General features: G+C 50.6%; 2 protein-coding genes across 2 annotated transcripts; both read left to right on the forward strand.

Annotated features, from left to right (window-relative positions):
* The first annotated feature begins 58000 nt into the window (after positions 1–58000).
* Positions 58001–94647, forward strand: SLC25A33 (solute carrier family 25 member 33). Its single transcript, XM_066374981.1, has 7 exons — positions 58001–58282; positions 74257–74436; positions 83263–83340; positions 86536–86636; positions 88236–88302; positions 91499–91779; positions 92950–94647. Exons 1-7 carry the CDS (start codon positions 58227–58229, stop codon positions 93150–93152), a joined length of 966 nt encoding a protein of 321 aa, XP_066231078.1. The 5' UTR covers positions 58001–58226; the 3' UTR covers positions 93153–94647.
* Positions 94648–96727: 2080 nt separating this feature from the next.
* On the forward strand, positions 96728–121173 carry TMEM201 (transmembrane protein 201). Its single transcript, XM_066374982.1, has 11 exons — positions 96728–96979; positions 103370–103490; positions 104118–104321; positions 105500–105676; positions 106801–107150; positions 107797–108000; positions 113123–113358; positions 115999–116070; positions 116649–116945; positions 118279–118416; positions 119386–121173. Exons 1-11 carry the CDS (start codon positions 96867–96869, stop codon positions 119481–119483), a joined length of 2010 nt encoding a protein of 669 aa, XP_066231079.1. The 5' UTR covers positions 96728–96866; the 3' UTR covers positions 119484–121173.
* Positions 121174–131569: the final 10396 nt, after the last annotated feature.

A 131569-nucleotide genomic window follows, 5' to 3' on the forward strand; every position in this document is an offset into this window, starting at 1 on the left:
TTAATGTGAACTGTTTAGTGGTTTCTGGAATATTCACAAGGTTATATGGCCGAGAGTACTCTCAAATTCCAGAACATTTTCATCACTCCCAAAAAGAAAGCCTGTATATACCCATCAGCAGTAACTCCCCACTTCTCCTTCCCCCGGTCCCTGGCAACCGCTAATCTACTTTCTGTCTCTGTGAATTTGCCTACTCTGGACATTTTATATCAATGGAATCATACAACCCAAGACCTTTTGTGTCTGGTTTCTTTCATGGAGCATAATGTCTTCAAGGTTCACCCAGGCTATAGCAGACATCTTGAAAGTATTGTGTCTACAACGCCCAAATAAACGGATGAACATACAATACAGGCCTGAGACACTGCAGAATTGCTTTTTAGAATTAAGCCCCTGAGGCCCTGGCCGGTTGGCTCAGTGGTAGAGCGTCGGCCTGGAGTGCAGGAGTCCTGGGTTCAATTCCCAGCCAGGGCACACAGGAGAAGCACCCATCTGCTTCTCCACTCCCCCCCTCCTTCCTCTCTGTCTCTCTCTTCCCCTCCCGCAGCCGAGGCTCCATTGGAGCAAAGTTGGCCCAGGCGCTGAGGATGGCTCCATGGCCTCTGCCTCAGGCGCTGGAATGGCTCTGGTTGCAACAGAGCAACGCCCCAGATGGGCAGAGCATCGCCCCCTGGTGGGCATGCCGGGTGGATCACGGTCAGCGCATGCGGGAGTCTGACTGCCTCCCCATTTCCAACTTCAGAAAAATACAAAAAATAAAAATAAATAAAATAAAGAAGTAAGCCCCTGAAATCAGCTTTTGAAGCATTTTTTTTTCCTTACTCTTCCTCAAAGTAAAACATGTGATCAATTTCCAGATAGCCAAGGGGATGGCTGGCTGGAGTGTATAAATTCACTGAAGTTCAGAATTGACGGGATACTTAGAAATCATGTAGTCAAGAGGTTGCAAATCAGTCACCCAGCAGCCAACTTGGCAGTTGGATGTGTTTGTGTGGTCTATACAGGATGTCCTTAACGTGGGAGCCAACATTTCAGAATTTGGGAGTTTTCACAAACATTTCTTTTAAAAAATCAGATGTCTGGCAGGCTGGGGGCTCACAGCCCTCCTGGCTGGTGGGGGTGGGTTGCCTGAGGAAGGAGCCGCGTGTGAAGGCCTCCCGGACCTACCACCCCCAGCCCACCTGCACCTCCGCACCTGCCCTGTCTCAGTCAGGCTACCTGCCCGGCCGGTAGGAGGATGAGTCTGCATCTCTCCCCAACAGTCCGATCTATTCCTTTTATAGGTAAGTCCAGGGAGGCACCCCAAATTTCCTGGGGGCAAGCAGTAAGTTAGGGGCAAGTTGCCCACACTGACACTGAATGAGGTACTTTTTCCTCCTCTGTGGACATCCCCTCCCCACTAGGGTGACCAACTCATTCTGGTTGGCTTAGGATTTCTCCAATTTTAGAATGCCAAGTCCTGTGACCCGGGAACCCTCTTGGTCCCCAGCAAAGAGGACAGTGATTGGTCATTCTAACTCTTGCTTTCTACCCCTTCTTCCCCACCATTAAATTAATTAATTAAGTTAAATTTTTAAAAACTATTTTTTTATTAATTTATTTTTTTGTGACACAGAGAGAGAGACAGATAGAGGGACAGATAGGGACAGACAGATAGAAAGGGAGAGAGATGAGAAGCATCAATTCTTTGTTGTGGCACCTTAGTTGTTCATCGATTGCTTTCTCATATGTGCTTTGACCCGGGGGTGGGGTGCAACAACAAACTGAGCGACCCCTTGCTCAAGCCAGCGACCTTGGGCTCAAGCTGGTGAGCCCGTGCTCAAATCAGATGAGCCTGTGCTCAAGCTGGTGACCTCGGGGTTTCGAACCTGGGTCCTCTGCGTCCCAGTCCAACGCTCTATCCACTGTGCCACCGCCTGGTCAGGCTAAAAAAATATTTTCTAAGCTGGGTTTTTCTAAGCTGACCTAAGATTCCATCTTTTCTCCAGCCTGCTTGCTGGGTCAGACATTGTAGTTGTCACCACCACTGTCCCTAGTCTCTTCCTCCAAGAGGTTCGCAGTGCCATCCTTAGGGTGGTGACAGGATGGGACTCACTGGCCCGGGTTTCCTGGCACCCAGAGCCCCAGCGGGCCTGGCGACACTTGGCACGCGAAGGGGCCGCAGCCCCAGCTGCCAGCGCGTGCTGCCGCCTGGCTGCCAGACGCGGACTCCCCCTCTGTTTGTGATTAGGTGGCTGACTGCACTCGGAACCCCCCGAGCCAATGATGAAAGCTGCGAAAAGAACATTGTTATACGACTTTTCATAGTTTCCCAAGTAAATATTACACTCGCTGCTGCTTGAATTACTAATGCCTTGGAAGTGGAGGCCGAAATTTGTTCCCAAACAGACTCCTCTTTTTTTTTTTTTTTTCTCTGTCACCTAGGCGCTGAGCATTGTTGTTGGATTGTTTTCCCCGGGGCTCACCCGGACTCACAGCTCAGGACGGAGTGATCTTGGCACAGCCCGGCCTGGTTCGCGCCGCCGCCTCATTCCAGCTCCTCGGCGCTAGCTCCTTATCCGGCAGGCAGGTGACCCCAAACTCTGTGATGTAACCGCAGAAGAGGGAGCTGTGGAAATGCAGCTGTGGCCCTACGGAGTCTCTCCAAGGAGACTCCGCCATGAACAGGCAGCTTCAGCCACCAAAGGACCCTGCAGGACACTTGCCTCCAGGGACCCTTAACTTCTCCCCCGGGCTTCCTGGAGTTGCCAGGGGAGGTGCCTGCACCCAGAGGGCTCTGGGTCCTCACTGTCTTTACTACAGCTTATAAAGCTGGTAAACAGATGGTTTGATTTAGAGAAAATATGCAGCCAGGCTTATTAAAAATACAAAAAAGAAAAGAAAGAACGCAGAAGAATGAGGAGAGGAAAGGGAAAAGCAAGAAGGCTTGTCCACAGCGGGAACGGTGACAGCTCGTAAATCCCCGCGCCGCCAGTTCCACCAGCTCCGCGTGTGTCTCCAATTGGAGTCATGCCCTCTCACCAAGCCTGTTTGTCCCCAAAGAAACCCAAACAAAACCAGCCTCCTGTAGAAAACGCACTCCTCACTCCCTCCTCACCAGCTTCCTTCCACCCCTACCCATGACATTCTGATCAGATGAGTCTGGTGGCACTGGGGACAGAGGAGGGTGTCTCTGTCCTTTGGGGAGGCAGGTCACACAGTAGCTGGCCACAGAGGAGCTGACCTGGCTGTAACGGGGAGGGAGGACAAGCAATCTCAGAGACACCCCCCCCCCCCCAGAGTAAGAGGCGCGGAGACCATGGACTTCCTGCGGGATAGGGAGGGCGTTGAACGAGGCCTTGGTTATGTACCTGGTGGTGACCTAAGCCAGAATCAAGCTGCTGCCCACATGATCCTGAGACCTTCCTATGACTGAGAGGAAATGGCCCAGATGTGTGATCTCGGGATTGAACCACAGGACGAAGACTCAAGCAAAGAGGGTGCAAAGCTGCCTTCCACACACACTCTGGAAACCCTCTTCCCACACATATCCCCTTAAGGGTGACACCAGGGTGCCAGGACTCGGTGGGGACAAAGGGAGAGAAGACCATAGGGGTGTGGCACTGTCTTCTTGTCAGCAGTATAATATTCCAACCCAACTCCAGAGGGAACTTGTCCCACAGCTCAGAGAGAAAAGCCACGTGAGGACAAAAGAAATGAAATGTAACTTCGGAAGCTATAAGGAACCGGAAAGAGCCAGACTTATGAGCTTGTGATCTTGTATAAGGGTCCCAAAGTGGACGGGCAGAGGCTGCTGTCTCTCAGACGTTAGCTAACGCAACATCTGTGGAAATAATAAGAAGAAAAGACAGGCAAGGAGTTGGGAAGGGGCCACAGGCAGGTGTCAACTGCAGAAACTAAGGTCAGTCCAGGGCGGGGCTGAGGGTGGCCTATGGTCCTGCTGCTGCAAGGGTGCCCACAGACCTGTGCTTGGTCGGCTTGTCGTGACTCCAACAAAATAAGTACAGAAATCAAGAGTAATAAGCACTGAGAAACTTCCATATGCCTTTTTCCTCGTTAGGTTTGTCTCATTATAGCTTATGAAATGCTACTTTGTGACCTCTGAACCTAATAAGAAATGCAGGTTTATATGGTTGGCCCTCCCTCCATATCCCCAGGTTCTAGATCAAAATTTCTCAGAAAAAAAACCAGTTGCGTGGTTGCTGACGCACACTATGGACTCAGGCCTACAGTGGTGTGTCTGTACTGAACATATACAGACTTTTTTTTTTCTTGTCATTATTCCCTAAACAATACAGTAGAGCAACTGTTTACACAGCATGTACATTGTACTAGGTTTTATGAGGAGTCTAGAGGTGATTTAAAGCATACAGGAAGATGTGCATAGGTCGTATGAAAACACTGTGTCATTTTATGTACAGGGCTGAGCATCCTCGGATTTGAGTATCAGGAACCAATCTCCCACAGATACAGAGGAACAACTGTATTCTGTAATGCTTTTGTTTCTTCTATTTCATCTTCCCAGGTATGTCATGATTATTGTGTTTCACAAAGGCCGCCATCAGCGATGGACCAGTGGTAAGAGCTGGTCCCTCTCTGCAGGTAGTTTGAAACTCACTAGCCAAGGGGGTATAAAGTGCCAAGAATGGCTCCCCTTCCCCAATCCGGGGACAGAGTGTGTGAAACCCCACCAGGACGGCGGCAGCAGGGTCCCAGGCCTGCCGCACCACAGTGAAGCTGTGGATCCCTGCCCGCACAGAGCACAGCGCAGGTGGCGCAGGAGTAAACACGGGGAATGGGAGCCGGCCCTGCGGTGGAGAGGCTCCCTGGCCAGCAAAGAGGACGTGGGGAGCCCCCCCTCCTGCTGGGAGAAGCAAGGGCTTCTGGAGACCTCCCCAGTTGGCCTTGTGATGACCCTTCTCCTTCCTTGCAGCAGGTGAGGCAAGCCGGGGAAGTCCACGTTATGCCACACAAGGAGAAAGGATGCTGTACCTTTTGTAAAAATGAAGATCAGCCTCCATGCTTTGTATGCTCCCGATCCCTGTCTTGACAGCCACCTGGCCTACAGCACAGGGAAGGTGAGTTCCAGTCTGCTCTGCTCTCCTCCCTGGAGCCGGCGGTGAGAAGGGCCACTCAGGTCTCTCGGAACCTCAAAGTGCTGTTGGCTTCAACCCAAGAGAGAACATGGTGTATGATTTGTTTACATGAAGTACAGAAACAGGCCAAACTCAGCTAGGCTATGAGCAGCTGGGATAATGGTTACCCTGGGGCTATGGCCACAAGGGGGGGACAGGGGGCCCCTGGGGCTTCTCCTGTGCTGCTTAGGGATTTGGGGGCTGGGGAAAGGGTGAGTTCAGTTAGTGGGGGGAAAAATTGTACATTGATGGCTTGCCCACATTCTTCATGTATTAAGCTGCAATAAAAAGTTTGAAAAACCTACTGGCTCCAACCAGAATGGTAAAAACAAAATAAAACATTGGGACAGAGGTCTTGCTTGACTGCTCTGCTTGTGTGAAAAGCGCTGAGTCGTAGGAGCTCAAAAAAGAACAATTACCCCGTAAGAGCGGCCGTGATCTATTTTTTGGGTCACTGTTTTCCCAGGTGGTTGGGGGGTGGGGGACGATTGACTCATTTTTCTCGTTCCCTCTCCTGCCCTCAGCCCCGTCGTGTGGGGCTGGATGGGGGCCAAGAGCTGGGAGATTTGGGCTGTTGCCTTGGTAATGCTTAAATATTGGCTCAAAGTCATGATGGTAAAATAAATAAGCAGGAGCCTTGAGGAGCTCAAAGTGGCCTGGCCCATTGTTCCAGGTCCCAGGCGAAGCCCGTGCACTGAGTTTGCTCCCGAGCAGTAGACTGGGTAGCGCTCTGTGAGGAGATGCAGGACAGGTCAGGGGCTGCATGGACTCTGGACGCTCAGGGACCTATCCTTCATGCTCCATGCATCTGTCTCAACGAATTCTCCTAAAATTCTTGCTCACGGTGGTCTGGCAATATAATGGCCAAGAACCCAAATCCAGAGCCTGAGGAAAATTTTCTCCACCTCGGAGGGCAGGGTGGACATGGAGGGGCTCAGAGCTCCCTGGGGACGGGAGCCACACCCACTTCCAGAAGGTGAGGGCAAAGGCAATGGAGTTGTTTTTAGAGGCCAGGAGCCACAATGCCCGATGGACGTGGGGGCACATCCATAAACCGGGAGCAGGGGAGTGGAGCGTCCCTGAAGCCAAAAGAGGGCACTGGTCCAGGGGGCAGAACAGATCTTTGTCCAAGATAAACCCTCAATTCCTGTCCTGGCTTTGTCACCAGAAGGCTCTCTGACTTTTATAGCAAGTTCTTATCTCCTCTGGGCCTCGGTTTCCCCATCTGTAAGCCATTATTTTTTATAGAGTCCAGCCCTGGGAACAAATCCCCTGGAAGCTTATCCAGCAGGCTGTCCCCATGCAGCTGTGGCAATGCACAGAGTGGAGTCCAGGGTTCACGGTTCAACTGCCCTCGGGGAAGTGGAAACTGTTCGCCTCGCCCATTCCAAAAGCATCCAAATAATAAGGCTCTATGAAATTCTTGGCTTAGAAGGTCTGCTTATCCTGCTGTGTGTGCAGGGGAGGGGAGCACAGACACACTTGGGCAGGGGTAGGGTGGGGACAGCTCCCTCTGGGCAACGTTGAAGCATTGGGCGGTGCTGGGAGGGACCCTGAGTATGTGACAACCAGCATTAGGTCATCACCGCTGTGCTCCCCCTGGGGTGTAATGTGTCAGCAGTCAGCCATTGGTGATTCATGGCGGTGAGCAGTCCTCCTGCAGACCTCAGCCTGCAGCCTCCCTTCCCAGATGACTTCTTGTTCTCGCTCCCTCCAGGCTGTCCTCCAGGGCTCCGGCCTCAGGAAGCCAGGCTGGTAGGGTGAGACAGTGTACCAGCAGGGGTGGGGTGCTCCCTGGGGACCCTGGGGGTGCTCCTCCTGCCACCTCGGCCTCCCCAGGGCCACAGGCAACGCAGGGATAACAGTGGATGACACAGAGCACCTGCTGCGAGCTGTGTCTCAAGTGCTTTAGGTGATAACTGTCCTCGGAGGGGTGTTTCCGTTTCCTGTGGCTGCCCACAGCAAATCACTGCAAACTGGGTGGCTGGAAACAACAGAACTCAATTCTGTCACAGTTCAAGAGGCCAGAAGTGGGACATGAAAGTGTGGGCAGGTCCACACTCCCTCCGAAGGCTCCAGGGCAGAGTCCTTCCCAGCGTCTCCAGCACACGGTGTCCCTTGGCTTGTGGCCACATCATGCCCCTCTCTGCCTCCTTCCTCACGTGGCCTTTTTCACTCTGTGTATGTCTCTGTGGATCCTTTTCTTGTAAGGACACTCATTGGATTTAGGGTCAACCTGAAATCCAGGGTGATCTCAACTGAAGGCCTTGAATTGAATACACCTGCAAAGACCCTATTTCAAAATAAGGCCACATTTTGAGGTTCTGGATGAGCATGAATTTGGGGTGCCCCCCTTTTACAGATGAGGACACTGATGACCAATGAAGTGAGCTGATAAGGTGTGGAATCAGGGTTCAAACCCAGGCCACATGGCCCTAGGACCCAGCACACTGTCTCTACCAGAACCCACATCACAAGAATGGTTGCTCTGCCCGTCCAGACAAGAAGGGGAAGCCGCGGCACTCAGGAGCAAAACATCTCCTCATAACCCAGATGTTCTCTAACTTCAGTTGTGCTCCAACCCCAGGAAGGAGCTTGTAAAACCACTCCCAGAGGTTCTGACCCAGGTGGTTTATGGGGGAAGAGAGAACCAGGATCTGCGTTGTAAACAGGCCCTGAACCTCACTGGCCGTGCAGGCGGGTCCAAGACCGGGTCTTGAGAACCCTGGAAGCATCCACTGAGACCAGATGCCGGGCTGGCGATCAGCCTGCCCCCCAGCTCAAGGTAGGAGCAGTGAGCACAGCTGAGCCAGAGGGACTGGTCCTGTGTCCGCGCCAGACAAGCCCAGTGCCAGGCCTGCAGGGACCAGAAGTCCTCATTCCACCATAGCCAGCTAGTGCCAAGCAACCCAAGGAGGGGGGTTTGGACTCAACCTCCGTTCCTGAAGGAGCCAACACAGGCTCACTCTGGGAGAGCCCCCAGGAAGCTTGGGCTCTACCCAAACCCCATCATGGAGGGTTTTGGAAGGATCAGACAGTGAGTCAAAACTCTCTTTCTCCTTCCCAGTTCCGGTGCGAATAGCTCTCTCCCAAGCCCCGCCTTTCCCACGATGGCATCAAATGCGCATCCTCGGTGCCCAGCAATGAAAACCCGGCCCTCCCTCGGAGTCCTCCAGGATCCTCCAAGCTGCAGCCGGCACTTCCAGCAGCGCCCTCCACCGCCCGAAGCCAGGAGGAAAACAGGTACTTATGGCTGGCAAACAGGGCAAACAGGATGCACTTGGCATCTCCTTGGAGCTCCCTCGTCCAGGTCTTGTCAAAATACATGAGCTCAGCTTGGGGACCAGCCATCCACGTTTCCAGCCCCTGCAGTGGGGAGTGGCCCTGCCAAGGACCACGCCCGGAATTACCTCTGCTTTACTATCCACTGCAGGTCCCAAACCCTCTGAGGCTGAAGAAGGGAGAAAGCAGGAGGAGGGGCGGGAAGGAAGGAGTGGCAGCGTCCAGCAGGCCCCGGGGAGCGAGGGAGCATCCCAGGATGCCTGGCAGTGGACAGGTGCTATGCTTTCATTTTTATCGAGGTGAGATTCACAGAACATAAAATGAACCATTGTAAAGCGGACAGTTCAGTGGCGTTGCATACATTCGCAGTGTCGTGCATCCGGAGCGGCTATTTAGTTCCAAAATATTTTCATCAACCCCCAGAAGGAAACTTCATAACCAGTTTTCCTCCCTCCCAGCCCCTGGCCACCACCAATGTGCTTGCCCGCCCTTTGGCTTTTCCCGTCCAGGACATTTCATGTAAATGGGGTCTTACAAGACAGGGCTGGGCAAAAGTATGTTTACAGTGGTAACACCAAGAAACCATACAATAATCAATAATAATAATATGGGAATCAGCTCTGTTGCGTAGTCACAACTGTACCGCCTACTTTTGCCCACGGCTGTATGAGACTGGAGGTCTGTTGATTTTCCCTGCTCCACACTGCGTTTCCCCCTCTCCTGACCGCAGTACCTGCTTCTTAGGGTGAAGAAGTCCATCCCAAACCCCCTTCCTCAATCCATGTGATTGCACCACCTCCTGCTTGCAGTGCCCACACATGACCCAAGTCTTGCAAATCAGTCACTGTGATTGGTGCAGGGATGGGCTTGTGACTCAATCCCAGCCAATGAGAGCAGCCGCAGGACTTTTGCTAGAGCAGGGCGGGACTGTGTGGCTGGCTGCTAACCCTGCAGAAAAGGAGACTGGAGTTGCTGGCACCAGGCAAGGAGTGCCCACCTGAGAATAAAACCCACATGGAAGAAATCAGAGACAACCCATTCTTGTCAACACTGTCTGAGCACCTGGATCCCAGCTCTGCCTGAAGGTGAAGCTATCCATCCTCAGGCATTTCACTTTTGAAAGCTGGTTAACCTTTTGTGCTCAAATTAGTTGGAGCTGGATGTCTGTGATACATAACTAACAGGAACACAAACAATACACGTGGCAAAGGTGACTCCACTTCACTCTTCTGGTTTCGCGGCTCCCTGATGGAATGAAAAACAGCTCCTTAGCAAGGAACACGGGCCTTCCAGGTCTGGCCCCTGCCTCTCTCCCCCTTCACCCTTTGTACCCTCTGCCTCTCATTTACTACACCAGCCAAACAATTCACACACACACACACACACACACGATGCTTTTTCCTGCCTTTGAGTCTCTGCTCTTGCATCACCTCTGTCCTGAATGCTCTCATCACCCCACCTGGACCACCCAAACCCTCATCCTTGATCACTCAATTCAGGCATTACCTCCTCCGAAAAGCCTTCCCTGACTCAGTGCCCCACCTCTCCTCCCGCAGGAAGCCTGTCCCCAGCTCCACACATCCCTCCCTGTGTGTGGTTCAGTTACAGCTCTTGTCTACACATTGTTTCTAATTATCTGCCCGCATCTCCTCTCTGCCCCCCACACCCAAAACGGGATCCTTCAGGGCCAAGTCTGCGCCTGGCTCACTGTTGACCGGCAGAATGCTTAGGTCATAGGAAGACCTTAGTACATATCTGTTTAATGAATGAATGAATGAAATGCCTTGGAACACTGTTTTAAAAGAGAGCTTATTCCCCAAAGATACAAAGTTTAAATTTATACCAGCAGCTTTTGTCCAGGCAGTGTCTTGTATTTAAGGATGCAATTTCTATTGTTTCAGTGATTGGCCTTTGTTTTGGCTGAGATTGGACTCTGAGGCCCTTCGCTCCCTGGAGTCCCCCCACCCTTGCCTGTGTAGGGGATAGGGAGAGATGGGGCTCGACTGTAGCATCAGCTCACGGGGATGCCTCCGACACCCACCGTTGATGGCGGGGAGTATGAGGGTCTCTGTCCCAGCCCAGAATGAGCCTGATCAGGCCTTCGGACGCCACCCAAAGCCTGTCTAATGCTTCTGGTAGCAGTCACACTCGTGTTTTTATATATGACAGCCTGGAAGCAGTCAGAGGGGTCACCCATCGTCCCTCCCTTCCTCCCTGGGTGACTCTGATTTGTGGACCAGCCAGGGCAGTGATGTCAGGCCCCTCCGTGCCTCCTGCCAGCTGGCTCCACGCCCTTTAATTCAGTGTCTGGACCTCCATGAGCAGAGACGAGCTCGCAAGGCGACATTGGCAGGGGCGGGGGGAAAGAGCCCCCCATACATAGTCTTCTTTGTTCCTGGGGCTCCTGGGAGGGACCACCTTTCTGGATGCCAGTTGGGGTCTGGGTAGATGGAGTGGGACTGAGCTGAGTGACCTAGGAGTGCTTGGAAACTGGCGACCCAGAGAGTACCTGAACCAGAAGATGAAGCCTCCAATTATAGCTGAGGTGAGTGACAGTTCCCGGGGCGACCTCCACCCCCCGGCCTGTCCCTCCGTGTATTTGTCAGGGAACGGCAATTGTCTCTCTGGACACTTCATGCCTCCTGGATCTGCTGGGAACTTCCCTGGGTTGACTGCCCACCCAGCCCCTAAAATTCGAATAACCTGGTCCACCCTCAGACTTCATGAAGAAGAATGCGCCCCCTATTTCAGACTCTTATTGGAGGAGGCCAATGTTGGCCAAGTGACAACCAGTCCTGGTTTCTCTCCTGGGGTCCACAAGGCAGGCCTGGCTGGCAAGAAGCCTTACCCTTTAGGGCGGTTGCACACCCTCCACCCATGCTCCCCATCCTGACACCTGCTCCCACGGGGTCATCTCACAGCACCAAGGGTTCCCAACCAGACTCAGCCTCCCTGGGCATGGGCACTGGCCCCAGCAGCTTTAAAAATCGTCTGGGACTTACTTGCAAGGGTTGCTTTCCAGGGGTTTATTTGTCCAGGATCAGTCTATTAATTTGGGGAGAGGGAGGTGTTTCTTTCACTTATCAAACATTCATCCCCAGCCCACAACGAGCCAGGCCCTGTACGAGGTACTGTGTGAGGCACCAGGCAGTGCCCACCCTGGACCCAACAGTAACAGTGCATATGCAAAGCAGCTAAGTGCTTTGACAATACATTGATAAAGTGAGGACGAGAGAGCCGGGGTCCCTCTGAGAACCATCCTCCTTTGTTTTGTTTTTGTGACAAGGAACTTTCTGTGCCAGGCATTGTTCTAAGAAAAAATGTTAAGCCATTTAATTATCATAACAGCTTGATGAGATAGGGACTATAACTACCACATTCTATAGAAGCTGGGGACAGGGGCACAGAGAGGTTGAGTAAGTTGCCCAAGGTCAGACAGCCACTAAGCGGCAGAGCAGGGCTTACACCCCAGCAGTCTGGCTCAAGTCCCTGCCCTTAGCCACTGTCAAGGACGTCTCTGTTGATAGCAGGTCTGTCTGGTCAAGCTCACACTAGCTACCCAGCCCCTCGGGAAGCAAAGGCCCTTTCTGCTCAGGTGGACAGACACAGGCCTGTCTTCATGTCTAAGGACATGCTGAGGGACGCTGGCCCACACTGCTCATCCAGCCAACTCTGAAGTCAGAGGTCAGCCCAGCCAGGGGGCGGGGAGTCAGGGCAGGGGCTCTGAGGAGACCTGTGGTATTCCCAGGCTGGACAGCTCCATTGTGAGCCTTTAGGGTGAACCCGGGGAGCCACCTGCTTTCCCACAGTGGAGCAACAAGAGGTGGCCTCCCCACTCCAGAGAACGAGGTTTTACACCTGCCTGGAATGAACAGCTTGTTCCTGAAGGGAAGAACAAAACAATGAAACCTGATTTTAGCTGAGGGACCTCCCTTTCAACCGGGGAGAGGGCACAGGCTGGGGGAAGGGCACTCCCCTCCAGGGATAGGCCTGGAGCACTGACGGTGCTACATGGCCCAAATCACCTCTCCCAGAGGGTTTGTGAGGGAGCCTCCCAGGGCAAGGCCTGGCCTCGGAGGTCACAGGCTTCCTTGTGACAGCCGACTCTGCCTCTGGGAAAAGGAACAGGTGAAATTCTAAAAGCAGAAATGGATGGTGTACTGAATGATCTCTGTCCTCAGAAAGAGGCACGTTGAGGAGCAAGGGCCCTGATTCCCACCTCATCCTCTGCTGTGTCTAAGACGCTGTGTCACAGCCCCGGCATTTTTCGGTAAAGGACCAGGTGGCAAGCAGTCTGAGTTGGCAGGCCACATGGCCTCAGTCAGGACAATACCACTCTGCCACGGTCTTAGCCAATCATAAGGAAGGGGCGTGGCTGTGTCCCAATGAAACTTTATTCACAGACACTGACATCTGAATTTCATACCATGTTCAGATGTCATGCAATGTTATTCTTCTTTTGATTTTTCCCCCAACCATTTAAAAAAGTAAAAATCATCTTTAGCTTTCAAGTTGTTCAAAAACTGGCCATTCAATAAATTCAATAATAACCAGAAAAAGCCCTGGCCAGGTACCTCAGTTGGTTAGAGCATTGTCCCTATACACTAAGGTTGCGGGTTCAAGCCTCAGTCAGGGCACCTAGCAAAGAGTCAACCAAAGAATTCATGAGTAAGTAGAACAACAATAGGAGTGTCCCTGTCTCTCTCTCTCTCTCTCTTTTCCTCTCTCTCTAAAATCAACAAATACATTTTTTTGATGTTTTAACAACAATATCAGAAAAGTAAAGCAGGTCACGGGTAGGGTGTGGCCTGTGGGCTGTGACTGGTCAAAAACTCCGATATAGTGGCCCCAGGCCCCAGGATGAAACCCAAGCACGGTGGGTTTCATCATGAGGTCTCATCATGAGGCTCCTCACACTCACCAGTCAGGGACCTCTGACGCCCATATGGACCCCATCTGACGTCTGCAGTGCTCAGTTCGTGCCTCTCATGTGGGTTCTTCTGGAACATTCTTCCTCTCTTTCTAACACTTGATCGTTTTTTTAAGACTCAGTTCAGAGGCCTCTTCTGGGAGCCTCTCTCGATGCCAGGCATGCTCCTCTCTCTGCTGCTCGATCCCCGGAACCTCGCTGCACTTGGTGCCAAGTAGGACGGCCTCACTTTGCTCTTTGGTCTCTGTCACCATCCTGGAACCTCCCTGAGCACCCGGCCTGGACCTTTCATCCCCCAAACCCAGCACCCCCCTGGTGCTCACAGGTCACCTGTTTTAGAGAATTGCCCTGCCCGTGTATAAGAGAACGCCCCTACCCATAGCAACCAGGGGGCACTCTGTGGGGTTGTAAATGGGAGATTTTATGAGCAGAAGGCAGGTGGGACTGAGAAGTTAAGAGGGGATTATTTTAGGCAAGGACACCTGTCCTTAGGGGAAGGCAGGGGATTGTATCAGGCAGATGACAAAATTCTAGATGGATCAGTTTACAATTGGGAAAGGCAGAAACTCCTGGGCGAGTCAGAAACTGCAATTAGGTTAGGCATTAAGTTTGTGTTGGTGACATGGCTGAGCCTGTTGTTTCTTTTTTTTAAGAGAAGGGAGGGAGGGAGAGAGGGAAAAAGAAAGGAAAAAAAAGAAAGAGAGAGAGAAGGAAAGAAGGAAAGAAAGAAAGAGAATAAAAGAAAAGGAAAGGAGAGAGAGAGAGAGAGAGAGAGAGAGAGAGAGAGAGAGAGAGAAAGAAAGAAAGAAAGAAAGAAAGAAAGAAAGAAAGAAAGACGCCCGACCAGGCAGTGGTGCAGTGGATAGAGTGTTGGACTGGGATGCGGAGGACCCAAGTTCGAGACCCCAAGGTCACCAGCTTGAGTGTGGGCTCATCTGGTTTGAGCAAAACTCACCAGCTTGTACCCAAGGTCACTGGCTCGAGCAAAGGGGTCACTCAGTCTGCTGTAACCCCCTGGTCAAGGCACATATGAGAAGGCAATCAATGAACAACTAAGGTGTCGCAATGAAAAACTGATAATTGATGCTTCTCATCTCTCTCCGTTCCTGTCTGTCTGTCCCTATCTATCTCTGACTCTCTGACTCTCGCTGACTCTCGCTGTATCTGTGAAAAGAAAGAAAGAAAGAAAGAAAGAAAGAAAGAAAGAAAGAAAGAAAGAAAGAAAGAAAGAAAGAAAGAAAGAAAGAAAGAAAAGTATAAATCTGACTGTCAGTAGCAGTGGTCCCCTCCTCCCAGCTGCACATGAGCATCCCCTGGAAACTTCTGAAAACAAGGGGCTCGGCCCCTCTCCACACCAATTGGAGCGGAATTTCTAGGGAGTGAAGCCTGAGCATCTGGGTTCTAAAAGCCAGCCCTCACCACACACGCGCACATGCGCGCATACACGGGTAATTCCACTGCACAGAAAGGGCCCAGATCACTGGCTGAAGACCACACATTCTCAGGCCCCCAATCCAGAGATGGAAGGTGTCTCCTCCATCTTCACCCTCCAGTCTCACAGGTGCCTGGCAGTGCATTGGGCAGATAAAATATATTATACTCACTTTGTTAAAGATGGCGCTGCCCACGTGGAAGCCTGTCGCCCAGGTGATAATATTAGTTGTCCTTCTTGCTTGGGATGGGCATGATTATATTAATGTGTGTTGGGGGAGGGCTTTCGCGCCAAAAGGTTTTAAAAGGAGAGATCACATTGTTCCGGGGGAAGAGTGATTACATTCGAGGAGAGCAGAGAAAGGCCACGTGGAGGAGAGGAGAAGCAGCCAAGATGGTAGAGTGCTGAAGGAGAAGCCAGTTTGTGCAGAGTTTGTGCAGAGAGAAGGAGATGGGGAACAGAGGTGAATAAGGCTGGTGAGCTAGAAACCTTTGATTCTAGGAAACTTGGATGAGTTAGTGGCTTTGGGAGCCCTGAATGCAAAGGGAAGTGTTTTCCCACTGTGTGTATGTCTTGCCCACCGGGTGCAAGCTAGGATTAAAGGTAATGGCCCACCAGTTCTTGGCTCCATTGTTTCATTACCATCTGTCCAAATCAAACCTGAACCTGCATTGGCCAGGCGGCTGTGATGGTGGCCCTGGCTACTGGCCTTACAGAGTGCCAGGTAGCAACCGTGGAAGGGGGCCTGTGGCAGAGGGAGCATTGGGGTGATTTGGCCTTGAAAGTGCCATCAGTTCTGTTTTCTCAGGAGTGGAAAGAACAGAGCCCTCTCCCATGTTACTGACAATGTGGGACCTGGACCAGCAGCGCAGACAGCACCTAGAAGCCTATTGGAAACCTGACATCTCAGGCTCTGCTTCGTTAAAGTCTGCGTGGTTCCTGGCACGTTCGAGCGCCCAAGGTGCTGCCCTGGCAGGTGTCGTCAGCGTGGAATCTTTGCACTGTGGTCCCAGCATTCCACCTGAGCGGTCTGGGTGTGCTGGGTGCCTTTGATGAAGTCACTTACCATTTAGGGAGACTCGGTTTCCTTGTCAGCAAATAAGAGGACCAGAAAAGATGATCTACATGTTTCTGCTCACTCTTAAGCTCAGCTTCAACTAAAAATAACAAGTATATAAGGAAGGCGAGGGGCATAAAATTGCCTTTTCAGCCAGAAACGTTCAGGCATCATGACCCAGTGGGCAGAGGAACCACAGACACCAAAGGAACTGGCCCAGAAGGAACCAACAGATGTTTGCCCAACTCGGACTAGAGGCTGGAGCCCATGGATTATTCAGGGAGCATCCCCTTTCCTCTGGCCTCTGGTCCAGCCCCGGCTCCCTGGGGCATACAGATGCTCTCTGCTTGCCACATCCATCTGCTCCCCTTTGTGGATGGGCCAGAACCTGGCCACTGCCCCGCTGACCTGGGCTGCAAACCCACAACAGCATTTCCAAGCACGCTTGTGAAAGAGGCTAGGGGCCTGGAGACAGAACCGTCTGGGTCGGGGAGGGAGTGGCCGCTCCAAACAGAACAGTTCCTAAGCCTTTGATCTTGTGCAACGTTAATTGCATCAAGCCAAGGAGCACGTCCACAGCCCTTGGGACACTATTATTCTCCTACCCAGGCTTTTTGCCCAGAAATCGTCTTGATCCTCGGCCTATCACTTCCTGTTCGTAATGTCACATCATTACTCCTCCTTATGTCCTCCCAAACTCTCCCAACTCCTTCCATCTGGGACCCTGGACAGCCGCCAGGTGGAGGCCTGGTCTCCCCTAAATCTGTGCGACGGCCAAGCTGCTGCTTCTTTCCCCTCAATAATCAGGCCTTCCAGCCTCTTCATCACTTTTATTGCCTTTTCTCCTCAAAATTCCCTCCAAAGTCATCAGCGAGCGCTCTTCACGAAGACCCAGAAGAGAATCCCCTGGCTAAGAACTGCTGTTTTCTTTCCAGGGATGCAGGTACTTCTCCTCGGCCTGACTGCAGACCCGATTTCAGCCACATGGGGCATCGGGGGGCCTCCTGGGTGTCGGCTCTGAGCCTGGGTCCCCTCCCCTCTCCTGCGGGCTCTCCCGCCCTCCTCTGAGGCCTCTTCACCCGGTGGTCAGAGGAAGCGGCTCTGTGTTAAGAGCTCTCTGTTTCTGCTCAAAGCACATCCAGCCCGAGCAAAGCTGAGGGGCCCAGCGGGTAACCCTGGAGCCCGGGGGCCTGTCCTGACCACTCCGCCAGTCACGCCAACCTTCCAGGGCCCCTGCAGTGCGCATGGAGCATCTCCCAAGTGCCGGGCACAGCCAGAGGACATCACCATGTTACCCATTTTGTCTGAAACTACCATCTCAGAAGGTTTTGTGTTTCCATTATAAAGATTGGACACCAGGTTTGGGCAGATTAAGTCACTGAAACAGTCATCGAGTCAGGAAGTAGCAGGACTGGGATGAACCTAAGGCTTTGCTCCCTGTGGAATCTGCAGAAGTTAAGTTAGAGCTTCCTGTTGGGCGTCCCCACTAGATGGAGAGGCAGTCGGATGTGGGAGGCTGGAGTCGGGGAACAGTTTAGGCTGGACTGACTGATGGCGAGGTGGCACCTGGAAGCGACCAGAAGGGAAGGGGTCCAAGAACCGAGCCCTAGGGCAGCTCGGCATTAATAACTGGGAGACCAGGATGCACCAGCAAGGGAGACCAAGAAAGAGCCAGCAGATAAGCAGGAGGAAGCTCAGGGGAGCACGAGGTCCCGGAATCCCAGGAAAGGACACATCGGAGAAGACAGGACACTCTCGGGAAGACAAGGACTGAGGCGGAGTCCTCAGTGACCTGGATGACGGTGACTTTAGTGGACTGGTGACTTTAGTTCTCACCACACACTCAACAAAGTGGAGTGGTGAGGGCAGACATGGCCCAGACAGAGAAGGGTTCAGACACTGCTGTTCCCCACAACTCTAGAATGTTCTGCCCACTTCCCTGACTGAAAGATGACCCCTTTCTAACCATTTTAACCATTCTAAAGTGTGCTGCTCACTGAGTTTTAGCATATTCACAACATTGGGCAACCATCACCAATATCTAACTCCAGAACATTGTCATCACCCCAGAAAGAAACCCTATACCCATGACGGTCACTCCCACTTCCCACTTCCCCTGCCCCCTGCTGAACACTCATCTGCTTTCTATCTCTGAGGATTTGCCTATTTAGGATTTTCATAGAAATGGAATTGTACAATAGGTGGTCTTTTGAGTTTGGCTTCTTTCACTTAACATTATATTTTCAAGGCTTGTTCGTGATCAGTGCTTTGTTCCTCTTTATGGCTGCACAGTATTCCATTCGAATGGACATGCCACCCTTGATTGGTCTGTTCCTTTGTTAATATGCACCTGGTTTGTTTCCACTTTGGGGCTATTATGAATAATGCTTCTATGAACAGTTGTGTACAAGTGTTCGTGCAGACATATGGTTTCAGTTCTCTTGAGTCTCTACCTAGGAGTGGAACTCCTGGCTCATAGGGTGAGTCTGTTTCACTTTCTGAGGAACTGCCAGACTGTTTCCCACAGTGGCTGCACCATGTAACCGTCCCCCTGACCGTGCATGGGGGTGGTCGGGGCCTTTGCGAATTATAACTGCCCATCACCCTGGTCTGAGTCCTTGTGTGTGCACACGTGTGTGAACTTGGCGGGAAGGGGGGTGAGGAGGGTGACCCCACTGCAGTGGACTCTTTAGACTCTAATCTGGAGAAGCCAGTCTCACCGAGCTGTCTTGAGATGACAGTGGCCATCTGTAACTTCCGTGTTCTGGAGCAAGCTTGCAGAGGGAAGGTGGCAGGAGGCCCCAGGCATCTCCCACGCAGCTCTCTTCCCCGGAGTGGGACAGAAAGAAGCCTGCCCACTCATCAGAACCCCAGGGGACTGTTCAGACTGGAGAAATCTAAAGGCAACACTTGTATTGGTGGTGTCTCAGGGCTGGGGTGGTGGATAGGAGGAGAGATGAGTGATCGTTAAAGGGTTCATGGTTTCCGTTTGAGGTGATAAAAAATGTCTGACAGTTACGGAGGTGACAGATTCACAAATCTGTGAATATACTGAAAACAATTGAATTGTGCACTTTAAATGGGAGAACTGTATGATATGTGAACTACATCCCCAAATACTGATTAAAAACAAAAACCAAGGGAGACTTGAGAAACTCTGGGACAGAGACCAAAGAAATCAAGATCTCTGAAGTGACACCAGGAGAAGGAAACAGTAGAAAAATCCAATTTTCATCAGCAAGTTTTCAGCGACATTCCTGCAATCTTGGCCCTCGGCTTGGCCTCCTGCACATCTCTCAGGTTTGTGCCCAGACTTTTCCCCACGGAGAAGTTTGAAATCTCTCAGCAGATCTCAGAGGGGGTTGAGAAAAGCAGGGAGGACCCGTAGAGCCCCAGCCCCTCCGCCCTGAGTCAGTTAATGTGGTCTCGGATGCCCCCTGGTGGACACTGGGGACTGAGCCTCGGAACCAGTGGAATAGCCTGGAAGCTCTCTCCCCTAAACAGCAGGGTTACCTCTTGGTGACTCAGTCTCTTTGCACCCAAAGACAGTCAGTCCTAACCCTAGTGTGACCCCCTTTTTGACTTTTAAAACCTTTTCTGGCCTGCCCTGGCCGGTTTGCTCAGTGGTAGAGCATCGGCCTGACATGCAGGAGTCCTGGGTTCGATTCCCGGCCAGGGCACACAGGAGAAGTGCCCATCTGCTTCTCCACCCCTCCCCCTCTCCTTCCTCTCTGTCTCTTTCTTCCCCTCCCACAGCCAAGGCTCCATTGGAGCAAAGATGGCCCGGGCGCTGGGGATGGCTCTATGGCCTCTGCATCAGGCGCTAGAATGGCTCCGACTGCAAAAGAGCAACGCCCCAGATGGGCAGAGCATCGCCCCCTGGTGCGCGTGCCGGTGGATCCCGGTCGGGCGCATGCGGGAGTCTGACTGCCTCCCAGTTTCCAACTTCAGAAACAAGACAAAACAAAACAAAACAAAAAACCTTTCTGGCCTAGATGGTTAGCTCAGTCTATCCTCTCGAAACACCAAGGTTGCTGGTATGTATGGGAAGCAACCAATGAATGAACAACTAAGTGGAGAACAAATGACTACTTCTTTCTCTCTCTCTCTTTCTCTCCCTTCCTCTCTTTGTCTCTTTAAAACCAATCAATAAAATAAAATAAACTTTTATTATGAGCATTTATTATGGAGAATTTAAACATAAAAAAATAGTTTGAATCAGGATCCATTGAGATTGGTTGATCTACCATCTAAGTTTCTTTTTACTTCTAAGTTCCCTGTTAATCTTGCAATTTATTTGTTGAAGAAACCTGCTTTTCTATTTTTTCCCTTCTTTATTGAGGTTTAACTGGAGAATGAAAATTGTATAGGTCTAAGGTATACAACGTGAAGTTTCGATAGAAGCATACATTCTGAAGTGATGCCCCACAGTCAAGCTCATTAATACACCATCCCTTCACCTAGTTGCCTTTGTCGAGTGCGTGGTGAGAACGCTTCTGATCTCTTCTCTTAGTGTTTCTCTATTTTAACACACAATTTAAATTTACAAGTGGTCTGGGATTACAGCCATGTTCATGAACAGAGGGCACCGAGCCACGGGCCGACCGCGTTGTGTGGTTGGAGATACAGAGGTTTTATTTGTTTTTCTGACCCAGTTTCCCCAGTTCTCTGTTGGTTCTGTTGTTTCTTTTATCATAGAAAAAAACACCTCTTTCAACAGAAATGCTCCTGAGACAAAATCAGAGAAAATAAAATGGAAAATGCTGAATAATTTACTTCTTTCAAATGACCAGAACCTAAAATTTGCCCAAGTCCTGAGATGTCTGAGCCTGTGAATGAAGAAAGATTCTGTCTGTGAAGAAGGAGATGTGAAGTCCAAGGAGCTATGAGACCCCGAGGGTCCGGGTGTGACAGGCGAGGCTCCCATGCGCTCCCGAGGTTGGCCGTGGTCGCCCCAGGAGCCTGTGACCCTGCTCCCTTCGCTGCTCAGGGAAGCCTGAGCCCAGAGGCCCTACGCTGCGGCTTCTGGGACAGTCGCCACATCAAAGCCTGGCTGACAGCACCTCCACTTCCAGTGATATAAATATTGCGACCGACTCGGATGTCACTGTGGGCCAACTTGGCCTTTTGAAATTTAGACAAACATGGCTCACATGCCCTGATTTCACAACACCTTCACGTCCAGACTGAAACCGCAAACACAGACATACCTTGTCCTTTACATCTCCGGTCACATCCCCAGGGTCCCCCCCCCCAACTTTGGGTCAGCACACCTCTGCCCTTCGCCCGTGCCCTCCAGAATCCGGTCACACTCAGCATGTCCCCAGATTAGCAAAGATCAGCATGGGTGAGCAAGGGCTCCTGGGCTCCCTCCGGGAGGGCTGGGGTGCGTATTTAGCCCATCTGGGGCTGGAGGCACTCTCACCTGAAAGATGTCATTGGCCATCCAAGGACAGCACCAAAAACTAACCCAGAAAGCTGTTATTGATCAATAGTTTCTCCTCGGCCCTGGCCGGTTGGCTCAGCGGTAGAGCGTCGGCCTGGTGTGCAGGAGTCCCGGGTTTGATTCCCGGCCAGGGCACACAGGAGAAGTGCCCATCTGCTTCTCCACCCCTACCCCTCTCCTTCCTCTCTGTCTCTCTCTTCCCCTCCCGCAGCCGAGGCTCCATTGGAGCAAAGATGGCCCGGGCGCTGGGGATGGCTCTGTGGCCTCTGCCTCAGGCGCTAGAATGGCTCTGGATGCAACAGAGCAACGCCCCAGAGGGGCAGAACATCGCCCCCTGGTGGGCATACCGGGTGGATCCCGGTCGGGCGCATGCGGGAGTCTGTCTGACTGCCTCCCCGTTTCCAGCTTCAGAAAAATGAAAAAAAATAAATAAATAAAAATAGTTTCTCCTCATAAATGGGTGATCTAATAGGGTTCTCTAAGTGGAATCTAAAATTTTCCCCTAGTGGCCAATCAATCATGTTACCAGCCAGTTCTCTCTTTCCCTTAATTTCTGCCTTCTGTGAGTTAGACGGTCATACCGTCCATCTGAGAACCTGAAACCCATACTTTGCCGATTTTTCCCATCCTTACTCGGGGTTGCTGGAAAGGAATAGGTTGGGTAAAGCCTGCTACTCGTTCCCCCTGGGCATCAGCTCTGTGAGTCTGGGCACTGAGTCTCCCTTAAAAAACCAGGTGGCAGACCCCTTCCTGGACTTCCGGTCCCTTGAGGGAGGGTCTCAGAGAGAACCTCTCTGTATAGCCCAGCCCTGGCAGCTGGGGTAGCCTGCCCTGCCTGCGTTGGTGTGGGGACTGGTATGGGCTTTTGGGGGGGCTCCCTCCACCGCTGGGGTGTGTCCTGGAAGAGCCCCAGGAGCAGAAGGGGGTGAGTGGAGACAGGGTACAATGGGGAGGGACCTCCATCCCTGGTAAGTTTGGTTGTGGATGGGTGAAGAGGTTTGGAGCTCCGTCTTGCATACGGACCCTGAAGTGTCCATCAATCCTGTCCTGAGGACCCTTGAAAGAGAAGACCGAGTGAAAATTCAGTATGGCCACCTCCACGGACTCTTGATTAGTAAATGGCAGTGTCCACCCCAGACAAAACGCCAGGGAGACAGCTGCAAGAAGTGCGGCCCAGCCCCAGCAGCCAGCCAGGGGAGCGGTAGCTCCCCCATGCGGCCACCAGGGGGCGCACCGGCGCGAGTCGGGAACCGCGTAACCACATCCCGCGGTCCACGCTGAGCCTTCCACCTGCGTCACCTCCGTCATCTTCACCGGCACCCGCGGTAGGTGTTACAGACCGGCACGGTCTTGGCCGAGTTTCCCAGCTGGAAAGTGGTGGAGCGGGTTGGGATCCCAGACGCAGTCTGCCCAGACGAGGGAGACCACCCAGCCCTGGCTTTTCAATCACGATGAAAAGCCCTATCATTGTCCCCTCCCCGGCTGATGAAGCCCGGTGTAACAAGGATGACCCTTCAGGCGAGCTGTGGGACAATTGCGGTCCTTTGGCTCTTTCTGCAGCCGCTCCGGGAGGTCCTTTTCCTGCCAGCCCCCCCTCCCCTTTCACGCCAGGCAGGGGGGCCCACTGCAGGGTTTTTCATGGGCTTTTTTTTTTTTTTTAGCGCAGTTTTAAGTTCACAGCAAAGTTGAGCAAAAGGTAGATATTCTCCATATATACCCTGCCCCCTCGCATGGACGGCCTCCCCCATGATTAACATCACCTGCCAGATTGATTCTGTTGATACGATCGATCGGTGACCCTACATTGGGGCAGGGTCATCACCTTATTGGAGTTCATTCTTGGTGTTGGCCATTCCGTTGGTTTGGACAGCTGTGTAGCAACATGTACCCACCACTGTAGTGTCCTTCAGTGCAGTTTCATTGCCCTAAAAATCCCCTACGCTCTACCTGTTTATCTAGCCCTTCCCTCCAACCACTGGGAATCATTCATTTTCTTACCGTCTCTATAGTTTTGCTTTCTCCAGTATGTCATATATATGTAGTTGGAATCACACAGCATGTAACCTTTTCCAGATTGGCTTTTTTCACTTAGTAATATGCCTTTAAGGTTTCTCCAAGCTTTGTCATGGCTTGATAGCTCATTTCTTTTTAGCGCTGAATAATAATAATAATAATAATAATATTCCATTGTCTGAATGTTCATTTATCCATTCACCTACTCACGGCCATCTTGATTGCTTCCCTGTTTGGACAATTATGAATAAAGCTGCTATACACACCCATGTGCAGGTTTTTGTGTGGACGTAAGTTTTCAACTCCCTTGGGTACGCACCGAGGAGTGTGATTTGCTGGATTGTATGGTAAGAGCATGTTTAGTTTTGTAAGAAACTGCCAATCTGCCTTTCAAAGTGGCTGCACCATGTTGCAGTCCCACCAGTGAGTGAGATTCCTGCCGCTCCACACCCTCACCAGCACTTGGGGTTGTCAGTGTTCCGGATTTTAGCTCTTCTGGTAGGTGTGCAGTGCTATCCCCTTGTTTTAATTTGCAATTTCCTGCTGAACATCTTTTCATTTGCTTATTTGCCATCTGTATATCTTCTTTGCTGAGATGTCTGTTTTCTGCTCATCTTTCAACTGGGTTGTTCATTTTCTTATTGTCGAGTTTTAAGAGGGTTTTTTTTTTTTGCATATTTTGAATAACAGTCCTTTATCAGATACTGTATGTATTTTGCAAAGATTTTCTCCCCATCTGTGAACTGCCATCTCATTATCTTGACATTGTCTTTCACAGCGCAGTTTTTTTTAAAAAACTTACCAATTCTTTCTTTCATGATCATGCCTTTGGTGTCGGATCTAAAAGTGTCATGTCTAAAAAGTTATCACCATGCCTAAGGTCATCTGGATTTTGTCCTGTTATCTTCTAAGAGGTGAGTAGTTTTGCATTTTATACTTAGGCGTAGGATCTATTTTGAGTTAATTTGGGTGAAAGGTGTCGGGTCTGTGTCTAGATTCATTTTCTGCATGTGGATGTCCCGTTGTTTAAGCACCATTTGTTGAAGAGACTGCCTTTCCTCCTTTGTTAAAGACCAGTTGATTATGTGGATCATTGATCTTTTGTCTGTTCTTGTGACAATACCACACTGTCTTGATTACTGTAGCTTTATAGTAAGTTTTTAAAATTTTTTATTTATTGATTTTTAAAGAGAGAGGAAAAGAGAGAAACATCGATTTATTGTCCCACTCATTCATGCATTCATTGGTTGAATCTTATATGTGTACTGACCGGTGATTGAACCCAGAACCTTGGTGTATTCGGACAACACTAACCAACTGAGTTACCCGGCCACACACTCTACTGTATTAAGTTTTGAAGTCAGATAGCACCAGTCCTCCCATTTTGTTCTTCTCTTTCAATACTGAGTTACCTGTTCTGGGTCTTTTGCCCCTTAGTGTAACTTTTTCTTTTTTTTTTTTTTTCTTTTCTTTTTTTTTAAGATTTTATTTATTCATTATAGAGAGGAGAGAGAGAAAGAGAGAGAGAGAGAAAGGGGGGGGAGGAGCAGGAAGCATCAACTCCCATATGTGCCTTGACCAGGTAAGCCCAGGGTTTTGAACCGGTGACCTCAGCGTTTCCAGGTTGACGCTTTATCCACTGCGCCACCACAGGTCAGGCAGTGTAACTTTTTGAATCAGTTTGTCAACATTCACAAAATCACTTGCTGGGATTTTGATGGGATTGCTTTGACTCTATAGATCAAGTTGGGAAGAAATGACATCTTGAAAATATTGAGTCTTTCTAATATTTATGAACATAGAAATATCCATTTATTTAGTTCTTTGATTCCTTCCATCAGAATGTCATGATTTCTTATATAAATCTGGGTTAATTTTTACCTAAGCATTTTGGGGGGGGAGGTGCTAATATAAATGATAATATGTTTTTTACTTCAAATTCCACTTGTTTGTTCATGGTATACAGGAAAACAATTGAGTTTTGTATATTAACCTTGTTTCCTGCAACCTTGATAAAATTACTTACTAGTTCCAAGAGTTTTTTAGTCAATTCTTTCAGATTTCCTACATGAACAATCATGTTATCTATGAATAAAGACAGTTTTCTTTCTTCCGAAGATGTATACCTTTTATTTCCCTTTCTTAATGCACTAGCTGAGACTTTTAGTATGATCTTGAAAAGCAGTGATAACATGGGATGTTCTTGCTCTGGCCAGTTATCTCAGTCAATTAGAGAGTCCTTCCAAAATGACAAAGTTGCAGGTTCAATCCTGGGTCAGGGCACACCCAGGAGGCAACCAATGAATGCACCCCCGAGTGGCACAACAAATGAATGCTTCCCTTCCCCTTCCCCTCTCTCTCCCTTCCTCTCTCTGTCTCTCTGAAAATGAATCAATACATAAAAAAGCCCTGGCCAGCCCTGGCCGGTTGGCTCAGTGGTAAAGTGTCGGCCTGGCGTGCAGAAGTCCCGGGTTCGATTCCCGGCCAGGGCACACAGGAGAAGTGCCCATCTGCTTCTCCACCCCTCCCACTCTCCTTCCTCTCTGTTTCTCTCTTCCCCTCCCGCAGCAAGGCTCCAGTGAGCAAAGATGGCCCGGGCGCTGGGGATGGCTCCTTGGCCTCTGCCCCAGGCGCTAGAGTGGCTCTGGTCGCAAAAGAGCAATGCCCCGGAGGGGCAGAGCATCGCCCCCTGGTGGGCAGAGTGTGGCCCCCTGGTGGGCGTGCCGGGTGGATCCCGGTCGGGCGCATGCAGGAGTCTGTCTGTCTCTCCCATTTCCAGCTTCAAAAAAATACAAAACAAACAAACAAACAAACAAAAAAAACAACAAAAAAAGCCCTGGCCAGATAGCTCAGTTGGTTGATGTGTCCTCCTGAGGTGCAGAAGTTGCTGGTTCGATCCTCAGTCAGGGCACACACAGGAACAGCTCGATGTTCCTGTCTCTCTCTCTCTTAAAAAAAAAAAAAAAAAAGTTGGGACATTCTTGTTTCTGATCTTAGTGGGAAAGCTTTGAGTTTCTTACCATTAAGTGTGATGTGAGCTGTAGGTTTCCTGTAGATGTTCTTCTTCAAGTTAAGGAAGATCCCCCTCTATTTCTAGTTTGCTGAGAGTTTGTTTTTGTTTTTTTAAATCATGGCTGGGTGTTAGATTTTATCAAATGCTTTTTCTGCCTCTACTGATATGATTGTGTGGTTTTTCTGCTTTAATCTATTGATGTGATAAGTTATATTAATTGATTTTTTTAAATATTGGACCAGCCTTGTAGAGGGTAAGTCCCACTTGGTCGTGGTGCCAAGGGAATGATTCAGTGTACCAGCCCTGTGATCATTTAGATCGGAAATCTACTGAAAGCAGGCGGTGGGGCTGGGGCATCGGGGAGGCCTGGGCAAGGCTGCCCTTCCTGATTGGGCACATCACACATTGAACGGAGCACCATTCACAGCACAGATATCCTGGAAATCACAGATTCGTACATTCATTGCACCAGTTTCCTGCAGTCAAGGGTCTGGAGAAAGAGACGCACTTTACTCATTCTCACAGGGCAATGGCCCTGGGGAGAGCGAGGCTGCAGGGCTCCGGCTGCCTCGTGTCCTGGAGAACACTGAGGACTCTGGGCCCAGGGAACAGAAGGCAGGGAACCGGCCGGTGGGGCCCAGCTCCTGGCCCGGCCTCAGCCCTGCGGTGCCGTCTGTACTGTACTTTCTGTTCCAGGTGGTACCCACTGGGCCAGGTGCAAGTGGCAACTGATTAACAAGGCCTCCGGGCGGCTGTGTGCAGCTTTTATAGTGAACTGTGGGCCTGTAAACGCTCCAAAGTCAAATGTGAGTGAGGAGGCATCCAGCAGCCAGGTTAAGAACAAGGCTGAGGGGCCACGAGCTGTGGGTCTGCCCCAGCTGTGTGTGACCTTGGACGAGATCTAATTTCTCAGTGTCCACATCTGTGGGTTGGGGGGTCGCAAGGCCCTTCCCCCCCATGAGCCTGTGGAGGAGAAATATGACTTTGTATGTAAATCGCTTTGTACAACCAACTGTTAAAGAATAAAACAGCAGGGGAGGGAGGCCCCAGGAGCACCGGGCGACTTCCTGATGCCTTTGGGAGCCCACAAAAATGTTTTAGTTACTTTATAAAATCAGAAGGAAAAAAAATACATATACTAGTAGTAAATATATAATAAGGAATCCAGCCTGAATCATGTTTGTATTTATAACACAGTTATAAAAACACAACTTTTAATATTTTTTATGGAGGAAGAGAACCATGAAAGCACAAGTGCCCGGGGCCATGGGGGTCAGAGCAGCCCGGAGCCCCGCAGCCCCGTTCCCCCACACCCCTCTGCCTCGCAGCCCTCCACCCCGCAGTCCCGAGCCCCGCAGCCCCGTTCCCCTACACCCCTCTGCCTCGCAGCCCTCCTCCCTGCAGTCTCGAGCCCCGCGGGCCCCGTTCCCCCACACCCCTCTGCCTCGCAGCCCTCCGCCCCGCAGTCCCGAGCCCCACAACCCTCTGACTCGCAGCCCTCCGCCCTGCAGTCCTGAGCCCCGCAGCCCTCTGCCTCACAGCCCTCAGCCCTCCCCCGCAGTCCCGAGCCCCGCAGCCCTCTGCCCCGCAGCCCTCCGCCCCGCAGTCCCGAGCACCCCAGCCCTCTGCCCCGCATGCTTCTGCCGCGCAACCCATTGTCCTGCAGCCCCACATCCTGCACCCTGTGCCCTGCAGCCCCATGTCCCCCTACCCAGAGTCCCCCTACCCCCACCTCCCACAGCCTTGCGCCCCGCAGCCTTGTGCCCCAAACCCCGCAGGCCCGCATCCCCACCCCCACCCCCCGCATCCCAGCGCCCCACACCCCGAGCCCCGCAGTGGATGCTCCCAGAGGCCTTCTCTCCAGGATCTTCTGTCTACTTTGTCACTAACCGTGAAGCTCTTTTGTGTCCCTCCCTGCGAAGGACACAATCAGGACAAGGAAGGATTCTAGGCAGATGCTCTTGGGAATCACACCCCCACACCCCCTTAGCCCCACCGTTTCCCACCCACCCACCATAAAGGGAAGGGAGGGGCATGGAAAACAAACCGGACAGTTGAACCCTCGAGGCCTTGACAGCGGGTGGGGAGCACGATCGATCCTGCGGTTTGATCCTGGGTTCACCTGGCTCTGTTCAAATTCACTCTCACTGGGAAGAGAAACAAGCTCCGCATAGGAGGCTCAGACAACCCAGTCTGACCCAGGAGCCCTGGCAGCAGCTGGGGGTTATAATAACCTCCCCGTGCGGGGCCTGCCTGGAGGAGCCAGGCTACACCGGTCCCCCAGGCCCGCGCTTCCCACCCGGGCTCCTGGAAGCTGTCATTCAGGGCAGGACAGGGGCAGAGGCTGACAGAGGCAGCTCCGGTGACCTTCCCAGTTCACTTGTTCCGGCCTGACAGAGGGACCAGCTCCCTGCAGGGAAAGGTCACAGGACTCAAGTCCCTTGCCTTGAGAGGTATCCCTTGGAGCCCTGCACCCCAGGATCCATGCTGTTTACTCATCATTAAATGTTTTGTGACAACTAATACTTCTTTCTTCTGGGGCACAAGAATGAGACATGAGGGGCGGCTGGGCGAGAAGAGCCATCCGTCCTTAGAAGCTATGGCCGTGTGCAGGGACAAGGCTCCCCACCGCCTGAGAGTCTCAGTGAGCCCAGTCGCCCTTGTACACCAGGGGTCCCCAAACTACGGCCCGCGGGCCACATGCGGCCCCCTGAGGTCATTTATCCGGCCCCCGCCACACTTCTGGAAGGGGCACCTCTTTCATTGGTGGTCAGCATCCATATCCTGTGCTCCTGGAGTACTGTATGTAGCAGCGTCGCTCACGTACAGTACTACTTCCGGTGACGCAAGATGCACGCGTCACGGCTCCGGAAGCGCGTCATATCACTTGTTCCGGCTAGCAGTGACAAATATGGAACCGGACATTGACCATCTCATTAGCCAAAAGCAGGCCCATAGTTTCCATTGAAATACTGGTCAGTTTGTTGATTTAAATTTACTTGTTCTTTATTTTAAATATTGTATTTGTCCCCGTTTTGTTTTTTTACTTTAAAATAAGATATATGCAGTGTGCATAGGGATTTGTTCATAGTTTTTTTTTTATAGTCTGGCCCTCCAACAGTCTTGAGGGACAGTGAACTGGCCCCCTATGTAAAAAGTTTGGGAACCCCTGTTGTACACTGTTCTTGATCACTGTGCCTTCTCACAGGACCCCGTCTGTGCCCCGCCGAGCCCTCACCATCTGGCCATCACTAATGCTTACGTGAAGCAGCAGGCAGCGTGTGTTTGGCCTGCACTGGGAGATGACCTCTGGGGCGGCTTCTAGCTCTCACCTCTCCTTCCCTGCCTGGCCGAGCATCCCTGTCCTGTCAAGGGGACTTGGGGCGGCAGGGGCAGGACGCTGCTGTAGGAGCGGGTCCTCCTGGGCAGGGCGATAGGAGACCTCCAGGACTGTTTAGAGGCCTGGCCACTTAAGGCTCGGGTTTAACCCTTGAATTGCCTCGATAGCTCCTAAGGTCCCAGCAGTCCTACCTGGTACACAGAATCAGAGCTCGAAGGGCAGAGCAGGCAGAGGCTGAGCATTTGATTTGGTGGTCAGAGTATTAGGCAGCAAAGGCCAAGAGCACTGGGGGAGCTTGTCACACAGCCGACCCTGACCCAGACAGGGCTGAGTCGCTCAACCCACTGCACTCCCTCCCACCTGGGCAAAATGAGAATGTAAATAGTGTCCTCCATGCAGGTTAGTCCAAGGATTCGATGGTGTAAATAGGTTAATGTTCAATAAACCTAGTCCCTGGCAGGCAGTACATGCTGCTTTGTTTTAAAATATCATACAGATTACTCAGAAGAACTGTAGTATTGAATAATTTCCTGGCTCTGTCGTAATAAATGGCCACCAACTGGCTGAAAACAACAGAAATGTTTGCTCATACAGTTCCAGAGGCCAGAAGTTCAAAATAAAGGTGACGGCAGGACATCCCTCCCTCCGGACGCTGTAAGAGAGGGTCCTTCCTCACTTCCTCCAGCTGCTGGTGGCTCTAGGTATCCCTTGGCTTGTGGCTGCATCACCCCAAACCCAGGTCTGTCCTGTGTGTGTTCCCTCCTCTTCTATCTCATATAAGGACACCAGTCATTAGATTTAGGGCCCCTCTCGAAGACCTGGGATGATCCCATGTCAAGACCCTGAAAGGTTCTAGGTCAACATATTTTGGGGGGAGCGGATTACCATTTAATTCAGCAGTGGGCCTCCGGCCCAGAGGAGTTGTTGGTGCCAATGGTGACAGGGAAATTAAAACCAGCTGCTTCAACGACTCCCTGATTGCAGAGAGGGAAAACCGGTTCACCACTAATGTGCAAAGGAGGCCCAGAGGTCTGCAGGGGCAGCTGGGATCTGAGCAAGAGCAAAGTTTCCATCATTGCTCAGAAAACACACCTGGCCTCCGTCTGTGTGTCTGTCCGTCCCCCGTCCCTCGTCTCCCCTCCCCATGATGGATCACCTTCAGTGGCACCGTGTGTGTGTGTGTGTGTGTGTGTGTGTGTGTGTGTGTGTGACACTTCCGCTCAGTTTAGCTTCTGGGATCAACTTCTTTGGCTGCTTTGCTGCTGTTTCCTAACTCTGCTGCTACAATCCTGTCTTTGTTTGCTCTGGCATCAGAAAGGGGCCTCTCTCCGAGGCGGGGCAACCGTCCTGCAGACATGACTAAAATGTCGTCACCTGCAAAACTGTCCCAAGTTCCAATGACCAAGTTTGCGTCTTCGAGTGCAGAGAGATGACATCTCTGGAAGCTGAAACAAGTGTGGCCCTTTTTGCTTTGTGCACGACCTGTTTCCTTTTTGTTCCAGCTCGATTTCCAAGACCCCCCTCCCAGCTTAGGACACCTCCCAGGTCCCTGCAGGTGCGGCTTTAGGCACCTCTGAATAAGCCGCCTGTGCTGCTGCTGCAAGTTGGGGTTGTAAAAGTAACTGTAACTCTGAATCAGCCTGAGAATTCACAGGGATGCTCCCTGCTCCCGATTGCGAGAATTACTAACTAACATAAGTAAATATTGCCTTAAAGCAGGGGTCAGGAGCCTATGGCTCGTGAGCCAGATGTGGCTCTTTTGATGGCTGCATCTGGCTCGCAGACAAATCTTTAATAAAAAAATAATAACGTTAAAAATAGAAAACATTCTCATGTATTACAATCCATTCATTTCCTACCGCTCATGTTCAACATTGCGGGTGGCTGGAGCCAATCACAGCTGTCCTCTGGGACAACACCAAATTTTTATTGGATAATGTGTAAGGCATAAGGGTCGTTGTATGGCTCTCACAGAATTACATTTTAAAATATGTGACCTTCATGGCTCTCTCAGCCAAAAAGTTTCCCGACCCCTGCCTTAAAGCAATCAGCAAGGGTCTGCTTTGTTTTGTTTCTTGGTGACAGCTTTGAGCTCAAATTCATGCGCCATACAATTCACCTACACTTTGCTTTTGGTCTGTTCACAGGTAGGTGTGAACATCATGGCAATCAATTATAGAATATTTTTACTACAAAAAGAAACCTCGTCCCCCTTAGCCATCACCTCCTAATTCTCACTCCCCACCCCCCAACCCCTAGCAACCAGAAATTTACTTACCATCTCTGTAGATTTGCCTGTTCTGGGTATTTCGTGTCAGTGGAGCCTATGACATTGTGGCCTTTAGTGTCTAGCTCCTTTCACGGAGTAGATTGTAGTTGTTTCCAGGGTCCATCCATGTTGTAGCATGTATCGGTGTTCCATTTCTTCTTATGCTGACGCACGTTCCATCACGTGGATCGACCACATTTTGTCTGTCAGTTAATGAACATTTGGGGTTTTATGCCGTGTGGCTATGATGAATGACGCTTTTGTGAATACCTGTGTAAACACGTTTTTAAATCATTGTTTTTCTTTCGGAATCACCAGGCAGAAAATGTACACAGGTCCTTAAGAGAACCGTATGAGCGCCTGTCCTGGAACGTTGAAACAGCTTGGGTTAGGAACCCCTGCAGGGGCCGGCCACAGAGGAGAGCCGAGTTTAAGGGTCAGCACCCCTTATGGGTGCTCTCATGGTCAAATGGTTTTGCAAAACTTGCAAAAGTGAGATATTGAACCTCAAGCAATCAAATATGGCTTCTTTCTGTTCCCACCTCCCCTCTATCTATTGTTGCCCAGGAGATATCACGGTAGCCGCAGGCCATGCTCTGGGACCCGGTTAACAGAAGGTGAGCTGGGTTTCACGGAGTAGATTTATGAAGTTCATCATCAAACGCAGGGATGTGAAGTTATTGTAGAAAAAGGCTGCCCTGGCCGGTTGGCTCAGCAGTAGAGCATCGGCCCGGCGTGTGGAAGTTCAATTCCTGGGTTCAATTCCCAGTCAGGGCACACAGGAGAGGTGCCCATCCACTTCTCCACCCTTCCCCCCTCTCCTTTCTCTCTCTCTCTTCCTCTCCCGCAGCCAAGGCTCCATGGGGGCAAAGTTGGCCCTGGCACTAAGGATGGCTCCCTTGTGGGCATGCTGGGTGGATCCTGGTAGGGCGCATGCAGGAGTCTATCTGACTGCCTCCCCACTTCTAACTTAGGAAAAACACACACACAAAAAAAAGCCTTCCTGAAACAATTCTATCACTCACTGCAGCTCCCCCAATGTGGTGACAGGGAGGGGCGGGCCAGAAAGCATGAGGCCACATGTACAAAAAAAAGAATGCTAGGACACAGCCTGGCCGCTAATTGATTTTTTAAAAATATTTTACCTCTGTATTTTTTTTTAATTAAAAAAAATTTTTTTTTAATATTCCTGACTTTGTGGTGACTTCAGTCCCGCGCTGGGCAGCAAGAGGCCAAGGTTGGTGTGACTCCCACTTCGTCGTAAGCGCCCGTGAGAATATCCTAGCAGGAGGTCCCCTGACAGTCAGGGCAGCTGACGTTCAAAACAAGTCTGGCCGGGAGGTGAGCACACAGGAGCCTCCAGGACACAGATGCCCATAAGTGCTGGAGAGGGAGTGAGTCACCAGGGAGGGGCAGGGCAGAGGGAGAAGGGTCCCCTGGGGTTCTGGCACGGGGAGGTGGTCACAAGGGAAGGAGGACCCCCTACGGTTAGCAACAGGGAAGCCATCGGTGACTTTGGCAGGGGCAGTGGCAGTGGCAAAGAGAAAAGTCAGGCGGAGGGCAAACACTGAGTTTGGCTCTGAAGGGGAAAGACAGGTGACACCGTAGTGGGAGGTACCCAAGTTGCTCTGAGAGCAGGGTTTTAAAAGATGCTAAATACTGGTAGGCAGGAGCCTGTGGAGAAAGTCAAGTATGGGTAAAATGCAGGAAAGGGAGGTTGAAAACAGACCAGTGGTTGCCAAGGGCTGGGAGGAGGGCTGAACAGGTGGAGTGACGCACAGGGTGCTGGGGGGGGGGGGGCGCGGTGAACCTGTTCTGTGTGACACTGTGGATGTGTGACCTTACATTGTCAGAGCCCCTGGAGCTCCTAGCAAGCACTGAGCAAGACTCAATGGATACACACCTTTTAAAAAATCAGTTGGGGGTTGGGGGAGCCCAGGATGGAATACAGACCATGACAAAGAATCTAACGGCATTACACGTGTGTGACAACCTCAATGAAGGAGGTAGGGGAGAAAAAACACTATCCGTTGCCTGAGCAGCTCTGGAAATGAGGGGAGGCATCAGCTTGACTCACGTTTAGCTTAATATTATAGAAATACAGGTGGATAACTACAGAAATTGTAGACAGGCATAGAGACACAGGCTGCTTGTATTTACACACACATTTCAAATGATGTCCCCTAAGAGGGCTGGAAGCAATGGCACCCAAGTAACAAGGAGCGCACACTGCACCCAGATCCGAGTTTCTAACCCCTCTGTCCTCAGTAATAGGACCCGAGACTCCTGGGAGACGTGGCTGATTCTAGGATGCAGGAAGGGATATATCAGAGGAGTCGGAGCCTCTTGGAAAGCCAGAAAGAGAGAAAGTGCTCAAAAACCAAAACTAAGGGACCATGTCAAAGGGACACAATCAGCTCCCAGGGGCTAATGGTGGAAACAATTTGAGCAACAAAGTAAATAGTGTCGTGTTGGATGACAACTCGAAGTACAAAATAAACACCCATGAGTCCATACCGATACAAAGAGGTGACTGGGTGGTTAGAAAGTGGGGGAGACAGATCTCGTGTACAGGAGAATTATAAATAATTGACGTAGATGCTGACCCTGCAGGGAAGTGACACGTAACTCCCCACCCACTATGAGGGCTGCACCTACCTGGTCTCCGTATGGAAGGAGGACAGAGAGGAACTTGACAGTGGAAACACTGGGCAAACACCACCTCAGCCAGGAGATCAAGGTCAACATCAACAGCGGTAAGTCACCCCTGATGTTACATGATGAGAATGGCCTGACTCCCCCTGTGGTCTCCCTTCCTTAGAACACATAAACCCAGTCTAACCACCAGAAAAACAGCAGGCAGGTCTCAACGGACACAGCAAAATACCTGATCACCACCCCTCAAAACTGTCAAGGTCCTTATAAACAGGAACAGTCTAAGAAACTGTCACAGTTGATTGGAGCCTGAGGAGAGACAGGACGAATAAGGGTCATGTGGTGGCTCCACATCGGGTGGGCTCTCGGAAAAAAGAAAAGGCCATTAGGTAAAAACTAAGGAAGTTTGAATAAAGTGCGGACTGTCGTTAATAATAATGTATTGGTTGTGGCAAAGGTACCACAATAATGTAGAACGTTATTGAAAGAAATGGCAGGGCAGGGGAGGGAGGGAATATAGGAACTTTCTGTGAGATCTTTGCGAGTTTTCTGTAAATATAACTAATTCTAAAGTTAAAAGATTTGTTTCAACAAGACCAAAATGTCGAGGAGGTGATTGAGGATGGGGCTGGGGGTGTGGGAAGGGCACTTGGCTTGCAGCCAGACCCCTTCACTGCAGGGATGGGGGGCGGGGGGGGGGGGGGAGGGGGAGGGTGTTCCATGGGTCCTGGCAGAAAGCCACAAGTTTAAGGCCAGCAGCCCCGATGGTCTGTTTTCTTCTGAGCCCAAGCTGGCATCATTTAGGGACACAGGAGGCTGGGGGGGGGGCAGTCTGAGCAGAGCAGAGGTTTGCAGAGGCCGTTGCTGGGTGGAGAGCTTGCGTGTGTCAGCGTCACCTAGTAAGCTATGGCATAACGAGGATTTTGTTTCCCTGCTCTAGGAGGGAAGAACGCGACTCCTGTTCACCCGCTCCTCTTCCCCACCTGAACACATACCGACTGGGCATTGAGGCTGGGCACTCAGGAATTCTGGGCTGTGGGACAAATTTGCAAATTTTTCTCATCACCAGAAAGAGTTGAATGGTCTGGGGCTGGGAGCTTGGGGAGAGGCAGTCACGGGGGACTCGGGGAACAGACTCAGACTCTGGGGCCAGTGGCGGTGGGGTTCCCAGCTTCATCGGGAAGAGGGCAGCTAGGACAGAAGGCAGATCAGCAGGGACCAGGGAAGCCAGTTCCCAGCGTCCTGTCCCAATGTCTGGGCATTGGCAGACCCTCAGGACCTCCGCAGGTGGGAAGGCAGGAGGCAGGAGCCGCAGGAAGGCCTGATAGCGAGCTTCCCTCCCGCAACCAAGGACAGGGCCCCAGTGCAGACGGTCTTTGATCGAAAGGAAATTATTTTGGGCTGAATGGTGTTCCTCCAAAGTTCACACGTTGAAGTCCTAACTCGTCAAACCCCAGAAGGTGACCACGTTTGGAGACGGAGCCTTGGAAGATGTGATTAAGGTTCAACGCGGTCAGACGGGCGGGCGCTAAACCAACAGGACACACAGGAAGGGAGAGGGACACCGGGCATGCGCACTCGGCGGGATGACCACGTGAGGCCTGGGGGAGAGCCTAACTGGCCAGCACCCTGATCCTGAACTGCCAGCCCCACCCCCGACTGTAAGAAAACAAACGTGTGTTGTTCAAGCCGTCCAGTGTGCAGCGCTCGGTTAGGGCAGCCCGAGCAGACTGAGACAGACATTAGGTAATCCGGCATTCCTGCCTCTGAGAAGAGGGAGTGGCACTGACGCCCGCCCGGGACAGGTGTGTTCCGAGCGGAGCTAGCTTAGCGGCTGACGGGACAGTTTCCTGAAGCCTGGAGACTCCTCACCTCGGCACAGCCCTCCCTGTCCATTAGGCTGCAGGGGCCGTGCCCGCGACATGCTCTTCCAGGCGCCCCTGCAGCCCTGATTGGGGACAGCAGCATTTCAACCTCTGTGTGTGACCAAGTGACCTGGGTTGTTCACTCCATTCAATCACTTATTCATTCGTTTGGTCGTTCACCAGATAGGTAGGCAATGCTGTGTTGCCAGGGGCCACAGATGAGCGACATCATTAATGGCCTCGTCACCAATATTCTAACCCAGGGCTCAACGAGCATTCTTTAGAACAGCAACGCCGTTCAGCTTCATGGCCGTCCAGTCCCTGTCCCTGCCACGCAGCTCGACCTCTGCAGAGAAAGACGCTCCAGACAATCTGTAAGTAAATAAAAGGGCCTGGCTCTGTCCAATAAAACTTTATCCGAAGACACAGAAATCTGAATTCCTGCACTTTTCACATGTCAATGAAATATTATAATCCTTGTGATTTTCCCCCAGTCATGGAAAAATGTAAAAAACACTCTTAGCTCCCAGGCCATACAAAAACAGGCCCACAAACTGTAGTTTTACAACCCTTACTCTAAAAAAAACAACACTGCCTGACCAGGTGGTGGTGCAATGGTTAGAGTATTAAACTGATGCTGAGGTCCCAGTTTCAAAACCCCAAGGTCGCCGGCTTGAGCACCGGGTTGCCGGCTTGAGTGTGGGATCATAGACATGATCCCATGGTCACTGGCTTGAGCAAGGGGGTCACTGGCTCAGCGGGAGTCCCCCAGTATGAGAAGCAAAAAATCCATCAAGCCTGATGAATCAGAAAATGACTCTGAGTCTAACTGATCATTTTTCCTTTGCTTCAATCTTTGTTGATGGGTATGATTCCTGGTATCAAATCTGAGCTTTAAAAAAAAAAGGTAAGAGAGGCTGTCTGCACGGTATAGGTACCCGCACCTCCACCCCCTCTCGGGGACTTGATCCTGGGATGACAACATCCACTCAAAGTCACTTTCCCAATTTCTGCCTCCTCAACACACATGACTTGTGACCAAATCTGCCATTCAGGAACAATATGCTTCTAAAGTTCCAGGTATGGAAACGTGACCCGTGACTGTCAAGGCTGCCTGTGAAGGCACCTGGGCGCCAAGTCCCTGTACCGTGTCCTTAACAACCGGGGTTGCAGAGCAGTTGAAAGACTGGCATGTCCCTGTGGTTGCCCAAGAAGTTCTGGCAGCCCCAGGCTTGTCCCAGAGCCTCAGCTGGGCTCCCTGTCCTCCTGCAGAAGAAAGCCCTCAGTACAGCAGGTTCCCAGGGGACTGCTGCCAGGCCAAGCCCGTCGCCTGGGTTGGGCAGTGCCAGCCACCCCTCACCCCCACTTCGCGTGCCCTGAACTGAGGGTGTGTTTAAAACTCCACTAACAAATGGGAGGTCAATCTCACCTTCATTTAAAAAACAAAACAAAACACCCACACATTAAAAGGAGACCTGGTCTGAACTTCATAAACTGTTTTAAAGAATTAAATGTTATAATGTTCAAAGCCACAAGGATATCAAAACTAAGTTGACCAACTCTTCCACAGCGAGGCTCTCCCTGGAAGAAGGGGCGAGAGGGCGATACATTGCATGACTCTGTTATCTGTTTGTGTCACATGGGTTTCCTGGGCTGGGCAGAGGTGGCAGCAGTCAAAACTAAGGCAGGAAAGACCCGTATAAACAAAAGCTTGTGCCGTGGGACATGCAGCTGCAGCACCCAAGGGTACAGAGGGAGGAGACTGGGTCAGCCAGGGTTTGGGAAGGGCCGCAGCCAGGGCTCTGCAGGGAGGTGATATTTGAGGTAAATCCACAGGGCACGGCATGTACAAAGGCCTGCAAGCATGAAGGAGTGTGCCGTGGCCGAAGACTCTGGAAATACAGCCAGGGGTAGACAGTGCTTTGAAATGGTGGGCCTGAACTCCCATTCTGCTAGGCACCTCACGATGAAACCCTGCGAGCCTGCTGTGGAGGGTGTGGGCTTTCCCCTAGACCCCACCCCCACCCCCGGAACCGGTACCAGGACTGTTTAATTTGATGGGGCAAACATTGCCAGGGACTCACCTCTCGGCCAGCCCTAAAAGACACGGGGGACACATCTCCGGCAGGCCCCTGTGTCTTTCTGCATCCTCCATGAGGGCATTCCTGGCTGTGCCGTAGATGGAGGCAGAGTTAGGCCCCTACCCCCAGGAGCAACCCTGAGCAGAGGATGACAGACACCCAGCCTTGTGCCCCTTGGGGGGCGTTCTGAGCTGCTCCCACAGTTTCCCTGGGGTCTCAGCAGGATCTGGCCCTCTGTCCCCACAGTACCAGCTCATATCACCTCCCCCTTTACACTTTTGTCCCTTCCCTCACCTCCTTGCTGCCTGGGACCACTTCCCAAACAAACTTCCCCGCACCCAGGCCTTGCCATGGGAGATGCTTGGGGGAGAAGGAAAGCCAGACATAACTTTCGGATTTGTTTCTTTCTGGGTCACCAAGGTGGTATCCATTCAAGCCCCAGACTCACGTGGGGCAAGCCTCACATGGTGGGCACAGATTTTCAAAGGACCTTTTTTCCCTTCCTCCTTGAGTCCAGATGGTCGGACAACTTTCCTCAATAATCTCTGCTGGCAAATGGGTGAATGTTCAGCCTTCACAGAGGCTGCGGCCCCTACTCCCTCAACCATCTCACTCCCAACATCTGGGTTACAGAGTTCAGCAAACAGCTGGAGGGCAGCCCTGACTCCCTCTCTATCGACCCCTGGAGATTTCTCGTGCTTTTATGGGAAACTGTATGGCAGCTCTTCAAAGAATCAAAAATAGAGTAAACATATGATCCAGCAATTTCTCTTCTGTGCACATACCCAAAGAAACAGGAAGCAGCATCTTGAACAGATTTTTGTTGTTGTGTTCATAACAATCTTATTCACAAGAGCCAAATGGTGGAAGCAACCCAAGTGACCATCAACAGAGGAATGGATAAGCAAAATATGACGTGCACGCACACACGCACACACGCGCGCGCACACACTGGAATATCATTTAGCCTTAAAGAGGAAGGAAACTCCAACACGTGCTATAACATGAATGAACCTTGAGGACATTATGCTGAGTGAAATAAGCCAGTCACAAAAAGACAGATACTGTATGACTCTACGTATAGGAGGTACTTGGAGGAGTCAAGGTCATAGAGACAGGAAGTAGAAGAGTAGTTACCAGAAACTTGAGGAAGGAGAATAGAGGGTTAGTGTTTAATGGGGTCCAGAGTTTTTGCTTGGGAGGATGAAAAAGTTCTGGAGATGAACAATGGTGATGGATGTAGGAAGGGAGAGAGATGAGAAGCATCAATTCTTTTTTAAAAAACATTTATTGATTGATTAGAGAGAGACAGAAACATCAATCTGTTCCTGTATCTGCCCTGACCAGAGATCGAACCAGCAACCTTTGAGTATCAGGATGATGTTCTGATCAACTGAGCTATCTGGCCAGAGGGAAGCATCAATTCTTTATTGCAACACCTTAGTTGTTCATTGATTGCTTTCTCATATGTGCCTTGACGGGGGGTGGGGGGGGAGCTACAGCAGAGCAAGTGACCCCTTGCTCAAGCCAGCAACCTTGGACTCAAGCCAGCCACCTTTGGGCTTCAAGCCAGCAACCCTGTGCTCAAGCCAGTGACCTCGGGGTTTCGAACCTGGGTCCTCCGCATCCCAGACCAACACTCTATCCACTGTGCCACCACCTGATAGTGTGTTCTTAAGGGTTAAACTAGCCTGACCAGGCGGTGGCGCAGTGGATAGAGTGTCGGACTGGGATGTGGAGGACCCAGGTTCAAGACCCCGAGGTCGCCAGCTTGAGCGCGGGCTCATCTGGTTTGAGTGAAAAAAGCTCACCAGCTTGGACCCAAGGTTGCTGGCTTGAGCAAGGGGTCACTTGCTCTGCTGTAGCCCTATGGTCAAGGCACATATGAGAAAGCAATCAATGAACAACTAAGGTGCCGCAATGAAAAACTAATGATTGATGCTTCTCATCTCTCTCAGTTCCTGTCTGTCCCTATCTGTCCCTCTCTCTGACTCTCTGTCTCTGTAAAAAAAAAAAAAAAAAAAAAAGAATCAGACCATTGCCTCTACTTTAAATAAACTTCTCTCCTACTTAAAAAAAAAGGAGGTGGGGGCCCTGGCCGGTTGGCTCAGCGGTAGAGCGTCGGCCTAGCGTGCGGAGGACCCGGGTTCGATTCCGGCCAGGGCACACAGGAGAAGCGCCCATTTGCTTCTCCACCCCTCCGCCGCGCCTTCCTCTCTGTCTCTCTCTTCCCCTCCCGCAGCCAAGGCTCCATTGGAGCAAAGATGGCCCGGGCGCTGGGGATGGCTCTGTGGCCTCTGCCTCAGGCGCTAGAGTGGCTCTGGTCGCAACATGGCGACGCCCAGGATGGGCAGAGCATCGCCCCCTGGTGGGCAGAGCGTCGCCCCTGGTGGGCATGCCGGGTGGATCCCGGTCGGGCGCATGCGGGAGTCTGTCTGACTGTCTCTCCCTGTTTCCAGCTTCAGAAAAATGAAAAAAAAAAAAAAAAAAAAAAAAAAAGGGGGGGTTAAACTAGGCCTGACCAATGGTAGCACAGTGGATAGAGAGTTGACCTGGAATGCTGAGGTCACCAGTTTGAAACCCCAGGCTTGCCTGGTCAAGGTACACATGAGAAACAACTACTACAAGTTGCTGCTTCCTGCTCTATCCCACCACACACACACACCTTCCTTTCTCTCAAAAATATCAATAAATAAAATCTTAAAAATAAAGTTTAAAAAATGGTTAGAATAGTAAATTTTATGTCTACATTATTACAATTAAAATAAATAAATGACAGAGAACAACTCAGTTTTGTGTTGAGAAAGTGGTTACATCTCATCTGGGATTTGTAGGAATTTCTTAGTAAGTGGGGTTATTTGGGATCTCAAATCAGCCATGTTTGGCAGTTGGTAGAGCATCAGCTCGATGTGTGGATGTCCCCGGAACCAGTCAGGGCACACAGAGGAGGTGCTCATTTGCTTCTCCACCTCTCCCTCTTTCACTTCTCTCTCTCTCTCTCTCCCTCTCTCTCTCTCTCTCTTTTTCTCTTCCCCTCCTGCCACCATGGCTTGATTGGAGCAAATTGGCCTGGGTGCTGAGGATGGCTCCATGGCCTCCGCCCCAGACGCTAGAATGGCTCCAGTTGCAAGGGAGCAACAGCCCAGATGGGCAGAGCATCGCCCCCTAGTGGGCTTGCCCCGTCGATCCCAGTCGGGTGCATGTGGGAGTCTGTCTCTGTCTCCCCACCTTTCACTAAATTAAAAAAAAATCAGCCGTGTTTCTGGAAGCAGGAGCTCTGGGGGCAAAGAGCCAAGGGCCTTGAGGTCCCTCAGCATCCTTGCCACCATCTCAGCGGCAATTTTCTCAGCACCGCCTGGCGCGGTGCCAGCCTGCTTCTCCTTTGGTATGTGATTCAGCTGCATCCGCAAGGCTACAAATTTGCGAGGCTTGAATTCGTGAAGTTTCAGCAGGTGAACCGGGATGTGTTCAGAACACAGGTGGCTGCAAGAGAATCCCCACCAGGGGTCTCCAAACTTTTTACACAGGGGGCCAGTTCACTGTCCCTCAGACCATTGGAGGGCTGCCAAATACAGTGGTCCTCTAACTGACCACCAATGAAAGAGGTGCCCCTTCCAGAAGTGCAGTGGGGGCTGGATAAATGGCCTCAGGGGGCCGCATTGCGGCCCGCAGGCCGTAGTTTGGGGACGCCTGCACTCAGACTAAGAGGTAAACCAACTCCCAAAGGTAGAAGTCACGTGGTTAAACCAAAACCTTCATGACTGAAGGTTTTTCTGAAAGAAAGGGTTTACTGCCTGACCAGGCGGTGGCACAGTGGATGGAGCATCAACCTGGGACACTGAGGACCCGGGTTTGAAATCCTGAGGTCACCGGCTTAAGCTTGAACTTATTCTGCTTGAGAGCAGGCGCACACACAGTTTGAGCACGAGATCGCTGGCTTGAGCATGGGATCATAGGCATGACCCCATGGTCGCTGGCTTGAGCCCAAAGGTCGCTGGCTTGAAGCCCAAGGTCGCTGACTTGAGCCCAAAGTTACTGGCTTGAGCAGGGGAGTCACTGGCTCAGCTGGAGCCCCCAGTCAAGGCACCATGTGAGAGAGCAGTCAGTGAACGGCTGGGGTGCTGCAACTATGGGTTGATACCTCTCATCTCTCTCCCTTCCTGTCTCTCTGTCTGTCTTTCTCGCTTTAGCAAGAGAAAAATAAGTAAATAAAAGAAGGGTTTACTAAGCCGTGTGCTAGCCAGAGAATGACCAGGTCCCAGGTCACACGGCCCAAACCACCAGCAGTGGGGCCAGGTGAAAACAGACGTGTCCGCCAACCTGGGACTGACCAGGCTCTTCTATACATGATGTTTAGGGGAAGAAAGAGGTAGATCTCTTTGACAGAATGTACAATGGTTGTTAGGTAAAGGGACGGAAGAAAGTGAAACAGAGCTAGTTCTGGGACAGGTGCGATGTCCGTAGGGAAGAAGTATTTGCTGTTTCTGAGTTGGTTTTGAGCAACTGTCTGGAAAGTTCCTGCAGAAGCAAGAAGCGGTGGTGCCTGGTGGCAGGTTGTTCTATCTGGACAGCAGGCTGGGAGTTGATCCAAGTCTTCCACATACATTCAGGCACGTGGGCAGTCTTTTGTTGGAGTCTATTAATGGGCTGAGCTTCCTTTCTTATTCTCCCACCTCTAGCTTGTTCTAATTTAACTTAGGACATTTCAGAATTCCTCCTTGACACACAGCCTTCCTGGCCTAGTGCCAACCTGCTTCTCCAGCCCCTGGTATCTTCCCTGCCCATGCTCACCAGGCCCTAGCCCCATTGGCCTCCTTCCAGTGTCTCATCTAATCCTACCTCAGGGCCTTTGAACATGCTGTACCCGCTGGTTGGGACACTCTCCCAGGGCCTTACTGGTCTAGCTCCTTAGCATCCTGCACATCTAGCCTACTGCTACTTTTGCATCTTCCCTGACCCCACTCTCCAAAGAGAATGTTGGATGCTTAAAGCAACCAGCCACCACACAGCAGCCCGCTTCTTTCCTTCATGGCATCGGACACGAGGTGATGATTCCATGTACACAAGTCTCTTTGTGTATTGATGGTCTCCCGTACCGAAACTTGAGCTCCGTGAGGGGTAGGGGCCACTTCTTGTCCTTCCCTGAGTCCCTAGTGCCCACACCAGGAGAGATTCAGATAGCAGTTGTGTGTAGAAAAATTTATCAGGCTTCTCATGATTCAAGGACACCATGAAGCCCTGAACTGATTCTAGGCCTAGAAATCAGGCTGTCAGTGGCAACGTCCTTTCATGGTCTCTATCCTGTGGGGAGGGCGAGGCAGGTTGGGGCACAACAGGTAAGGGGAGGGTGGGATGAGGAATCCATAGACGTGCTTTGTCAACATTAAATTCCACCTGCCCTTTCAATACCCCCTGGAAGTGCCAAATAGGAGGATGTTCCAGAACACGTCTCAGGGGAAGGGTAACGCTGCAGGCAGAGATTGGGGGGCGGGGCGTATGGAGGCCGTATAGATGGGCTTTAAAGGTTGGGACTAAAGGAGGTCCCTACAGAGAGAGAGAGAGGCCCCCAATCACAGTGTTGGTAAGCTTGGCAGTCTTTGAGCTGTAGGGACTACATTTGACACCACTTTGTCAACTACCCAGCTCATGTCTTTCCATGGTGGGCATCAGGATACCACAGAAAGAGCATGGCATCAAGGAGGATAAGACGCTGCCTGACCCTGACCAGGCGGTGGTGAAGGGGATAGAGCGTCATACTGGGACACAGAGGACCCAGGTTCAAAACCCTGAGGTCGCCAGCTTGAGCGCGAGCTCATCTGGCTTGAGCATGGGGTCGCTGGCTTGAGCATGGGATTATAGACATGACCCCGTGGTCACTGGCTTGAGCCCAAAGGTTGCTGGCTTGAGTGTGGGATCATAGACATGACCCCAGGGTCACTGACTTGAGCCCAAAGGTGGCTGGCTTGAAGCCCAAGGTCACTGGCTTGAGCAAGGGGTTACTCGCTCTGCTGTAGCCCCCCGGTCAAGGCACATATGAGAAAGCAATCAATGAACAACTAAGGAGCCGCAACAAAGAATTGATGTTTCTCATCTCTCCCCCTTCCTGCCTGTCTGTGCCTATCTGTTCCTCTCTCTGTCTCTCTCACTAAAAAAAAAAAGAAGAAATAAAAAAAGAAGGATAAAACTCAGGTGTCCTCTTATCTCTGTCCCTTATTAGCTGCATAGCTCAGCAAAATGCAACTTCTCAGAGTCTTAGTTTCCCCGTCTGTAAAGTTAACTTATTTATCAACAATTCATCTCCATTCCCCCGGTGCCCTCAAGTGCTGATGTTGGGAACAGATGTGCCTTTGTCCCGGGGAAGCCCACAGTGCAGTGGGAGAAGCCTGGAGGCCCAGTCCCGGGGAAGCCGCAGGAGCCACATCTAACTCTGAGAGAAGGTGTGTGCTGGAGAGATGCTGAATGACCTGGGGAAGTGAGCATGTTAAGCACCTTTTTCTAAAAGAGGCAAGTCAGGTTCAGGGGTGGCAGGTAACTCGCTCACAGTCACACAACCTGTAAGTGACAGAGCACACAGTGATGTCCCCAGCTTTGACGGTGAGGGACTTGGCCATGGCAGGCAAAGACCTTTGATACTGAGAACCCGGCCTGTCGTTCCTCCTTACCACTGCCTTCCTTCCCCCTCACCGGTAACAGATTTACAAATCAGCACAGAGGGGTGATCAGTAGGAAGATGGCTTTCAGGGAAGCTTAACTTGAAAGTCAGAGGGAGAAAGTCTGAGGACGCCTTCTGCTTAGAGCCTCTAATCCAATCCTGGGAGGGGCTGGAGCCAAACTACGCAGGCTCAAAGCCTCTGTGCCTCAGTCTCCTCGTCTGTAAAATGGGGACAATTGACATAGTCTCTACCTCTCAAGGTTGTTGGGACGGGTGCGTGAGTTAATACAAGCAGCATGGGCTCCGTGATCATTGGGACAGATTCTGGGTCTCTTCTGCCCACCTGCCTCCTCCCCTTGATCCAGGCCCGGAGTGGCAGCCCAGGCTCTGCCCTACTTAGACTGTGGTGATGTCAGGCCTGCAACCCGAGCCTGCTCCGCTGGGAGGGCGGTGAACCTGGGCTCATTTCCAGGAGCTAATGAATTCTTCACCAAGCCCTCTGAAGGGGGCCCTGATTCTGCCTCCCTGGGCAAGCAGGCCCAGAAAATCGCCCACTAAAAAGTGACCTGTTCCAGCCCGAAGCCGCTCGGTTTCATGAACAGCTCTGTTTGTCTACCAACCCCTGTGTTGTCTCACCGCAAGCCAGAGAGCTGTCACTTCTCAAAATCCCAACAAGGACAACTGGGGTGAAGCCGCCGGAGAAAATGAACTCTTCTCCATTCCGCCTGTCCAAAGTGACATCCTCGTGTACTTCATTCTCCTGAGCCTCCCCAGACAAGCCCAGGGGCCTCCACTGCACTGTGCTCCCCATCCTGGCTCCCTTCTCTTTTAGAGTTTGTTGAACTTTCTTCTACACACGACTGAAGCTCCAGGCATGCAGAACCCTATCAAGTCCACCAGCTCTGGATGCCTGTGCCATGCCCAGGTTTGCAACAGAGTAAGGGGCAAATCAGTATTGGCTGCATGAGTGAGTGAGTGAGTGAGTGAATGAATGAATGAATGGGTCAGCCCTGTTTCTCTCTCCTGCTCTGCTCCACCCCCTCAGCGTTTGGGAGCTGCTGTGTGTCCAGATACCACTGCCTCTCCCTTTAGGAGGAGCACATCCATGTTGATGCTCCTGACCCAGCATCCCTCAGTTTCAGAGTGTCAACCTTGGGTACCAAGCTGAGAAGAACAATGGGCATCACCCCAGTTCAGGGCCACACTCTGCGGGCAAGAACCCAGATCCCACTTCTCAAGGTCTCTTGCCCAATAGCCTTGCCAACTGCCAGCCACCTCCTACCGATCAATGTGGCTTAAGCCCCTACGGAGGGATGGGGAAGCCAAAAGCGTGACAATAAGGTTCATTATTTGCTGGCAGTTTCTCTGGTCAAGGCACAATTAGTTTATGTAATCATACCCTGGCCAGCTGGCTCCATTTGTTGGAGCATCGTCCCAAAGTGCAGAGGTTGCTGGTTCGATTCCCAGTCGGGGCACATACAGGAACAGATTGACGCTCCTGTCTCTCTCTCTCTCTCTCTCTCTCTCTCTCTCCCTTTCTCTCTCACTACAATTAAAAAAAAAATCTTCACCACAACCCTAGGAGGCAGCTACTATTATCCCATCTCCTTTTTATGGTTGGGAAAACAGAAGACGTTAAGTGAGTTGCCCAAAGTCCTGGAATTTGAACCCACATAGCCTGACTCTGGGGTGACTATGATTAACTCTGCTCAGCGTGGTGGTAAGCATGCTCATTCTGCAGGCAGGGGAAGCTTGCTTAGCCCCTCCTAAGCTTGGTTTGCTCATCTCTAAAATGGGAATAATAAGAGGCCAAGGCTTGTGGGGAAGACTACATGATATAGCCCTGGACCTGGGTATGATATCGGCTCTTCTCGTGCCAATCATGGCTCTGCAGCGACCTCAGGCAAAGTCCCCAGCCTGGCCACCTAGGCGAGAAAAGAGCCGCCTCTCAGCCATCCACAATTCTGAATTCAAAAAAGCCCTGAGAATTGGCAGGGAACCTGACTTGGCTGCGTCTCGTTGGGTGGCAAACCCTGACCTTGCCTGACCGTGAGGCTATTTACAGGGTGTTTTTAAATCCCACGCAGCGTGACTATTCAGAACTGTTCTGTCCCTCCTGACGGAGTGTGGAGTGCTGCCCTGGGCCAGGAGTGTCATCTAAAATGTCACAGTATCCACACCATCTGACGTCTCTGACACCATCAGAAGAGCTCTGACCTGTGAAACACACCCGGGGCTTTGGATACATGAGTCTGTTGATAGCATCTGCCGCACAAAACCGCATACAGCAGGTGCTTGATAAATGACAGTCACCCTTCTTTAAGGATTACATGTGTCCTTGTCCTTTTTCACCAGCCCACTCTGCTTTTCTATGTCTGAAACAGAAGTTCTTGTGCATTTCGATGGATTCAAAAAGATACTGTTGAGAATCCCGGTTAAAAAAAAAAAGAAGAAAGAAAGAAAAAAGACTGTGTTCAACACTGGACATGGGCAGGGCTCTAAGCTCCTTAAGTGTCCTACTTAGACTGTGCAGCTGGGTGGTGAAGCGCATGCCCTCTGCAGGGGCCGTCCCTCTGTTCAAATCCCAGCCCCGCCACCAGCCAGGCAGGCCAGCTGTTCCCCTCAGTAAATGGGGGACAATCACGGTTCCAACTCAAGAGTCCCAGAGGGACTTAGAACAGTGCCTGGCAGGTATTAAGTGTCAGCACTTGTTATTATCAATCCTCACTCTGAAGTATGTACCATTACCAGCCTGGTTATACAGGTGGGGAAACTGAGGCACAGGGAGATTAAGTAACTTGGCAGTTTGGCAACAGAACCCTGTGTTCTGCTGTCTCTCAGAAGTTGGGACAATAGGGAGAGTGGGAGGGAAGGAGGAGACAGGGAAGAGGGAGAGAGGGGAGAGAGAGAGAGGAAAAAGGGCCTCATCTACTTTTGCAGTGGTGCCCCGGGGGGAGGTGTCAGATAATCATAGTACAAGTGTCATCGGATAACACTGACCACTCCTCAACTTCCAAGCATTATTCAAAATATATTGGAAACACAAGTCTGGGCCTTTTAGAACTGAAGTTTTATGGAAGGCACTTTTCATTCTCAGAAATGGTCAGGGAAGGCTGGGTGCAGAGACAATGAGCTGACAAAGACTGGGAAAACAGGTTCCTGTCGTAAGACACAGAGAGAGAAGAGAGCCTGGCTGGCAGTTGGCTTACCCTCGCAGAGCCACTGCAAAGTCGCAGAGTCAGAGTGGGACCACACAGCCCTTCTTCGTTCAGGGGAGGGCTCAGCTTGAAGAGTCTTGTAACACTGGAGCTGGTCTTGCCAGTGTTTCAGCTGAAACAGCATCAAGTTTTCAAGAAACAAAGAGCCTCGGGGGGGGGGGGGGGACCAGCTTTCAAGATGTTGAAGGCGACAGGGGACACCAAGAGTCTCCTTCAAACGGGACCAATTCTACATTAAAAATAAAATTCCTGAAGAGTAACTACCAGGTCTACATGCCCCAGAGACCAGTAGGATGAGTTAGAAGTAGATAGCCAAGTACAAAGAAAGGGTAAACAAAATAGTTGCATTTCTTCATAAGAGGAGCTGAGAAATTATAGGTAATAGCTGTTCAAAAAGAAATTAGGAGCTCTGGCTGGATAGCTCCGTTGGTCAGAGCTATCTATATCAGTGGTCCCCAGCCTTTTTTGAGCCACGGACCAGTTTAATGTCAGAAAATATTTTCACAGACCGGCCTTTAGGGTGGGACGGATAAATGCACAAAATAAAATTATGCGACCGGTGTAAAAACTGTGGTATTTTTAAATATAATTGTCGAACTTATGAGACAAGCGTCAAGAGTGAGTCTTAGACGGATGTAACAGAGGGAATCTGGTCTTTTTTTTTTTTTTTTTTTTAACAGAGGCAGAGATAGACAGGGACAGACAGGAATGGAGAGAGATGAGAAGCATCAATCATCAGTTTCTCGTTGCGACTTCTTAGTTGTTCATTGATTGCTTTCTCACATGTGCCTTGACCGCAGGCCTTCAGCAGACCGAGTAACCCCCTGCTGGAGCCAGCGACCTTGGGTCCAAGCTGGTGAGCTCTTTGCTCAAGCCAGATGAGCCCGCGCTCAAGCTGGCGACCTCGGGGTCTCAAACCTGGGTCCTTCCGCATCCCAGTCCGACGCTTTATCCACTGCGCCACCACCTGGTCAGGCTGGTCATTTTTTTAAAAAATAAAACATTGTTCAGACTCAAATATAAATAAAACGGAAATAATATGAAGTTAGTTATTCTTTCTCTGAGGACCAGTACCAAATGGCCCACGGACCGGTACCGGTCCGTGGCCTGGGGATTGGGGGCCACTGATCTATATGCCAAGGTTTCAGATTCAATCCCTGGTGAAGATACTTGCAAGAATCAACCAATGAGTGCATAAATAAGTGTAACGACAAATCAATGTTCCTGTCTCTCCCTTCCTCTCTTTCTAAAACTCAATTGATAAAAAATTTTTAAAAAAGAAATTAGGAAGGCATTCAAAATACAGCATCTTGTTAGACAACAGCGTGCACGCAATTATAGAGACAGACAATAGGCAACGTCGCTTAAATAGCTGTTGACAGGTCTCGGAGAACTCAGGAAAATGATCAGTAGCAGACCCAAGAAACAAGTCTCCAGCTAGGGTCTAAGTATCCTTCCTAGAGGCTCCAGACAGCCAAGGAAATGTATTGCTGCAAAAAACATTAAAACTGCTCTGATTTTTTTCTGACAGAGACAGAGAGATAGATAGTCAGAGAGAGGGACAGATAGGGACAGACAGGAAGGGAGAGAGATGAGAAGCATCAAGCCTGTTGCAGCACCTTAGTTCATTGATTGCTTTCTCATATGTGCCTTGACGGGGGAGCTACAGCAGAGCAAGTGACCACTTGCTCAAGCCAGCGATATTAGGCTCAAGCCAGTAACTTTGGGCTTCAAACCAGCAACCATAGGGTCATGTCTATGATCCCACGCTCAAGCCAGCGACCCCTCAAGCCAGCAACCTTAGGGTTTACAAACCTGAGTCCTCAGTGTCCCAGTCTGATGCTCTGTTCACTACGCCACCACCTAGTCAGGCTGTTCTGATTTATAAAAACCCTAACTAATTTTTCTGCTTTTCCTGAGAGGAGCTGTTTAAGAAATTAGAAAGTAATTACAAACAACATTAGACCATTTTGGCTTGTCAGTTGTTGATCTCTATCAGTGGAATTCTTATGCTCTTTTCCCTGTGTACTTGGGGGTTCTATTTTTCTCCAATAAAAGGAAGGAAGGAAGGAAGGAAGGAAGGAAGGAAGGAAGGAAGGAAGGAAGGAAGGAAGGAAGGAAGGAAGGAAGGAAGGAAGGAACTGTAGAAAGACTGTAGCAGAAATGTGGCTCTGGTTGGATGTGTTAAGGAGAAAGCAAAGGAGAGAGAGTAGCTGGGCATTTGTCCTTTGCTTCCCAAACACACCACATGCCCTGAGGCCATCCAGCCTTTGAGCAGACGGAAAGACCTTGGTGTGCTTTCACTCAGCCTGGAGCCTCTCAGAAGAGAAACCCAACTGGCCCTGCTCCAGCCTGAGGCTCTCAGCAAGACCAAACTGCTCCTCACAATTTCCTGCAGAGATATGAAATTCCAGCCTAACCAGGTGGTGGCGCAGTGGATAGAGTGTCAGCCTGGGATGCTGAGGTCCCAGGTTCAAAACCCCATGGTCGCCCTGGCCGGTTGGCTCAGCGGTAGAGCGTCGGCCTAGCATGCGGAGGACCCGGGTTCGATTCCCGGCCAGGGCACACAGGAGAAGCGCCCATTTGCTTCTCCACCCCTCCGCCGCGCTTTCCTCTCTGTCTCTCTCTTCCCCTCCCACAGCCAAGGCTCCATTGGAGCAAGGATGGCCCGGGCGCTGGGGATGGCTCTGTGGCCTCTGCCTCAGGCGCTAGAGTGGCTCTGGTCGCAACATGGCGACGCTCAGGATGGGCAGAGCATCGCCCCCTGGTGGGCAGAGCGTCGCCCCTGGTGGGCGTGCCGGGTGGATCCCGGTCGGGCGCATGCGGGAGTCTGTCTGACTGTCTCTCCCTGTTTCCAGCTTCAGAAAAACGCAAAAAACAAACAAACAAACAAAAAAAACCCCATGGTCTCCTGACCTGTGGTGGCGCAGTGGATAAAGCGTCGACCCGGAAATGCTGAGGTCGCTGGTTTGAAACCCTGGGCTTGCCTGGTCAAGGCACATGTGGGAGTTGATGCTTCCAGCTCCTCCCCCCTGTCTCTCTCTCCTTTCTCTCTCTCTCTCCTCTCTAAAATGAATAAATTAAAAAAATTTGTTAAAAAAAAAACCAAAAAAAAAACCCCATGGTCACCAGCTTGAGCACAGGCTTGAGCGCAAGCTCACCAGCTTGAGCATGGGGTTGCCAGCTTGAGCATGGGGTTGCTGACTTGAGCATGGTATCGTAGACATGATCCCAAGGTTGCTGGCTTGAGGCCAAGGTTGCTGGCTTGAGCAAGGGGTCACTGGCTCAGCTGTAGGCCCCCGGACAAGGCACATATGAGAAAGCAATCAGTGAACAACTAAGGTGCCGCAGCTATGAGTTGATGCTTCTCATCTCTCTCCCTTCCTGTCTGTCTGTACCCTCCCCACTAAAAAAGAAAATCCCAGCCCCTGGAGATAATGCTTTTCCAAAAACCAGCAGCTTTTGCAGAAAAACAGTATTCAAGAAGTGATTAGAGGTTTGATAGCCAACAGTCAGAGAAAGAAGGCTAGCAGAAACCCCACAGCAGGTTAGCAGCAACCTTTAAAATTTGAATGGTTACAACAAACAAACAAACAAATGAAAAACAAAGAAGCCTCTCCTCTCCTACCCCATCAAGCCTGGGAGTGGTCCCCTGGTCTGTAACTCAGCTACACTGGGGGGATTTCTGTGTATAACTATTGGTCCAAGCCCGGACTCATTTCCAAACTTGACATGTTGAACATGTATTTACACATGGAGTCTGCCTTGCTATTTTTCTTTCTAATCAACTTTATTGAGATATAATTCACATACAATAAAATGCACCCACTTTAAGCATAACTTTTTAAATTTTTTTAAAAATTTATTTACTGATTTTTAGAGAGAGAGGAAGGGAGAGAGAGAGATAGACAGGAACATCGATCTGTTCCTGTATGTGCCCTGACTGGAGATTGAACCGGCAGACTCAGCCCTGGAGAACGAAGTTCTAACCAACCGAGCTATCTGCCCAGGGCTAAGTGTAACTTTTAATGAGTTTTGACAAATCTATGTATATTCTGATCAGGATGCAGAACGTGTTTATCACCCTAAGAAGTTCTTCCAGCCTTTCCTCATCAAACTCAACCCTAGGCATCTACTATTCTCTGTCACTGTGGATTAATTTGGGCTTTCCTAGAATTTCCTATCAATGGAATAATGTACTCCTTTATATCTAGCTTCTGTGTTGTTGTTGTTGATGGGGGTTTTTATATGCCATTATAAATAGAATTTAAAAACATTTTATATTCAAATTATTTTCAGCTAAGAAAAAAATTTTCTTTTTTGTATATTGACCTTGTCTCCTAAGATGTTGATAAATTCACTAACTAGTTCTAGTTGTTATATATAGGTTCCTTAGGATTTCTTCCTTAACAACTATGTCATCTGTGACTAAAGACAGTTTTACTTCTTCCTTTTTTATTTTTTTAAAGGAGAGATTTATTGAATTCAGCAGAGATATTACGCTTTGAAAATCTGCAGTGAGCTGTAGGCTCTTTGGAATTATATTTATTTTATTTTATTTATACACTGTTTTACTGATTTTGGCAAAAGAGGAAGGGAGAGCCAGAGAGAGAGAGACAGGAACATCAAGCTGTTCCTGTACGTGCCCTGACTGGGCATCGAACTGGCAACCTCTGTGCTTCAGGACGACGCTCTAAACAACCGAGCTATCCAGGCAGGGCTACTTCTTCTTTTCTGGTTTTTTTTTTTTTTTACTTTGATTTTTTTCTCATGCCTCATTGCACTGACTGGTACCTCTAGTACCATGTTGAATAAGAGCAGGTGTTTTTTCTTGTTGCCTATCATAGGGGAGCAGGCAGGAAGTCTCTCACCATTCAGTATGATGTTAGCTGTGGGTTTGTTGTAGACACCCTTTATCACAGGGGTCGGGAACCTTTTTGGCTGAGAGAGCCATGAACGCCACATATTTTAAAATGTAATTCCATGAAAGCCATACAATGACCCGTGTACGTTAGGCATTATCCAATAAAAATTTGGAGTTGTCCCAGAGGACAGCTGTGATTGGCTCCAGCCACCCGCAACCATGAATATGAGCGGTAGGAAATGAATGGATTGTAATACATGAGAATGTTTTATTTTTTTTTTCGCCACATTTTTTTAACAATTTTTTATTTTATTTTATTTATTCATTTTAGAGAGGAGAGAGAGAGGGAGAGAGAGAGAGAGAGAGAGAGAGAGAGAGAGAGATAAGGGGGAGGAGCTGGAAGCATCAACTCCCATATGTGCCTTGACCAGCCAAGCCCAGGGTTTCGAACCGGCAACCTCAGCATTTCCAGGTCGACGCTTTATCCACTGCGCCACCACAGGTCAGGCTGTTTTATATTTTTAACGTTATTATTTTTTTTTATTAAAGATTGGTCTGTGAGCCAGATGCAGCCATCAAAAGAGCCACATCTGGCTCACGAGCCATAGGTTCCCGACCCCAAGTTTATCAGATAGTAGAATTCCTTCTTGTTCCCAGTTTGTGGAGAACTTTTATAAAAGACAGATATTTAGTTTTGTCCTGTGCTTTTTCTGCATCTATTGACCTGATCCTCTGGTTTTTCTCTTTTATTTTGTTAATATGTGGCTTTGTTTCTGTTTGGGGAAGCTGCAAAAGTGTGATTTAGAAGCTAAGTTTTGTCTTTGCCAGCAATTTATTTAGCACAGGATTGCTGTGAGAATTATAATAATTTCACAAGCCATTAGCGCACAGAATATTATCTCTTAATAAGCCAAATAAAGAAATGACATACTCCAAAGAAATGACAGATTGATCATACTATTGTTCCAAGCAAAGACAGGTGAGTGAATAGAGTCCAAATTTCAACAGAGATGTATCTTTCTATGCCAGGAGTCACTGGGAGCGATGGCGACCAACCAAAGAGCTGATTTCCCGCTGCCAGCTCCAAAGATAAGTCCTCCGTTGCTAGGGCACATTGCTAGGGAATGAAGAAGCCAGTGTTGGTGGCCATGAGAGAGCCATGCACAGGGGAGCCGAGATGTTTATCACCATTGTCTTCTAGGAGTGCATCACCTTGACTGGACGGATGCCCCAAGGGTATTATGGAAGTTTTTATATAGCAAAGAGTCCCTCTGTCCAAACTGAAACTCTCAAATAGTCCTCTTAAACTCTCAGTGCTGTATTTATAATCTAACTGTCCCCTTGCCGTAGTTGCTCCTCCACTTGTTCTTACTGACAAGCCCCCAAGGGGGCCTCTCAGCAGCTAGGCTGCTGGCTGCTTCATCATGACAACAGATTCAAAATGATGACTTCCTAGCACGACTTACTTCATTCTTATATCAAAGCAATTTTTTTTTCTATGTCACAATCAAAGTGGATCTGAAATCATATTAAACCAATACACAACATATGCCAAGTTATATGATTGATTTTGGAAGGTTAAACCAACCTCAAATTCCCGGGACATATCTCATTTTATCCATTTTATCTATTGCTGGATTTGATTGCTACTATTTCACCAAGGATTTTTATCCATTTTAATCCCTGCTGTACCCCCGGTCCCCGTCCCCAGATCCTAGAACACTGCCTTCAACAGAGTAAAAGTTCAATAAATACATACTGAATGAATGTCGGGCCACAGAGGAAGTGGGCCTCCTAGGCAACAGCTCATTCCAGGGCATGGAGGCATGAAAGACTGTTGCATCAGCCACTAACAGGTTGTGTGACCTTGAGCAAATCTCTCCTGCTTACCCACAAAAAGGGAATTGCTGGGTAAACAAAATTTTTTTAAGTTTGCTTGCTTGTATTGGGGCAGCACCATGTGTGTGCAGTCTATGGAAGGCTGCGGTGCTTGCCCTTTGGGCAGCAGATTGGGAATTGTGGATTGCCTTCCTGCTTGGGAGAGGCCGTTGTTTGCTATTATTTGCTGGAAAAGGGTCCCCCCACCACCACCACCACCAACCTGTTTTGCTGGAGAATTCAGAGTGAAAGAGGGAGTGTTGTGGGGCGTGGGATCTGAGATTTTTGGCCCAGCCTCTTTGGCTGGGGAGTGCTCTTTTGCTTGAGGGGTCCTGTAAATCCGGGTGAGTCCGGAATGCTGAGGGGCTTGGGAGCCCTTCCTGTTTGCTCATCTGCCCTTACAAGACTTTAGTAAACGGAATGACCCACCATCTTCTGGCTTCACAGTTCCTTTACTGTCTGTAAGACTAGTGTCCACTGCTGTGGCCATGCAGGTAGGTTCTCATTGGATTCGGGCAGATGGAAAAGGAACATTGGAGCCAGAAGATGGAGGGCCATTCCGTCTATTAAAGTATCCTAAGGGCGGATGAGCAAGCAGGCAGGAAAGACTGTGTCGCTTTCTCCTGTCTCAGGACCCCACCGGTCTTAGCACTTCCCAGCCTAACGGTCCCGGCGGAAATCTTGGCTCCCAAGCCCCGACTCGGTCTCTAGTTCCACAACCCGGACACGTTCTCTGGACTCACCCTCCGATCAATCTCTCTCTGCTCTCTCCAGTAAAACAGGCTAGGGCAAAAAACCCTTCTCCAGCAAACAGTGGCCCCTTCAAGCTGGAAGGCAATCAGCAATTTGTAATCTGCCGCCCTGAGGGCAAGCACCCACAGCCTTCCTTAGACTATACACCCAGGGCAAGTGAGCAAGATTAAAAAACATTTGTTTACCCAACACTGTCTGCCTGAATCCAATGGGAACGTGCATGGCCACGGCTGCAGCCACTGGCCTTACAGGAATGAAAACAACAGGGCTGCCATATGTTGTGGGTATCTAACGTGATAACGTACATGAGAGACCTTGAGAAAACTTTAACCTGAAGGCAGCTATTACTATTAACAAGGAGGTGTGGAGACCTGTTCATTGTCTAGTCCAGCCCTAGACTGACAGAGCTTGGGGGGAAAAAGCAGGAGGCTGGGTTCTGCCTTGGCCTTAGAGGCCTGGGTCCCAACCTCGAACCTGGGTCCCAGCCTCTGTGAGAGAGCAGCCTTGACAGGGGGCTGTGCTCCAAGGGTGGCAGCATCTCCTCTGGTAGAGAATTTAGCCCAGATGGGAGCAGCTCCCGCCTGGCTAGCAGAGTCAGGGTCACACTACTTCCTCCTTCTTGCTCCTGCTGCCTCATAAATCTTCAGCTAAGACCAACACTGACTTCCCAAGCAACTAAAGCAAGGGATTTTCGAGCTCCTGGAAGCATAATAAACACTTTTTCTTCCTACCTGCCTTCTTCTTTTCCTTCCTTTCCCCCATAAGTGGAGCGCTAGTGTAGCTTACCCCCTTTCTAGGACCGGGAGTAAATGGTTTTAATGTAGAGTACTCACGGTATTTGCATTTTGGATGACTGCTCCCAAGAGTTGTTTTCAAAGAGTCCCAGCAATCAAATCCCCAGCTTCTGTGTTTGCACACAATTCCCCTTCTCCTTAAGCTCTCTTTGTGTTTACACACAGGCCATCTAGCAGCTTGGTCTGGTCAATGTATTGCTTGAACAGGAAACCTTAGTAGTAGTGGGAGGATTGCAGAGAAGGGGATGGCTTTGGCAGAATGTCAGGAGATAGAGGTGCCAGGTGAGGGGCGGACTGTTGGAAGAGAGGCAGAGAGAGGGGGAGGTGTTCAAGGTAACAGGGGAGTGTCTGGCATTGGTGGCTGTGCAGATGGTGGTGTCATCATATTTCTAGGACAGGAAATAAAGGAGGCAGACCGGTTCAGGGGAGGTGAAGAATGGAATAATGAAGTCAGTTAGGGACATGTATTAATTAATTTCTTGGGCATTACTAACCACAGATACCTTTGTCAGAAACAACTGTGAACAAATGAAACAAGGTCCCTGTACTCCTGAAGCTGGCACTTACACGAATCGATCAACAAAGTAACTGCAGAAACGTGTAAGAGGAAATTAAATGGAGACATGTGATAGGTATGCTGCAACGGTAGACAGGGAAGGCTTGCTTGTGGAGACCTGGAGGTAAGAAGATGCCAGGCTGAGTTTGATAGGGACCCAAGGACATACGAGTAGAGAAGCAGCTTGGATCTAGAAGCTTAGAACTCAGTAGCCTTGGCTGGAGATGATCAGAAAAGATAGACCAAAAAGCGTTTTGCAGCATATCATGCGATTTCTAGAAAAATAAAAAATATGCAAAATGCTATTAGGGGTACATTGGGGATTTTAGGCTCTTTTGATCATGTATTTTCCCTAAACTGGATGGTGAGTACAGAGCTGTGAGATGTCATTTTTGCATGTCGTAAGTATTACGAAGTAAGGTTAAAAAACCTACACTAGCGCTCCACTTATGGGGGAAAGGAAGTACAGTAAAAACGTAAAAAGGCCAGGGTGTCTCCAGACTTTGCCAAGCCTAGTTTCTCAACCTGAGCAGATACCAGGCTGCCTCTACGGCTTCTCACTGCACAAGCCTGGGCCCAGGCTGGCCCCGCCCAGTGCGTCTCTCGGGGTTGCACCCTGCCCGTCGCCCCGCCCACGTCCACTTATCGACCAATGGTCGTGCAGACCCGGGACCACACCCCCCTCGTCGTTCACCGATCCTAGCGCGCGCCGCCGCGTGACGTCTCGGCCCGGCCTCCGCCACGTGACGGCCTCGCGGTAGGGTTCTACTGGACGCTAGTCTCTCGCCGCAGAGGCCGGTGAAGGGCCGGCGGCCACGCCGCGGAGGGCGCGGGGCCGAGTGAGTGGGTCGTTCGGGAGCGTGTGCATGGAGGCGGCGCCGGCGGACTTCTGAGAGCCGCCGGGCAAGCGGAGCAGGCCACCTGGTTCATCCTTCCAGCCGCCTCGCGCCGGCGGCACCTTCGGCGGCGGCGGGCCGCGGAACCGGCGCGACCATGGCGACCGGTACTCAGCAGAAGGAGAACACGCTGCTGCACCTCTTCGCCGGCGGGTGAGCGTCCCGGCCCGACTCCGCGGCTCTCTCGGTCCGCCCCGCGCCCTTGGTGTGCCCTGGCCGGCTACCGGCCCTCTCCATGTCCCGGCGTTGGGGCGGTGATGAGGCCCGGAAGGCTCCAGCCTTTTCCCCTCCCGGGTCCGCATCCCCCGGGGGTGGTTTCACCCCGAGCCGGCCGCGCCCCCACGCCCACCCCCTTCGACGCGGCGTCTCCAGCTTTTATTCCTTTTAGACAATTACAGGCTGGTGTGACGACTGTCACTCGGGGTCGGTCCTGCCTGACCACTGTGGCTCGGCCGCCCTGCGTCCTCCCTGCCAGCCACCCTGGCCACGCTGCCCTAACAGTCCCTCTGCCTGGATTCCTCCTCCCCCCCTCCCCCAGGACCTGGGCGGTGTAATGATGCTCGGCTTGGCCCAGGAGTTCCTCGGGGTAGCGCAGGGCCCTGTTCAGACAGTCTAGAGGGCTGCAGGTGTTGAGTATCCGCAGGGGCCTGGCACGTACTGGTGAACCGTGATGCCAGCCAGCAACCTGTGTGAGAGCTGTTGGGGGACCCCGGGAGAAAGTTAGGTCAGGAAGGCGTGTTGAAAAAGGCTTCTTTCCTGATGGGAGACTCGAGGAAGGTAAGATGATTTCTGTTTGGAGAGCTGCATTCGTTTGATCGTTGTGCTCCTGACATTTTACAATGGAGACAACGCGTTTTTATGGAGGTTGAGTGGTAATAAGGTTAAGAAGGAAGCTGACGTTTTTGTTTCTTCAGATAATGTTTTTGAGTATTAGTAATTTTTTTTTCCCTTCTAATACAGCCAGTAGCTTTGGGTCCTTTTGGAGTCTTCCAGATGTTTGGAGTCATTGGAGGACCTCACAGGCCTGCCACAGCAGTTTTTTAAGTGTAGGACATTCTGCATAAAATAGAATTTATTCTGGGTTGTCATCTTGTTTTGAGTATTTTATATAGTTGCAGCTAAGATAGACTGTTGCCTAGTTATGTTTCTTGTTACAGACGACTGGTGATTGAGAACTTACCTGTGAAAATAACAATGGTGAAAGGGTTCTGAGCTCTATGTACTTTTAACTGTAGGTGCTCAAGCAGTTTTTGTTTTTCCAACCAAAAAATGTTGGTTGGTTGTAGATACAAAGAAGTTCTCATTCATCTCTTCCTTGTCATTCCTTCTCATGCTTTCATTTCATCTCCCCATGATATTTCAATTTTGAGAGAGAGTTTGTGTGGGGGGGGCACTTCCTAAATTATGACAGTGTATTAATTTACCATTCTGGGGAATTTTAAATGAGTTGGCCATATTATTAACACCACTTTTCAAGTCATGAAGGATCTTTTTTTTTTCCTATTGATTTTGATTTATTGTTTTCAGTGAGGTGGTCTTTTAAAAAATTCTTTTGTATTTCATACTGGGGCAAGGTACCCGCCCTGTTGTTACCGCTTCTGTGAGGCTTGCTGTGGAATGGATTGCCCTGTCTTGATGAATCTCCTTACACGCCCTTCACAGTGCCCTCTGGCTGCTCATTCTCCCGTGGGAGCACCAGCCTTGTGACAGGGGAAAACAGCCGGCCCAGCTCTCTGGGACTGATTAAAATGTAGAGAGTTTATTAGGGTAGTGCCCGAAGCCCTGAATTTAACAGGTTTCAGTTCCTTCATTAGCAGCATTTGAGGATTACTTGCAGATATTCAAGAAAGAAAATAAATCTTCTGAAAGGATGCTTTCAGAGTAACTAAATGGATTTTGATTTTTTTCCACTAGCCTAAATTATATTACTTTCATTTCTTTTAAAGAAGTACGTTATAGGAGCTCCGTGTCAAATGGGTATATCATAGAGCTAAAATCAGTCAACCCAGTGCCCCTGCCTGGTCCAGTGGGTGACATGCTGCTTTTCTCTAAGTAACTAGTTTCCTTGTTAAACTGGCATCTTTTCAAAAGAACTAATTTAATTTCACTTCCTTTAAAAAGAGGTCAGCCTCTGCTGTTTAAACGTCACGTCTCCTGTTTATGGAATAGTCATTGGAAACTCATATCTAACAAGTTTAATGCCATCACTGATTAATGATGTTGAATAAATATTGTATCAGTTATCACAGACTTATGAAAAATTAAAAATGAATACTCAGCAACTCAATAGTCTTTAGATTTAATAATTTTTTTTAAAAAGACAGTTTCTTGGGTTCTTTGCAGAGGTGAAAATAGTCCTATGTTAAGCTGTAAATCATCTTTTAATACAGTGTTGCCTTTAAGAAGGAAACGAAGTGGAATAAAAGCCACCCACAGACCAACACCTAGAAATAAGCATTTTAGAAAAAGGTCCTGTTCATGTATATATGTAACAAATGTAATTCTGTAGTTAATTTTAAAATAGGCTCATATTTTTAAAATTGCTTTCTTCCTTGTGATGTATTATGTTCTAATGGCAGCGTGGTAGTGAGATCTTTGTATGTACCTGTATGGAGCCTCACCATGTAGTGGTTGCAGTGAAGGAGACAAACAGTTTTCAAGCTGGACTGAAGGAGTTCAGTGAGGATGTCATAGTAACAGTGAGGATGACATCTTCTGATTACATAATTTCTAATCTCCTCGCTGTTTTTTTGCCAGTATAAATAGGTGGACGTCCTTATATGTGTGCATGTGTAGTTCTCTGATTATTACTTTAGGATAAGCCATCAGAAGTACAATTTGCTGAGTCAAAACACATTTTTAAGTCACCCACCAAAGGAGATGGCTTAGCACATTTATAAGCCATCTCCTCTGGTGGGTGACTTTGGTGTGAGTGAACCTCATTCACTTGATGGTGACTTTTAGTAGCTTGAGGGATCTTGCTGTTTTCTGCTTTCTTTCCTCCTGTCTCAAAGTCTGGGTAGTATTTGTCAAAACACAAAATGTATCTGAGCGTTTGAGATCTTGCTTCCTGGCATGTCATGAGTTTGGCTTAAATAAACATAAAAATTTAAAAAGCACACAGAATGTACTCACAGGTTTTATTTATTGTTTCTACTTAACAAAACCTGTTATTCCTTTGCTTACTCAACGTTTAACTCATCTCATTAAGAGAAACATGGAGACCCTCTGAAGTGGCCCTTCTGGGCTAGGCCTTATGTCTGTGGAGAAAAAATATCTTTAATTTTCCCTGCCCAGTGACTTGGAGGCTCTGGTTGCCCATGTAGTGTTAGTGATGTCCTTCCCGTGCTGAGCAGGCAGTGACGTAGCAGGTGCGATTTAGGGGATGTGCTCGGCACCTGAAATAGACTAAGCTGTCTTTAGAGTTAGAGATTAATGGCCTGGATTATATGCTTTGGGTTTTAATTTTATGGCATGATTTTTTCTTTTGTTATCAAATATACTTATATAGTCTTTAAAATCTATCTTAAAGGGATTATGGTATGTCTTTAAGTTTTTAAAATATGTGATCTTAGATATTTTCAAAATTCAGTATTCCCCCCCATTCATGGATAGCTGTCACCTGGTGTACTCCTGTACTGTGCTTTTCCCTATAAGTTTAATCTGTATCAGCTAATGGTTACTTTTGAAGTGTTAGGTACATGTTAGTATATTTCTAGGGTGACAATGTAGAGAAGATGCAAGACATTTCAACTGCTTAAAGAAATTTTGATCAGACGAATATAATGTGCACATAATAGTTTACACAAGGCTTATGTAAAAGTATACTGACAATATAAATTGACTTTATCCAGTGTATTTCGTGTGTGTGTGTGTGTGTGTGTGTGTGTGTGTGTAGCATATATATAGCAAATTCTTTCTTTTTTATTAAGTGGGAGGCGGGGAGGCAGAGAGACAGACTCCTGCAGGCGCCCCAACTAGGATCCTGGCAAGCCCTCTACTGGGGTTACGCTCTGCTTATCTGGGACTGCTGCTCCATTGCTTGGCAATCGAGCTATTTCAGCACCTGAGAGGAGGCCATGGAGTCATCCTTGGTGCCCAGGGCCAACTTTTGCTTGAACCATTCAAGCCATGGCTGAAGGAGAGGGAGAGAGTGTAAAGGGGGAGGGGTAGAGTAGCAGATGTGTGCTCTGACTGGGAATCAAACCCAGGACTTCCACATGCTGGGCCTACGCTCTACTGCTGAGTCAACCAGCCAGGACCACAAACACTTTCAAAAACTGTATGGTGTAGATGGAAGATTCTTGCTAGAATTTAAGCTTCATGAGCGTTTCCCGTGTCTGTTTTCTTTACTGGTACAACCCAAATACATGTTATAGATACTTAATCAGCACTTGTTGAATGATTAACTAAGTGAATAAAAGGGTATTATGTGTCATGCCTGGGAGTTTAGATGTATGTGGCTTGTTAAGAGAAGCAGTACTGGCCTGACCTGTGGTGGCGCAGTGGATAGAGCATTGACCTGGAAATGCTGAGGTCGCCGGTTCGAAACCCTGGGCTTGCCTGGTCAAGGCACATATGGGAGTTGATGCTTCCTGCTCCTCCCCCCCTTCTCTCTCTGTCCCTCTTTGTCTCTCTCCTCTCTAAAAATGAATAAATAAATTAAAAATAAAAAAAAAAAAAAAGAGAAGCAGTACTGCCCTGCCTGGTTGGCTCAGTGGTAGAGAGTCGGCCTGGCATACAGGAGTCCCAGGTTCGATTCCCAGCCAGGGCACACAGGAGAAGCGCCCATCTGCTTCTCCACCCCTCCCCCTCTCCTTCCTCTCTGCCTCTCTCTTCCCCTCCCGCAGCCAAAGCTCCACTGGAGCAAAGTTTGCCCGGGGCGCTGGGGATGGCTCTGTGGCCTCTGCCTCAGGTGCTAGAATGGCTCTGATTGTGGCAGAGTGATGCCCCAAGATGGGCAGAGCATCGCCCACTGATGGGCATGCCGGGTGGATCCCTGTTGGGCGCATGCGGGAGTCTGACTGCCTCCCCGTTTCCAGCTTCGGAAAAATACAAAAAAAAAAAAAGAATAACAATAATTCAATTTAAAAAAAAAGAGAGAAGCAGTACTTTGATAATTTGTGAATTATGAACATGGTTCTATATTAAGATTTGCTGAAACTGCATTACTTTGGATTTGTGTATATGTGAAAGATAATCATTCTCCAGATTCAGAAAGTACTATAGTTTTTTTATACATTCCCAGTGCTATTTTAAATTTTCTTTCTAAGTGAGATAGAGGACAGGAGATAGCATCTAAAGGATAGTTAGTTGCATCAAAAATTATGCATTTTGCTTTGACTGAGTGAATATAGAATTTGCATAATCAAAATCTTCAAAGCCTTATGCCAGAAAATTCTATCTGAAGAGTGTTTTTCAAGGAGGGACTGTAGAGCAAGTAGATGAAAAGGGGGCACAGGGTGTTCGGTAGAGTCCCTTATCAGTAGAATCTGTATTAAGGTTGTGTAAAAGCTCTGAGTCTGGAAACCAGTTTACTCTCAGTTGGGTGGCGATTATAATAAAGAGCATATTGGTCTTGGCTGTAGTGCCTAAAAGGAGTCAGTGTATGTGTAGAAAACAGATTCTTGTGGGAAACATTGAGTTTAAAATGGTACTGGTTCCTTGAAAGTCAGTTAAGGGAGGTGGGGGAGGCGTGGAAGACGGTATGGGGGATAAATGGTGATAGAAGGAGACTTGACTTGGGGTGGTGAATACACAACAGTGTACAGGTGTTGTGGAATAGTCCTCCTGAAACCGGTATAATTTTGTTAACCAGTATCACCCCAATAAATTTAATTTAAAAAATTAAACAGCCTCTGAAGACTAAAAAAAGAAAACTCAGAAGGTAGAAATGCGTGCTCGCCTCAGCAGTGCATATACTAAAAAGTAAAACTTTGTGTGCTTAGTTAGAAATTTTTATATCTCTTATCACATAAAGATACGTATGTATATATGTATGTATATGTACACACACACAAGTAGTGGTTGTCTATCTAGCTTTGTTCTGCTAGAAACCGGAGGAGAGGAGCCTAAGCCACAGGGGTAAAAATCAAGCCAGGCCCATGTGGGTCAATAGATAAATGGTTAAATATATCTTTATGAAATAAACACAAGACTTCCGTTCTGGGCAGGGAGACAGAGTGAATGGGGAGAAGGATGTTTTTATGGAAAAAGAAAAAATAGTAAAAGAGAGAAAATGCACAGAAAAATCCAGGTAATTTTTTAGAAAATTAGGCATATAGATTTCAGAGGGTAACTGTCTGTTGTGACCACTCTGAGACAAGTAACTTTATTTCTTTTTTTTATTTTTTTTTTTACTTTTATCTGTGTCCGTAAAAGACGAGTAATTTAACTGCTCCTTTCTTTCTGCCACTCTGTTCAAACCTTCTGAATAGATTTGCTGAATGGAATAATATCCCAGAGAATTTCCTCTGTACTTTGGCATCAGTGACTAGAGCAGTATTACCTTAGGGGCGAATTAAATCAACATCCATAGAGTTGCCTCATAGCTCTTTGAAAGCTAGTCTACGAGAAACACAAGTCCTGTTTTTTTTGGAAGATTAAGAGTAAAACCCTTTAAGAGCTTTCTTGAAAAGCTTGAATGTGAGCGTTTGGGGTTTTTTTGACTAGGTTCATTTAGGAGGCTTCCTGCTGTAAATAAAAAATTCAGTTCCAACTGGTTTCATTATTGGCACATACACCTGAATTCTAGAGAAAATGAGGCATTCCTGAGGACTTACCATATTTCCCCGTGTATAAGACACACCTTAATTTGGGGGCCAGAAATTTGGAAAAAGATTTATTACATAAAGTTATTGAATTCAAGTGTTATTCATCATGAAATTCATGCAGCTCCTCATCCATGTGAAAAAGCGGGAAATGCAAGTAAAAAAATCTATAACCACTGTATAAGATGCACCCAGTTTTTAGACCCGTTTTTCCAAAATTTGCATCTTATACATGGGGAAATACAGTACGTAATAGCTCCACAGTGTCACTGTGGAACCTCAGTGACTGCTCTGCTTTCTAGAGCTACCTGCTTGATTCCAGGGCTGGTCGCTGCATAAACACCTTGGTTTGCCTGACCAGGCGGTGGTGCAGTGGACAGTGTCGGAGTGGGATGCAGAGGACCCAGGTTCGAGACCCTGAGGTCTCCAGCTTGAGCACGGGCTCATCTGGTTTGAGCAAAAAGCCCACCAGCTTGAACCTAAGGTCGCCGGCTCCAGCAAGGTGTTACTCGGTCTGCTAAAGGCCTGTGGTCAAGGCACATATGAGAAAGCAATCAATGAACAACTAAGGTGTTGCAGCGCGCAACAAAAAACTAATGATTGATGCTTCTCATGTCTCTCCATTCCTATCTGTCTGTCCCTGTCTATCCCTCTCTCTGACTCACTCTGTCTCTGTAAAAAATAAATAAATAAATAAATAAACACACACGTTGTCTTACAGCACCTCCCCTTATTTCTTCACCATAGGACAAGTCTGGAGCTTAACTCTGCTCAGACCAACCTGGACACGCACTCATCTCTAAAGCATTCATTGCTCTCAGGGACGTAGGCTGTTTGGGCTGAATCGTGTACCCATTGCTGAGTCGGGCAAACCTAGAAATGGGTTCAGTCCTATCCAAACTGTATGGCTTAAGAAATCTGGGCTCTTGCTAAGACAGGAAGAGGGTCTGGATGCTGAGGAGACAAGCAGCAGTGGCCTGTACTTTGGTTTAGTGCCTTCAAATGTACTGACCATTCTATTGCTCTAGAACAGGGTTTCTCAACCTCTGCCAGATGATTATTTGCTTGGGATGGAGCAGGCTGTCCTGTGAATTATAGGGTGTTTAGCAACCTCCCTAATACCCACTCCATGTCAACAACCAAAAATGTCTCCAGACATTGCCAGATGTCACAGAGTGGGGCAAAATTGTCCCAGCTGAGAACCACTAGTCTAGAAGAGTGGTCTTCAAACTCGGATCACACAGCCCTATGATTAAACTGTTTGTGTATATCCCCCTGTATATTTATATTACTTTATTAATTTAGGCATGTTAGAAAACATACACAGAATAATAGTAGAGAGTACAATGGTTAATAGAATAAAATTTTATTCTATGTACTGTTTTCTTCCTGTATGTCTGTAGATCATTGCGCATGCCTCATAAAGTCCCCCACTTTGAGTATTAGTGGTCTAAAATGTTGATATCTCATCAGAATCAGTTGTTTCCTGATGCCAGCACTGTGTCATCATGTAACTAAATGTTGAATGTGACTTTTCCTGTTGACTGAGCATTGGCTCCCAGGGCCCTGAGCTGAACCCAGAGAATCACGCTCTGAGACGTGGAAAAGGGGGCGGGACCTGCCCGACTGCCACCAGCCATTCCGCCCTCCCCCCCAAACCGAATATTCAGGCAGGGAGGCTATAATAAATAAATAAACACACACGTTGTCAACCCTGGCAAGTGAGGTGTTGAGAGAGGCTTTTCCTGTCACTATCTCCTTCCCTTTCCCCAGCCCCTCGTAGTCTTGTTACAGGGAGGGCGACAAGACCTTGCTTCTTGTGTTCTTGAGAGAGAATTCAGTCAGGAGGCAAAGTGCAGCAAGTAAAGCAAGGATTTATTGGCCCTGCAGGAACACGCTCAGAAAGGTCTGGGTGGGCCACTCACTCCCGAGAACACGTGCCTCAATCAGTTACAGAACTTAGATATTTATGGGCTTTTATTTTTTGGACTTTCCTGGTCCCGTTTTTTTTTTTTTTTTTTTCCTTTTTATTTTTTCCTCGCTTCTCCCTGTTGTTTTTCTGTCTTTGTTAGGCTGCTGTGTGGCTGATACTGCATCAGGGAACTGGCGACCACCAGTCTGGGTGTGCTGAGGCCTGTTCCAGCTTAAAGATTCATCTAGACCAGGGGTCTCAAACTCAACTCAGCATGTGGGCCGCAGAGCAAGATCACAGCCTTCGGTGGGCTGCACTAGGTCTACAAAAGGCAACTGTTACGCAACACTTTTCTCACTGCAGTTGAAAACAAAATAAAATCAGTACAAAATTGTTCGGCGGGCCGCGAGTTTGAGACCCCTGATCTAGACCCTGCAGATGTGCACGAATGCGGGGGGGTGGGCAATTCCTCCCCTCCCCCCTTTGCCTATCCCTGCCCACCTCTGTCTACCTACCTACCTGCCTGCCTACCTAACAGTCTGGGCTCCGTGCTTCCAGGGAGGGAGCTGCTGAGGCTGAGCAATGGTCACTTGATCTGTGGCCAGAGGCTTCCTGGAGGTGGGAGGCTGCTGCATCAGCCCATGACAGCAGGGTAAGGACGTTGGGGGGGGGGTGACTTCCTGCACAGTGCCAGTCTTGTCGCATCATGGCGGGCATTGGAAAGAATACTAGTGAACCCCATTGGCTTGATGTCAAGGAGCATGGGGACCAGAGGAAGGAAGGGCATCTAGCACTGTTCACAGGTTTCCCAGACCAAGTAGGGCTGAAAGGAGATTGGGGGAAGGACTACTGGTGGGATCAACATGGGGGTTCCCAGTGTTGGGGCTCTTGGTGAGGTTGCACACCACCCCAGGGACACCTGCACACCATCTACCCTGAAGTCAGAACATTGCCTGTGGCCACCCATACAAAACACAACCGGTGGGCCCACAGCCAGACTGAGGCCATTGACAGAAGACCGCAGCTCCCTGTTCTCACGCCCAGTGGACCCTAAAAGGTAGGAGAGATGAGAGAAAAGGGCAGGCCACATCTCCTTAAGCCACGTGTCTAGCTGGGCGTGGTTTTAAAGTTTTAGATGGCACTGCATTTAAAAAGCTGAAAGTTACCAGAAAGTAGTGGAACCTTCCTGTGAGTCATTGGTACGAAAGGGGGGTGTTCAGAGGAGCATGGTTGAGAAGCGGTGATCAGAGGGCCTGCCGGCAGTGCTGATACCTCCACCCTTTCTGAATTGAGACTGGAAAAATTCTGCTGATAAATTCTGCGGAGTCGCAGTGAATGGGACTTTGTCCGAGCTAGTTGACCAAGGTTGGGAGCCAGACTGACATTGAAGGTCTTCTTTGTCTCAGTTGAGAATTGACAGGAACTCTTCTACAAAGAATGTCATTTGTTGTACTCTTAAGTACTCTGGACCCAACATGACCTTGAAATACTTTTAGAAAAATTGGGAAAGCTAGTCTGGAGAAGTCATTATTTTGATTCATTTATCTTCTCAGACTGATGAATGTCTTGGATGTGTTGGCCCATGAAGAAGAAAAAAGTTAAGCTGAAAGATACTTTTAAAATTCTGCTATGAGATGTTTTAAGTTTCAGGAAGACTTTTCTTTGGACATTTCAGTTTAATATCAGAACCTGTTTTCTTCTAATTAAAAGTGTGAGTGTGGCCTGACCAGGCAGTGGCGCAGTGGATAGTGTCGGACTGGGATGCAGAGGACCCAGGTTCGAGACCCCAAGGTTGCCAGCTTGAGTGCAGGCTCATCTGGTTTGAGCAAAGCTCACCAGCTTGGACCCAAGGTCCCTGGCTTGAGCAAGGGGTGACTCGGTCTGAACAACTAAAGTGCCATAACGAAAAACTGAAAATTGATGCTTCTCCTCTCTCTGCATTCCTGTCTGTCTCTATCCCTCTTTGACTTTCTGTAAAAAAAAAAGAGTGTGAATGTGTATCCACCACAGCTTAATGATTTCAAATATCCTTTGAACACTTTTTCATCTGGGACTTGCTTCTGAGTAGTAATATTATTTATGGTGCCTTAGTTTGTCCCCTGTAAGTAGTATCGAAGACCAAGCAGGGCCTGTTCACCACCACCATCCCCTCCTGCCGTGGGCGCTGTGTGCAACAGGTAAACAGAGTGACTGTGTAGTAAGTGTGGCTCACCATCCTCAAAGAGTTCAGCTCATTGATAGTAGGACATTTGCCATGTTAAGCAAGCACACTATCCTGAAGGTCATCCTTTGATCAATAGCACAGATTTTTTTTTGTTGTTGCATTTTTCTGAAGCTGGAAACGGGGAGGCAGTCAGACAGACTCCCGCATGCGCCCGACCCCGACCGGGATCCACCCGGCACGCCCACCAGGGGGTGATGCTCTGCCCATCTGGGGCGTCGCTCTGTCTCGACCAGAGCCACTCTAGCACCTGGGGCAGAGGCCAAGGAGCCATCCCCAGCGCCCGGGCCATCTTTTGCTCCAATGGAGCCTCGGCTGCGGGAGGGGAAGAGAGAGACGAGAGGAAGGAGAGGGGGAGGGGTGGAGAAGCAGATGGGCGCCTCTCCTGTGTGCCCTGGCCGGGAATCGAACCCGGGACTTCCGCACGCCAGGCCGACGCTCTACCACTGAGCCAACCGGCCAGGGCCAGTAGCACACATTTTTGATGACAGTTGGCCAGATAAAGGATGCAACTGACTGGGGACAAGACAGTCTGGTTGTGGGCCCCCTGGTTGTGTTTTGTATGGGTGGCCACAGGCAATGTTCTGACTTCAGGATAGATGGTGTGCTGGCGTCTCTGGGGTGGTGTGCAACCTCACCAGACAAGACAGAAGTGGTTGACCTGTGTCATATTTGAACTTGTTGACTTTCTGATGAAAGAATTTACCCAGAAGCTCTGGGTTTGTTTGTTTTTTCAGTGATATGGAGTCATGTTATTGAACATAAATAGATTTCAGCTATTTCTTTATCTTACTCTGTAACATGTCAGTTTTTGAATGTTTTAAAATATTATACTTTTAAAGCACATAGCTATAGTAATAGATATGAGTAGTTATTTTATATAAATAGACATAGAGTGGTACCTTGAGATACGAACAGACCAACATTAATTTTTTAAGATATGAGCTGCTACTCGGTCCATATTTTTGCTTGAAATCTGAGTGAAATTCCGAGATACGAGTCATGATTCGGAAAGCTACCGCTAATTGGCGTGTTGGCGCACAGGTCCAGTATTGGCAGTTTGATATACAAGTTGACTGACTTACGAGCTCGGTTACAGAACAAATTAAATTTGTATTTCAAGGTACTACTGTAATTAGGAAGTTATCTTTTCTTCTTTTTTTAAACACCCCTCTTTAGGTTCTGTTTTCTTTAGAAACATTCTAATGCTTAGAGCCATTCAGTTAGGACAGCATTCAGTTAGGCTCACAGTTTTTTATTGATACAAAAGGACAGATTAGAGTCTTAAAGTCCAGCTTGTCTGATCAACATTTTTCCATTTCTCATGTGAGTGAAAACAGCATACATGAATGCCGTAATACTCCCAAAGAGGACACCCGAGTCCAATGGGCCAAACACGGGCTTTGAAGACAGGGGGTCTGGGTTTGGGTTTCAGTTTAGACACTTAACTGCTTTGTGACTTTGAGAAAGTACAGTCTATAACCTCCTTGAGACCCTAACATAAGAGTAATATCACCCTAGAATCCCTGAAGGTTAAAAGCGGGCCTTGCATTCACCTTCCTGCTGGCCTCCCGGCCTCCTGGCCTCCCACCCCATTCTAACGAATCCCCTGCCTTGCTTTTGTGGTCGATGGGCTTTGACGCCCAGTTCAGAAAACATTGTGTAGATAAACAGCTTAATTTAGGGTATATTATTGTAATGGTTTTAAAACAGGTTTACCTAAATAGCCCCAAAAGGACTTTTTCTTCCTCCCCTACCCTAGTCTGTACATTTTATTCTCTTCCTCTGCCATTGAGATCCTTTGGGGTGAATGGGATTGCTGGAGGAGTGGATGCTTGTCATGAGATAGCCTTTCATTCAGTGGTTAGGAATGCTCATATTGGAACCAATGTTTCCAGCTCTCAGTTACCAGGATTTGACTTGCTGTGTGGAACTACAGACTCCTGATTTTTTTTTCTTTACAGGGACAGAGAGAGAGAGAGAGAAGGATAGCTAGGGACAGACAGACAGGAACGGAGAGATGAGAAGCATCAATCATCAGTTTTTTCATTGCGACACCTTAGTTGTTCATTGATTGCTTTCTCATATGTGCCTTGACCGTGGGCCTTCAGCAGACCAAGTAACCCCTTGCTCGAGCCAGCGACCTTGGGTCCAAGCTGGTGAGCTTTTGCTCAAACCAGATGAGCCTGCGCTCAAGCTGGCGACCTCGGGGTCTCGAACCTGAGTCCTCCACATCCCAGTCCGACACTCTATCCACTGCGCCACCACCTGGTCAGGCTAGGCTCCTGATTTTAAAATGCTGCACAGGGTTCCACTCCATTCCTTCCTCAGGCTCTGCGCTAGGTGCTGGGCTTGCTTCCGCATCTCTGGCACCAACGTCTGGTGGAGGAGGAAGGGACCTTAGTATTCGGTGAGCCAGGGCTGGCTTTCCCGCCTCCTGTCCTTGCTTTTCCCAGTCAAAGATGCTGGTGCTGTGTCATTTTAGTAAGCCACCTGTTCTGTGCCCGGTACAACTGTACCCTAGCTGAGTGCTTCTAGAACAGCCACCTGTAGCAGGCAGACAGTAAGTACTGTCTTCAAACATTTAGATCCCTTAAATGACACTGTCCTTGAAGCCCTGGTCATGTAGCTCGGTTAGTTAGAGCATCGTCCCGACATGCCAAGGTTGCTGGTTTAATCCCTGGTCAGGGCACCTATGAGAATCTACCAGTGAAGGTATAAATAAATGGAACAACAAATTGATCTCTCTTTCTCTCTCTTTCTGTCTCCTTCCCTCCTTCTCTCCCTCCATTCCTCCCTCCCTCCCTCCTTCTCACTCTAAAATCAACTTTAAAAAATTTAAAAAGACATTCTCCTTGAAACTTCCTTGGCTTATAAAATACTGTTTATGAACTTGGGAGTCCTGAGGCCGGGGTTACGGAGATGAGTAAGGCACCACCGGTGCTGAGCCTCTGTTGTTTTCCAAAGAGCTGCACCTGCTGCCTGACCTGCGGTGGCGCAGTGGATAAAGCCTTGACCTGGAACGCTGAGGTCGCTGGTTCGAAACCCTGGGCTTGCCTGGTCAAGGCACATATGGGAGTTGATGCTTCCTGCTCCTCCCTACCTTCTCTCTCTCTCTCTCTCTCTCTCTCCTCTGAAATGAATAAATAAAATAAAGCCTGACCTGTGGTGGCGCAGTGGATAAAGCATCAACCTGGAACACTGAGGTTGCTGGTTCAAAACCCTGGGCTTGCCTGGTCAAGGCACATATGGGAGTTGATGCTTCCTGCTCCTCCCTTCTCTCTCTCTATTTCTCTCTCTCTCTCCTCTCTAAAATGAATAAATAAATAAAGTCTTTAAAAAAATAAATAAATAAAATAAAAACGAAACAAAAACAGCTGCACCTGCATTGCTGATGGTGAGGGATGGCTTTAGATCAGTGGTCCTCAACCTTTTTTGGGCCACGCACCAGTTTAATGTCAGAAAATATTTTCACGGACCGGCCTTTAGGATGGGACAGATAAATGTATCACGTGACCGAGACTAGCGTCAAGAGTGAGTCTTAGATGGATGTAACAGAGGGAATCTGGTCATTTTTTTTTAAATAAAACATCGTTCAGACTTAAATATAAATAAAATGGAAATAATGTAAGTTATTTATTCTTTCTCTGCAGACTGGTACCAAATGGCCCACAGACCGGTACTGGTCCATGGCCCGGGGGTTGGGGACCACTGCTTTAGATAGTACATGACATTGTTAATTAACACCAGGTTAATTAACATTTTGATATGAAAAGAGTGTAAAGGGATCCTGAGTTGGAAAAACAGTGTAACTATAAAAACACAGGATGAAATGCTTAGTTCTGACCTCAGGAGGGAAACGCAAGGACTTTGTCATTTAAGGTAAGCTTTAGCTAAACTTTCAGTGGAGTCCAAGTTAATTAAATTTTAATAAAGTCTGTTGTAGTAAACATTGGTTTTCAAATAGTAGCATGACCTAAATAACTGTTTTGTTTGAGAGTGAAATGATGCATTTTTCTAGAATTCATTGCAACATGGTAGTGAAGTTGGAAATGATATGAATGCCTAACAGTAGGAAGTTGGTTAAAATATTACACATTGCTGCAGGAGAGGACATAGTATATACAACCATCACAGACGATGTAAGTGTGTATGTTGACATTCACAGTGTCTAGAGAACTGGGGGTGAGAGGTGAGATCTAAAGCCAGGCAGGAAAAGCCCTACGTGCTGACATGTTAGTAATATTTATCTCTTTCGCTGCTGGGATTTCAGCTAGAATTTTCTTTTACTTCCCCATATGTTCTGATTGTGAAATGAACATAGGTCCTCTTATTTTTCAATAAAGAGAAGTTAAACCTCATGTTTTGTTTGTGTAAGGCAGTGGTTCTCAAAAGTGTGCGCCCTAGAAGATTTCCAGGTGCGCCCTATGGTATTCCAGAGAAATATGTACCTGTTGGGGACCAAAAAACCAACAGGGTTTTTAGAGTTTAGATATTTGGGGGACAAAGGTGTGGGGAATTGGCTGTAAGCTGACAGTCTGCCCAACCCCCCACCTCACTTGCCTGATTAAGTTGCAAAAAGCTGTTAAGCTGTGGTGTTTACACTACCCCCCATGTTCCCCGGAAAGACTGGAGGCAAGTTTCTTCTATCCTTTGGTATAAAGTTAAGATGGTATGTATGGTGGGGGTTTTCTGCACTCAACACAATTAAGAGTAAAAAGAGAGGAATTCTTCAATGTATTGATGAGGAAATGAGAGTTTGCCTTTCAAATATATGCCCAAACATTGAAGAAATCACTAGGACACATCAGGCTCATGTTTCTCATAAACACAAGAATTAAAAACTTAACATATTTGCACGGGGACCTGCCAAATTTACTAAATCTTACTAAGAATGTATCTATATATATATAAAAAGATAACTTTTTTTACAAATTCTAAAAAGCGTAACTCAAAAAATGTAACATAAAAATGTTTTCTAATGTCAGAATAAATTTAATTTTGTCGTATTTATTTCATTTAATTACCATAAAAGCACACTTGGAGTTTTTTTTTTCTTTAATATTTGACTTAATTATTATAACATTTCTCAGAAATTTGTATAGAGTGCACCTACAATTATTTGTAGGATTTTAAATGTGCCCCGACTTCAAAAAGTTTGAGAACCATTGGTGTAGGGTATGGCATAGCTTTTCTGATCCTGTCATGATTTCTCTTCTCACAGGTGTGGGGGCACGGTTGGTGCTATTTTCACTTGTCCACTAGAAGTCATTAAGACGAGGCTGCAGTCTTCGAGATTGGCTCTCCGGACGGTCTATTATCCTCAGGTTCATCTGGGGACCATTAGTGGAGCTGGCATGGTGAGACCAACATCAGTGACACCTGGACTTTTACAGGTTCTGAAGTAAGTTCAGTCTCCCTTCTGGGCCCCTGCCACACCCCCGCCCCCACTCTCAATACAGAACGTTTATTAAGCCCATCGGATGGGATGTTCTGTTTGCACAGCCTTTGTCCAAACTGAAGAATTAGGTTTCTGTACCAATACCTTTGAACTCTGACCTCGCTCCCTTGGCAGCAGGCACCCAGTGTGCATGTAGTCACCATCCAGGGACAGTTAGGCAAGCCTAACAACGCAAACCAAGAACTCCTACTTGAATTGTTGTATCAGAGTGTTACTGCCCAAACTCTTTTGAGGGCTAGCAGGAAGCTACAGGATGGTAGAATGGAATTAAAAATTTTAAGTTTCACACAAGAAGGGTTTTAAATATTTTGAGAGGAAGTAATCTGGAAACAGAATGTTTTAATTTTTACTTTTTATTTGGAAATAATTCTACACTTATAGAAAAGTTTCAATATATATTTAGTAAAATGATTTTTAACATTTTTGTTTCATTCCTAGACTACCTGCCTAATTTATTATTTTTACTGCATTAAAAATGTCTCATTTGCTTATGAAGTAGTTAAGTATTCACAAATTGAATCTGACTTTTGGTATCTATGCTTAAGGCAAAGTCAGAAATTCAGAAGAACTCTTGACAATATCTCGGGCCCTTGTGCTTTAAAAGAGATGTTCAGTGAATGATGGTTGAATTTAACTACACCTGATAGGAACACTTGAGGTCGCCGTTTCAAAACCCTGGGTTTGCCTGGTTAAGGCATATATGGGAGTTGATGCTTTCTGCTTTTCCCCCCTTCTCTCTCTATCTCTCCTCTCTAAAAGTGAATAAATAAAAAACTTTTTTTTTTAAAGGCATGGCTATTTATCGGTGTTATTGCTTAGCTGGGAAATGTTAGAAAAAGATAGAGTAAGTGGAAATGCTCTGAATAACCACAACACATAGCACTTTGGACAGAGTTCAGTCACATTTTAGATAAGGAAAAATGAGTTGGAAAGCACTTAATTTATTTTTAGGTATGTTTTGTTTGTAAAGCCTTCTTACACGTCACCCAGGCATCCATGCCAAATGCGTGGATGAGGGTGCATCCAAACTTATTGAGCAAAACTGGATGCAAGACCAGCTGCTGAGGGCAAGGTCCCCAGTGGGGGAATCAGAAGCCCAGCAGGGGAGGAGGCTGGCCCCTGACAGCCCAGGAGGATCCGTTTTTTCAGTTTAAACTTGAAGGAAGGGAGCGAAAGCCCTGAGGCAGCCGGTTAGGGATGGACTCAGGAGATGGGACACAGATGGGAGGCCCCTCTCATCTCAGGAAGGAGAGCGACAGCCTCACGGCCTCCTGGAAGCTGACCATGAAACATCGCCAAACTGGTTTGCCTTTTTATACGTTTGGGCAGTGTCAGTGCCCCAAATGACACTATTTTTCTGAGGAACATCAAGGGCTTTGGACGTAATGACAGAGACATGTAATTTGCCAACTTTACTAATATCCAAAATGAACTTCCTCTTATGTGCTTGCCTAATAACTCACGACTGGCAGAGTTATATAGATTCACTGTGACTGGGACTCTGTCACCCAAAAGCTGTGGGTGGCAGCGGGGCCAAGTCCGTCAGGTACAGAAGCTAAATCCGACCACTTCTGTAGGTCAGGAGTTTTAGGTTGCGTGGCCTGCGTCTCCGGTGTCTCTCTTTGGCTCCAGTAACACACACACACACACACACACACACACACACACACACACACTCTCTCTCTCTCTCTCTCTCTCTCTCCATATATATTTATGTATTTTTTTCCTCCCCAGTTAGGACCATTGTTTAAGGCCTCTCTATCTTTTAAAATCCAAGAGCAGTGCCTTCAGCAGTGCACACGGACACTGGTTTCACTCATGGGTGAGCAGCCACGGCCACGTGGGGATGAGACAGCACTTACACATGAGCACTTTATAAACCACTGATTCTACATTCACATCAAAATACAGCCTTAACCTCTGGTGGTGCAGTGGATAGAGCATCAACCTAGGATGCTGAGGACCCAGGTTCAAAATCCCAAGGTCGATGGCTTGAGTGTGGGATTATCAACATGATCCCAGGTTGTTGGCATGAGCACAAAGGTTGCTGACTTGAACAAGTGGTCACTGGCTCAGCTGAAGCCCCTAGGCAAGGCTTGTATGAGAAGCATTGAACAACTAACATGCTATAACCATGAGTTGATGCTTCTCATCTCTCTCTTCCTGTCTTTCTCTAAAAAAAAAAAATAATAATATGTATATATATACACATACACATATATACACACACACATATATATATAAATAATGGAATTTTAAGTAAAATTCTTATTGTAGTGAAATTTTGTTAGAAAAAGTGTCATTTTTTTCACCCAAGCTATTTTATTAAAACTTGATATCCTTGGCTTCATATATGTACATTATTAAGATTCTCAGCTGATATATAATAGTTTTCAACTTTAAAATGGCTATTTTTTTAGTTAGAGGAGACAGACTCCTCCCACATGTGTCCAGTGGGAATCCACCTAGCAAGCCCACTAGGGAGCAGTGCTCTGCCCATCTGGGGCCATTGCTCCATTGCAACCAGAGCCATTTTTTAGCACCTGAGATGGAGGCTGTGGAGCCATCCTCGGCGCCCGGGGCCAACTCGCTCTAATCGAGCCATGGCTATAGGAGAAGAGAGAGAAGCGAGAGGGAGAGGGCTGGAGAAGCAGATGGGCACTTCTCCTGTGTGCTCTGACCAGGAATCGAACCCAGGACTTCCACATGCCAGGCCAACACTCTACCACTGAGCCAGCCGGCCAGTGGCCTAAAATGGCTACTTTTATGAAGGATTATTTCATTGATTTTTCAACACCAACCTAATGAGATGATCACTATGAAGAGTTATTAGATGAGGAACTTTATAGATGAGGAAAATGCAAATTGGAGTTAAACGACTTGCTCAAGGTCCCTTTTAGATTTTATTGATTTTTAGAGAGAGGAGAGCAAGAATGAATGAGAGGCAGAGAGAGAAATAGGGTGGGGAGGAGCGGGAAGCATTAACTCATCAGTTGCTTCCTGAATGTGCCTTGACCGGGCAAGCCTGAAGACTTCAGTATTCCTGGTCAATGCTTTATCCACTACGCCATCACAGATCAGGCTTAGGCCATTTTTGATGTATATTACCTGTTTCAAAGAAAGATCACAAAGCAGCGAACAATCGCAAATGCCCAGCGGGGGCTCTGCTTCTGCTGCAGGCCAGGGTTCCAGCTCATAGACTCCTGGACTCACATTCACCTGCGTCCTGGCTGCTGAGCGTCCAACCTGTCAGCCTGTTGTTGGAGGGCCCCAGGGCTCAGAGCCCAGTCTTCTCCGCTGAACCCACTGTACATCCACTGCCTGTTTGACATCCCCTGGTGTGTGTAGGGCACCCAGAGCATAACTGCAGAACTGAACTCCCAGTCTCTCTCTGGCAGTCACAGCACCTCTGTCCTCGCGCCACACAGATCTGAAGCCTCAGTCTCCCAGGATCTTATTCTCACAGCCACGCAGACAGGTTCTGTCTATTCTGCCTTCAGAACACGTGCATTATCTGAGGCCTTGTCACTTCCTCCTCCACTGCTCTCCTGAGGGAAGCCACCAGGTCTCACTGGTGTTACAGCATGAGCCCCTGACTGGCCTGCCTGAGACCTGCTTCCCTCTGCATCGGCATCTGTCCTCAGCCGAGATCCTTGCTCAGATCCCTGCAGGGACTGCTCTCTCCTGTGTCCCTGTAGCCGCCAGTTTCCACACAGCTGTCACCCCTGCCGTCACTTCTCTCCCCTCAGTCCCTCCCACACCCCTTCAACTGCACTGTCCTCCTTGCTGTCCCTTTAAAAGGCGAGGAACACTGACAGATTTGCCTAAGGGCCTTTGGACATTGTCAGCCTGGCTGGCTCCCAGTTGTCACCTTTGCAGGAACGCCTTGCCTTGCAGTGACTATTTAAAACCGAGTCTCCTCCGCGACGCTCCATCCCCCCTTCCTGCCTTATTTTTACCCCAGCAGGAACCACCGCCCTTCATTGTATTTGTTTTCTCTCCCTGTCCCCACCAAATGGGAATTCCTTGGAGGCAGGGACTCCGCTTTGCTTTGATCACCAAGATGTCCCCAACCACCTAGAATGCTGCCAGTCCCATAGCAAGCATTCAAGTTCAAACAGAATGAACGAATGAACTTTGGCACACCAGTAAGGTATCGCATAGAAAGAGCTCAGCACACACCCCTCCGTGTAAATAATAAATAGCAGCTGCAATCATAACACGCACTTCTGTACTTTTTAAATATAAGATTTATAACCACACTTCCTAGTAGCCAAGGCAAAAAGCGGAATATCATACTACATAATAGTTCTCTTCTAAAGAAAGCACACTCACTCTTCAGGGGAAATGCACGTCTTCCTGCTAATAAGTGCTAAGTGTAGTCTGTCAGTTACCCCCCTACAGTGTGCCCCCATAAGGAGCGTTGTTCTTTAGGGCGATCTAGTAGAGGGCACTGCTTTTAACCCCGGTTGAAGCCACCCTCTCTTCTCTCTCCTGGGTTATTGGCCTGCTGTCAGATTCTTCCAGTAACCATTCCTAAGCAAGGGTGGTGAGAATGGTTAGGTTGATTATTATTAGTCATTCTTTCAGGAAGTACTACCTTACAAGACTCAAAAGACAACAGACTTTGTTTTCAGGAAATTTATTTTTCATAATGCAAATCAGCGATTGCTTGTGTCTCAGGATAACCTGTGAGAGAAAACATTTTCTCTATGGCAGCACTAATAGCCTATATATATTTTTTATGTTTATTTTATTGATTTTGGAGAGAGAGGAAGGGAGAGAGAGACAGAAACATTAATCTGCTCTGTATGCGCCCTGACCAGGGAGGGATCAAACCCACAACCTCTGCGCTTTGGGATGATGCTCTAACTGAGCTATCCAACCAGAGCTTAACCTTTATATTTTGATTACAGTTACTTGAAAAGGCTCTCTCTGTTAAATTTGCCAAAGGGGAATAATATCTCAATTTATTTGAGGTATCTGCTTTAAAAACTCTCACGACTTAATCTTTTTTGTTTTATAAATCAGAGCTCCTCCTATTACTTACATTACTCAGGTAATTTTTACTCAGGGGCCTTTTAAATCTGAAAAGTAATATACTAGTGATCTAGTCTCTATCTTATCAAAATAAAAGAGAAGTGTTCAGATGAGATCTTTGTGTTGGATTGTGATCTGAAACTAGTGAAGGTGAGCCAGACCGGTGGTGTCACAGTGGATAGAGCATCGACCTGGGACACTGAGGTCCCAGGTTTGAAACCCTGAGGTCGCTGGCTTGTGCACAGGCTTGCCAGCCTGACCATAGGGTTGCCAGCTTGAGCATGGGATCCTAGACATGACCCCATGGTCACTGGATTGAGCAAGGGGTCACTGGCTTGGCTGGAGCCCCCTAACACACCCCCGATTGCTTCTCACATTGAGGTTCATGTAAGAAGCAATCAGTGACCAATGAAGGAGCCACAACTACTAGGTGATGCTTCTCATCTCTCTCCCTTCCTGTCTCTTGCTAAAAAAATAAAATAAAATAAAATAAAATAAAAATAAAACTAGTGAAGATGAAATGCTCCAAATAAGACCCTAGTTTCTTTTTGCATTTCATTCCTAAATGAAACTTTTTAAGACTATGGGAAAACTAGTCTGGATCTTAACATGCTTTATTTTGAGGCTGAAGTGTACCATTTATAGTAGGAGCTTGATTGTACCCGAAAGGTTTTGTACACATCCAGCAAGGTTAGAAGTTTGACTTATGTAACAGATTTGACTTCGTGCCCACTGTTAATGCGCGTCACTATGGAGACAGTCTCTCTGCAGTTCTGGAGAGGCCGAGTCACTTGAGGACGCCTGTTCCCCGCTGCATTATAGATGAGAGGCTTCGGCCTTCCCGGAGCCAGAGTCCCTAATTGTGTTTAAATGGCTCCTGGGCTGGCAGCACACTGGACGTTAGTGAGAACCACAGATAGAATCTAAACTTTAAACATTTTGAGTATACCGACCATTTGAAAAAATCTTTTATGTACTATAAAGTATAAGTCACTCCAAGGTGTTATGTAAGAAAAATTTTTGTTCAGAGAACTTGACTTCTTAGAAGCTCAGTCGTGGCCCTGGCCGGTTGGCTCATTGGTAGAGCATCAGCCTGGTGTGCAGGGGTCCCGGGTTCGATTTCCGGCCAGGGCACACAGGGGAAGCGCCCATCTGCTTCTCCACCCTTCCCCCTCTCCTTCCTCTCTGTCTCTCTCTTCCCCTCCTGCAGCCGAGGCTCCATTGGAGCAAAGATGGCCTGCGCGCTGGGGATGGCTCCTTGGCCTCTGCCCCAGGCGCTAGAGTGGCTCTGGTCTTGACAGAGCGACGCCCCCTGGTGGGCGCATGCGGGAGTCTGTCTGACTGTCTCTTCCCGTTTCTAGCTTCGGAAGAATACCAAAAAAAAAAGCTCAGTCGTTGTAAGAGAGTAGAAGTAAAGTACTTAAAGTTGAAAATGCTCAATTCTCCTGCCTCTGTTAGGGCCAGGTGACTTGGTTTTGTCTAGTGTGAAAATTCACTAGAGCTCTATGACTTCATTTGGCGCGTTTTACAGAAACCCAAGAATTGTCTTTGTACAGCCCTGTTCCCATAACTTTTGGGCTATAAACATGAGTTTAATATTTTTACAACTTATGACCTGTAGCTTATTTTTTAAAAAGAACTTTTAAGTCTGAAGTAATTTCAAACTTGCAGAACAGTTATGGAAATGGTACAAAGAACTTGCCTGTACTCTTTACCTGGAGCCAGTCATTGTTAGCATCTGGCCACATGTGCTTCCTCAGTCTTTTCCTATACACTTACATATTTTTTCTGAACCACTTAAGGTTACGCTTATCATGCCCTTTGCCCTTAATTCTTCAGCATTTATTTCCTAAGAACAAGGATGCTCATAAAACCACAGCAGTTTCGGCCTGACCTGTGGTGGCGCAGTGGATAAAGCGTCGACCTGGAAATGCTGAGGTTGCTGGTTCGAAACCCTGGGCTTGCCTGGTCAAGGCACATATGGGAGTTGATGCTTCCAGCTCCTCCCCCTCTCCTCTCTCTCTCTCCCTCTCCTCTCTAAAATGAATAAATAAATAAAAATTAATTAAATAAAAATAAAAATTTAAAAAAAACCACAGCAGTTTCAATTCAGGAAATTAATATTGATATACTAGTGTTTAACTAATCTACAGTCCATATCCCAGTGTCCTCAGTCACCTATTGTCAGTGATTGATTTAACACAAACACTAAACTTTGTTTTAAACTTTGTTCCTATCGATTTTCTTCTCTCTCAGTGAGCTTTTCTTTCCTCCTTGCAGGTTTGTTTTTCTTTTAATGGCTAATTAAGATGTAATTTACATACAACTTACCCGTTTAAAGCAGTGGACTGTTTTTAGCATGTTCACAGAGTTCTGTGCAACCATCATGACAATGTGATTTTCAAACATTTCATCTCCGCTAAGAGAAACACCTCCCCCAGATTTGTCTCCTCTGGACTTTTATACAAATGAAGTCATACAATATGTTTATGGTTTCTTGTGTCTTTCACTTAACCCAGTGTTTCTTGAGGTTTATACTTGTTTGTGTAACAATACTTTTTATCGTTGAGTAACATTCCATTATTATGACTAGGTCTTGTTTTAAATACATGCTTTGGCCTTGCTCATATGCCATGAAAAGAAAAGAGAAAAGACATTTATACTGTCCTGGTACTGGGACGTGCCTTCCTAGTTGTCTGGAACACACTCTCAATGTAAGAAATGTTCAAACCTGTAGAGAATTTTTATGGGTTTATTTGAATCAAACTGACCATTTCCAAGAAGCAAAATCTCAATGGACTGAGAAAATGCTCCAGAAAATGGCAGTTTCATCACTTATTTCCTACATCAGAATCAAAGGGGAAGCCCTAAGGAGGTAGAAATCCATCGGTTATAGATTAGGGAGGCGGGAAAAAACAAAACAGGGAAACCCTATGGGGTCCCTAGAATAGTCCAGCTCATAGAGAGAAAGAATAGTGGCTGCCAGGGTCTGGGAGGGATGGAGAGCTAGTGTTGGTGGGTGTGGAAGTTCAGCTTGAGAAGCTGAAAAAGTTCTGGAGATGATGGTGGCGACGGCTGCACAACACTGTGAATGCACTTAATACAACCGAGCTGTCCACTTAAAAACAGTTACAGTGGTAAACATTTATGTCGTCTATATGTTACCACAATAAGAAAAATTCAAAAGAAAAGCTGGCACAGTGTCCTCTTTGAACTTGAGATACTCGGCTTTGGCTTTGAATAATATCCATCCAGCCTATGAAGATTATTGGTTTTTTCTATTCCCTCTGTCCCTGTTTAGGGCTCTCCTATGGTAGGTAAGAATCTGGACAACAGGATTAGTGTGAATAAGGAGTAAATGCAGAAGTGCCATCCAGAGAAGTCTCTAAGCCTGTTTCCAGTGAGCCTGGTTATGATGAGGACATGGTTCCCCATGTGAGACCTGGCGGGTGCTTGCTGTCCCTTCCAGCGTTTTAGTGTCCAGCCCCGGACAGCATGCTCCTGCGTAAACAGGGGAAAGGCTTCTCGTGTATGTGGCAGACTGATGCTGCTCTTTTCACCATGTTAATGTTAGGCCTTCTGATTCTATATTGTAATATAATCAAGAGGTCTGCGTCTTGTAAACAATCTGTTCATTATGCAGGGAGCTAACGGGAAGGCGGACAGACAGCTTGTTTTGCATAGGTCTTGCCTGAGGATTTCAAAGATACATTTTTTTTTCCCACTCAGGTCGATCTTGGAGAATGAGGGACCAAAGTCACTTTTTAGAGGCTTGGGTCCAAATCTGGTTGGAGTTGCACCATCAAGGTAAGCATTCAACTTGCAGCTGGTTCCCTGCATACGGATGTAATACACTGAGTCTTCTCTTACCTAAAGGCCACACTGCTAGAAAGCCAGTTTCTTCTGTGGGGGATTTGCCTAAATATCTGACAGCCAATAGAGATAACTGTTGGTGAGTCTTGAGTACATGTGTGAGAAAGAGATCTAGTTATTTTATTAAGTTGAAAGTGAGTCTGCCCTCATCCCTGGACCCTTCTTTCTAGGTAAATGTGGTGCGTGGTCAGCAGCACTGCCCGCCCCTCGCCCCAATTACATATGCTCATTGTGGTGTTAAACAGGAGCAGTGTGGCATATTTTAGAAATACTACACAATTTAAAAGTTACAATATATGTTGTTGCTCAGAGGATTGGCATGTATCCAGAATGAAGAATGTAAATGGATTTTGTATGTAAATTACCAGAATCTTATTGGGAGTTTATTAGAAATAGACACTCTGGGACCATGCCCCAGACCTCCATCACAGCCTGTGTTCCACCAAAGATCCCCCGGTGGTCCGTGTGCATCTGGAAGCGCTGATCTGAAGGAACTTTAAAGGCTTCTACGCTTTATATGAAACAACATCCTCATTTTTATTGCAAGGCCTAATTCTCTTTAATCTACACTGTCCAGACACAATAGCCAGTGGCCACATGGGGTTCTAAAAATTAATTAAAATGAAAAGTTCAGCTCCTTGGTCTCACTAGCCACATTTCACGTACTTAATATTCACATGGAGCTAGTGGCCCCTGTGTCAGAAGAGGCCATAGATCTAGAACATTCCATTTGTGCAGAAAGTTCTGTTGGGCAGTGCTGATATGCAGATGGACACGTGTGAACGTAAAAGTGAATAGGTGAGTGAGTGAGTGAGTGTGTGTGTGTGTGTGTGTGTGTGTGTGGTCTGTCACTGAAGAGTAGGTAAGAAACTGCTTCTACAAATTCCCTTCTGTCCTGGCCAGATAGTGCGATTGATTAGAACGTAGTCCTGTGTGCAGAGGTTGCGGGTTCCATCCCCGGTCAGGGCACTTGCAGGAACAGATTTTCCTATCTCTGTCTCTCTCCTCTTCCTTTCTCTCTCTCTAAAACCAGTAAATAAAATTTAAAATGATTGCCTCCTGGGAGGGGAGCTGGGTGACAGGGATGGGACACTTAGTCCATGTAATACTTGAATAGACTTTAAGGGGAAATAATGTTTATATCAAAAATGAGAATGTTAAAAAAAAGGGAGTGCTTCATAAAGTGAAGACGAAAAGCTTCTAGAATTCTGCAGATCAAGACTCCAGTTTATACACAGAACACAAGAATGATTTGTTTATGTGCAAACCATTAATGCAGATTTTTTTTTTAAATTCGGTAAGAAGAGGGAAGGCAGAGACAGACTCCCGCATGCACCCCAACTGGGATCCACTTGCTAAGCCCAGTAGGGGGTGAGACACTGCCCATCTGGGGCCTTGCTTTGTTGCTTAGCAACCAAACTCTTGTTTAGGCGCCTAAGGCAGAAGCCATAGAGCCATCCTCAGCTCCAGGTGCCAGTTCACTCCAGTGGAGCCCTGGCTGCAGAAGGGGAAGAGAGAGAGAAAAGTGAAAGGGAGAGGTGGAAAAGCAGATGGGTTCTTCCCTGTGTGCCCTGACGGAATTGAACCCAGGACATCCACATGTTGGGCTGACACTCTACTACTGAGCCAACTGGCCCAGGCCATTAATGCAGATTTTTATCAAACCTTTTTGGTCCTTTAGAATTTCGTAGCATATGTGAATAATCCTTTTTAAAAATAGAAAGTATTAGCCTGACCAGGTGGTGGCGCAGTGGATAGAGCATTGGACTGGGATGTGTAGGACCCAGGTTCGAGACCCCAAGGTCGCCAGCTTGAGTGCAGGCTCATCTGGTTTGAGCAGGGCTCACCAGCTTGAGCCCAAGGTCGCTGGCTTGAGCAAGGGGTCACTCGGTCTGCTGTAGACCCCCAGACAAGGCACATATGAGAAATCAATCAATGAACAGCTAAGGAGCCGCAACAAAGAATTGATGTTTCTCATCTCTCCCTTCCTGTCTATCCCTATCTGTCCCTCTCTCTAACTCTCTTTGTCTCTGCCACACACACACACACACACAAAACAGAAAGTACTAGTTATGAAGTATGCATTCTTAATAGATGGCAAACATAAGACACGTTTTCGAGCCCTACCTTCCGGTATACAGCACCAATTTGTTAACACCTGTTAATCTGATGTAGATTCCTGCTGCCACACCCATTTACAACGGTTGGACCTAGAGAACACAGAAGGCTGTTTTATAACACAATAATGATAAGTAATCAGGATCTTAAGTTGAAAATAAATTCTAAAGCCCTGGTCAGATAGTTCAGTTGGTTAGAGCATTGTCCTGAAGCACAGAAATTGCCAGTTTGGTCCCCGATCAGGGCATATACAGGAACAGGTTGATATTCCTGTCTCACTCTTTCTCTTCCTCTCTCGCTAAAATCAATAAATAAAAATTTTAGAAAAAGAAATAAAATGATATGTTATGATCCATTGACCAGCTGAAAGAAAGCAGCATTTTCCTTGGTGTTGCTGGTGAAGGGGCAGGGACAGTCCCAGCTGGTCGCTCCTCTAGCCCCACAGGGGAGAAGACAGAGGGGGGAGGGCAGACAGAGATGAAGAGAAGACGCAGGACCCGGAGCTGTGGGGGAGGCTGCCCGGCACCTACAATGTGCACTCGGGGTAGAGAGCATATTCCGGGGGGCTCTTTGTGCAAACAGGCTGTTGCCGTATGGTCCTGAGTCATCCAAAAGACGTTCACATTACTTGCTGCCTACTCATTTTGGAGTAGACAGGACAAATGTATATTTTTAGAAATATTACACATTTTAAAAGTTACAGGATATGTTGGTGCTCAAAGATTGGCTTTTATCCAGAATGAAGAATGTAGGTGAACTTTGTGTATTATCAAAATCTCATTTTCCTCAATTATTTTGGACATTCCCGTCCCTGAATTCTTTCTGGAGGGACGGGCTGGACCTTCCCGAGGGTGCCTGCAGCAGGTTTTAGTTTTAATCAATCAAGCTTCTGATTACATGTTAACTTCCTGCTCTTATTATTTCCCCAAGTTTTTCAGAGGTTGTGGAGGGACAGACATATTTATAGTGTTGTACTGATGTCTTCATAGCGTTCTCTCTTTGTCCTGACAGGGCTGTGTACTTTGCATGTTACTCCAAAGCCAAAGAGCAGTTCAATGGCATCTTCGTGCCTAATAGCAACATTGTGCACATTTTCTCAGCTGGCTCCGCAGGTACGTGGTGAAGAGAAGCTTCTTACCCTCCTAAAGCATGTGTTGTGCCCAATAAATAGCCTTTTCCAGGAATTAGAAATTAGCTCTCTGCTTCTTTTGCATCTAAAATAATTTTTCAAAAGTTTTATGTTAGAACTGATGAAATATGAGTGTTTAAGATCAGTTTGTAACTTGGTTCCTGTTTCTTTGACCACTAAAGCTTTTTTTTTCTTCATCAAAATATACATGTTCCATGTATGCTAGTCGTTGGTGTAATGCTTCATTAAAAGGGATTTTATTGTGTTTTTCATATCTGTTTCATTCAGTTATTTTCTCACATTTGAGCTGCTTTTCTCATGACTCCCCATGGTGTCCATCCAGCACACCCTGTGTCCTCAACACATGCATTCTACGATGAGGGTGGGCACTGGGGACAGATCAGAGAGCTCCTCTTTTGAGGAGTCAACCCACTTACTGTAAGAAGTTTATAACAGGATTCCCCCCCCCCCCCCCCGCCCAAGAAATACAGGCAAAAAACATGTACTTGTAGATTGCTGAAAGAGGACTATATCTTTATATGTAAGGTTTATGTCTGTTTAACTTGAAAGGGGTATTAGAGAACTTAAATTGGCATTTTGTGAAAACTTTCCACCTTCTGCCAGCCTGTGAAGTTCATGCACCAGTTCCATCCACCTTTCTATGTCAAGTAAAGTACTAGGAACCCGTCTGACTAGTTGTTGATAGTAACTTCTGAACTCTTGATAGTAACTAATGTTAAAGCTGCTTCGACACAAGCCAGACATTTGTGCTGAGTGCGGAGCTGAGGAGGAAGTGAGGTATTTCACTCTGAGGCCAATAGTGAGTTAAGCACTGTTCATCCATTCTGTAACTTTTGCAAAATTCACTTAGAAGAACCCTTGGTATATAAAGTGGACCTGGAGGGAGTTTTTTGAAACACTGTAGGTTCCTAGTATCTGATGAATGTGCTTGGGACTGGGAGGTGGGGGGATGCGGGCTTCAAGGACAGCCACTGGTGGCGTGCCGCTGCTTTGTTTTGGGTGGTCTGAGATGATTAGCAATGTTAAGATGGGGAAGACTTACTGAAAAATGGGTTTCTGTAAAGAAGATCAGTGTTAAAATTTCAATTTCCTAAATGAATAGTCAGGTATTCAAATGCCTAAGTTTGAATTTAGTTAAATGGAGATTTAGTTCCTTCTATTTTAAGTTTGATATAAGGCAAACTTTTGGATTAGGACAGCAACTTTTAAAAACAAATTATTCTGGACCTAATGTTTATAAATTGAGTTTTAGAATGGTTTCATACTTACCATAGGAATCACATTGACAGAAATGTCAACAGCACCCCCTAGAGGCTGGAAACTCTAGACTGGGTTCTGGAAATTGGAGAGATTTCTTGTAGGTTCAACATACGGACAGATGTTACATGTTAGGGGACGGTAGCTTTTGTCTGCAGTACAGAAATGTAATGTTTCCTACTATCCATTTTTATTATAACCATTGAAAGCCCATTATTAATGTTTATCAAACAGAATAGACAATTTTAATCAGCATTGGCTGTGTTCAATGATGACATTTCCTGTTCTTTTTTTCTTCTTCCAGCTTTTGTCACAAATTCCTTAATGAATCCAATATGGATGGTTAAAACCCGGATGCAGCTAGAACGGAAGTAAGTTATCAATTGTTGTTTCCTTAATACAAGAATTCTCCGGGATGTTTTTTCCCATCCCACCTATGGAGGACAGTGCACAGAGTCCTTGTTCTTCCTGAATGTGAACTTTACAGCTGCTTCTTTTGTCGGACATTCATGCTGTGAAGCATTGTGGGGTACAGAGACCAACAGAAATGGTCACGAGCCTGACCAGGCGGTGGTGCAGTGGATAGAGCATCAAATTCAGATGCGGATGACCCAGGTTTGAGACCCCGAGGTCTCCAGCTTGAGTGCAGGCTCATCTGGTTTGAGCAAAGCTCACTAGCTTGTTCCCAAGGTCGCTGGTTCGAGCAAGGGGTTACTTGGTCTGCTGAAGGCCCACGGTCAAGGCACATGAGAAAGCAATCAATGAACAACTAAGGTGTCACAATGAAGACTGATGATTGATGCTTCTCATCTCTCTCAGTTTCTGTCTGTCTCTATCTATCCCTCTATCCCTCTCTCTCTCTGTCTCTGTAAAAAAGACCTGCAGTCCTGACCTCCGACAGCCAGGGGTCTCTGCTCTCGGCTAACCCCACCCTGGTTGCAGCGCTGTGGGCTCTCCCACGATGCCTTCTCTTTCAAGTGGGAGGATGACAGTGAGGGCAGAACAGCGAGTGCCTTCAGGCCTCGGAAGGGCCACTTTAATCTCCAAGGCCCTCAATGCACAGGTTTCTGCCCTAAAACTCGTGTTCGGGCTGCAGATTTCTTTGGTGGTCCAGGAAAGCCTGCAAGCCCTATTTAGAATAATAGAAGCAATGGAAACAAGTTAATGTTTTCTTAAATTACAATATAGTAATATGCCTACTTAATAGTTAAGTCAAGCCATGGCCCAGTAACTACTGCAACTTGAGATAAGTGGTGATGGTAAGTGAGGCGTTGTGATAGGATTCTGCCTAAGAACCCTGTGTAACCTGTGTGGGGCACTGGAAACTTCAGCTAATCCAGTCTAACTTTAAGCTACCTAGAAAGGAAAGAAGAGAGACCCCAGAAGTACAGGTAGGGGTTGTTAAGGTTTGTTCTTCCTGCTTAGTGACCACAGTAACCTCTAAATTGGTCTTCAGTTCCATTTCCCCCAAGAACCCTGCAGGGTTGCTAATGCAAGCTAGGCAGGATAGACCGAGAGAGACAGCTGGGGGCCTCCTGTGGCCGCAGCCTCCACCCTGCCCTCTGGGAACTAGCCAGCAGTGGAGAGGGCTGCAGGCAGAGGGACTGTGTGCCCAGAAATTCTGGGGAACGTATGGAAGCGAAGGGTTGCCAGAGTGTATGTACCACATGCGAATGTGTTGGAGCAGGAGGGCATTGTGGAAAGATAGGCAGGAGAAAGGAACAGGGCCACATCCTTAAAAGCGCTGGGAAGGAATGTGGGGATGGACCTGGGCTTTGTTTGGAGGGCAGAGGAAGCCATTAGAACAGTTCTTGTTTGCTCGCCAGGGGACATTTGGCAATGTCTGGAGGCATTTTTAGCTGTCACAACTTAGGAGGGGTGCTACTGGCAAGTAGTGGAGAGAGACCAGGGTCTACAGTGCATAGGACAGCCCCCACAGTAGAGAATGATCTGGCCCCAAATGTCAGTAGTCCCCAGGCTGAGAAGCCCTGTGTTAGGGAGTGGCATGGTTAGATTTATGTTGGAAAGGTCACCCCAGCTGGGACGTAAAGAACAGCCTGGGGGAGACACGGTAGAGAAGAGACAGACCCACGGAGACTGATGGGAGCAGGAGGGGTCTCTGACTGTGACCAGTATAAACACTGTCAGGCCTTGGGAGTCCATTGTAGCCATACAGTTTATGAATACTTCTGTCATAGGGAGGGGCAGCCAGCCTAAGGCTTTTGATTAGCTGTTGAATAATCTACTCGAGGTTTATGATTTTATAAATTTAGAAGTAATGGAACCTGACCAGGCGGTGGCGCAGTGGATAGAGCGCCAGACTAGGATGCAGAGGACCCAGGTTCGAGACCCTGAGGTCACCAGTTTGAGCGCGGGCTCATCTGGTTTGAGCAAGGCTCACCAGCTTGGACCCAAGGTCGCTGGCTCGAGCAAGGGGTCACTCACTCTGTTGTAGCCTCCCAGTCAAGGCATATATGAGAAAGCAATCAGTGAACAACTAAGGTGTCACAACAAAGAATTGATGCTTCTCATCTCTCTCTCTTCCTGTCTGTTCCTCTCTCTGTCTCTCTCTGTCCTTGTCACAAAAAAAAAAAAAAGAAAGAAAGCACCCTCACACTCACCACCCTGTTGAAGGCTGATGAGTTTTTCTTAAGCATTTTCTTTTTCTTTTTTTTTTAATTTATTAAATTTAATGCAGTGACATTGATAAATCAGGGTACATATGTTGAAAGAAAACATCTCTAGATTATTTTGACATTTGATTGTGCTGTGTACCCCTCCCCCAAAGTTAAATTGTCTTCTGTCACCTTCTATCTGGTTTTCTTGTGCCCCTCCCCTCCCCCTTAAGCATTTTTTAAAACATTTTTATTATAACTATAATTATGCTTTTACATATCACTTTGTCCGGCTTTCCACCTCAAGCACTCTGACTATGTTAGTTACATCTTCTCTGTAGTGAATGTCTTCCTCCATACAGCTCTTTCCAAAACCGTGCCAGAGGCTGTGAACGTCTTTTTTTTTTTTTTTTTTTTTTTTAACAGAGATAGAGTGAGAGTCAGAGAGAGGGATAGACAGGGACAGACAGACAGAAACGGAGAGAGATGAGAAGCATCATTTATCAATTTTTTGTTGCGACACCTTAGTTGTTCATTGATTGCTTTCTCATATGTGCCTTGACCGTGGGCCTTCAGCTGACCGAGTAACCCCTTGCTCGAGCCAGCGAGCTTGGGTCCAAGCTGGTGAGCTTTTGCTCAAACCAGATGAGCCCGCGCTCAAGCTGGTGACCTCGGGGTCTCGAACCTGGGTCTGCATCCCAGTTCAATGCTCCATCCACTGTGCCACCGCCCAGTCAGGTGTGAACGTGTTCTTGTGACTCTTGTACAGACGCACACACTGTGAGCCGGCTGGTGGCCCAGCTAATGGACCTAGGTTCACAGGAGGCTGGACTCACCTGCCCACAGTGCAGGGAGGACATGTGTCACCCACTGGTTTCCTTCACATTTGCAGTCATCTTCTGTGCCTGCGCCCTCTGTGATCTGACTGCCTGGCCTTCGTCTCCTTTTCCAGGGTGCGCGGCTCCAAGCAAATGAACACGCTGCAGTGCGCGCGCCATGTTTACCAGACGGAAGGCATTCGCGGCTTCTATCGGGGATTAACTGCCTCGTATGCGGGGATCTCAGAAACTATCATCTGCTTTGCTATTTATGAAAGCTTGAAGAAGTATCTGAAAGACGCTCCACTAGCCCCCTCTGCAAACGGGACTAAGAAGGGTTCCACAAATTTTTTTGGACTCATGGCAGCTGCTGCTGTGTCTAAGGGCTGTGCCTCCTGTATCGCCTATCCACACGGTACGTGTTGCTCTTCCTCCCAGAGCAGTGAGACAGCTGGCAGGTCGTGTCCTTTGTCAGTGTGCCCAGACCCCTGGAGCCAGCTGGAATGCAGCTGCTGCAGGTAGCAAAGGAGCCCAGTCGGGGCCGGGCCTCCCCGCGCACGCGCAGGTGGTGTGAGTAGCAGGAACTCAGAGTCGCGCAGCCCCAGCTGATGTGGCCAGACTTGCTGTGCAGAATATGGGCCCGCTGCTGTGGAACTTCTGATGTTTTCTAAGAAGCCAAAAGTCTGGATTTTACTTAAAATCTCTTGGTTTAAAAAAAGTGACATAAGAGCCAAACTTAAAAAAGAATCTCTCTGCTCCTTCTTTGAAAGGAGTTAAGCTTCCTTAGAGTTTATTTTTTAAGTTTTTTTTTCTTTTTAGAGACTTATAGACCTAATGTCCTCCTGACCTGCTATTTAAAAAATAGCTTTGTTTATTGTGCCATGAAAAACAGGCTTTGTTTTCAAACGCCTCCTGTACTGTCAGCTATGACGAATGGATGCAGTGAACTCGGTAATGAGTCATTGAGTCCCTGGTGTGTGAGGGGACTGAGGGCCTCAGGGCTCACGGAGAACCGGGTAGATGACTCCCCAGTGGGGAGACAAGCGGTGCTGAGGTCGCTTGGCAGATAGCAACGGCAGTGTCGCGCAGCGGGCACCTGGGAGAGGGAGGGCCAGGTGGGCCCAGGTTTGAGAGAGGAGGAGGCGGCATTTAAGCTGAACAGTGGAGAAGGGCTCTTGCGGGGAGAGCAGGGGATACAGGCAGGAAAGTTTTATGGAAGGTATTGTCATACTTAACACAAAATCCACCTTCCGTGAAGCTACAGTGTTTGCTTAATTGGGAATAGAAAACCATAAACTATCTTACAATTAAGGCCCATTAAAACTAAGCTGTTTTTAATCCCTTCAAAGCTATTTTGTACTTTTGTATACATGTCCCTAATTGACCGTTTCCCAGTAAGAAAATGTTCTAAACAGACCTCACTCTTTCATTGTCTGTGTAACTACCTGTCCAAGTAGAGCTGTGAGGTGGCCGCTAGGCAGAGGTGTGCGTCATCAGTTCCAAAGCTGTGTGCTCCGAATTCTCTCCTCATGTGGCCTGGAAATGCACTTTGTTTGTCACATAAAGCATGCGTTTCTCTCTGCAGAAGTCATAAGGACGCGGCTCCGGGAGGAGGGCACCAAGTACAAGTCTTTCATCCAGACCGCACGGCTGATCTTCCGGGAGGAGGGCTACCTGGCCTTTTACAGGGGACTCTTCGCGCAGCTCGTCCGACAGATCCCCAATACCGCCATCGTGCTGTCCACCTACGAGCTCATTGTGTACCTGCTGGAAGACCGTCCTCAGTAGCAGGCCAGAAAACTGTGCTCTAGAAGAATAAAACTGAAAAACTCAATAGAGAATTTTTTTTTCCATTGATGTTTAGAATGTTCGAGACCGAAACAGAAAAGGCCATAAAATATGTGGCTCGTGTCACCTGTTGGACATTTCCTTTTGGATTCATGTTTTCTGGAAGGTTTAAATTCATTAACGTTAATAGTTAATTATAACTTTTTTTTTAATTTAAGAGGATTCAGGATTGAGCAGCAACTAAATTAAATCATGCTATTTAATTTAAGGATAAATTGGTTTGTGTCCTCTTTCGTGTTCACTATACTGTAAACCAAAGGATTAATGAAACGTAATACTGGAAACAGAGAAAACTCTAACGTCACAGTGCAGTTGTTTCCTAATAGGAAGACCAGCTCTTTCACGGGACAGGCAGGAAGTGTCACGTCTTGGCGGCATTGGGCAGACCGGGACAGACTTCCCAGCTGTGTTTCTTTGTACATTTCCAAGTCTTATACAGATTCATAATTGGAGCTTTCAGGCTGCTGAGTTTAAAAAAAAAAAGTGCAACTTTCTGACATAAATATTTTAAACTGGAGACATTTTCCTGACGTTGTCCTGTATCCCCAGGTTGCATCAAAGGCCAGCGTCTTTAAAGAACTGTTAACCAGTAGCCTCTCTCCTAGGTGTGTTTACGGAAGTTAAGTCTTGTCAAGCACAGGTGCTTTGCAGGTATGTTAGCACGCAGCTCCCCCGCCCCCCGCCGGCCGTGAATGTGGTGGGCTCCCTGTGCGGGCAGCAGTCCTACTCCAGGGCCTGCGCTGCCTGCCGGGGAAGAGGACAGTGACAGGTTTAGAGCCGGCTTCTGGGAGAGCTATTTTTATTCTGACCACCAGTGGTGGTGCTTATTGAAATAACTCTAGTTCAAAAAATTTGTGTTAATCCTAGAAATGAGAAATAACTAGACTTATAAACCCACCCTCCCATCTTAAAAGGAAATTTAACGAGACAAAGAGCTGAGACAGAAGGCTGGTAAGGTGCGTGGTCTTCTGTTCATGCTCTCTCCCGGGACTTTGCACATACTTGCCTTGAGTTCTTTCTGTGTGAATATTTAGAAAGCCAAGGTTGTGCTAACCAGTGCCTGGTGGTTCCGATTCAGTTGCAGATGCTCTGGTGAGAGGAGGATATTTTCTAATTGTATTTAAATTCAGTTTAATTTTGTTCCCCTTTTGTCCTAAAGGAGGTTGGTTGGTGGTGTTGAGCTTTCTAGTATAATGGTGCTTCAACTGTCAACAACTATGTAGAAGTCAAAATAAATTACTTCAGCCACGCTTTAGTGCATACAAATGCCTGATTGTAACGAGATTGCTATCCCAGAACCTCATTTTAATGACTTCTGATAGTGGCACTTAGCACCATCTTTCTGTTTTCATATTCATATGAAAGCCTGAATTTTTCCTCAACATTATATCTAATATGAAGATTAAAAATTAGGTTGCTTAGGCCCTGGCCGGTTGGCTCAGCGGTAGAGCGTCAGCCTGGTGTGCAGGGGACCCGAGTTCGATTCCCGGCCAGGGCACATAGGAGAAGCGTCCATTTGCTTCTCCACCCCCCCCCTCTCTTCCCCTCCCGCAGCCAAGGCTCCATTGGAGCAAAGATGGCCAGGGCGCTGAGGATGGCTCCTTGGCCTCTGCCCCAGGCGCTAGAGTGGCTCTGGTCGCGGCAGAGTGATGCCCCAGAGGGGCAGAGCGTCGCCCCTGGTGGGCATGCCGGGTGGATCCCGGTCGGGCGCATGCAGGAGTCTGTCTCTCCCCGTTTCCAGCTTCAGAAAAAAATAAAAAATTAAAAAATAAAAATTAGGTTGCTTAATATTCAGTAATTGGGTAAGAGAATTATTTCAAAATTTTTACTTATACGTTCTTGAATTAATAAATTTGATGTTGACCTAGTACGAGTTAGTTCTCTGCTTGCTTCTCCTGACTAATGCAAGAGACATGGGCCCCAAAAGTAGGACAGGAACAGGCAGGAAAAGCGATGCTTCCTCTGTCAAGGGGCTTGTTAGGATTTTTAAATGGTAAGTGGCACTGTGTGAGCTGTTAATGGAGAAATGCCAAGCTTTATTTCTCTCTTCTCCACAAGCTCAGTCATTGGGATTTTATTACTTTTAAGGAATATTGTATATAAAAAAGACTTTTAAAACCCTCATTGCTCACCCAGTGTGTGCCAAGCACTGGTCAAGGTGGTGTATATTTTCTCTTTTGATTCTGACCACCTTGGGAGGCAGGTGTTATTATCATCATCTACATTTTACAAATAAGAGGCTCAGAGGTTTACACGACTTGGGGTCTCGGAGACGGCAGGTAGAGCTGGCCAGTGGTAGGTCTGTACTGCCTGTCCAGTAGATGAAGGAAAGGTAGTAGGGGCACCTGAACCATGGAATGATCTGACTCTGAAGCCTAGTTCCAGCAAACCATTCCATTTAGTTCACTTAGTGATTGTGCATCCACAGGGAATATCCCCAAGGAGCTGTGCTGGAACCGGTGATGCCCAGGGTAGACTCCTTCCTGTGAATGGGTTACTATGCAGATGCTGAACCTTCCCCTAAGGACTTAAACACAATGTGGCCTGTCATCCCTCTGTGTGCACCAGGCGGGGGAAAGCAGCAGGACTGCAGATCAAAGGCCTTGGCATCCACACCCACCTCTGAGAATGAGGAGCTTCCAGCTTGGACTTGGACTCAGTCACCCCCAGGTTTCCTGTGGGCTCTCTCCCCTCTCCCCAGGCAGCTCTTTGTTAATGCACACAGCTAGGTGAGGGGCAGATGAACTGGCCACAGGAAACTAGTCAAAGAACCTCTCACTGTCCACAACAGTGAGAACTCTAATGGTGACCCCCAAAACACTGGGAAAATTGTGGGAACAAACATTGTGTAACCAAATACAAGCATTTCCTACTTCTTTTTAGTTATAAAAGCAATTTAGCCAAAATCCATAATACTAAAACACATAAAATGAATCTTCCCCACTAATCCCACCTCCTGGAAGTAACTTGTACTTCATTTAACCATCTGCTACTTCTACAAGCAAGCATACATATAGAGATTTATTGAAACTTCTGATACTATTAAAGTTAATGTGCATGTTGCTTTTTCTGAACAGTGTATCATACCAATACCTATAGCTCTGACATTCTAATAGTTACATTGTGTTCAGATGTATGGCTTGTCCAATGATTTCTTCAACCTCCTCCCTAACATGTAAATTATTTTTGACCATTGGAGTGGCTTAAAGAGCTGCACTTTACAGCAAACCAGCATTGCGCACATAGGCCCTGTTTGGCTAAGCGTTGGGAAAACAAGACCAGCAGGAGCAAGGACTAGTTGCTAAGGTTGGCCTACTTTGCGGGGACGGGCGTGCAGAGCGCGGGAGCGCAGTTCTCGAGGCCGGACTGCGCCGCCTGCCGCCTCCCACCTCCGGCCGCAAGAGGGCGCTGCCAGGCCGCCGCCGCGTCTTTCCCGGCGCCCCGCCCACCAGGCTCGCCCCATTCCCCGATTGGTTGCATGGCGGGAGCGCGCCGAGTCAAGGGGCGGGCCCGCGCCGGCTACAAAGCGACGAAGGTCACGGCGCGAGGAGGTGCGCGCCGCCGCCGCCTCGCGATCCTCCCGTGGCCCTCCTTCGCAGTGCTGCCAACTACCTGCCGCCCGCCGTCCGACACCCGCCGATCGCGCGGGGAACCATGGAGGGAGTGAGCGCGCTGCTGGCCCGCTGCCCCACGGCCGGCCTGGCTGGCGGCCTGGGGGTCACGGCGTGCGCCGCGGCCGGCGTGCTACTCTACCGGATCGCGCGGAGGTGAGTGCGCGCGGCCATGCGGCCTCGGCCCCGCCGCCCCGCCGCCCCTGCCGCCTACCGGCGGCCGTGCGCCCGCGGCCCTCTCCCCGCAGCGGGTTCCGGCGCCGCTCGGCGCCTCCCTGCCCGAGCCCGGCGAGGCCGCAGCATTGCGGCGGGGTGGGCTTTTGTGTCCACCTGCCAAGACCCGCTCTGCACGCCCCTCACCCCTGAAACAGGACTGGGTTTGGAATCCTCACGCGGAAGCGGCTGAGGAGTGGGTCGGGGACTGCAGGAATGCGGGGTGGGCGAGAACGGCCAGCACGTGGTTGACCAACTTCCTCCCCCAGGGAGACCTGTGCGGGCCGAGCCGCAGGGTCCACAGTCACCCCTCCCCCAGCACGGCCCCCATACCCTGCGGGGGAACCCGGCAGGGATCGGACCGCGCTCTGACTGCTTTGCTCCCCTTAGCCCTGCTCCCTGGTCCTGGATAGCACGTTGGGATGGCATGATATTGGGTGGTGCGTTCAGGTCTCCTATGCTAATTTCACGTTAGCCCATTTCAGAGTCACGACCCTTGTTCCCGCCAGAAAAGCTAAGGGCAGGGGAACTAAGCGAACTGTTATTAATCAGAAGAGTCAGGGTGTCATCTGAAGTAGTCTGGTCTTGGAACCCGCATTCCCAACCTCTGGGCCATACTGCCTCCAAGAATGGGGAAGGCTGGCACACTTCAGGAGTGTTTCAAATGGGCTGGGGCTGCTGCTGAGCTGGCTAGGGGCAACCTGTCTCATGGACCTCCACGGCAGCTACTCTACCGGATCCCCATCTGATCTCCATTCCCAGGGGACAGAGAAAAGGTGGGGTTGTGAGAACATTCTGGGGACACAGTGACTGGGTTCATAGTTTCAGCAAGGGTTGCGTGAAGCTCAGATTCTGAGTGGAAGAAGTGAAGGCACTTGCCCACAGTCACTTGGCAGTAAGTGGCGGAGCTGGGATTTGAACCTGGGCAGTCTGGATGTTTTTCCTTAACCATCACCATGTACTGCTTCTCACCCAGGAGGAAAAGAAGTGAGGGGGACTGAGTCACAGGCTTCTCAGAGGAGGAAGGGGTAGGAGGGACATCAGCTGTGTCTGTAGAATGAGCCAGACTGGTAGGCTAAGGAGGGGGCGGCCTCCAGGGGAAGGTAGTCGGGGATAGAAGGAGCCCCAGCTTCTTCAGTGTGGGGGTCCCTGACAACCCACATCTCTGGTGTCCCAGTTCCTGTGCCGTTTCTGGAAGCTGGGAGGGCTTGCAGGACCAGCTGGTTCAAACCTGTCGTTTTATACAGGAGGGGACTGAGGCACAGAAACAAGATGATTTGCTCAGGCTCCAGAGCATGTTGACACAGAGCTGGGTCCAGGGCCAGATTGTTCCCTGGACGGTGCCTCTTCCCACTTAACCTGGGATGGGGGAGTGTTGCTGCAAGGATCAGAGCCTGGGCCGGGGCACTGTCCCCCAGCTTTGCCACACCGCTTTGGTGTGTGATGTGGCTTGCTTGGTGTGTGAGTCACATGCTTGTGTGGCTTGTGCTTCAAGTGCTGAGTGAGGTGGGCCAGGGGAGCTGGACAGGTCCTTGAAGACTCTTCACTGCAGCAGCCCAAGGGGCCCCATGAGCCGCCTTGGGACCTGGTGGGCTGAGACGGGCCAGCCCTTCAAAGGACACTCTGAGGTGCCCACAGAGCGCTGGCTTTTGTCTGGGGGTCTTAATTTGGCTGTTGTCATGATTCAGAAGCAAGACCAGCCCTGCAGAGACTGAGCCCTTCTCCCCCCGGGGTGGGGGGGGAGAACACCATGATGGAGAGGAACGAAAGCCATGGCCAGGGTTTTGAATGAGCCTCCAGGGAACACATGAGAATTGCTTTTGGCCCGGTGGGTGTTTGCTCAGCACAGAGGTGGAGGGACATGGAGGGAAGATGGCTGAGGAAGCTGGAGGGAGAGGTCCCCTCCCTGAGGGGCTGCAGTGCTCCCAGAGCCGCAGACCGGTCCCACCTGCATCCTCACCTGTTGGCATCCTCCCTCGGGTCCGGTACTGTTCATGATTCAGTGCTGATGGTGCAGGCCAGCACCTGTACACGGGTACCTGGTGCAGCCTGGGGGGCAGGTGCTGCTGTTCCCCCCTCTCCATCTGAGGAAAGGAGGCTTGGCAGCTGGGCTTCCTGCTCTCCAGCACCCTGCTGTGGACAGCAGGTCCCACTCCTCGCTGGCCCTTCGGCTCCTGATCCGGCCTCGCGCTCTTGGCTGCCGTTGGCACTGGAACACCATGGAAAGCCGGGTTACCCTTCCCTAGGCCTGCTCTCCCCGGGTCGGGTGGTCGAGATGGCTTCCTGAGTCCAGCCCAGCCCTGGACCCTGCTGTTCTGCATGATGTCCTGGATCCATCCTCTGCCAGCGTGTCTCTGCTGGGGACCTCGGGCCAGCCACGGCCCCCTAAGGTGTTTTTTGGGTTGTCTACTTTGTCACATTAGAAGACTGAGAGGATGCACCTTTCAGGTTTAGTGGCAGAGCCTTGTCCTGGTGACCACAGTCTCCATTTCCCACTCGCTTGTCTCCATGCTGTCCTGGTGCTGCACTCCGGCTTAGGAGATGCCGCTCTCTGGACACACACTGGGCGGACCCCCTGCCCAGCAGCCCCGCTGTTTGAATGCCATCTGTTCCTTTGCCCTGCTGGCCAGCAAACCTGTTCTTTAGGGCGACAGCGGATGCTCTGTTTATTGGCCTTTCCTGGCATCTGTCACCAGCTGCCCCGTGAGGTCATCGTTCTTGTCCCCTTGTCCAGGTCAGAAGTGGAGAGCCTGCTCATCTCTGCCTCTCTGCAAGCCTAGCTCAGAAGACACAAGGTGGACGGGCCTGGCAGGGAGGCCATCTGTCCTGGACCTGCCCACTCCAGGCCGGGCCTGCCCCCAGAGAAGTTGGGGGGGGGGGGGCTTCTGTCTTGCTGTGGCAAGGCTGCTGTTCTGCCCGGAGGCCCATTGGGTCTTGGCTGACATTTCGATGCCACTGTGGCTGCAGCCCAGAGGCACCTTCTCGGACTCTCCCTGTTGGGTAGGATGACACATATTGTGCACTCAGGACACAGAGGAGCAAACAAGGAGCCAACTAGGGGTCTGGCAAGGACCCCCTCACCTGTGAGACTGCCCTGGGTGACCCTTGGAGCCCTGCCAGAGGCTGGCCTCTTGGCCCCGAAGAGAATCAAGTCAGACTCATTGAGACCTCTTGCCAGGCCCCTTCCTGGGGCGGCGGGGCACTTCTTAGAGCCTGGTGGAACCCAGCTGACATACTGGCCTTCCCCAGACTCTGGGCTGCGCAGACAGGGACTAAGTCCATATTATCTCCATGTGGCACAGCACTAGGCCCACAGTGTGTGCCCATCTTCTGACAGGGTACTGGGCAGAGGACCTGGAGTTGCAGCCCTCAGTGGTGGACTCACCCCTAGAAACCACACACACCATCGCAGGGAATGATGGGATATTAGAACATGAGCTTTGTCTTTACTAAATGTCCATGCTCAGGACTGATGGGGTGACACTTACTAAGGGCACACATCCATCTTTTTCCCCCTGTGTGCTCAGGCTATGGAAGGACGGAGTCCAGGGCCTGCTGCTGCCACTCCCTGCTCTCGGCTCTTCCGGCCTCTGTGGTCCCAGCAGAGCGCAAGTGCTCATCATGAGGCAGTGTGGGAGCTGGGCATGCACCTTCCAGGCCTCCTGGGGCAGACAGGGGCATTCTGTCCATGCGCATCAGAGCTCCACTGAGTGAGTGGTCCCTGAGCCTTGCTGGGGCAGGTTTGGCTTAGGGAGAAGTGAGTTGGGGGTTTATGAGGGGAGCATTTCCCCAAGCAAGAGCAGGGCCAGAGCTAATCTGGCTCAGAAGGGATTGACCCAGACGTTCCTGTGTCAGGCCAGGTGAGGGCAGGTTCAGACCCAGAGGCCAGGACTGCAGGGCTAACCATGGAAACTGCACAGGCTGTGAGATCAGTGTCGAGTGGAGCCCCCAGACACCCATGTGTCTAACGCATGGGAGGCCCACTGCTTGTGCGGGGGGGGGGGGGGGGGGGGGGGGCGAATGTCATGCCCAGCTCCCTGTTGCTTTGCGAGCCCATCTGCCACTCACAGGCCTGTGGGCCCTGCCTGGCCAAGACGGGCAGCCGCTGCTCTGGCCTTGAGAGAAGCCCTCCTCACACACCCTGGGCAGGGATTGCACAGGCCTAGAGTGACAGGAGCTGGGGCCGCCTGCCCTAGGGACCAAGGCTGATCCCCTCCCTTTCCTGCTGCTGGTTTCCAGGCCTGCTCATTTCCCTAGCAACAGAGCTGGAGATTCAGAGTGGAAATGATGACTTCTGGGGTGGGAGGGGCTTCCAGGCGGGCTCCCAGGAAGGCTGCAGTTCCTGCACACCGCCATTGGTCCCCCGGGCCAGTGTCCTTGTCCCCTTCCCTGTCTCTCTAGTCACGGGCTGCCAGCTCTTCTGCTTGGCTTGAGGCCAGAGGCCAGGTGTGGCATGGTGGGGTTTTATTTTAGGGTGAAAGGGGTGAAGGGTCCCAGGCGGCAGATCAGAGAGGCCACCAGTTGGCATCATCACCCACTGAGACACGCCCTGGGCAGTCACAGAGAGGCCTGTACAGCAGGTACCAATTAACAAAGAGGCGGGTGCTTCCCTGCCCGGTGGTGCGCAGCACCAGTGTCTCGGCCAGCGGCGCAGAGTCCGCGCCTCTAGCCCAGGCCTGGCCGCCTCCTTCCACACACTGCAGGAAGCTCAGGGAAGCTCTTGATGCCGAGGGGTAACCAGCTGCCTGGTGGGCCAGCACTTCCCTAGTGTTCCCATTTGATCCTCAGCAGCCGCTCTGAGCAGGGGTTCCCATTGTCCCTACTGGCCACATGAACAGAAGTGGAGGTTCTCGGAAGCACAATGCTATCCCAGTGGCCATGCTGTGATCGCAGTACTGCTGCTTCCAGTCCGTACTCTCTGGGCCTGTGCTGTTGACAAGTTGTGACAGGGCAGTCCCTTATCCGTTGTGAGGGCTTCAGGCTAAGCTGGGGCAGGGGGTGTCCTCTGGACCCTGGGGCCTGTCCCTGCAGGGCATGGTTCCATCTCCTCTGTCCGTCTGTGGGTTGAAGGGTTTATGGGGGGGACTTTGCTGAGCCTCCTCTCTCTGCCCTTCCCACGTAACTACCTATTATTGGGCGTTTTGACCAGGCACCATAGAACACTTTCCACACACTGTCCCTCGTGAGGGAGATGTTCTTACCCCCAGTTAACAGGTAATAAGACTGAGGCTTGGAGAATTCTTATAACCTGCCCATGGCTGGTGGAGGAGCAAGGCAGGAGGCAGCTCCAGTATCTAGAGTAGGAGCTCTGCTCTTAAAGGACAGGACAGTGACATATCTGCCCCTTCACTTTGTGAAGCACCTTTATATGTCTTACGTCATTGAATCCTTGTGAGACACAGATGCCCTGGGTGCTATGGTGTTGCACTTTGCAAGCCCCACCGTAGGCACACAGATCAGAAGGAGGGAAAGGAAGGAAGGACAAGAGGGCTGAGGGAGAGTGGAGCTCCCAGGTCTCACATCTAGAAGTTGGCAGAGTTAGGACCTCTGACTCCTGGAAGCAGGGGCTTGGCCACCCTGTAGATAGCAGGGCCATCTGTGTGTTGTGCTGCCCACTGCAGCAGTGTCCAGGCACCCCTAGAGCTGAAGTGACCTGGCCAGGACCCTAGGGCTCAAGCAGCTGCCTCCCATCACGATGTGTCTAGATTCCTAGGACTGTCGGGGTTTGCTGGGCAGTTGTTGCACACAGCCCTGCTACCCCCATAGCCAGTGGTGTCTGGAGGTGCCCAGAGCACAGAGCCCTTAGTGTCTGGCCTGGGATTATCCTGCGGACCCCACCTGTCACCACATGTGTGGCGGGAAGGCCTCTGGCCTGCCACCAGGGAGGATTGGCCCCAGGCCAGGCAGCTGTCTCTGGTCCCTACCCCTCCGCCGCCTTGGCCCCCATTCTTGGGGACTTTTCTTCTGTGGAGACAGGTGGCTTCTGCCTGGAGGCTCCCTGGGAGCACCAATTCTGAAGCCCAGAAACAGGCCTCACAGGGAGGGTATCAGCCCTGGACCCGATCACTGTTGGCCCTGTGGCCTGACCAGCCTGAGCCCCAGGACACTGTGGTGGGTGGTCCTGGGTCCCCTCATGGGCACGCTGGAGCCCAGGGATCTGATATCAGGACGACTGGGGTATGGGGGCTTTGCCTGGAGTGCTCCCAGTGGATGCAGAATGTCCAGTCAAGATTCTTGCCCTGCCTAGTCCGACCTCCCGAACTCCTTCCCTGGTCTCCATCGTGCACAGAGGGCAGAGGGCTTCTGACTGACTGTATTCTTCCTTGTGCACAGGACGAAGCCGACACACACCACAGTCAACTGCTGGTTCTGCGACCAAGATACAGTGGTGCCCTACGGGAACCGCAACTGTTGGGACTGCCCCCACTGTGAGCAGTACAATGGCTTCCAGGAGGTGCGCCCGGCCCAGGCCCACGTCCCTCCCTGCCCTGTTCAGGGTCTGGCAGGCCCTCCCCTCACCATAGCCCTGGCCCTGTGCCCCTCTCTGAGGAGGAAACTGGCCCAGGGAACCCAGGTGACTTGTCCAGAGTCACACCACTGAAGTTGGCAGATTGGGGTTCAACCCTGGGTCTTTCCAGCTCACACCCACTCTGCTTTGCGCTGGACCGGGGCTTGGCCGGCTCTCTGCCGAGAGCCAGGGAGGACTTAAGGCTTTGAGGCCACACCGTCTCTGTCCCCACGACTCAGCTCTGCCACGACACCACATGCAGTAAACAAATGAGTGGCTGCAGTCCAAGAAAACTTGGTTCACAGACACAGGCAGGACTGTGGCCCTCGTTTGTGGGCCCTTGCACCAGACCTGGCTCCCGGCAGCTTGCCTGTTGGGGTTCCCTGCGAAATTTCTGCGGGAGGAAAGCTTCTGTTTGTTGCGTGGAAAGAAAGAGTGGGACCAATTGAGGCCTGCCACCACTTCCTGGAGTGTCCCGTCTGGAGCCTCCATCTTTACACGGAGCCCAGGACACCAGGCAGCTTCGCCGTTGGGTCTGGGCTCCCCCACTCACTCTTGTCCCTCCTCCCCCAGAATGGCGACTACAACAAGCCGATCCCCGCTCAGTACTTGGAGCACCTGAACCACGTGGTGAGCAGCGCGCCCAGCCCCCGCGCCACCGCCGCCGCCACGCCGCCGCAGCAGTGGGTGAGCAGCCAGGTGCTGCTGTGCAGGAGGTGCAGCCACCACCAGACCACCAAGGTCAAGCAGCTGGCCGCCTTCTCGCCTCGCGATGAGGTGAGGGCCGGGCGGGGAGGGGGTGGGGAGGGGCCCTCACCCTGACCCATGCGGCCCCATATCTCGGGTGTGTCTTCTCCCATCCCTGTCGGAGTGCACTTCTGTTCTCCGTGTCTCCTGGTCCCCCTACTCTTGACTCCAAGCCTGGGAACATGGAAACCTAGCACCTGCTGTCCAGAGGTGCTTGTCCCTGGGCAGGGCGGGTGGTTCCAAGCGGGGCCCTGTCAGATCCATCCTGTCTGTCCCTGTGAGTCAGGCTTGCCTACCAGCTGGTGGGACAGTTTGCTCTAGAGTTGGTGGAGGGAGCGCCTGGCTTTGGGGAGGGGTGGGAGGCTGGGCGCTGCTGAGAGGCTGGGTGTTGGAGGCTCACCTCCCCCAGGCCTCCCATGGTGCCTAGCAACCTTGTTATCTAGCTAGTCCTGCCTTCCCACGTGGGACCTGTGGGTGTGGCCTGCAGCACTCAGGCCCAGTGACACTGGCCCTCCCAAGGTCCAGCTTGGGAGGGAGGCAGGGAGACATGAGAATCTGCAGAAAGGAAGAGGCACGTGTGTCTTGGTAACCAGGGCAGCTGTTCTGGCGAGTCTGGCTCCAGGGAGGGACGGGCGATAACCCTGCAGGCCACCTCCGATGGAGATGTTTGGCTGCCCTGGAGACGGGGAGAGCAGTTGCTCCCTCCTTAGAGGGAGGGGAGGAGTTGGACTTGGTCTTTCAGACTATTCCTGAAGCCCCAAGGACCCTGCAGCTCTTACTGAGCTCGCAAGGGCCTTCTAGTGCTTTCTAGACTCAGGATTTACAGGAGGGGAGGCCCTGCCTCTAGGGTGTCCATCTGCTTGAGTGGCTAGTGTTGGCCCAGAGCCACCTTCTCCCATGGCTGCCCCCACCTCCCTGGAGCTCGAGTCCAGAAGCAAGGGCCACATTCACAGCCCCTGGCCTCCAGAAGTGTCCTCTGGAGAGTCTCCACCACCTGTGGGTCCCTGCTGCGGCCTGGACTGCAAGCCGGCCCTTGTCACCATGCTCAGTGTGCTGTTTGTCCTTTCAGGCAGGGGAAGAAGCAGGATCAGAGTAGGGATGACTTGCCCTTGGTCACCCCACTTGTAAGTGAACTCAGGTTTGACCCACTAGACAGGGGCCGGCTCAGTTGACCCGAGGACCCTGAGCCTCTGCCCCCGGCCCCGCAGAGCAGGTACGACGAGGAGATCGAAGTGTACCGGCACCACCTGGAGCAGATATACAAGCTCTGCCGGCCGTGCCAGGCGGCCGTCGAGCACTACATCAAGCACCAGAACCGCCAGCTGCGCGCCCTGCTGCTCAGCCACCAGTTCAAGCGCCGGGAGGCAGACCAGGGCCACACGCAGGTCTGGACTGAGTGGGGCGCCCACAGGCGTTCAGGGAACACCCTCATGGGGGGGGCCCACGGACTAGAGGACAGCTCTCCAGAGGGAGACCCTTCTCCTGGAGAAACAACCTCCCCGTGGGGCCGCGTTTCTACCCTGTCCTTACCCCTTTGTGTCGGCAGCTAGAGCAGGTGTGCTGAGCAGGATGGCTCAGTACCAGGGTCCGCTTGACAGGGTCTTGAGTTGCCCTGCTGTGTCTGGGCACTTTTCCCGCACCTGATATTCTTTCCCCACGCCCATGCGGTGGCTCTCCTCCTAGGCTGTGAGCCTCCCCCTTGCAGCCATGGAAACCAAGCGGGGGCAGAGGGGGCAGAGTCCCTGGTGTGCCAAGGCCCCAGGATTTGAACCCAAGACTCTGGCTAAAATTTGTTAACATTTTATCACGGTAGAATGTTCTGGTTTTTAAAATCTGATACATTAGCAAGTGCATTTAGACGTAAAAACTATATCTGCCCCCCTTGAGAAAGAAATTCCTACCTACCCCCGTGGGTTCCCAAGTATGCCTTTGTTCAGTTGGCATGTGGTTTCTAGTCTAGAGCCAGGCGCCGGACCACACAGCCATGCCACCAACCCACATGCCCACGTTTGCACAGTAGGACACTCGGACCTGTGGTTGTTCTGCTCACCACCGTGTTCCTGGACTGAACAACTTAGTGCTATATCTTTAACTTTGGCCAGAGTTATCTATGTATTTATTGTAATTCCAGGTAAAATCACAGTAGGAATTTTTGGTGAGAATTTGGCAAAATTATTGAAAAACTTACTTCAAAGAATAAGGTCACCATAATAGCAGAAAGGTTTCTTTAAAGCATGCAAGAGGCCCCTCCCCGCACGGTAGCTTTCACAGTGGAGTGAAGCCCTGGAATTGGGTGGGTCCGTGGAGCTCAGCGGTAGGCCCAGAGATAGAGCCAGTCACATCTGAGAATTTCAGGCACAGGAAGACAGCGTCTCTTGTCATCAGGCCCTGAGTGGGTTCCTCAGTGAGTGATCTGGGACCCTGGTCAGACCCCCGAGCACAGGGTAGGCGGCAGCAGTGGCTGCTGGTGGCTCTGGCCAGCTCATTAATCGGTCTCTTCCTCCCCCAGAGCTTCTGTTCATCCGCGGTGAAGGCCCCAGTCCAGGTCATCGTGCTCCGCGCCCTCGCCTTCCTGGCCTGTGCCTTCCTGCTGGCCACCACACTGTATGGCACCAGTGACCCTTTTGCCCCAGGGGTCACCCTGCCCCCAGCTTTGCCGGGTGGCAATGGTTCAGCCACTCCTGACAACGGCACTGCCCCTGGGGCTGAGGGCTGGCGGCAGCTGCTGGGCCTGCTGCCTGAGCATGTGGCAGAGAAGCTGCGAGAGGCCTGGGCCTTCGGGCGGAACCACCGCATCGGCGTTGTGGTGCTGGGCCTGCTCACCTGCCTGCTGGCCATGCTGCTGGCCGGCCGGATCAGGTGCGTGTGGGGCCCAGCGGGTCTGCCCTGGTTGCTGCGACTCCTGTCTAAGGCAGGGCTCAGTGGGGCTGGAGCCCAGAGGGCCTGCTGGGCACAGCCCTGGGCTGCAGGCTGTGTAGCTGAAACTCGACACACCTGTTGGGAGTGTGTCGAGCAGCTGGGAGTCTGGCAGGCTAGACCATGCAATTGCGTTGCATTGGGGGGGGCAGCACTGTCAGGCCAGTGCACCGCTTCCCACTGTGCACTGAGGCTCCTGGGGCCTGTGCCTTGCTTCTCTCCACCTTGGGCTCCTGGTCCGCAAAGTTGGGTGGGGTGCTGACCCCCTGCCTTATGAGAATTGAGGGTGCTATCGGGCCCCTGCTTTCCCTCCCCGTGCAGTAGCAGACTCTGTTCTGAATGGTGTCTGCGCATTTTGGTGACTCTGGGGGAGCTTTCTTGGCCCCATTTTACAGGCTAGACACATTCACCTGCTCAGAGTCGGGCAGCGTGTTCGTGTTGGAGGCGGGGTGAGAGGTCCGGGCTCTCTTCGGGCTCTGGGTTCTATCCTCTAAGCAGGATCGGGCCGATGGGGGAGGCAAGAAGTGGCGAGACAGGGAGGAGTCTTGTCCTGCCAAGGACGCCCTCGCAAGCCCTGCTCTTCTTGCAGGCTCCGGAGGATTGACGCCTTCTCCACCTGCCTGTGGGCCCTACTGCTGGGGCTGCACCTGGCTGAGCAGTACCTGCAGGCCGCCTCGCCCAGCTGGCTGGACACGCTCAAGCTCAGCGCCATGTCCCTGTGCTGCCTGGTGGGCTTCACGGCGGCTGTGGCCACGAGGAAGGCTATGGGCCCGCGGAGGTTTCGGCCCCGAAGGTCAGAGAAGCAGCAGTGATTGCGGGGGGAGGATGGACGGACGGCCCCAGAGCTCTGCCCCAGCCTGGAGCAGGCACTCTGTCTTACATCTCTCTTCCCTGCTTCACTCCTGCCCCTGCGCAGCCCTCCACTGCCCTGAGGGCTCAGGCCTGCCCCCTCCCCTTTTCCTCTCCACACCAGTCACCCCCCAACCTAAGATGCTCCCCGAGCGCCCTTTAGCTGCTCACCACTGCCACCATTGCTCTGGCCAAAGACCCCTTGTTGCCCCAAGACCAGATTGTGGGTGACACCCACAGCCTGCCTGTGCACTTGGGCCTCCTTATGGCGACCCCATCCTGGCCACGCCCCCTGGCTCTGACACTGTGCGGTGAAGGTTGTGGGCCTGCTTCCTGCTTCTCCTTCTACCAGCCCTGTCTCTGGGCTCCTGGCATGGGCTGGTGACAGTGGCTGCAGGCTGGGCCCTTGTCGCATGGCCTGACCACTTGGGCAATTTGATACGGGCAGGTGCTGTTGAGCGGGACCCAGAGGAGAGGCCTGTACCTCATCTCCACGTCACTTTCCTGCTCTGTCTCTGGTCCTGCCCAGTGCCCGGCCAGCCCTGCTGGAAGCCCGTGGAACCAGATGGAGTATAGGCTGCCCCCCTGGGTCCGCTGTCCCATTCCCACTCCGAGACCCCCGTTACTCCCTCAGCCTCCTCCCCGGGAATGGAGGGTGCAGTCCTGGGCCCAGACTGGCCTTGACCATGAGTTTGTAGGGCATGGCTCCACTCAGGTGGACAGTAGGAAATCCTGTGTCTGCTGTGGTCAGCAGCTTTCTTGAACAGCCGGCCGGGCAGGGAGTTTGCCCAGGCTAGGAGAGTCTGAAGTCTTTCCTTTGTTCATCTGCTTATTTGGCACAACCGTGGGTCAGACAGACAGAACTAGGGCATGCATGCCCTGCCCACTCTCCTGGAAGCCCCTGGCTGTGCCCTGGAGAGTCCGGAGCCTGACCCTCAAGGTTGGACCACCCACTTGCCCCTGCAGGGACAGGGTCCAGGCTTTCTGGACCATGACGCCGGCAGTGCGGGGCCTGAATGGCTTCCACTGGCCCTGCAGGCCCCAGCCCTGGGATGTCCACAGTTCTCCACTCACCCCTCCATATGATGTCTGGGGAAAGATCTAGCTGCCCAAGGTTAGCACTGGGTAAGCAGCCTAAGGGACGTGCAGGTCCATGAAGATATCAGGACATTTGTCACTCTGGCCTATCCCTGTCACCACTTTTTGGGCCCCTAGATCCCCTCACGGAGGGTGCTGAGGCCTCTTTCCACTTCTCTGTGGGGCAGCCACAGAGCCCACAGGGGCCTTGGCATCACTCTCCCTGGTCTGGTGGGAGGGGAGGGCTAGTGTCTGACCCAGACTGCTGCTCACTAGCTCTGGGCCTGCAGGTCCCTGCTTCTCCCGGCCTCAGATTACCCTCTGTGAAATGAGGTAGACCCCTTTCCAGGACCCCTGATCTCGGTGTGGATAGTCTGGAACCCGAGGTGTTGTCCACACGTGAGGTAGTTCTTGGCCTGAGGGCTACCTCCAGGGGTCAGGGCTGGAGGCTGGACCAGGGTTGTCCTCTGCCTGGTGTTTTGTTCTCTGATGACCCCAGAGTGGGCCACGCACTCCCTCCAGGGCCCACGTCCTGCCACTCGTCACTCTGAGTGTAAGATTCCCTCCATGTCTACCTCCTCCACTCCGCACACCGGAGCCCAGAGGAAGCTCCATGCAAGGGGCCACCCACTAATGGCCTGTGGGCTAGGGGGCACAGGCCCTGACCACACCCCAAGAGAGGTCCCAGAGAGCACGAGAGTTCCCCCTGAGCCCCACTGTCACTAGTGTTCGTGTCCATGGGGTCCTAATAGGCTGCCCGGTGAGATGTGTGGCCTCAGACGAGGCCCTGCCTGCCTCTCTGTGGGGTGAGCTGGTCCCACGGACAGCACAGGAGGAAGGTGGACGGCTGAGCCCGACCCTGAGCCTGCTTCCTGCCCCTTCAGCCCAGCCACTTGCCGGAGGCCAGGGGAGATGCATTTCCAGGTGGGGCCAGGGGACTCTTGGCTATGTTCCCTTGTATCTGGAGTCTCCCGTTCTCAAGGAAGCTGGTGGCATGATGCTAATTACTGCTTTTCTTGGCGTTCTTGGAGTAGAAGCAGGACATCTGTATGTGTGTGTGTGTGTATTTAAGTTAAATTATTTATAATAATCATAACCAGCTTTCTATCTGGCCAGGAGCCCCTCCCTGCAAAGCAGATGTCTGCCCTTGCCCTCGGTGGGGCGGGAAGACACTGGTGAAGGGAGCTTCCTGGCCTTTGTAGAGTTTTGTGTAACTTTACCCTCTGTCCCTTCAAGTTTCATTACTTGGAGCAAATTCCAGCACCTCCTGAATGTTACTGGCAGCAGCCGCGGAAGTACAGGCACCGCTGGGATCGGGGTTCATTAAGTGGGAGTGTGTCCTCCCTGCCAGGGAGCCTGTCCCTGAGACTGAGGGAGGTACACGTGTCAGCCGTCTCCCTCTGGTGCTGGGGTCCCCACCCCAGCCCAAGCAGGCTCCTCCAGTAACAGTTGCCCAGGAGCAAACCACCTCGAAGCGCCAGCCTGAGAGGAGCCTGTCTCTTCTGTCTGTCTGTTGCTGAGTGTCTCGTCATCTCTGGTCCTGTCGTAGAACCGCGGTGATTGTCTAGTGACCCTCTAATCGCTGTAACCACAACTCCCAGCCGTAGATGTTGTGTGTTTGATGCTGTATTTTAAATAAATGCCTCCGGGGCCCTGCTTTGACCGGTGGGCGTCAGGTACCACGTCTTTTTTGTTTTTTCTTTCATTTTCCTTATGAGGCCTCCTCAGTGCCAGGTGGGCACTCTGGGATAGGGGCATGCCCACAGGAGGAGGTTTGGGAGCTGGCAAGGTGGGCATCGAAAGGCTCAGGCCACAGCCGTCCTCACATGACCTGCTGAGCGGGTTTTCCCCATTTCAGTAAACTGCTGCTTGAACTATGCGTGCTCCCTCCGCTCCCAGCTTGGACTGGGATTGGGCTGAAGACACAGCATCCCTCAGTGTCGGATGGGACGCAGTACAAGCACCCTGCCCTTCCTCAGACCTCTTTATTTCAGCGGGCATGCGGTCTGGCTTCTGGGCTGGGTGCCAGTCTGAGACGGGGTTTGAGAGCGCAGGGCAGTCTGCGGGCCCCGCGGGAGGGAGTGCTGGTCCTTAGGCAGCTCTCAGGAGCAGGGGAGGTGGGACTCCTTTCACAGGGGTCTCCTGGGGACCGTGCTCTGCAGAATCATGACAAACTCACACTTGGCACCTCATGTGGATCTGCTAGTTGAGTGATGCCACTGAGTGTCACAGTGAGAGGGATCAGACCAAAGAACTGTTCCCCCTCAATGCCAGCATTTTCAGTGACTTCAGAGACAGGACAGTGTCTGGGCCAGAGGACACGAGGCTCAGGTGTTTAGCACAGGGCAGCCACAGGTGTGAGCAGGATCGGGGACAGTGCCACCAAGACCTCACTTGGTCCTGGGCTGCTGACCACCTCTGAAACCCGCAGCCTTGCTCAGACCCTCTCTCGCTTGCTCGATGCAGGGGGCCCTCAGTAGGGCTGGCTAGTCAGGGTAGCACAGGAGGTGCCCAGCAGAGCCCTGCTGCCATCTGCTGGGGGGCCTGGGTGTGCTCTGCTCTTGTCAGGCTGCACCTGCTGGGTAGGCCCCAGCAGGGCAGCTTTCTGCACAATCCTAGCGGGTTGGCCAGAGGTCCCAGCTGCAGTGCCTGGAGTTTCCCCTTCTGCCGAATGGCTTCACAGTTCTAAACTGAAGGCACAAAATCACATGTTCTGTTTAGAGTGGAGCCTTCCCCAGCTGTCTTGGGGGCAAGGAGGTGGCTGTCAAGACAGGCTTCAGGACAGGGCGACAGGTGGGATACAGGCATGCACACCTGGGGCCAGCCAGGTTGACTGGACCATTCTGCAGCTTGGTTTGATGAGCTCCTACCTTGATTTCCCTGTGTTCCCTCAGACACTCAGCCCGCCTTTGGTTCTGAAGTCCAGGTGGCCTGCCGGCCCTTTGGAAGGTATTAAAAAGGTCACATGATCTCCAGGAGGGCAACACTGACCCTGCACTTGACTCAAAACTTGTTTAAAGGGAGGAGCAGGGGTAGAAAATAGTGTGGACCTCAGCAGAGTGCAGCTGGGCTAGCAATGCCCTCCCCGTTCAGTTGTGATGGGCCCAGGGGGTCCCTTAGCCACCCCGGCTCTGCTGTAGGGCCTGAGCCAGCCTGCCTGTCCATCGACACATTGTCCATGGGCTCATTTGTCCCTTGGAACGAGGTAAGGCTGGACCTCCCGCAGCTCTGTCCAGACGGTGGGCGGACTAATGTATTAACTGTCTCTCCCTCCCTCTCTGTAATCGGTTGCCTTAATCAGAAGCATGGTTGACATTCTGGCTTGGGGCCACCAGGTCCTGTTGTGTGATTTGTACCATTCTCGAGTTAAAGAGACACTGTCACCTTCTGTCTTTTGGGCAGCCTTGCGGTCGCTTACAGGTCTTTTCCAAGTTCGAGTCTGGCTTGTGTCCTGCGTGTCTCTTCCTGGGGATCCTAAGCCTGGCCGCCACCCACCCTCTGCCCTACGAGGGGCTTTAGATTAGTGTCCAGTGTCTGAGGCCAGAGAGCAGCAGTTGGACTCCTGGAGTCAGGGCCCAGGGAGCGGGGGCCCCCTGAGCTCAGCTGCTGTCAGGGGGCTCTGGACACGAGCAGGAAGGACAAGGAGGAGCCCAAGGCCACTGGCCATTACTGAGAGCCTGGCGTGAGGTTGGCAAGGGCGACAGTGTCACTTTAATACCGAGACTCGTAGTGGAACTAGTTTGCTGTGACGCTGAGGGCGATCGGAGGGGGCATGCGGGGAGGGGCGGGTCACACTGGCACCTCCCAGCCACCTGACCCTAATGGTGTGAATGTGGTTGGACTGCTTTTCTGCTTCAACTAATGCACGCCTCCTCTGGGACCCCGATTCAGGCCCCACCTTGCACGGGGAGGGGGGGGGCAGCTGGGCGGAGGCTACCCCGGAGCCCCCCAGGCTGACCCTCCTCTCCCCTGCCCACGGGCTCTCACAGGTACCTGCCCGGAGACTCTGCCGGCCTTTTCCCCATGTGCCCTGGCCTGGCCATACCCTGCCCGAGCGTCACAGGCTCTTCGCCGTCTCTGTTCCTCCCGGCCCCGGCGCCCAGCTTCCTGCCCCTGGGCAGCCAGCAGCTGTTCCGGTCTCCCCGACGGGCCTCACCCTCCTCACTGCCAGGCCGCCTCAGCCGGGCCCTCTCGCTGGGAACCATACCCTCTCTGACCCGTGCAGGTAAGAGGCACCTGGGCACGGGGCTGGGCTGGCCTGGGGGCGGCTGGACACGGGGACTCTGGTTGAGGACAGCTGGGGGTTTGGGGTTCCTGCTGCAAAGACAGGAGGAGGACCTGGGTTCAAATCCTGCATCCACTCAGCAGCTGCCCTTCGCCAAGGGACTTACCACTCTGAGCTTCAGTTTCCCTCATGGAAAACCCACCTCTTAGCCTCAGGGCTAAGAGAGATGGTGTGTGTAGTGTGCTCACGAGGGCAGCGGCGTCCAGTCCCCGGACTTTCTGTGTGGTCCAGGGGCAGGACTCAGGTCAGGTCAGTCACATTTGCCGAGTGCTTGCTACACATGGACTCTGGTACTACCGGGACCTGATTTTTGTCACAGAGACTGGCTCATTTTTCATTTTCCCTGCAGGATTTTCCTGGAAAGGCTTTTCCTGCTCGGGGCCCTGTGTGTGTTCGTGCTGGGGACACCACCCCGTGTGGCTGGGCTTGCATCGCCCTGGGGGCTGGAGCGCGCTCGCTGGGCCCCGGGCAGGACCCCGTTCTCTGAAATTTGTATACCCTCTGGGTTACACCAGCTTGCTGACCTGCAGTCACTGTCTCGTGGACTCCCTCAGCAGCTTTGCCACGTGGGGGTCCCAGCTCAGTCAGACACCCTCTGAGCCTTTAGGAGTTGGGGTTGAACCCAGCTCTGTGTATGTAGGTGGTCCTTGTAGCTAGAGGATGGTCCCACTGCAGGAGGGACAGCTCACAGGAAGACACAGTGCTTGAACTGAGCAGTGGGTGGAGTTGAGGCCTCCATGGTGGGACGGAAGGCGGGATTACACTCAGTGCAGAGGCCTAGACCCTGGAGATTCCTGCGTCACCAGCATGGCTGGAAATCCTTAATTAGTCGAGTTACCGAGTCCCTCCGTGCGAGTCACCGCTGAGACCCGGCCCAGGCAGGAGCTGGTGCACTGGCCTCCTCAGCTCTTGGTCAGCAGGAGCAGGGGCCATGGCAGCCCCGGGACTGGGAACCTGGAGGCCCAGCACCTATCCCCCCACCCCACCTGGAGCCAGGGGCGTTCCAGGCCCTCAGGGTGGGGGTGTTTGGAGCTCTGCCAAAGCCTTTTGGGGACTGTCTTGGGGGAGAGAGGGTTGTAGATTGCCAGGGGGTGGGCACTCAGCTTTCTTTTTTTTTTTTACAGCGTCAGAGAGAGGGACAGACAGGAACGGAGAGAGATGAGAAGCATCAATCATCGGTTTTTCGTTGCCACACCTTAGTTCATTGATTGCTTTCTCATATGTGCCCTGACCATGGGGCTACAGCAGACTGAGTAACCCCTTGCTCGAGCCAGCGACCTTGGGTCCAAGCTGGTGAGCTTTTGCTCAAACCAGATGAGCCCGCGCTCAAGCTGGCGACCTCGAAGTCTCGAACCTGGGTCCTCCGCATCCCAGTCCGATGCTCTATCCACTGCGCCACCACCTGGTCAGACGGGCACTCAGCTTTTTGCTATTTTTTGTTTGTTTCTTTTGTTTTTAGCCAAAGAGACAGAGATAGACAAACAGGAAGGGGGAGAGATTAGAAACATCAGTTCGTAGTTGTGGCACTTTAGTTGTTCATTGATTGCTTCTTGTACATGCCTTGATGGGGGGACTGCAGCCAAGCCAGTGACCCCTTGCTCAACCAACGACCTCAGGCTCAAGCCCGCGACCTTGCGCTCAAGCCTGCCACCTTAAGGTTTTAAACCTGGGTCCTCAGCGTCCCAGGCCAATGCTCTATCCACTGGGTCACTGCCTGGTCAGGCTTTTTAAAAATAGATTTTAGAGAAAGGAAGGGAGAGAGAGAAACATCGATTTGTTGTTCACTTATTTACGCATACATCAGTTGACTCTTGTATGTGCCCTGACTGGGACTGAACCCTCAACCTTGGTGCATCAGGACAATGCTCTAACCAACTGAGCTACCAGACCAGGGCCTCTTGGGTTTTGTTTTGTTTTGTTTTGTTTGTTTGTTTGTTTTTTACAGAGATAGAGTCAGAGAGAGGGATAGACAGATAAGAACGGAGAGAGATGAGAAGCATCAATCATCAGTTTTTTGTTGCGACACCTTAGTTGTTCATTGATTGCTTTCTCATATGTGCCTTGACCGCAGGCCTTCAGCAGACCGAGTAACCCCTTGCTCAAGCCAGAGACCTTGGGTCCAAGCTGGTGAATTTTTGCTCAAACCAGATGAGCCCATGCTCAAGCTGGCGACCTCGGGGTCTCGAGCCTGGGTCCTCTGCGTCCCAGTCCGATGCTCTATCCACTGCGCTACCTCCTGGTCAGGCTTGCTTTTTTTTTTTTTTTAAGATGTTACTGATTTTAGAGAGAGGAGAGAGAGAGAGAGAGAAGGGCAATTGGGGAGAATCTGTTATGTGCCTTGATTAGGCAAGCCTAGGGTTTCGAACTTGGGACCTCATTGTTCCTGGTCATTGAACAACCACAGGTCAGGCCTCTTGGTTTATTCTTTAAAAATGGAATGACCTAGGTTAATTGCCCTTTGGGAAAGGCAGGGATATAAATGACAAAGGTTGGCTTTCAGCAGAGCAGCTGTGGGGGGTAGAGGGCAGGCACCTGGCCTCTCAGCAGGCCTGACCTGTGTGCCCTTTCTTTCCGGGCCAGACTCGGGGTATCTGTTCAGTGGGAGTCGCCCGCCGTCTCAGGTGTCTCGATCTGCGGAGGTTCCTGTTTCAGGTAAGGACAGAGAGCCAGGAGGAGTGACAGGGAGCTCCTCGGGTGGGGGCAGCGTGGGGGCCGGGGCTTCCGGAGCCGTGCGTGGGGTGGGACGGCATGGGCTTGGGGGCCAGGCGGGTCTGTGTTCAAATCCCAGCCCGTGCCTCCCAGCTGAGCAGCCCCGGGCAAGTGACTGCCACCCCTGTGCCTCCGTCTAGCAGGGTTAGATAGAATGCTGTTGTCTCTCCCAGCGAATGCGATGGGGATGGCACACTCCGGGTCCCACCAGCAGCAGGGCTTGGGTGAGTTGACCTTAGTGCTCGAGAGTGGGTTTCTGTGTGGACCTTGCTCTCAGCTGAGAGAGGTGCCAGGGCTTTGGATAGAATTAGGAGGCAAGGGCCATGGCTGCGGCTCTGTGGCCCTCTCCCTTCCCTCCGTTGCCTGGCAGGGCACATGCTCCTCCTCCCTCGGTGCCCTCGGTCTGCACAGCCTTGTCGTTCTTCCTGGGTTGATGGAGGAGCAGAACAGCTGGGGCAGGCTCGCTGTCACAGACGATCACACATCACCAGCGCTGTCTTTGTTGTCTTTCTGCCTTCCAGATTACTTCTCTCTGCTGGCGGGAAGCTGCCCTTCCCCGCTCCCCTCCCCTGCACCCTCCGTGGCCAGCTCGGTGGCCTCCAGCTCCGGCTCTCTGCGCCACCGCAGGCCCCTCATCAGCCCTGCCCGACTCAACCTGAAGGGGCAGAAGCTGCTGCTCTTCCCGTCGCTCCCCGGGGAGGCCCCCAGCACCCCCAGCAGCTCAGACGAACACCTGCCCCACAACGGCAGCCTCTTCAGCGTCGAGCCACCCCAGGTCCCACAGAGGCAGCCGGCTCAGGACATGAAGCACACTGTGGGTATGACCCTCTGAGCGCCCTCCCGGGAGGCAGAAGAGCCCAGTAGGGCTGGTTGGAGCCTCTGTGGTCAGTGCACAGTAGGGACACTCACGACAAGGCTGCACGGAGCTGTCCTTGATCTTATCCCAGTGTGTGCAGCCACTATCTCAAGCTCCAGTAGCCTCTGGCATGGCTTCTTGTGACCTTAAACCTTCCAGGACATTGCCTTCTGTTGACTGATTTTATTTTTTTGCTTTTTTTTTTTTTTTTGTCTTTTATTGATTTGAGAAAGAGCTCAATTGGTTGTTCCACTTATATATGCATTCATTGGGTTTTTCTGTGTGAGAAAGACAGAGAGGGACAGGCAGGGATAGGCAAACAGGAAGGAAGAGAGATGAGAAGCTTCAACTGGTAATTGTGGCACCTTAGTTGTTCATTGATTGCTTTCTCCCATCCAAGTACTAACCAGGCCCGACCCTGCTTAGCTTCCGAGATCAGACAAGATTGGGTGCGTTCAGGGTGGTATGGCCGTAGACCACTGATTGCTTTCTCATATTTGCCTTGACCGGGGGCTCCAGCTGAGCCAGTGACCCCTTGCTCAAGCCAGCGAACTTGGAGTCATGCCTTTGATCCCACACTCAAGCTGGCGACCTCAGGGTTCCAAATCTAGGTCCTCAGCATCCCAGGTCAGCGCTCTATCCACTGCCACCGCATGGTCAGACTCATTGGGTTATCCTTATAGGTGCCCTGACTGGGGATCACACCAGGAACCTTGGTCTTATCAGGTTGATGCTCTAGCCACCTGAGCTGCCTGGTCAGAGCTTTATTTTCTTGTTTTACAATTGACCTTGAGGTTGTCTCTTAGTATGGGTCAGAAATGCATTGTGCCCTATCGGGCTGTGTCTGGTAGCAGATATTTTCATTTTGCTCAAATGATGTTGGTCTGCAAAGCATTTAAAAATTTTTTAAATTAAGCCTCAACCTTGAAAATCTAAAATTTTCACACAAACATGTGGAATTCCTGTGTCTTTCACATCGAGAGATGTCAGAAGATCAGGCCACACTGGGCCTGAGTTCTGGCCAGCCTGGTGGAAGGGCAGGCTGAGGTCCTGCGTCCCAGTCTCTGCACGCCCTGTCCCGCTGACTTGGGAGCCTCACTGTGGCCGTCGCCTGCCACCTGTGGGCTGTGGGGTTTGCTGCTCCTGATCTACCAACTCCCCTCCTGGCAGCTGGGAGCCAATCGGGTATCAGGCTCCTCCCGTCTGGGGTGGGCCGAGCAGGTGGGCCACACGCAGACTGTCCTGTCTCTGGGGGCGGACTGGGAGTGCCCACCGAGACGCCCTCTTCTCTGCAGACATGAGGTCCATGCCGGAGAGAGCCAGCGCCTGCGGCAGCCGCTCCATCAAGAAGGAGGACGACTCATCTCAGTCGTCCACCTGTGTGGTGGACACCACCACCAGGGGCTGCTCAGAGGAGGCTGCTGCCTGGAGAGGTCAGCACGCCGGTTTGGGGAGGAGGGCCGGGCAGTATGGGGCCTCGGTCTGCAGCCACCATCGCCCCTGTTCTCTGGAGGGCCCTGACAAAGAGAGACCCCTCGAGGGCCCTCTAGTGACGGGACAGTTAGGTAACCCACCCAGGGCCTCTGGGTCCAGCCCGTGGCTCAGCAGACCACATTCCCTGCTGATGGGGTCTGGTTCTGTGCTCCCTGTTATATTAGTCTTTGGTCACAGGTGGCCATTTAGATTATAAAAGTTAAAATTTGGTAACAAAAGTTAATTCATTAGCTGCACCAGCCTCATTTCAGGGGCTCCACTGGCCAGTGCGGCCTGTGGCTGCTCTGTTAGACATCACCTTTGCAGACAGGTCCCTGGGAGGGCGCCCCCTGGGAGGGGGCTCTGGGGGCGCTGGGGACCAGCACACGGGCTGCGGCCTGCGGAGCGCATATGAGGTCAGCACCTGGTGCTCTCTAGGGAGTGGGGCCCACGGTATCTTGAAGATGGGTGCAGGGAGGTTTCCTGGAAAGAAAGGGTGCTGCCCCCATATCAGCTGGGATCTGGGAGTGTGACCCCGCAGTATTGAGGTCATGCCCTAAGCATAGACTTGGGGAAAAGGATCCCAGTCGGCTGCCTACCTCTGAGGCCTGGGCAGGATTCTCATTTCCCTAAAGTCCGTTTTCTGTTTATAAAGCAAGGTCACGGCCCTACCCCATCAGCGAGGTACAAACACTGGTCTGGTGGGTGGCATGGGCTCAGGAGGGGTGGCAGGGCTTGACCTGCTGACCCCAGGATGGAGTGTCTTTCCGGGTAGGAGTCCTCGGCACCAGAAAAGAGCTGGGGGGCGGGGCCTCAGGCCCACAGGTGCAGTTCTGGGGGGCCAGGGGTGTTTAGTGGCACAGAGACCCCCACCCCAAGTTCATCTTCCCACCTTCATGCCTCTGACTGGTCTCTCCATTTTCTCGAAGGTCATTTCGGCCCCTCACTGGTCCAGGGCCTTCTGGCTGTGAGCTTGGCTGCCAACGCCCTCTTCACCTCAGCCTACTTGTACCAGAGCCTGCGCTGACCCCGCGGCCCTCCACCTCCCGGTGCCCAGAGTGTCTCGAGAGTGTACCCAGGTGTACGCTACTGCCACCACTGCCACCTTCGCCTCTCCTCCAGGGCCCTTGACACACCGGGCTGAGTCCTGTCCTCAGGCGCCTTCTCCCCCGCAGACTGGGCTGAGCGCGGCTGTGAGGTCACACTCCTCCCGCCCATCTCTTGGCTCACATCAGTTGTGTTTGGTGCTGCCCCAAAGCCAGGGACCTCCCAGGGGCTTCATGGCCCCGGGCCCCCTCCCCGGTCCAGCCCCGCCTGCAGGGACACCACCACCACTGTGACTGCAGCAGGAGCCGGGCTGCCCTGACCCCACAGCCCAGGCCGAGGTCACATCTTAGTACTGTATTCCCTTGTCCCACCGGGCACCTCAGGCTCCCTGGGGAGGCGGGAGGGATGGTCTCCGTCACTCGTCCTCAGGCCTGCCCAGCGGACACTCAGCCTCCCGTGGGCAGGCCCCTTGAGGACGAGCATTCTCTGCCCCGTGGCCAGGCCTGCCCTCCGGCTCTCCTGGTGGGCAGGTTAATGCCTAGGATCCCAGCCCTGGGCACCTCAGATTCCTAGGTCTCGGGCCCAACTGGGCCTTCAGGACTAGTGTAAGCACCTCACCCCCAGACTTCTTTCTGCCCAAGTGCACCCCCTTTTTATTACCTCTGGTGACCTTCCCAGGCAGCAGTCCTGCTACCCTGAGAACACTACGCAGGGCCCCTCCTTCGTGGGCTGCCCGCAGGAAAGGGGCCTTGCCCTGCCCTCAGCCCAGTTGTGCCGTGGGACTGCCCGGGGCAGCCCACAGGTCACAGATGCGACCGGACCCCGCCCCGCCGTGAGCCCGACTCCTCTCTGCCACTGAGACCCCCTTTCTCCCTCTGATTCTGCTGTCACTGTCGGCTGCTGCGTGTGACCTCTGGTTTCAGGCCACCTGGGCTGGCTTTCTTTCCTCCCCAGCTCCTCTCGGTCCCCACCACTGCCCTTCCAACCCCCACTGCAGGCTGCCCCCCCCCCCTTGCCCTGGTGCTGGGGTCCCCGTCCTGCCCCTAGAGGAGGAGGGAGGGACCTCGGTCTGGCACAGGGAGCCTCACGATGCTGGGAGGGGTGAGACGCTATGGATGTCAGACTCCCCGTCCCTGTGGCCCAGGGCCTTGGACACCGACCGGCGGGGGGCAGCGCGTGTGACAGCGAGCGTGTTTGTGCCCCTGGGAGAGGAGTTGGCTGCCCTGTTGAGTCCAGAGTCATGGGGGCAGGAAGGGAGGTCTTCACTCTTATCATTCAGGGATGAAGTTTCATTTTATTTTTCTACACCTTTCTGCTGGCTAAGGCATTTTGTGGGTTAAGCAGGATGCCCCCAGTTCTCCCTGCCAGGGAGGGTTAGTTTTTTTAAGCTTTGGGTGCTTTTTTAGTAATTTTTTTTACCATGTGGGGAAGAAGAATGCTCTGACTTCTCTCTCTTCTTCCCCCACTCCTGTCCTGAGAGCTGCTTCCTGCCCTGTCCCTCACCCTAGAACACAGGAATTTGGGGGGCTGGGGGCCACACCAGGACCCTGAGTCCAACTGCCACAGATGGTTCCCACTCAGAGATGGTGTCCCTTGGCCCCTATTTGTATAGTGGGCATGTGTGTCGACTTTCTAATTTTATTTTTTGCCTAATAAAGCCAAACTCCATTCTCGAATGTGCTTCCTCTCTGGCTCTGAGGAAGTCCCAACACAGAGGGCCCACACCCAACCCAGGCCTGGCCCAGCCTGGCCCCTCCCTCCCAAAGCCAGGGTCCCAGCACCCTGCAGAGGCAGGGGAGAGGCTCACTTACGTTTTCTTTGAAACATGAAACACAACCTTATTTACAAAAGCAAGAAAGGAAACCAGAAAAGATAGATAGCAACCTTTGAACAAAGCCTGTTCGTCTTCATTGTCTGCAGTTCAGCCGAGGAGCACCCTGACCTGGGGGCGGGGGTGCAGTGGAAGTGCCTTACTAGGGTTTGTTCAGGGCAGAGCTCAGGCTAGGGTCCTGGGGCTCGTGGTGCGGAGTGTGGGTGCAGTGTGACTGTCCCTGGGAAGACAAGGGGCTGAACAGGAGAAGAAGGCCGGGGCCGGAAGGGCGAACTGGAGTTTGCCGAGCAGGCAAGGGAGGGTGGTCCTGCACACGCCCCAGGGCTCAGGCAGGACGTGCTCAGCTGTCTCCAGAAAAGTGTCCCAGCCAGGGCCGCAGGGCCGTGGTCATCCACACTCAGACCTTGTTCTCTCCTGAGCACACTCGGAATGGCCTGGTGACCCAGTAGCTGGGCTGAAGTCAGCTGGCCCAGCGTGAGCAGGTGCAGAATGGGCGCTGAGGAAGCCCTCGGGGACGCTGCCCTGGTCCCCTGCTGAGCCAGGAGCCCGGGCTGGGGGCCCTGGGGCGGGCCTCATAAGTGCCATAAGCACAAATTCTGTGCTGTGGCTGCCTGGTGAGGGTGCTGTCTGCATCTCGGCTTCAGTTTAACTCGAGTAACGGCCACCATTCAGGGCTGAGGCAGGGATGGTTAAACAGCACGTTGCAGAGGAGCCCCAGTAAATGTGACTTGACATTCTGGCCCAGCGCCCATGGGGCAGATGGGTGGTGAATGATTGACTCCCTGAGGCCTGACCCTGAGACAGCAGGGCCAAGCTACCCGCAGGTGGTGCCACAAACACTTCTTGAGTTCACTGACCTCGGTCCCTGAGGCCATGACATCTGGGACCCACATGAAAACCACTTCTTGGAAAGTCTCTCCTCCCATGACCAAGGTGTGTGTGAAGGAAGAAACTGGCTCCCGCCAAAGTAGCACACCCTTTCCCTGGCCCACAGCTCGCACCTGGCCCTGCACTCAGGGAGCCGAACTGGGGACCCTGGGAAACAACTAGGCCCCATGGGTAGTTTCTTTTTTTTTTTTTATAGGGACAGAGAGAGGGCTAGATAGGGACAGAAAGAGATGAGACGCATCAATCATCGGTTTTTCATTGCGACACCTTAGTTGTTCATTGATTGCTTTCTCATATGTGCCTTGACGGGGGGGGGGGGGGGGGGCTACAGCGACCTTGGGTCCAAGCTGGTGAGCTTTGCTCAAACCAGATGAGCCTGCGCTCAAGCTGGCAACCCCGGGATCTCAAACCTGGGTCCTCCACATCCCAGTCCAACGCTCTATCCACTGCACCACTGCCTGGTCAGGCCCCCCAGGGATAGTTTCTGTGAAAGATTTTGTCCTTAGGTATTGTAAGGCCAGTAGCCAGGGCTAGTATCACAGCCGCCTGGCCCATACAGGTTCGCATTGGATTCAGACAGTCGGTAAAGAAACAACGGAGCCAAAAACTGGTGGGCCATCATCTTTAATCCTAGCTTGCACCCGGCGGGCAAGTAAAACACACACTGGGCTCCAAAACCCACTCATTCAGTGCTCACAAAGCTACTGACTTATCTGAGTTTCCTAGAATCAAAGGTTTCTAGCTCACCAGACTTACCTCTGTTTCCCATCTCCTTCTCCCTGCACAAACTCTGCCCAAACTGGCTTCTCACTCAGCACTCCACTATCTTGGCTGCTTCTGGTCTCCATGTGGCCTCTCTCTGCTCTCCTCTCTGCTCTCTCTTCTAATGCTAATCTCAGGAACCAAGCGAGTAAGCTCCCGGTCTGCCCCACTTTATAGTGCAGAAATCAAAACCTTTAATCCAATATACAAAATAGAGAAGTCTCTAATACAACGTCACTTATCTGAGGCATGATGGGATTGCACCACCCCACATCAAAAAGGGTGGGAGGCCTGACCTGTGGTGGCGCAGTGGGATAAAGCGTCGACCTGGAACACTGAGGTTGCCGGTTCGAAACCCTGGGCTTGCCTGGTCAAGGCACATATGGGAGTTGATGCTTCCTGCTCCTCCCCCTTCTCTCTCTCTCTCTCTATCTCTCTCTCTCTCTCTCTCTCCCCTCTCTCTAAAAAAATCAATAAATAAAATATTTTTTTAAAAAAAAGGGTGGGGGCCTGACCTGTGGTGGCACAGTGGATAAAGCGTCGACCTGGAAATGCTAGGTCGCCGGTTCGAAACCCTGGGCTTGCCTGGTCAAGGCACATATGGGAGTTGATGCTTCCAGCTCCTCCCCACCTTCTCTCTCTGTCTTTCTCTCCTCTCTCTCTCCCTCCCTTTCTCTCTCCTCTCTAAAATGAATAAATAAAAAATTAAAATAAAAAAGGGTGGGAAAGGCTTAGTCCTAAAACCAAGCCCCAGGCTACAAGAATCCTGCCTGCCCATAGCCCGCCTCCAACACACATTAACATCACCTGGGCAATGGGCTTCCATGTGGGCAGCGCCATCTTTAACAAAGTGAGCATGATATATTTTATCTGCCCAACAGGTATATCTACAAGTCAAGTGAACAACAACAGCAAAAAAACACCCCATAATCCTACAAACTGAAATACTGGTATCTACTTTTTATTCTCCTACATATGTACCTATTTTTTTTAATGAAAGTAGGATCTTTCTGTAGACACATTTTGTCTCTTAATTGTGAGTCTATTGCCATGTCCCTAAATAATCTTTCCTATCCCTCTTAAAGCCAGTCTACCTTCACTGACTGCTGAGTGTCTAGAAGACCTGAGGGTTCTCCCTGTCTTTATGGTTGGGGCAGCAGGAATGTCTTTGTGGGTACCTTGTGTTCTGTATTGAAGGCTTTTCTTAGGGTAATTTTTGAGAGTTAAATCATCCTGTCAAAGGTTTATCAAGATTGTGAAGCTTTTTATCTGCGCTGCCTGGTTGCATTCCGGAAAGGTACAGAGACCAGCCTAGTGTTTTTCAAAAGCCCTGAGCTAACTTGATTGGAATACCCACCACTGCTTTTCAGACAGCTTTGGAGCTGGGGGGTGCAGGGGTCAGAAGATCCAAGTTCTAGTCATATTTATAAAGAAATGGTTTTTCACCTGGGTTCCAGGTCAGAAAAAGTTATACCAATTAAAAGGCAAAAGGGTTCACCTGACCAGGTGGTGGCGCAGTGGATAGAGCATTGGTCTGTGGCACAGAGGACCCAGGTTCAAAACCCCGAGGTCACCGGCTTGTGTGTGGGGTCGCTGGCTTGAGCAAGGGGTCACTCCTGCTATAGCCCCCGCCCCATCAAGGTACATAAGAGAAAGCAATTGATGAACAACTAAGGTGTTGTCACAAAAAATTGATGCTTCTCATCTCTCTCCCTTCCTATCTGTCTGTCCCTATCTGTTTCTCTGACTCTGTCAAAAAAGAGAAAGGGTTGAAGACCACTGCAGCATACCACCCACCTTAACAACTGGCCCTGTGGCACCTGGGCCCCTCCGTGCCATTAGGGGCAGGACCCAGGTAATGTCCCACCCTTTCTGCAGGGTGATCAGAGGTGGGAGCCCCCCATTAGGGGAGTTCTGAGGGGGGGTCTGAGGTGGCTGCACCACTACAACATGCTCTTTGTGATAGCTACCGGGCATCAAAGTGGGAAGAACTGTCCTCAGTCCCTGAAGGGCTGGGTACAGCCCGCTAGTTATGGGCAAGCGTGGGGCTGTCTGCACTTCCTGTGGTTCTGAGTCCATCTGTCCAGCCCCTATTCAGGTGAGAGTGAGTGGGGTCATAGTGAAGGACAAGAGACAGTGGGGGCCTTGGCCGGTTGGCTCAATGGTAGAGCGTCGGCCTGGCGTGCGGAGGTCCCGGGTTCAATTCCCGGCCAGGGCACACAGGAGAGGCGCCCATCTGCTTCTCCACCCCTCCCCCTCTCCTTCCTCTCTGTCTCTCTCTTCCCCTCCCGCAGCCGAGGCTCCATTGGAGCAGAAGATGGCCCGGGCACTGGGGATGGCTCCTTGGCCTCTGCCCCAGGCACTAGAGTGGCTCTGGTCGCAACAGAGCGACGCCCTGGATGGGCAGAGCATCGCCCCCTGGTGGGCGTGCCGGGTGGATCCCGGTCGGGCGCATACGGGAGTCTGTCTGACTGCCTCCCCGTTTCCAGCTTCAGGAAAAAAAAAGAGACAGTGGGATTTCCACAGCGTATTCTTTCCTTCGTCTGTTGCCAGTCAGATTTGTGTCGCAGTGTGTGCCAGGTACGGGCTGCAACAGCAGGCAAAACATAGATGCCCCTGCTTAAGGCAGCTGGAGCAGCCTTAGGTGAGCACACAAGTCATTACATAATCACGCACCTAAAAGGACTGTGAAGTAATAGGGCACAGGCGTTGATTGTGAATGGTCAGGACTCAGAGTGGAACCTGAAGGTGAGAGAAGGGTACCCCTCTCAGAGGCAGTAAGTGGTTATGCAAAGGCCCAGAGGCCAGCTTCAGGGAATCGAAAGGTGTGTGACAAGAACTCAGTGAGGGAGAGTGCAAGTTGCTCAAGATGAGCCCAAGAGAGCAGGGGTGACTCGTGAAGGGCAGGCACCATAGAGATTTTCGGTTTCACCCCCAAAGCAAAGAGAAGGCCAGTGTTGGGTTTAAGGAAAGGAGTGTGAGAAGCATGTTTAAAGGAACCCAGCAGAATACGAAGACTAGGTTGGAAGCACACAGGTGTAAAACCAGAGGGCAGGTGGAGGGGGCGCTGCTTCAGGGTTCAGGGGAGAGATGACAGCTTGGACAGGGTAGAGAGGGAATGCACCGTTGAGTTCCCGGGTGATAGGGGCTGGAGGTAGAGGGGGTCTCCAGGTTGACCTCTGGATTATTCGTGCACACAGTTGGCTAGAAGGGGGGGGTCCCTCCCTCATCTAGGGAAACAAGAAGGTGGCAGGGACAGAGCATAGGTGTGTTTTTTGTTTGTTTTGTTTTTTTCAGAGACAGAGAGAGAGTCAGAGGGAAGGATAGATAGGGACAGACAGGCAGGAATGGAGAGAGATGAGAAGCATCAATCATCAGTTTTTCATTGTGACACTAGTTCATTGATTGCTTTCTCACATGTGCCTTGACCAGGGGCCTACAGCAGACTGAGTAACCCCTTGCTCGAGCCAGCGACCTTGGTTCCAAGCTGGTGAGCTTTTGCTCAAACTAGATGAGCCCGCGCTCAAGCTGGCGACCTTGGCATCTCAAACCTGGGTCTTCCGCATCCCAGTCCGACATTCTATCCACTGTGCCACTGCCTGGTCAGGCAGGTTTTTCTTTTTTCTTTTTTTAAAAGGTTTTATTTATTGATTTTACAGAGAGAAGAGAGAGGGAAAATGAGAATCATCAACTCATGGTTGCTTCACCTTAGTTGTTCATTGATTGCTTGGCGTATGTGCGTTGGCCGAGCAAGCCCAGGGTTTCAAACCAGCGACCTCCGTGTTCAAGGTTGACCCTCTACCCACTGTGCCACACAAGCCAGGCAAGCATTGGTTTCTAAATTTAGCTCTTTTTTTTTTTTAATTTAGCTCTTTAAAAAAATTTTTTTTTAATTTATTGATTTTTAGAGAGAAGAGAGATAGAGATGGGGGAATACAGAAAGCATCAACTCATCGTAGTTGCTTCCATATGTATGTGTCTTGACCAGGCAAGCTCAGGGTTTCAAACTGTCGACCTTGGAGTTTCAGGTCAACACTTTATCCACTGTGCCACCACAGGTCAGGCTCTAAATTTAGCTTTGAGCATAGGCATTGCACGCCTTGGAGAAAGCTGATGGGACTGCCGTGCCCCTGCTCAGCTATCCCTCGCCTGACTACACCCTCCAGTCCCCCTGAAATGGCACTGCCTTGGAGAAGCCTTCTGAGTGGGCCCCCTGTTACTCTCTCTCTGTATCCCACGGTCTCTTGCCAGCAGTGTCCCATTCAATTGCCAGCAGTGACTGCCCCCGCTGATGACTTGCTCAGCTGCCTCCCCATTTATAATGTAATTTCCACCAGAGCAGAGACCTTGGCTCCCAGTTGAGTGAGGCTCATTAAATATTGTCAGATGAATGACCAAATGAAATGTCTGTTGGAATCCATGGGAGTCCGAAAAGACCAGAGTAACAGGTTTTATCGAAAGGAAGAAAGGAACCTTGCCAGGCACTTCTTGGGGAGAAGAGCACCGGTTACAGACTATGAGGTGAATTTTATAGGGCTTTGGAGAGCCTGAGGGGGGTACTGAATCAAAAGTCCTGGTATGTCCGGAATGCTCCTCCTTGGGGCGGATTGCCAGCTTCTTGGAATTCCTCTGTCTCAGGGGCAGTAGTCCAGTAAGGGTGAGGTCTGACAGATAAGCGGAACATCAAGAGGACAGTTTGGAATTCACGTATCTATCAATGTCCATTAGACAGGATTAAAGGAGCAGTCACAAATAATGAACTACTATCGTAAGAGAGCACTTGAAACACTGCTGGGACTGCAGGGGACAGGAGACACCCAAAGCCCGTTCCTGCCCTGAGAAGCCAGGACCCTGGAGTGAGTGGGTGGGAGGGCTACTTGGGCTGCAGGGGGGAGGGTCAGGGGTCCTGCGGTCTGTGGCGCTTTAACTAGCTGTAAAGCCAGAAGCCAGGGCCAGGGCCACTATCACAGCAGCCTGGCCCATGCAGGTTCGCATTGGATTCGGACAGTTGGTAAAGAAACAGCGGAGCCAAAAACTGATGGGCCATAGTCTTTAATCCTAGCTTGCACCCGGCGGGCAAGTAAAAATACACACTGGGCTCCAAAACCCAGTCACATTCAGTGCTCACAAAGCTACTGACTTATCCGAGTTTCCTAGAATCAAAGGTTTCTAGCTCACCAGACTTATTCACCTCTGTTCCCCATCTCCTTCCTTATCCCAGATACAAACTACACAAACTGGCTTCTCACTCAGCACTCCGCCATCTTGGCTGCTTCTCCTGGCCTCCTCCACGTGGCCTTTCTCTGCTCTCCTCTGCTCTCTCTTCTAATGATAATCTCAGGAACCAAGAGCGCAAGCTCCCGCTCCGTCCCCATTTTATAGTGTAGAAATCCAAACCCTTAATCCAATATACAAAATAGGGAAGTCTCTAATACAAAATCACTTCTCTGAGGCATGATTGGATTGTACCACCCCACATCAAAAAGGGTGGGAAAGGCTTAATCCCAAAACCAAGCCCCAGGCTACAATGATCCCCAACACACATTAATATCACCTGGGCGATGGCCTCACGTGGGCAGTGTCATCTTTAACAAAGTGAGCATAATACATTTTATCTGCCCAACACTAGCAAAGGCCTGAGAGACACAAGCTTTGACCCTCTTTCTGTGAACTGAGACTGAGTGCTTAGAGGGTCTCCTGTGATGGCTGGTGGGCTGTCCCCAGATGGAAGCCCACCTCCAATCTCAGACTGGGAGTCACTGGGGAACGCGTCTGATTTACGCACCTTCTTTGAATCTGTCTGGGGAACGGGCGCCGTCACCTACACTCAGGTGAGGCGTCATTGTGGTTTAAGGCTGGGCTGGGGGTGAAGGGAGGCAGTCTTGCAGCAGAGGGGAGCGGGGAAGGGCATTTCCAATGTCCTGCTGTGGCCCAGCCCCTCTGACCTGCCTCTGCTGTGACCCTAAGAGGGTGAGGCTGGATCTGGGGGCCAAAGGAAGGGTGAGCAGGGACGACTGTTCAGTGCTTGGCGGGAGCAAGTGTGGGTGCGGGAGGCAAGGGCACGGCCTTGGCCATCACCTCTGCTGCAGGGACGGAGCCCCGCCCGGGGGCGCGCTCGGACCGGGGCGGCAGGGACGGACCCCCGCCCGGGGGTGCGCTCGGACCGGGGCGGCAGGGACGGACCCCCTCCCGGGGGCGCGCTCGGGCGGGGGCGGCAGGGACGGACCCCCTCCCGGGGGCGCGCTCGGGCGGGGGCGGCAGGGACGGACCCCCTCCCGGGGGCGCGCTCGGACCGGGGCGGCAGGGACGGAGCCCCTCCCGGGGGCGCGCTCGGACCGGGGCGGCAGGGACGGAGCCCCGCCCGGGGGCGCGCTCGGACCGGGGCGGCAGGGACGGAGCCCCGCCCGGGGGCGCGCTCGGACCGGGGCGGCAGGGACGGACCCCCTCCCGGGGGTGCGCTCGGACCGGGGCGGCAGGGGTGGCCCCTTCCGTTAGACCTGGACAGAGCCCGGATGAAGCTGCCTCAGGCCCCCGGGATGTTTGTCCCGCCTGCCCCCCCTCCCACGCGCCCCAAACCAAACGAGGACCGTTGATAAAGCTAAGGAGTGGTTGTGGACGGACAGCTCCGAGGGGCAACAGCTGGTTTCCACTCTGGCTGTCACAACTGCTCCTGCTGCCCAGAAAAAACACATCGGGTGTCAAGCACAGGGCCCCCGGGGCAGAAACTGTGTGGCCTCCATTCTGCGCTTTGAGTTTATAGAAAGCAACTGGGGTGTGACCTCCCTGGGTTCCTCTACCTCGAAGCCCAACTGCTCGGGGCTGAGGGTGTGGGTGAGAATTTACTGTGATCCTTTCATTGTGCCCCTCCATTCTAAAGGTGGAAAGAGTTTTCTGGTGTTTAGCTTTGTTTGTTTGTTTTGAAAAGTTGTTCAATTTTTTGGAGAGCCAAGAAAGCTCTGAGTCCAAGATCTCGGAGAGTAGCAGGATTACCTGTTTGGTGTCTGCCTCGACATGACTGAGTTAAATATCAGTGCTCAGCGAGAGTCACGTGTGGAAACTAATAAATTGATCAACGTATAAATAAAGAGGAGCTTTCTCACGGCCTGCAGCATCGTAGCCCGTCAGCCGCCTGCGTGATTGGGGCTTATAAAGCCAGTATCCACGGCCAAGGCCACTATCAAAGCTACCTGGCCAGTGCAGGTTCGCATTGGATTCGGACAGTCGGTAAAGAAACAACGGAGCCAAAAACTGATGGGCTGTCATCTTTAATTCTAGCGTGCACCCGGCGGGCAAGTAAAACACACACTGGGCTCCAAAACCCACTCACATTCAGTGCTCACAAAGCTACTGACTTATCCGAGTTTCCTAGAATCAAAGGTTTCTAGCTCACCAGACTTATTCACCTCTGTTCTCCTTCCTTCTCCCTGCATAAACTCTGCACTAACTGGCTTCTCACTCAACACTCTGCCATCTTGGCTGCTTCTCCTGGCCTCTTCCACATGGCCTTTCTCTGCTCTCTCTTCTAATGCTAATCTCAGGAACCAAGTGAGCAAGCTCTCGTTCTGCCCCTATTTTATAGTGTAGAAATCCAAACCTTTAATCCAATATACGAAATAAGGAAGTTTCTAATACAAAGTCACTTATCTGGGGCATGATGGGATTGTACCACCTCACATCAAAAAGGGTGGGAAAGGCTTAATCCCAAAACCAAGCCCCAGGCTACAAGGAATCTGCCTGCCCACAGCCTGCCCCCAACACACATTAATATCACCTGGGCGACGGCTTCTGTATGGGCAGCGCCATCTTTAACAAAGTGAGCATAATATATTTTATCTGCCCAACAGGGCTGGGCACACTGCTGGGGCCCCGTGCCTTCCATAGCAATAATGTCTCTAAGTGAATCTAACTCTTTCCCCTGATACTAGTGGAGAGTCCCACTTCACTCATTTGAATTATATGCGTTAGCACGACTCCAGGTTCACAGCTGTGGCTTGCAAACCTCATTGCCACAGCCCCCCGCCACCCCCCTACCCCCACCTTCCACTCCCCACCCCCAGAATTTCTGTGTGGCGCTGCTGAGGTAAAGCGCATGGTTTTCTGAAGTTGCTTTTATGGTGAAGTCTGGTACAGAGCAGCCACCCCTGTCAGGCTCTCTATGACCTTCGCTCTTCCCCACAGCTATTGAGAGGTCTGCTGAGCTGGGATTTTATCTGGAGATTTGTTATTTTGTGTGTGTATGGTTTTTGTTTTTTCTTTCAGAGATGCTAATAGATTGTCGTGAACTTGCAGCTTCCAAATTCACTAGGATCAGGCATGGGGTCAAGGGTTCTCTATGTTGACCTTATAAACGGGGCGGGGATTGGCTTCAGTGTTTCACTGTTGGCCCCTTCACTTCAAACTTGCCAAACTAGCCACCGCACTGGCTGATGACTTCACCAAGGGGCCTGTAAATGTCCCCAAGTGACCCCTGGCACAATTGAGCAGGGTAAGAAGAGGCCAACTTAAGTCCCCCCCTTTTTTTTTGCTTCTATGCTGAGTAATTATTAAGTAGCCAGGAGTGCTTTTAAACACATTTATTGAAGTTC

The sequence above is a fragment of the Saccopteryx leptura genome, chromosome 3 (assembly GCF_036850995.1).
Source record: "Saccopteryx leptura isolate mSacLep1 chromosome 3, mSacLep1_pri_phased_curated, whole genome shotgun sequence".
In the NCBI taxonomy this organism is placed as follows: domain Eukaryota; kingdom Metazoa; phylum Chordata; class Mammalia; order Chiroptera; family Emballonuridae; genus Saccopteryx; species Saccopteryx leptura.

Coding starts and splice junctions, on each gene's coding strand:
- SLC25A33 (XM_066374981.1), top strand. CDS start 58,227: ATGGCGACCGGTACTCAGCAGAAGGAGAACACGCTGCTGCACCTCTTC. Junction 74,437..83,262: donor GGACTTTTACAGGTTCTGAA/GTAAGTTCAGTC, acceptor TTTCCCACTCAG/GTCGATCTTGGAGAATGAGG. Junction 83,341..86,535: donor GTTGGAGTTGCACCATCAAG/GTAAGCATTCAA, acceptor TTGTCCTGACAG/GGCTGTGTACTTTGCATGTT.
- TMEM201 (XM_066374982.1), top strand. CDS start 96,867: ATGGAGGGAGTGAGCGCGCTGCTGGCCCGCTGCCCCACGGCCGGCCTG. Junction 96,980..103,369: donor CTCTACCGGATCGCGCGGAG/GTGAGTGCGCGC, acceptor CCTTGTGCACAG/GACGAAGCCGACACACACCA. Junction 107,151..107,796: donor CTGCTGGCCGGCCGGATCAG/GTGCGTGTGGGG, acceptor CTCTTCTTGCAG/GCTCCGGAGGATTGACGCCT.